Source organism: Pelophylax lessonae, assembly GCF_965119305.1.
Source record: "Pelophylax lessonae genome assembly, chromosome: 3".
Taxonomy (NCBI): domain Eukaryota; kingdom Metazoa; phylum Chordata; class Amphibia; order Anura; family Ranidae; genus Pelophylax; species Pelophylax lessonae.
In genome coordinates this window covers 134,713,423-134,857,601 of record NC_138770.1, presented here as the reverse complement: position 1 = coordinate 134,857,601, position 144,179 = coordinate 134,713,423, and the positions used below count along the sequence as shown (strand labels likewise).

Genomic DNA, 144,179 nt, shown 5'->3' with positions numbered 1-144,179 from the left:
AGACCCTGAAACTGAGCTGCAGCACGGTGGCCAAGACAATACAGCGGTTTACCAGGACAGGTTGCACTCAAGACAAGCCTCACCATGGTATACCAAAGAAGGAAATAGACGTATGAGTGCTGCCAGCATTACTGCAGAGGTTGAAGGGGTGGGGGTGAATCTGTCAGTGCTCAGATCATACGCCGCACACTGCATCAAATTGGTCTGCATGGCTGTTGTCCCAGAAGGAAGCCTCTTCTAAAGATGATACACAAGTAAGCTCACAAACAGTTTGCTGAAGACAAGCAGACTAAGGACATAGATTACTGGAACCATGTCCTGTGGTCTGATGAGAACAAGATAAACTTATTTGGTTCAGAAGGTGTCAAGCGTGTGTGGCGGCAACCAGGTGAGGACTACAAAGACAAGTGCATCTTGCCTACAGTCAAGCATGGTGGTGGGAGTGTCATGGTCTGGGGCTGCATGAGTGCTGCTCGCACTGGCGAGCTACAGTTAATTGAGGGAACCATGAATGCCAACACGTACTGTGACATACGGAAGCAGAGCATGATCCCCTCCCTTTCGGAAACTGAGCCACAGGGCAGTATTCCAACATGATAATGACCCCAAACACACCTCAACGACCACTGCCTTGCTAAAGAAGCTTAGGGTAAATGTGATAGACTAGCCAAGCATGTCTCCAGACCTAAACCCTATTGAGCATCTGTGGGGCATCCTCAAACGGAGGGTGAAGGAGCACAAGGTGTCTAACCTCCACCAGCTTTGTGATGTCGTTATGGAGGTGTGGAAGTGGCAACCTGTGAAGCTCTGGTGAACTCCATGCCCAGGAGGGTTAAGGCAGTGCTGGAAAATAATGGTGGCCACACAAAATATTGACACTTTGGGCCCAATTTGGAGATTTCCACTTAGGAGTGTACTCACTTTAGTTGCCAGCGGTTTAGACATTAATGGCTGTGTGTTGAGTTATTTTGAGGGGACAGCAAATTTACACTGATACACAAACTGTAATCTCACTGCTTTACATTGTAGCAAAGTGTCACTTGAAAAGATAAAATTAAAATATTTACAAAAATGTGAGGGGTGTACTTTTGTGAGATACTCTATCTATCTATCTATCTATCTATCTATCTATCTATCTATCTATCTATCTATCTATCTATCTATCTATCTATCTATCTATCTATCTATCTATCTATCTATCTATCTATCTACATATATATATATATATATATATATATATATACATATATACATATATATATATATATATATATATATATATATATATATATATATATATATATATATATATATATATATATATATATATATATATATACACATCACATATACCTGTATATATAGTGTATCCCTAAAGTATTCAGACCCCTTTCACTTTTTATTTTTTTTTATTTTGTTATGTTGCAGCCTGATACTACAGTTGTTTAAATTTATTTTTTTTTCATTAATCTATACTCAGTACCCCATAATGAGAAGGTGAAAACAGAATAATAGAAATGTTTGTGAATGTATGACAAAGAAAAAACTGGAACATCAGACCCATTAGACCCTTTGCAATAACACTTGAAATTTAGCTTAGGTACAGCCCATTTATCTTGATTGTTGCTGAGATGTTTCTACACCTTCATTGGAGCCCACCTGCGGTAAATTATGTAAATTGATTGAACAAGATTTGGAAAGGCACGCAATTCTCTATAAAAGGCCTCTCAGCTAACAATGCATACTGTTTCAGATCAAAAGCCATGAGGTAAAGTAACTGCCTACAGAGCTCAGGAACAGGATCATTGCAAGGCACAGATCTGTAGAAGGCTACAAAAAATGTTCTGGTGCACTGAAATAGGGATCGACCGATTATCGGCAAAGCTGATATATCGAGGGCCGATATGCACTTTTCCCGATATATATCGGAATCGGCCCTCGGAGTTTACCAATATTGCCGAAAGTGCATGTACTGGAGTGATGCCAACAACTGATACGGCTGACGTGCGGCGGAGGTCCCTCCCCACCGGGAGACCCAGGTAACCAGCCTGCATGGCCGCCGAAGACCCGATCAAAGCCGCATTGGGCTCTGATCGGTTCTTCATGCAAAAACCCGGATGTGATGTCATGAGTGACATCACTTCCGGGTACTGTCTGGCGCCAGATTAAAAAAAAATGACAGCATTCAAAACAGCCAAACTTGGCGTTTTGAATGCTTTTAAGTGCAGAGTAGGGGTTTGGGGTCTTTTAGACCCCCAGATCCCTCCACAAAAGTACCTGTAAAAAACAAAAAATATCGGACGATACCGATATGCATTGGCCAAAATATCAGTATCAGTATCGGCAACGAAAAACCGATATCGGTCGATCACAACACTGAAGGTTCCCAAGAGCACAAGAGAAGTTTGGCACAACCAGAACTTTTCCAAGAGCTGGTCACCTGGCCAAACTGAGCAATTGGGGGGAGAAGGGCCTTAGTAAGAGAGGTGACCAAGAATCTGATGGTCACTCTGACTGAGGTCCAGAGATCCAGAGATGGGACAAAGTTCCAGAAGGACAACTATCACTGCAGCCCTCCACAGATCTGAGTGGCTAAATGGAAGCCGCTCCTCAGTGCAAAACACATGAAAGCCCGCTTGAAGTTTGCAAAAAAGCACCTGAAGGACTCTCAGAATGTGAGGAACAAGATTCTCTGGCCTGATGAAACTAAGATGGAAATGTTTGGCCTCAATCCTAAATGTTATGTCTGGAGGAAACTGTGGAATCAGAGGGTCCTGCTCATTAAAGCTTACAATCTAGAAGGGAGGATCAAGTGAATCAAAAGGTAATAACTGTAGGGAATGAGCTAATGGAGAAAATTTAAATACAATTGTTAGGTGTTGGTAGGATAGGCTTCCCTGAAGAGGAGGGATTTCAGGGAATATCTAAAAGCTAATAGAGTAGATAGTCTAACAGGTTGGGGTAAGGAGTCCCATAGAGGAAAAAAGAAGAAGAAGTGCTTGGCGCTGCCAATATATGTGTTAGAAGTGTGGAAGGTAGAAACTAGTATAAATAACACAGATATCACAAATATTGCAAATATTATGCACGATTGAAAAAAGTGGTGGATGTTAGATAAATAAGTGAGGTATTAAATATTCAAGAGGTAAAAACAGGAATAAAGTGTAAAAGCATAAAACCTAAAAACCAATATTTAAATGTATGCAGAAATATAAATAGGTATGCAAAAAATGAATAAATAGAAAATGACGTATATATCCACAATATACTCCAGTAAAAAATATATATAGTGCCCTTCAAGTGAGGGTGAAGTGGTGATGTTGAAACAATAAATAAATATATGAGTTCAGAAATGGTATTATAGTGCAGTGAGTATTTGGTGATATGTAACACAGGTGTATAAGTGATGATAAAAAGGTATAATAGAAGAAATTAGTAAATATAAATTAATTTACAGTGACTTGGGTGACCAAAAAGTGACGTGTGCAAAAAAGAAAGAAACCTCAGTCCCAAACCTGGGAAGAGAGAGTGCCCAATATGGTTCCCCAAAATAACAATGGGGTGAGCCACAGATGAAAGAAAATAAATCCAAAAAAATAATAATAAATAATGCAGAAAAAATTATAAAATGGTGACTAGGTGATTGTTACGCAGAATATCTCAAGATCAATAGTGTGCTAGTGAAAAAATGCGCAAAAAATGTGGTCAAAAATGCATAGGAAAAAACATCCACTGAGTCCTTAAAAAGCGCATAGAGGTATAACAGTCCAAAATGGTGATGAGGTGCCAAAATCACAGGTGCGACCGGTTGGATGGTTCTAGAGTGAAGACTATGGTGTTCCCCTATTCAATGGGTCCGGTGCTCCCCTTTCTAGTAAATACCGAGCTTACCAGAAAGTACTACCCCTACAGGGGTAGAGCGCAGGTCGATATTTGTAGGGATCGCTTCCAAAGCAGAGGGGTCCGGTCACCTGGTCCACTTCTAATATTCCAATTGCCCGAGTCACAACTGCTTGGCGTGTTAGTAGGGGTATTCCAACATTAATGCTCCAAACAAGCCATTCCAGGACATGTGTATAAATAAAGAAAGATGCCTCCAAATGGTGAAATACCGCTAGACTTTTATTAAAACATCCAAGATAAAAGCAGGTACTCACATAAAAACAATGCTAACGATACCTCAGGACTTAGGAGCCGCAAGGTCCTCTCTGGCGGTGGGGTGATGAGCGGTAAGCTTTCTCCCGACCGGAGCTGTGTCCCAAGCCGATCAATACAATACAAGCGGAAGTGATGCGGTGCGCACTCTACATGTTTTCGTCGTATGACGTCATCAGGAGTAGCCTAGCAGGTTACTCCTGATGACGTCATACGACGAAACATGTAGAGTGCGCACGGCATCACTTCCGCTTGTATTGTATTGATCGGCTTGGGACACAGCTCCGGTCGGGAGAAAGCTTACCGCTCATCACCCCACCGCCAGAGAGGGCCTGGTCACGAAGGGGGTAAAATCTTCCGGGGCTGAAGTGGTTAAATACCCCATGGCTAATCCTGTATGTGGAACATCCTGTATGTGGAGTATCCTGTCAGAGTCAGTTTGGTTTCATTTTATGGTGCATATCACATTTGTATAATACATCAAATGCATATACTTACTTGTTTCTATTTCCATAGACCTCATATTTATTACTCTGCTTTGTATTTTAGAACTTCTATGTAAACTTATATATGAGCATCCCTGAAGAAGAGCATAACTTTGAAGTCTCGAAACGCATCACCTTCTGCTTGTTGTTTGTGCTATATATGACATACTCTTTAGCTCTAATATCTTATGCCTTTCTGTCCTTTTGGACAATTTTATTGTTGTGATAAATAAAACTTGTATTTTATTATATGTAGCAAGTTTTCCAGCCATTGGGCCTGATGTATGTCTGTGTAACGCTCCTGCGTTTTATGTATGATGTGGATTTACAGCTGCAGAAATATTCCACTTCAGTAGTCATGTAGAGAAACGCTGAGACACCAATCCCAACTCCCAAAGACTCATCATGTGTGGATGATCTCAATTCAGCAAGTAAATACACACACTCAATAAGATGTTCCTAGAGTGACTTATGTATATAGTAACACAGTGATGATAGGCTGAAGAGACAGGTTGGGTAGAGATGGTAGATGACAGACACTTGAAAGGAAATGTTCTTGAAAGTAAGATAGTAGCAGATGGAATGTAGATAGGTTAGCAATCATGTATGGTAGCAGATGATAGAGTAGCAGGTGAACATACAGGAGAGACCAACCCAGTGCAAGAGCAGATGGTAGTAGGCTCAAGAGCTAGCAATCTTAGATAATGCAGATGTAATAATAGTCCTTAGTATGCAGAGCTAGATAGTGTAAGCTTTAGTATGAAGGTTATAGAGGTTTCCCCTGTGGGGTACTTATCACTAGTAGCAATGTAGCAGAGGAGAGGTTCGGCAAGAGCGGATGATCCGGTAGCGGGATACAGGGATCAGCGCAGCGTGGTTCCGACAGCGAGGTATGCTTGCAAGCATGGGAGCTTCAAGACAGGTTAGCATCAAGGCACAAAGCAGGTTGAACGAACACATGTGAGTGAGAGCTGGTGATTTAAATAGCTGTTCAGTCCGGCGCTCAGTGATGACAGCATCAGTCTTAAAGGTGTATGCGCACCTTACCAAAAGAGAATGGTGGGGCGCATACACTTAGGAAAAGAGTAATTAGGGTACCCAAAGGTACCAGAACATTACAGTCTGCCATTGTTACCCATTACTAATCCAGCCCATGTGAGCTGCGACCCTGGGTGTGAGAACTGAGACAGTGACAACTCCGGCATCTTGGTTTTTGTGGTTTTATTGTAAATAAAGGGGATGGGAGAAGGGAATGAGTGGGATACTCCTTTAGGCTTAACTAAATACAATTCGGGACTTTCTCCAGAAAATGTCTGTTACCACTGCCTTGATGCCAGCCGACGCTAGCCAGCGCTCACTGAGGCTTAGAACACACTATCTTGACAGAAGTGCTGAATCCTCGACCCTAGGTCCAGAAGACTCAGGACTGTGAAGCATAGAACTACTGACACTGCTGCACTGCAAAGTCACTGACCACCCTCTCCAGCCTGGCACTGGCTGGAGGTAGCTTGCTGTGAATTACTGTATAGCTGCAACTCTCAACTGGTACTCTGCACAATTCAGGGCCCAAAACCGCAGGCGCCCCCTTTACACTTTTAGCTCTTCAGGGTCCACTGACTATGTACCCCCTTTTCTACTTCAGGGTCCTCAACCTAGGTACCCCCTTTACAGCTAGCTGACACTGAATCCCAGAACCTCCTCCGGAGTGGTCTCCTCTAACTCTCCAGGCAGACCCCCAGGGGCAATCCTCAGTACTCACGACCTGTGTAGGCTTTCCTGGGACTGAACCCCTCTCGCTCTCCACGGCTTCTCGGCACACCAGATCCCCTCAGCTCAACTCAGCACTCTCTGGATTCTCGAGCGACACCCCGAGTAATCATCTTCCTCAAACAGGAGGAGAGACAGCCGTTCTCTCTCTCCAGGGACTCTGCTCCCGCCAAAGATGCCGGGTCACGGGTTTCCCCCAAACTTATACCCACTCCCAGAATCCTTTGCAGCATAATCTGCCTTCTGGGGTGGTTACCATCTTGAATGTGTCCCCTGATTGGGCTTCCTCCACTACCCTATGAGAAGCCTCTCACAGGAGCCAGTGGGGAGACTTCCCCTTCAACAGGCACACCTTGAAATCATGACACCCTACCAAAAGAAATCATGGCTATGCTGTTAGGCAGACAAGGCCCACTATACATTTACCTAGCACCTACCTGTAGGGTGCTACATATACATTTATATACTCATGCTTTTTTTGCATTTCGGCCAATGCTGCCTACAATAGTCCCACCTCTTGGAGGCATTCTTTTCTTCTCCAATAATTACCTTGGACCATTCAGTGTAAGAATTATTAACCACTTCTCCCTGAATAATGTCTTTTAGCCAGTTTTCTATCCATTTGCAAACTGATCTTTCCAAGCCTGTAGTCTTTACCATTAGCTGTGTGTGTGGGGAACTGTGTCAAATGCTTTTGCAAAATCCAAGTGAACTACATCCACAGCCACCCCTCTGTCCAAGATTTTACTTACCTCCTCATAAAAAGAAATCGGGTTTGTTTGACAACTTCTGTCTTTCATGAATCCATGCTGTCTGTTGCTTAAAATATTTTTTTCCAGCAAGAACACATCCATGTGGTCTTTTATTAAACTCTCCAGTATCTTTCCAAATACAGAAGGCAAAATAACAGGTCTATAGTTACTTGGCAAAGACTTTGATCCCTTTTTAAATATAGGCACCACAGTGGCCCTACGCCAATCCAGTGGTACTATTTGAGTCCCTAAAAATTAGAAACAAAGGCTTTAGAAATTACAGCGCTCAATTATTTTAGGAGGTGTGGGTGGATGCCATCTGGTCCAGGTGCTTTATCCACCTTTATTTTCTGGACCATATAACTTTTGAGCCATTGTGGATCATTTGGGGTTGTGTCAATACCATCCTCATTATGGCCATGAGCTTCCCCATGCTCTTTTGTATACATAGAGCTGAAGAAAGTGTTTAATAAACTTGCTTTCTCTTTGTCCCTGGTCACCCACTCCAGATTATTTTGTAAAGGGCCTACATGTTCAGACCTAAACTCTTTACTATTAATAAATTAGAAGAGTTTTTGGGGGTTTGTCCTACTATCTTTTGCAATCTTTCGTTCATTTTGAATTTTTGCGTCCTTGATTTCCTTTTTACATATTCTTTTATATTCTTTGTAACAATTAAACAATAATAGTGTTCCTTCATTTTTATATATTTTAAAAAATTGTTTTCTTATTATTTATAGCTTTTCCAACTTTGGCCATGGGCCACATAGGTTTTAATTTTTAGCCTTTTAAACGTATTGCCCATGGGAATATAGTTACATAGTCACATAGTTAGTGAGGTTGCAAAAAGACATCAGTCCATCCAGTTCAACCTATGATGTGTGTGTGTTTGTGTGTATGTGTTTGCTGTTAACCGTACATTGTATACCCCTTTAAGTTGTGGTCTTTAAGATGCTCATCTAATAGTTTTTTAAAACTATCAATGCTCCCTGCTGATACCACTGCTTGTGGAAGAGAATTCCACATCCTTACTGCTCTGACAATAAAGAACCCCTTACATAGTTTAAGGTTAAACCGTTTTTCCTCTAGTTTTAGTGAGTGGCCCCGTGTCTTACTGTACGTGTCTTACTTTCTCTGAAAAGTTTGTTCCTTATGCTAGGGTCACCAGTACAATATTTGTACATTGATATCATATCCCCTCTCAAGCGTCTCTTCTCCAGAGAGAATAAGTTCAAAGCTTGGAGTCTTTCCTCATAGCTCATGTCCTCCATTCCACTAATTATTTTTGTTGCCCTTCTCTGGTCTCTCTCCAGTTCCAGCACATCCTTTCTGAGGACCAGTGCCCAGAACTGGATGGCATACTCCAGATATGGCCGGACCAGAGTCTTGTAAAGTGGTAGAATAATCTCTTTATTTCTGGAGTGAATCCCCTTTTTTATACATGCCAGTATTCTGTTGTCTTTGCTTGCAGCGGCCTGGCATTGCATGCCACTGCCAAGCCTGTTGTTCACTAGTTCCCCCAGGTCCTTTTCCGTCTTAGATTCACCCAGAGGTTCCCCTTAGTGAGTAGCTTGCGTTCGTGTTTCTGACGCCCAAGTGCATTACCTTTCAATTTTCAACATTAAACCTCATCTGCCATGTAGTTGCCCACCCCGTTATTTTGTTCAGGTCTGCTTGTAAGGTTTCCACATCCTGCATAGAAGTTATTGCCCTGCTTGGTTTAGTATCATCCGCAAATACCCAAATTGTGCTAGATATCCCCTCCTCTAGATTGTTTATGAATAAATTCAACAGGATTGGTCCCAGGACAGAACCTTGGGGGACCCCACTTTCCACACCCGCCCAATCCGAGTACTCCTCATTTATCACCACCCTCTGGACTCGCCCTTGGAGCCAGTTCTCTATCCAGGTGCTCACCCTATGGTCCATACCTATGTACCTTAGTTTGTACATTAAGCGTTTGTGGGGAACTGTGTCAAATGCCTTTGCTAATTCCGGATACATTACATCTACATGCCTTCCTTTATTTAAATGGCAACTCACTTCATTATAGAAGGTTAATAGATTTGTCTGGCAAGAACGATTTTTCATGAATCCATGCTGATTACTACTAATAATACCGTTTTCATTACTAAAGTCTTGTATATAGTCCCTTAACATGCCCTCCAAAACCTTGCAGACTACTGATGTTAGGCTGACTGGTCTATAGTTACCCGGGATATATCTCTGCCCTTTTTAAAATATTGGTACCATGTTGGCTTTTCTCCAAACAGCTGGCACCATACCTGTCTGTAGACTATCTGTAAAGCTCAAGAATAACGGCCTGGCTATCACCTAGCTGAGTTGTTTAAGAACCCTCGGGTGCAAGCCATCTGGTCCCGGTGATTTATTTATGTTGAGTTTCTCTAGTTTCCTTTTTTGTCTATCTTTTGTTAACCATGGGGGTATTTCCTGAGGTGTATTATTTAATTTAGCATTTCAAGCTGGGTTAGTGTAGCCCCCCAATTATTTTGTGAAGACTGAAGAGAAGATATTATTTAGCACTTTCGCCTTCTCTCTGTCCTCTGTGGCCAGATTCCCTTTGTTGTCTTTTATGAGGCCAATGTGTTCTGGCCTTGCTTTCTTACTATTTATATATCTAAAGAATTTATTGTTTTTTTTTTTACTCTCTTCTGCTATATGTGTCTTGTGTTCTAGTTTAGCCGCTTTGATTTCGCCTTTACATTTCTTATTGCACTCTTTGTAATGTTGGAAAGCTGCCAATGACCCCTCAGCCTTGTATTTTTTAAGGCCTTTTCTTTAGTATTAATATGCATTTTTATGTCGGAGTTTAGTCACCCTGGGTTTATTTTTGCTCTTTTAAATTTATTCCCCTTTGGAATGCACTGGCCAATCCCTTTGTTGACTATGCTCTTGAAGCACTCCCATTTTTCCTCCGTGTTCTTTGTTCCCAAGGTTCTATCCCATTTTATATTGTCTATCAAATAGCGCAGTTTAGGGAAGTTGGCTCTTTTGAAATTCAGTGTCCTTATATTGCCTTTGTGTTTCCTATTACTATGATTTATACTGAACTAATTGACCTATGGTCACTGTTTCCTAAGTTGCCCCGTATTTCTATATCCGTTATCAGGTCCGTATTGTTGGTAATCAGTAGGTCTAGTATCGCTTTGTTTCTTGTCGGTGCGTTCACCATCTGACCTATGTAATTGTTCTGCAAAATATACTTTGCCTTGAGTTTGCATACAGTCTTTTTGAAGAATTCCCATTTTTGTTCTGTGTTCATCGATGCTAATATTCCCTCCCACTGTTGCCTTTCTATCATCTCGAACCTGTCTGCCCATTCTCCCTTGACCTCTGACAACAACAAGGCATTTTCCTACACAAAACTGCAGTTCATTGGATATTTTCTCTTTTTTGGACCATTCTCTGTAAACCCTAGAGATGGTTCTGCATGAAAATCCCAGTAGATCAGCAGTTTTTTAAATACTCAGACTAGCCTGTCTGGCACCAACAACTATGCCACATTCAAAGTCACTTAAATCACCTTTCTTCCCCATTCTGTTGCTGGGTTTGAACTTCAGAAAGTCGTCTTCACCACGTCTAGATGTTCAGCAATTTTTTTACCAAGCAATTGAACAGGTGTAACTATAAAAGTGGCCAGAGTGTGTGTATATATATATATATATATATATATATATATATATAAATATATATATATTTATATATATATATATATATATATACATGTAGATCGTATAGCATATACATAATGAGTGCACCGCAGCTTACCAGCACCTTTATCGTGCTCAAGTGGTATAAATTGGCTCTAACACCTTCTCCTAATATTCACAGCTCTGGGCAGAAAAGTACTAGCATGGACATTCTGCGACCGAGCATTAAAAATCTGGGTGTTAGTAATTCCATGTATGGGCAGTGTAATATTTTGGCAATATATACTCTGGCAGGCTTTCAGCATATAAACTGCTTGTTGTAGAATTTCTTTTTTTTTTATATCCAAACCTTTCCCCTAAAGAAAGAAACATTCTAAAAAGGTTATACATTTTTTTTATTTTTCAAACAAGCAATGCTAATCTTATTTGGAGATTTGTGTTTCTTTGCGCCCTTTAATTTAGACAATGCTCAAATAGATTTCCTGCAACCAAGTGGTAAGTGGTAGTAACGTGTTTGCAAAATAAACACATTTGTGCTCCCTTTCGTTTTCTTTGAAGATGCATGTTGAAATTAATCAGCCTGTACTCCGACTTGGACCGGTTTCCACATATAAAGTAGGCCCTGAGGAAGTTATTCTTTATGGAGAAAATCCCTTCACTAAATTGTATCCTGTTGCCTTCCAACTAATAACACCAAGTTAAGTACTAGCGCAGGCCTCCCACTGAATGGGAACAGGCCGGTTTAAGCGGAGTGTAAAGCCATTATAAATTAATCAAGGGCAGGTTTAGTAGTAAAAGCCGTTTTGTTTTGTGTTTTTTTTTTCTTTTTTCCCTGATGTGTTTTATTAAATAAACCCAAATAGCATTTGAGGTGAGGGTTAACATTTCAACCTCTTGAGTAAGTTGCCGGCCCTGCAATGGTTTCTGGGAGGTAATTGGTGTGTGTCTACCGCTGTGCTTTTAATTAACTTTCCGCCAAACACCTGGCTTAAAATAGAACCTTAGCGTGCCTTTAAATGAATCTATAGAACAGCCCAAAATAAGTTTTGGCCACTATAATGGCAGCCTTCAAACTGTACTTATATTTAAAGGCAATAGGTAGTCTGTTTGACATTTTTAAAGCTCTAGATTTGGTGTTCTTTGTTTTTTTGTTTTTTAAATCAGCACCAGGGACGGTACGAATGATGAGTGTCTCTTGTACTGGTGACGGCTCTTTTCTTTGAAATTGTTCATCCTCTGCCTCCCAGATGCCCCTGCATGAGTGATCTTCTGGTGCTGTGGGGGTTATAACAAGCGGCTTCACCTGTGACTAGCGAGGAGCCAACAGTTCCTACTATACTTTGGCTATTTGGATGAATGCCTCAACTTTTGCCTGTTTGGCGGGAGTTAAGAATCATATATTGAAGCAGTAATTGTACTGCTTCTATTTATGACAGCGTATTCACATCTCGCAATTTGGGATTGCAGGCAGAATTGCTGCGATTCTGCCCACAATCCCAAATCTCAAGGCACTTTTAGCACAACGTGATGCCCACATTTGGGTGCTGCTATCCTTCAATGGCACCCCAAACGCAATGCAATTCTGCTGTGATTGTCACACAACAGGATCGCAGGGCAAACACACATAAGGCAGTCTGCTCAAGGGAATGGGCTGCCCTATGCAACATGCAGAACTGCGTGAAAAACGCAAGTCAAAATCGCATAGTAGGAACACTTGTTCTCACTACGCGATAATTTGAACAGGGTCTAAATGTTGTAAAAAATCCACAATGTTCCTGTTAATCAGAGATCATGTGATAAAAAGAGAAAACACGGTGCCATGTCAGTGCTGGTAAAAACAACACTTTATTCCAATATCCACTTACATCTGAATAACTTGCAGACTGCATGCAGAGGTGCTGTGGTATCGTGTGTGGTAATCCAAGATGGTAGACGGGGTAGGTTGGAGAGCTGCTGAAGATGTCTGCACCTGCTGAAGAAGACAACTGGTGCTAATTGCATTAGCAAACTCCAAGGTTCCCACCGCAGAGTGACCGAAGATAAAATGGCCCAATAGGGAGACCGCCGCTCACACAAGTCTGGACCCGCCACATGAGAAAGCAGGAGAATGGCAGCATCACAGGTAGAGATGTCGCGAACATAAAATTTTATGTTCGCGAACGCGAACTTCCGCAAATGTTCGTGAACGGGCGAACCGGGCGAACCGCCATAGACTTCAATAGGCAGGCGGATTTTAAAACCCACAGGGACTCTTTCTGGCCACAATAGTGATGGAAAAGTTGTTTCAAGGGGACTAACACCTGGACTGTGGCATGCCGGAGGGGGATCCATGGCAACACTCCCATGGAAAATTACGTAGTTGACGCAGAGTTGGGTTTTAATCCATAAAGGGCATAAATCACCTAACATTCCTAAATTGTTTGCAATAACATGCTTTAAAACATCCAGTGTGTGAATACGATCAGATATGATGTTGTATCGATCAGGTAGTGTAAGGGTTACGCCCGCCTCACAGTGACAGACCAAACTCTGACAGACCAAACTCCCCGTATAAGGCACCGCAAACAACCGCAAACAGTCCATTTGCAGTGGGCACAGTACAGTCTGTGGGTCTGACACTCACTGGCAGGCAACTGCAATTATATAACAGAGGTAAAATTAAATTCATTTTTTATCTGCAAGGTGCTGTGCCACCCTATATGAGTGGTGGGCAGTGGGCACAGTGCAGACTGTGGACCTGACACTCACTGGCAGGCAACTGCAATTATATTGCAGAGGAAAAATTAAATATATAAATATCACTACTTGTACTAAATTAATAGACAATGTTGTAATCCACTGCGCTTTAGGAAATACAGGTAAGACAAACCTGACAGAATAACACAAATAACACAAACTGCTTCTACTTAAATGAGTAAATATAACAAAAAATAAAATTCATCCAGAAAAAACAGGAACTGGCTTTTTCATTTGAATTTCAGTAGCGCAGGGATGGTGATAACCTCTTACCAAATAAATAGGATAACATATACCAAAATATATGAATCAGATGTGATAAATATAAGCATAAAATCATTAATACATAAAAACATGAAATCACATTAATAGGAGTCCATAAAGTCCATAGGTATAAAGTGCATAGAGCAATGAAAGTGCAAACATGAAGGATCACAGGTGCGACTTATGGGGACCACCCTTGCTTGCCACCACCACACAGAGACGGGAGAAGTATCTGAAATTCAGACTCACCAGACGCCTATGTCTAACCACTCTCATGGACTAGCCAACAACAGCATATAGTAAAATCAGGTTTCCTCCAGATCTCTGATTTGTGCTGCAAAGACTCCTCTGGAAGATTTCCTGGTAAATTTATAGTGCACTATAGTCCATGAGAGTGGTTAGGCACAGGCGTCTGGTGAGTCTGAATTTCATATACTTCTCCCGGAACTGTGTGGTGGTGGCAGGCAAGGGTGGTCCCCATGAGTCGGACCTGTGATCCTTCATGTTTGCACTTTCATTGCTCTATGCACTTTATACCTATGGACTTTATGGACTCCTATTGATGTGATTTCATGCTTTTATGTATTTATGATTTTATGCTTATATTTATCACATCTGATTCATATATTTTGGTATATGTTATCATCCTATTTATTTGGTAAGAGGTTATCAGTCACCATCCCTGCGCTACTGAAATTCAAATGAAAAAGCCAGTTCCTGTTTTTTCTGGATGAATTTTATTTTTTATTATAGGAAAAGTTAAATGAATTTTTTATCTGCAAGGTGCTGTGCCACCCTATATGAGTGGTGGGCAGTGGGCACAGTACAGTCTGTGGACCTGACATTCACTGGCAGGCAACTGTAATTATATTACAGAGGAAAAATTAAATTCATTTTTTATCTGCAAGGTGCTGTGCCACCCTATATGAGTGGTGGGCAGTGGGCACAGTACAGTCTGTGGGCCTGACACTCACTGGCAGGCAACTGCAATTATATTACAGAGAAAAAATGAAATGACTTTTTTTTATCTGCAAGGTGCTGTGCCACCCTAAATGAGTGGTGGGCAGTGGGCACAGTGCAGTCTGTGGACCTGACACTCATAGGCAGGCAACTGCAATTATATTACAGAGGAAAAATTAAATTAATTTTTTATCTGCAAGGTGCTGTGCCACCCTCAGGGCCAGATTAACGTAGGGGCTATTGGAGCTGCAGCTCCAGGCCCCTACCTTTATATAGGCCCCAGGTTGGCCATATTCACTGTTACCGCTCTTCTGTCACTTGTAAACACAGAAGTCTGGCTTCTATGCTCGCTTCCCCAGGCAGCTCCCTCAGAACCTCCCCACACAGCACGAAGGCCGGACAAGGAGGGACAGTTGCCGATGCATGGATGTGTTTATGGGCTTCAGAGACAGCATCCCATGTGGAATTAGGCAATTAGGCATGCATGGCTGCACCCTTCCTCCTCTGGGTGCATGCCAAGGCACGGCCCTTAAGGCCCTTCAAAATCCTCAGCACCAAGCCCATGATGCTCTTAATCCGGCCCTGGCCACCCTATATGAATGGGGGGCACTGGCAGTGGGCACAGTTCAGTCAGTGGGCCTGACACACACTGGCAGGCAACTGCAATTATATTAAAGGGTAAACATTTTATGACTTTTTTATCTGCAAGGTACTGTGCCACCCGATGAGTGGTGTGCACACAGTACAGTCTGTATATATATATATAGAAAACAAATAAATAAAAGCAGACTAATGAACCAGCCCTAAAAAGGGCTTTTTGGGGTGCTGTCAGGATGCTGTCCTTACAGTAGGAGTGGACACAGAACACTGGCCTAGCTAATGATTTCCCTATTAATTCAGCAGCAGCAGTAGCAGCAGCACCAGTGGCGGCTGGTGAAGTTTTAAGATGGGGGGGGGGCGTAAGACCCCGCCCTTCCATTTCGACCCCTCCCATTTCTCAGAAGCCCCACCCCTTATAGACTCCACCCATTTTGTCCCCTGTATTTTGCTTGCGTGAACAAATTCTCCCAATATATCACATATTAAGGGGTCCATCGGTACTAGTATATCCCATAATAGGGAGCAGGGGCCCTATTATGGGATATACTGTGAGAGACACCCTATTATGGGATACACTGACTGAGAGTGGCACAAACCCCACAGTACAGACTCCCCCAGCACAAACCCCTCAAGCACAAAAGGGCAGTTTGGTTGCCCTTCTCTGCACTTTCTCCAGTTCCCTAATATCCTTTTTGAAAACTGGTGCCCAAAAACTGAACTGCAAATTCCAGAAGAGGTCTTACTACTGATTTGCACAGGGGCCAAATGATATCTTTCTCTCTGGAGAAAGGACCTTGCTCGCTTTGGAAACCGCAGCTTGACATTGCATGCTATTATTAAGCTTATGATCTACCAAAACCCTCAGATCTTTCTCCACCATTGATTTCCCAGTTGCCCCCCCCCCCTAGTATATATGATACATGCATATTCTTAGCCCCCAAGTGCATAACTTTATATTTATCAACATTAAACCTCATTTGTCACCTAGTTTCCCAATTAAACAGTGCATTGAGGTCAGCTTGTAAGTTGGAGACATCCTGTAAGGACGTTATTTCACTGCATAGATCAGTTGTCATCTGCAAAGACTGAAATGGTACTTTTAATTTCAGACCCTATATCATTTATAAAGCTATTAAAAAATAAGGGTCTCAACACTGAACCATGGGGTACACCCCTGATAACCTTAGACCATTTAGAGTAAGAATCATAAACCACTACTCTCTGAATTCTGTCTTTTAGGCAGTTTTCTATCCATTTACAAACTGATTTTTCCAAGCCTGTAGACTTTACCTTACACATTAGCCGTGTGTGGGGAACTCTGACAAACGCTTTTGCAAAATCCAAGTATACTACATCCACAGCGACCCCTCTGTCCAAGGTTTTACTTACCTCCTCATAAAAAGAAATCAGATTTGTTTGACAAAATTTGTGCTTCATGAATCCATGCTGCCTGTTGCTTAAAATATTTTCTTTCCAGCAAGAACTCCTGTGTGTGGTCTTTTAATAAACTCTCCAGTATCTTCCTGACTATAGAAGTTAAACTAACAGGTTTCTAGTTACTTTTTTTGTTTTTTTTTTGTTTTTTTATTTGGTAAAGACTTTGATCCCTTTTAAAATATAGGCACCACATTGGCCCTACGTCAAGCCACTGGTACTATTCCAGTCATTAAAGAGTCCCTAAAAATTAGAAACACAAATGTCCTTCTCTAATGCTAAATAGTCTCCAGAGGGGTTCACAGCACCATTCCCAAGATCTTCATATTCATTGGAAAACTTCCCCTGGGTTAAGACTATTATTTCCCTAACCAGCATGTGTCTGTCCCTCTCTACAAACTCCCCACACAGTGAGCCTGCCAAAATGTCTCCTGCAGGGCCTATATATAGTCTCTATGAATCTAAGATGGCTGCTCAAATCTCTGGCGAGTCCTGTGTCTTATCAGGTACAGTGCAGAAGACAAGTCAGTCTGCAAGATTTCTATAAGTCCACAGGTAACTGTATGATTGCTAAATTTACCATTGCCAATTCTGCCACCTGCTTAAGTAGTTATTCTGTTCATGTGCGCCAATCCCCTATATGCCATCAAGTTCTGCTGTGGAGGGTGAGACTGGTGTAACCGAGTGGCTTTAGTCAGGTAAAGGCTCTGTCAAAAACCTGCATGGGAACCCACACATCTGCAGCGACATCACTGTTGTCTTACAATGTATGAGGCCTGATTTTTGATTGCATTGTTAATCACACATGATAGCTTAGAGAACTACGAGAGCAAACATTTGCCAAGAGGTGTGCATAGAAAAGGCAGGCTAAGCATAAACATATTTCACATATGTAACCTGTTTACAGAGTCTATTTTGGGGTTGACCATAATTAAATCATCACATAAATAATCATTTGAAATGAATATGTGGAACTCTTAATACATATTACCAGCTCCACATCTCCTACTTATATAGATTGAGGTATATAATGTATATATTTAGAGTTACATATAATCTACTTTAAACTGTCAACTGCTGGTAAAAGGGATGCTAAGTAACGCTCACTCACTGAAAATGTATTCACTGCTCGTTCCTAATAGAAAGATTATATTTATTGACCTTACAAAAGGGCAATTATCATTTGCAAAAAGCTGTAACCCCTTGTAACCGATCCAATTTACTATTAATGTAATCAGATGACCCAAATAAGACTTCCATTCAAATTGCAATGGATGTAAAAGAGTAGCCAATGCAGTGTGTATGTTCTGCAGCATGGGAAGTGACAGGGAACCCAAGATAAAACTTGAAGCTAAACCATGTGCACAAAAAAGACTCCTTCAGGTTTGGTACGGATTTTGGGGGGAACCTCATGACAAAAAAATAAAAAAACTGGAGCAGGGTCTCCCCCAAAATCCATACCAGACCCTTATCTGAGCATGAAGACTGAAAGAAAGAGGGGGAAAGAGTGTGCGTCTTACCCCCCTGAATCATACCAGGCCACAAGCCCTCAACATGGGGTGGTACTTTGCCAGGGGGACCCCATGTTGATGAGGACAAGGACCTCTCTACTGAGCCAGGGTTGAGGGGGGTGTGGTGATTGACTTATAGGATCACTTACTTATCGAGAGAGGGCCACACTTTTGTCCCCCCATTTCCTGGTCTTCCAGGCTGCATGCTTGGATAAGGGTCTGGTATAAAATTTAAAAGGGGCCCTAAGCCATTTTTTTTTAATTTTTGGTAAAAAGTCCCCCCCCCCCCCCAAAGACTGGAGGGGACCTCACACCATTTAAAAAAAATGTTCAGCTCTTTTTTTTTTAATTCTGTTGTCAGCGAGAAATTCCCTGCTGACAGCAAGGATAAGTTGTGGTTGTTAGGATGCTGCCAGCAGGGCTGAGTCACTGGTTGTTAGAATTTGGGTTCACACCTCATCCCTTTAAACCCAAACGCATATTAATTACACAGGTTCTGTGGCTGATTAAGGTGAAAATTATACTCACTTGGTACCTTATTTGCATTAAATTAGCCTCAGAACCTGTGTAATTAATATATGTTCAGGTTTAACGGGATGAGGTGGCAACCCTAGTTAGAATGCTGGCAGATACCGGCTCCTAACAACCAAGGCAAAATACATCAGTTTAGGTCCGCTTCCTGAACAGATACAGATGTAATCAGATGATCATCCATTTACATCTGATGAAAAACAGACAGACGAAACGCCGTGTGAAAATGTGCTCTGGGGAAAGCACTTAGGTGTATTACTGATCTGATTAGCTTAAAATATAATCACGAAAACTATTATAACATTTTCTTCTAAATATGCCTAGCCATAGTGTTTGAAGACAATAGACACAATCTCATGCCTACAGCTCCCTTGAGATGCCAATGTTTGCCAATAGCTATTGTTCCCAATAAAGGAGAGGCGCTGGTAGCATCTGCCTGCACCACTCTTCTACCCCCTCCCCCATCCATTCACACAAACCTGCTGGATCAGCAGACCAAATCTTGCAAGTTTATAGAAAGATCTCCAACGCTCATTGCAATTCTTGCCCTGAAGCAGGTTCAGATGTGTCTGCTCATCCATCCACCCTATAATGGGCAGGCTAAGTCCATTGTGTAAAATGCTTTTAAGCCTCTAGGGTTATGGATTGCAAAATGGTTGTATTTTTGCTTTATCAATATCCCCATATGTATAGTTTATTTGACATCTATGGGTTTCTGCACTTGGCCCAGTTTACTCAAATTATAGAAGTAGAGTAGAATCACAGAAATAGGCAAAAACAATGATAGGTAATGTTTCCTTTATAAAAGCATCATTCTTTATGCAGCGTATAGGCAATCTAATTTTGGAATGATTGCATTACCACCCTAATGTGGAGTATGGTATTTTTCTGGAGGTAGCATGCGTTTTAGTCTCTTCTTTTCCCATTGCTGATTTGCTGCTATTATTAGTAGACGCTACTTTCCTATCCAAACAGCAACACTGAGAGATAATTATAGAATTCAAAAATCCCAGGGTGTAAATTATACCCACAGGACCTTGGAAACTCCCAGAGGAAAAAAAGTGTTTTTTTTCTGCCAAGGTTCTGTCATTCTTTAAACTGAATTCCTTTCAAGAGTAAGTGTTTCTATGCCTGAGACAGATCAGGGCAGGCAATGCTAAATACACGTTCTACTATTGATTCTAAATTTAATGAGAATGTCTCTAAGATTTGTAATAAATCATAATCTTACACTCTTCTTATTCAAAGTCAGCAAATTCTTCAATATACCATTATTCTTCTAAAGAAGAAATTCATTTTTTCCTTTGGGATTAAAAGTGAAATTAGCTTTAAATACACAAAACCAGATATTAATTGAGACACTTTAGGAAGTGTCAAGATTCTCAAAGACCTCTCTGTATACTGCTATAGGCTACATACGGTATATACACTAATCAGCCATAACATTATGACCACCCACCTAATATTGAGTATGACCCCCTTTTGCTAAAATAGCGCTGACCCATAGAGGCATGGACACCAAAGTAACATCCACATGAATGGCAGGACCCAAGGTTTCCCAGCACATTGTCCAAAGCATCACACTGCCTCTGCCAGCTTGCCTTTTTATACTGCATCCTGGTGCCATCTCTTCCCCAAGTAAGTGATGCACACTTATAATTACCTTTTCCTTTTTGTATAAAGTTTGATCCTTTTATTACTCTGTTGTATACTCTTTTCAATGTTTAGTGGCATTTACAGTCCCAAACAATTGGGGGTACCCTCCTTGTCTCTGCTTATCGGGATGATGGCCAATAACACTGGGTATTAGGTGATATGATTTAATATTCTCTTGCACACACACTTGGCCATCCACATGATGAAAAAAAAAACACGATTCATTAGACCAGGCCACCTTCTTCCATTGCTCCGTAGTCCAGTTTCGATGTTCATGTGACCATTGAAGAATGTGGGCACGGGTATATATATATATATATATATATATATATATATTTGTATACATGCAGTATACCATTAATTAATAGGGGGGATTTACTAAAAATGGAGCATTCAGAATCTGGTTCAGCTATGCCTAGTAACCAATCAGCTTTTAACTTAAAGTGGAACTTCACCCTCCCGATGACGATCTCGCCTCTTCACCCCCTCCTTCTTTTTCTCTGCTGGAGTCGGGCATCATTTTTTTTCCTTCTGTTTAGCTCTATTTTTTTATGTTAAGTCTGCCCCCCCCAACCCCCCACACACACAGGCGATTGATGTGCTCGCTTCCCGCTATGCCTCCCGGAATATGTACGTCACATATCCCAGGAGGCATAGACTTTCATTGAGGAAAAAGGGGAGGGGCGGGCCTATTGGCGCGTCATTGAGAGGCCTGCCTGCTGAATCTGGAAGAGCCAGAGAGCCTCTCAATGATATCAGAGAAAACATGGCGGTGTGAGGCAGAGCTTTGGCAGGGCATGAGATGATCTCTGAAATGTCCAGATACCAAGATCAGGTAAGTGGGGCAGAAAAAAAAAATTTGGATAGGTCGGTCGCAGTCCCTCTTTAAGCTTGTTCAATTCAACTTTGGCAATAAAACCTGGAAGCTTATTGGTTAGGCACAGCTGCACCAGATTCCGTGTGTTCCAGTTTTAGTAAATCTCGTCCCTAGTGCCAATAGGGAATAAACGGCACAACCAGGTCTGGTCATGCTATGTCTCCTCTGCAATAAAACAAACTTGCCTGCCTCTTTTCAATCTTGTGTATCCACTGAGCTGTACATGCATACAGGTTTCCAAGTGATTTTACCATATTAAAGGGGTTGTAAAGTCAGAAGGTTTTTTTTTTTTTATCCAAATGCACTCTATGTATTAAGATAAAAAGCCTTCTGTGTGCAGAAGCCCCCCCCAGCCCCCTAATACTTACCTGAGCCCCCTCTCTATCCAGCGATGTCTGCGAAAGCCTCAGGCACCCGGGACTCTCTCTGCTGATTGGCTGAGACACATCAGCGGCGCCACTGGCTCCAACTGCTGTCACTCAAACGCAGTTAGCCAATTAGGACAGAGAGGGGGCAGGACCAAATGGAAGCTCCGTGTCTGATTGGATACACGGAGCTGCAGCTCAGCTCAGGTGCCCCCATAGCAGGTTGCTTGCAGTGGGGGCACTCAACAGAAGGGAGGGGCCAGGAGCTCAAGCCAGGGACCCGAGAAGAGGAGGATCCGGGCTGCTCTGTGAAAACCAACTGCACAGAGGAGGTAAGTATAACATGTTTGTTATTTTATTAGGAAGAAAAACGAGACTTTACAATCACTTTATGGGTCCATGCACACTAGGGGCATAAATAAATGCCAGAGCCTCTGGCAGAAAAAGGGGCAGAAAAAATGTTGCTCATAGTAGTTTGTATTGCACAAGACTTTAGGGAAGTTTATGGGCATGTGCTTTTATAATTGTTTTTTTCCAAAACATTCCCCTCTGCTTATTTTTCATTATAATCTATGTACGCTTGAAAACGCCAAATTCTCATAAACGGCTTGTTTTAGCGCGTTTAGCTTTTTTTTTTTCTCCTCTTAAAAATGCACTTATGATGTGTTTTTTTTTTTTTCTGCCTCTAAACCAGCCTTTTTCAACTAGGGTGCCATGGGGTGGCTACACGTTTCCTCAGAGGTGCCTTGGCAAAATGCCTAAAATTGCCCAAAAATTCCATACAAGCCAGTGGGTGGATCAAATCTGCCTTTTAGCTACATCAAGGTATAGGTTTTCATTGTGCACCATTATAACCTTCTAGCTGATGGCATCCTAACAATCAATTATGTCATCGGTTGATTTTTTTAATACGTTTTTTTATTGAGTTTCAAAAAATATACAGTTATACAAAAATACAAACAAACAAACAAAACAAAACACAACAACAGTCATCGGTTGATAAGGAGTATATCAAGTGCCTGCACAGCATCCTTGTTTGCCCCTCCCCTGCCCCTCTCTGTCAGCACTGAGGTCACATTGGCTGAGTGAGGAAGAGGAACTTAACCACTTAAGCCCCGGAGGATTTGGCTGCTAAACGACCAGAGGGTATTTTGCGATTCGGCACTGCGTGACTTTAACGGACAATTGCGCGGTCGTGCGACGCTGTACCTAAACGAATTTGGCGTCCTTTTTTTCCCACAAACAGAGCTTTCTTTTGGCGGTATTTGATCACCTGTGCGATTTTTTGATCACGCGCTATAAACAAAAAGAGAGCGTAAATTTTGCAAAAATAGCAATATTTTTCCCTTTTTTTTTATATGAAATTCCCCCCAAAAAAAATGTAAAAATCAAAATTTTTTAATATTTTCGGCCAATTTGTTTTATGCTACCTATGTTTGGTAAAAAAAATCGCAAAAAGCGTATTTTGATTGGTTTGCGCAAAAGTTATTGCGTTTACTAACAAAGGGAAAGATTTTTGTCATTTTTGTTGTTTTTTTTTTTAACGCGTAATGGCGGCGATCTGCGATTTTTTTTGCGGTACTGCGACATTGCGGCGGACAGATCGGACCCTTGACTGACATTTTTGACACTTTTGGGGTTACCAGTGACATTTCTACAGTAATCAGTGCTATATATATGCACTGTTACTGTAAAAATACACTGGTAGTGAAGGGGTTAACTTTATTTGAGAGGGAGGGGCTGTGTGTGTCCCTAGGGGCGTGATTCTAACTGTGATTGGCTGTGGCTTCAACTGTATGCAGAGTGATCAATGGATCTACATAGTAGATCCATGTGATCATCTCTCATACAGAGAGGAGAATGACAGGCAGCTTGTTTACACAAGCTGCCTGACTTTCTCCCTCTCCCCCGCCGATCGCAGAGTGGCCGGCGGCGATCGGGTCCGCCGGTCACACGCGCGGGGGGGTCCGTGACCACGCGGGAGCGGGAGCGCGCCTCCGGCGGCGCGCGCTCGCTCGCTCCCTAAACCCTCACAGGCGAGCGACGTAGACCTACGTCACTTTGCCTGTGAGGGGCTGACCGCCGCCGTAGATAGTCGTGCGGCGGTCGGCAAGTGGTTAAGGAGAAGAGAAACTCTGGGATACTAGTCACTACCAGTGTGCAAAGGTGTGTTTGCTTTGGAAGAATAAATCACCTCAAATGTTGTCCTACATGTGTGATTGTTCCTGTGTTGTGTAAAATGATTAACTTGGTTTTTTACATTTTAGAATGGGGTGCCTCCAGATTGTGCATAATTTTAAAGGGTGCCTGGACTGAAAAAAGGTTGCGAAACACTGCTCTAAATGCCCTAACATGCATGGACACATAGGATAACATTGAGCTCCTTCTACAGGCAGGAGAAAAAAAACACAAAACTCCTATAGAAGCCATATTTTTTATGCCCAGTGTGCATGGACCCTAAAGCTTCCATTAGTGGTTGGGTTTACCTTAACCGCTTGCCGACCACCGCAAGTACATATACTGCGGCGGTCAGCCCCGGCCAGGCAAAGTGACGTATCGGTACGTTACTAGCCTGTCACTAGCTTGTGAACCAATAGCGGGCGAGCGCGCGCCCCCGGAGGCGCGCTCCCGCCCCGGCTCGTTCCCTAACAAGTCCGTGCGTGTCTCGCGATCGTCCGCCGTGAAGGGAGAAAGGCAGGCGGCTAATGTAAACAAAGCTGCCTGTCATTCTTCCCTGTGTAAAAATGGAGATCATATGGTTCTACTATGTAGGACCGTTGATCTCTGTTCTTACACCAGTAGCCATGTCCAATCACAGTTAGAAACACGCCCCTAGGGACACACTTAACCCCTCCTTCCCCAATACAGTTAACCCCTTCCCTCCCAGTGTCATTTTTACAGTAACAGTGCATATGTATAGCACTGATTACTGTAGTAATGTCACTGGTACCCCCAAAAGTGTCAAAAATGTCAGTCAAGGGTCTGATCTGTCCGCCGCAATGTCGCAGTCCTGCAAAAATCGCAGATCGCCGCCATTATTTGTTAAAAAAAAAACAACAAAAATCTTTCCCTTAGTTAGTAAACGCAATAACTTTTGTGCAAACCAATCAAAATACGCTTATTGTGATTTTTTTTACCAAGCATATGTAGCAGAAAATAAATTGGCCAAAAATGTTAAAAAATTTTGATTTTTACATTTTTTGGGGGGGGGGGGAAATTTCATATAAAAAAATGTGAAAAATATTGTTATTTTTGCAAAATTGTCGCTCTTTTTTTGTTTATAGCGCATGATCAAAAATCGCACAGGTGATCAAATGCCACCAAAAGAAAGCTCTGTTTGTGGGAAAAAAAGGACGTCAAATTTGTTTAGGTACAGCATCGCACGACCGCGCAATTGTCCGTTAAAATCACGCAGTGCCGAATCGCAAAATAGGCCCTGGTCAGGAAGGGGGTAAAATCTTCCGGGGCTTAAGTGGTTAAAGCTTAAGGTATGATCTGAATTGCATGCTTACATTGGCCCAGCTTGGCACAATGTAAGTATGCACACCTCATATTTGAGGGACCGCTGGGGAAGGTGACAATCATAAGAACAATGATAGCAGGGGGACTCAACAAAGAACACCTTATATATATATATATATATGCAGTATATCCTTTTTTTCTTTTTTTTTTTTAGCTAATACAAGGTGTTCTCTGATTGGATGAGGTTGAGAGGAGTGGTGATGATGTCAAGATCAGCACTTCATCCAATCAAATAATGTCTTGTAATCATTTAACAAAATGCAAGGCATTCTGTGAACAAATGAATTCCTTTCATATTCATATTCGGATAAAATATTGTATGTAATGACAGAATACAGTGTTGCTGATGCTGTCTGTGACAACTGTACTGTTCTGTAACACCACATATAGTTTAAAGGCATCTTCCAAGCTAGTAAAAAAAAAAAAAAAAATTTCCATGAAGGTCACATTAAAAGGATGACCCTTTTCTCTGTGTACAGTATTTATAAAAATCTGACAGCTCCAGGTGACCAAGAAAAGAACTGACACCCTTCTATGGAGCATACAGCAGTAAGTCAGAACCAGATGTTGATTAGCATTCTTTTCTTAACGCCATATATTTGCCAACACATCAGTTGTAACAAAATGAACTGACTCCTCTTTATGATAGGAATGTCAAGGCTTAAAGCTCCCTGTGTTCACACAAACTTTGACTTTAATGTGCAGATTTTAGGATTGAACTTCTCTCTGAAGATGAAATCAGTGTGGGAAATGTAGTTTGTATACATTCTTTTTTGATGATACGTTGTATTACTAGGCAAGTCTAAAACAGAAAACCTGTCCTGGTTTAAATGTGCAGTAATGCCTCCTACCTCTCTGTTAAGTGACAGACCTCCCATGACATAAGGCTAGTTGTGTATGCTTTATACAAACATCTTTGACTTTTATGTGCAGATTGCAGAGAATAGCCTTCTGGGTAGTCTTTCAGAATCTTAAAACAATGACAAAGGTGCATTTGAGATTCTCTCTGAAGATGATATCAATGCAGGAAATGTGGTTTGTACTTTTTTTCTGATGATTACTGAAGAGTTATAAAACAGAAAACTGTTCCTGCTTAAAATCGGGCATGCCAAACTGGTGTTTTTTGGGTCACGGGCACACCTCTCACTCCTTTGTAGCCCTGAGCATTTAAAGAATTTAAATTGAACTATGCACCAACTGTTCTCCAGGTAATAAAAGCTACACTTCTTTACATCATTTTCATCTCAATACTTCAGAAAATGTTTTTTTTCAGGACTCCTTCTCTGGGATAAAATGTTATACGGTGCAATTTTTACTATACACTTTAAAACTTTTTTTTTTTTGAAGGTGAATAATTTATTACATATACAACAACACAGTGGTGATATTGCGATGTAAAATCTGAACATATAATGTGAATAGATATAGTCCAAAATGGGTGACGAATGAATCTTCACTGGTGAATTTTTTTTTTTTTTAAAGAAATATTTATTGAGTTTTCAGCAATTAACAAATTATGCAACAATCCACTCAAACACGAGCGTAAAAGTACAACAGTAAAACATGTTTGGTATACAGTGGGTGGAGTAATGGCCCATATAACTGAATTCAAAGCAGAGGAACCGGGGTGGCTAGGGACCAATACTAATGTCAGCAGAGAAAGGGAAGAGGGAGAAAAGGGAGGGGGTGGGGGGAAAAGGTGAGAGCAGGACGAATGCCCTGAGTGGAGACGAGTCAGGTGGGATAGAGCAATAGAAACGGGAGAGGGAGGAGAGGAAGGAAGAGAAGCGGGGGGGGGGGGGGAAGGAGGGGAGGGAGGGGTGACCAGGTTAGCAGACATAGCAGTATCAAAGAACTATCTAGGTATATCACATACGTTTAATGATCAATTACAGCCAGAGGGGAGAGAGGGGGGGGGCAGGGATAACCTGATGATCTTGTAGTAGGTAGTGATAGTAAAGGGCAATTTAGAACCATCTACAGAATCCAGGAGGAGGGGGGGAGCAGAGAAGTAGGAGTCAAGGGTGTAAGCTATTGAGCTGTATCAGCCTCCGGTGTCTATTGGGGGCAGAGAAGTGTTCGGGTGGAAGCGTACCAGATACGCCTGCCATTTCCTCCAAAACTTAAGTGGGTTGGACTTGAAGACAGTTAGGTCCAGACGATCCTTGGTGAGCAGATTATCCAAGTCTGATTGAAGTTCTTTCACATTGGGGGGGGGAGGGGGATATCCAATGTCTGAGAATGGTCCTACGGGCAAGCATTAGGCACGTGGAGATCCAGGCTTTATGGGCGACCAGTATAGACGCCTGGGTTTTGTCATGTGTGATGTAAGCAAGCGGAGATTTATTGTCCAAGAGCCCAAACAACAGTGAAAGGGGGTTTTTCGTGGGAAGGAGGCTCGTGACCCTATGTATCAAAAGTTCCACGCTGTCCCAGAAGGATGACACAATTGGGCAACTCCACAGCCGGTGATGCAATGTAGGGCGGTGCGCTGAGCACCTGGAGCACCCTTGGAAAGGAACATGCAGGGGAGAGGAGGAAAATGGAGAATAGGCATGGTGAAGTATTTTCAATTGCTGCTCCCTCCAAAATTCGTTGGTGTTGAAGGCACATGTGGTGATATACCCCGCTATCAGGAGCCGCTTGGAACCAGTGATATTCAGGGTCTTGTCCCAGGAGGATTTGGTGAAGTCCATTCGTGTGTCCAGTATTGTGGCCTGAAGAGGGCGGTAGATGTGAGCGAGCTTAGGGTGTTCCACAGATAGGATGGTATCCAAGATGGAAGGCATGAATCTTTTAGATCTGTCCCTACACAACTCCATGGCATGGGAGGTGACCTGATGAATATGCAGGAAATGGTGGACAGGGAGTTTATACAGACGTTGGAGGTCCTGGAAGGGGAGAGGTGCACCAGTTGATGAGTCAAACAATTGAGCAAAAGTCTTAAGTCCTTCCTGAGCCCAGGTTGAGTAGACTCTTTCTAGGTCCATTGTGTGCAAGGATGGGTTGCCCGCTATAGTGAGATGTTGGGATATGTGTTGCGGTAGACCCAACTTTTTCCTAATTTCCCTCCAAGCCACAAGAGTATCTCGGAATAAGATGTTCTGCTTGAGATTTGGGGGGAGATCCTTTAGTTTGCTATGCAGGAGCCCCGCTAGTGAGAAAGGGACTGGGATTTGAGATTCCAAAGAAAAATTCGAAAACGTAGAGGACCCCTTTAGCCAATCCATACCCACTCTCAACAGGCAAGACAAATTATATAGTCTAATATCGGGTAGGTTTGCGCCCCCAAGGGACTTTGGGGGGTATAGATTGGGGAGGGAGATCCTTGACCTTTTGGTTTTCCACAGGAACCTGGAGAGGGATTTGTGTAAAGTATTAATATCAGTGTGTTTAATAAGCAGGGGAAGTGTCTGCATAAGATACAACAATTTGGGGAACGTGACCATTTTAAAGAGATGACACCTGCCTAGGAGAGACAGTGGAAGGGAGACCCAATTGTCCAATTCTACGGCTAGTTTGGCTATCAACGGGGTATAGTTTAATTGGTATAAGGAGACGGGAGATTTACCTATATGAATACCCAAGTATTTAATACTGGTTTTGTCAATGGCAAAGGGGGAGTGCGACGTCCACTCCAGAGAGCGCGGTTGGCCGAGAGGAAGTATTTCACTCTTCGTATAATTGATGCGCAGACCTGAGCACACTTTAAATCTGTCAAAGATGTCCTTGACATGGTGCATGTCCCGCTCTGGGTCGGAGGTAAACAGCAGAATATCATCTGCGAACAGGGTGGATTTAATTTCCTCTCGACCAATCCAAATGCCCTTCAGGGGGGATGTGAAGGATAAGTGTCTGGAAAGGGGCTCTAAAGCTAGATTAAATAAGAGTGGGGAGAGGGGGCAGCCCTGCCTGGTGCCCTTGTGCAGGGGGATGGGATCCGATAGGATATTAGAAGTAACAACATTAGCCGTAGGGGAGGCATACATTGCCGATATGAGGTGGAGGAAGGGGCCTGAAAAGCCGAATTTTTGGAGGGCCAGACGCAGCCACTGGAAGCTAACATTATCAAATGCCTTTTCGGCGTCTAATGTGATAATGGCATAATTGTTGGAAGGGTCGGCTCGTGCTTGTGCCAATACTGCTAAGACCTTGCGGATATTAGAGGTCGCGGAGCGCCCCTTGGTGAAGCCTGCCTGAGATGGATGGAGGAGAGATGGCATGATCACGGCCAGTCTGGAGGCTATAATTTTTGATAGAAGTTTAGCATCGAGATTGATCAGCGACGGTAGGAGCCTGGCTCCGTAGCATCCTTACCAGGTTTCGGGATGAGCTTTATGAAGGCCTGCGATCCCGTGGGCATGTACCTCCCTCCATCCATGATATGTTGGAAGACATTAGTCAGCATGGGGGTAAGTAGGGATTTGGACAATTTGTAAAACTCGGATGTATACCCGTCCGGTCCGGGGGCCTTGCCAGGGGATAGGGACGCAATGGAAGATGTTACCTCCTCGGGGGTGAGGGGAGCATTTAGAGCAGATAGTTTATCTGCCGTAACCCGGGATAAGATGGACCTCCTCCAGGAATTTATTGGCCTCAGCGATATTTATCGGATCAGGGCCATACAGTTTAGCATAAAACTGCTGCATGATTGAGTTAACCCCTTTCGGGGTGTCATTTAAAGCCCCCGACTGGTCTTTGAGGGAAGTGATATGGGTTGGAGTGAAGGGGCCCCTGCACAATCGGGCTAGGAGTTTGCCGGACTTATTGCCGTATTTATGGTATTGAAGGTCTTGGACAGAGCGATGAAATTGTTCGTGTGGCAATGCCCACTCGTCAAAGCATCGCTTTGCTTCCTTCCATTGGGCTCTGCGGGCAGGAGTATCTTGCTGTAGGAGTTCGGAGTGAGCAGAGCGCAAAAGAGCGCTAGCGGTCTGATATTTTGACTCCGCATTCCGCTTGTATGACGATGCAAAAGCGATGATTCTGCCCCTAAGGACAGCCTTTCCGGTCTCCCACAGCAAGATAGGGTCAGATGAGTGAGATTCATTATCACTCAGGAATTCTACCCAAGTGCGGGTCAGGATCGCTAGGAGTTCAGCATTATTGGCAAGGTAAGATGGAAACCTCCAAGGTTTACGGGCAGAAGGCGAGTCTGCCAAGGACCGGTCAACCATAAGGGGAGAGTGGTCAGAGATTACCAGATCAGAGATTGATGGGTCGTGTAGCGTAGGAAGGAGTGGTGCAGTACAAAGGAAAGAATCTATGCATGAGAACGTGCCATGGGGGGAGGAATAGAAAGTATATTCCCTATCTGTGGGGTGAGCTAGGCGCCACACATCAGTCAAATGAAGGCTATCAGCAATCTCCGACAGCGTAAGGCCTGTGGAATGGGTATGGGGAACGCCTGCAGGTGACTTCAGTGACCTGTCTTCTGTAGGATTCATGACCACATTAAAGTCGCCTCCAACCAACAGAGGGAGGTGAGCGTATGGGGCCAGAATGCCCGTGAGGGTGTGGAAAAATTTGTGCGTCGGAGGTGTGGGAGCATATACATTGGACAGGATGATGTCCTTAGGGCCATGGGACAATTTAAGGATCTGTATCCTGCCCTGATCATCAGTGTAGAGGGGGTGCAGTCATGTGTAAGGCGTTTGTGTATCAGTATGAGAACACCTGCTTTGCCTTTGGGCGCAGCCGAGCCGAAGACTCGGCCCACCCAGAGCTTACGCATACGTTCAATGTCGGCTGAGGAAAGGTGGGTTTCCTGCAACATGGCAATGTCAGCGTTAAGACGTTTTAACTGTCTAAGGATGGCCATGCGCTTATTAGGCGAACGGAGACCCTTGACATTCCAGGAGACTATCCGGAGATTAAAAAACATAGGTTAATGCATCACAAGAAGTCGAGAGCAAACCAGTAATTAAAGTAACAGGAACATGTCAGGCGTCAGTGGCTTGCATATGACAACTTAAAACAAAAGCAGGAGCGGAGAGTACATCCTAAAAATACCAAACCTGCTAGAACTGCTCAGGGCCCCTGATAGCAAACCCAACTGTTATGTGGGGAAATTATGTAAACCGTTAGCGCATTTCAGCGCGGTCTGCCCTGGCGGGAATTGTAGGACACACGGGGCCTTTTAGGCGAGTTTCTGCCGGGGCTCAGGAGGTCTCTCGCAGAAGTGGATAGGGAGGGAGCAGCAGGAGTGTCCAAGTTGAGATGCAGATGGGATTTGATGTAATCACCCGCCTCATCAGGATGGGAGAACGATAGCGCTTCTCCAAATTGGTCAGTGAACCGCAGGATTGCGGGGTAAGCCAGCGTGAATTTTATGCCTTTGTGAAACAATGCATTGCAGGAAGGCTGGAAAGCTTTGCGCCAACGGGCGACTTCTTGGGAATAGTCAGCAAATAACAGTAGCTTATGACCATCCAGTACAAGCTACTTAGCATTTTTGAAATATTTGAGGATAGCCAGTCTGTCCGAGTAGTTGAGGTATCTTACGATAACCGGGCGGGGGGTCTTACGGTCATTAGAGGGGGCACCCAAACGGTGTGCCCGTTCTATCGTGCAATTGGCGGTAATGCCCAGAGCGTGCGGTATCTGAGTGGCACATACCTCTGCAAGCATGCCGGTGTTGACGGATTCAGGTAGCCCGATTATTCTTAGGTTATTCCTTCTCGACCTGTTCTCAAGGTCATCCAGCTTGTCAAGGATATAGTGTTGAGTCTGAGCAAGTTTGGCTTCCTTGGTGAAGGACGATTGGAGCTCATCCTCAATGTCAGAGACTCTGTGTTCTACCTCTGTGAGGCGTTTGGCCTGGTCAGCAATGTCCTTGCGAAGCTGTGCAATTCCCGCCGCCACCGCCTTCTCCACAGCCTCCGCTATAGTGGGAGACAGGAGTGCTGCTACTGCCTGGGCCATCTTGTGGCATTGGGCATCCTCCGGAGTGTCAGGACGAGGAGCCAGCATGGAGGGGGAGACCGCACCATCCATGGGCTCAGCAGCGGCCATGATGCCTGAAGGGGAGGGCGCTCTCTGTTGAAGAGTGTCCTGGTGCGGCTGAGTGGCGGCTCCGGTCCCGGTGTGGACCACAAAACGGTCCATTCGTGCGGGCAGTGGGAGCGGATCCCCTAGGGGTGGTCGGGCCAGTCGCCGAGTCGTCTGGAGCGGTGTAGTTACGGTTTTATAAGCCGATTATGCCGGAGCCGCTGCCCTTCACTCCTTCCTCATGTGGCGCCGGAACCGGAAATTAAAAAAACTTTAAATAAAGTGCACTAATCATTTTGGCTTGCTTCCCTGATCTGAACTAGCACACCCTCCCCTCACCAGTCTTGGGTTCAGGTGTCTGTAAACAAAAGTTTCTATATGTACTGACAGTGCCGTGACATTTAGATGTCAATGCTACCCATAACAGCCAGGAAAGCAGGCCATCTAGTAGAGGTGGCGAGGGCAATGCAGGAAGACCTAGACAGTTGGTGATAATTGGGGTCTCTATATAAATAAAAATAAGCTGCCAAATTTGTTTCAACTGAATTTTTTGCTCTCTCTCTCTGATGCAAGGGTTCAGCATGTGGTGGACTAACCTGGTAAATTACTGGCAGGGGCTGGGCATGACCCAGCTCTCTTGGTTCATGTTGGGACTGATCACAGAATACATGAAAGCTGGACGATCCTTAGGAATCAAACTAAGCTGCAAATTGAAGGGAAGGACCTCCAAGGTGATGTTCTCTGGAATATTGCATATGAACTGCATAATGCAGGTAAGGAATACAGAACTAAATGCATGGCTAAACACCTGGTGTAAAAAGGAATAATTTGAGTTTGTAGAGTACTGGGCTGACTTTTCATTGGGGTACAACCTATATGCTAACAATAGTTTGCATTTAAATGGAAAAGGGTCTGCTGTGCTGGGGGAGAGATTTTTGGGAAGGCTGGAGGAGTATTTAGGCTAGGACTGAGAGGTGAGGGTGAATTAATGAAGCTTGAAAAATGTTGGTTTTCTATGTGTTAAAGGGGAAGGGATGATGAAGACATTGCCAGATTTGAGGTCTGGTTAGGTGTTAGTGTGGTAACTGGTGTTTTTGTTTTTTCTTATTTTGGAAGTGGCATATTATCCTCCCCATCGGCCCCCATTCCCTACCAACCATGCTCAGTAGTACATCCAACACCCCGCCTCACCTCACTTAGTAGCACCCTACCTGCTCAGTAGTACATTCCCTCCTTCTCAGTAGTAGCATCCCCCTACCCCCCAGGTAGTAACACCCCCCACCCCCTGGGACCCCCAAGCTCAGTAGTAATCCCTCTGTCAACACTGCCTCTCCCTTCTTCCCATTCCGCTGATCCTCTATTCTACTGAAACTCAGCTCTACTTATGTCCTTCCAATCCTCTGTTCCATTGATCTCCTGCTCTGACGATTTCATCCCCCAATCTGCTGATTCCCCGTTAATCAGTTTCCCACTTGGTCCTCCCTCCAGTCCTTGATCACCATCCTGCATTATTGAACTGTGCATGCGTGAAGTGAAGCGGATGATGTCATGCACTCATGCAAATCCTCTTGCACATAAACTATATGACATTACATTGAAGTCTTCCCCCAAGATCTCACAGGATCAATAGTGATGTTTTTACTTTTACCAAGAAATTAGTGCAATGCTGTATGGCGTTCCTGGGCTGGCATTTTGAAAATTTTTCTTGATATTGCACATGGACGAAATGAAACACATGATGTCATGCACTTCAGCTTACAAATGCACCTTGCATCGCTACATGAATCAGTTGCAAAAAAATGTTGTTTTAAACAGCAAAGGAAAGTAATTTCATGCAGTGCATGCGCAAGATGAGGCATGTGACGTTGTGTTCTCCATGTCACGCATACTCAGTACATCAATACTGTGAGATCTCGCAGATTAGGTACAGGATGTTCCTGAAGGAACTTATGACACTGTCTTCCTGGGCGGCATTTGTGTGGCCTGGGCTACATCATCAGTGCCTTCAGGGAAACCAGGAAGTGGGCCCACAAAGGTAAATAAATAAAAAAACAATGTTAGATGATTTCACATCAGCCTTCAGAGAAGTGTTTTCATCCATGGCAGACCGCATTAACAGATCCTCATCTCTGTATGAATGCTCTCGCCAAAAAGGGCAGAACCATAGCATAGCTCCTAACTGTCCCAGATTTCGAGGGACTGTCCCTAAACTTGGTACAAAGTGTCTCTGTCCCTCTTTCCTCCTCATTTGTCCCTCATTTTAGTCTGATCTATATAGTTGTACACAGTGCTTTAAGTGGGCCGGTATGCACTGGTACTCATTACCGCCACTTCCAAATATGGCTCTTGAGCATACCACCACCTCTCCGTGTGCCTTAGCGTACCAGTACGCTCATTTTGGACATCTGCACCCTCAATTGCCCAACCCAAGAATATTTCCCACTCCAGAGCCAGACCAGTCACCACCAGTGAGTCCCCCTGCTCCCGAGTCCCAGCCCAGGCCAGGGGGGGTGCTTTGTGGGGACCCTGATGTAGGGTTGGGGGGGGGAGAAAAAATTTATAGGCTATAATAGAGTAACGGCACCTCTTTTGGGCCACTTAAAGCACTGGTTGTACAGTATATAAAATGCACTACTTATCTATCAAAAAGTGTTTTACAGTGTTAAACCTTTCATCCAATTTATAAATTGCTGCATCTGTAAATTCCAAAAGCCAATATAAAGGAATAGTAGTGGTAAAAAAGCACTTTTGCTTTTTGCAAATCCTGATTGGCAGCCCACAGATTCTGCAGCACCAGTACTTCCCCCATTCACTGGCCAACTCGTAATTCAGGTGGAAACAGCCGATTTTACTCCCGTTGATTTTTTTGAGCTGTTTTGCACAGAAGATTTGTATAGATCTATTGTTGACCAAAGCAGTTTGTATGCTAATAAATTTATCGCCGCTAACTCAAATTTGACCCTTGCTAGACAATTTGGCTGGAAACCTATAACGGTTCTCAAATTTAAGACTTGTGTGGGTGACCCTGCATATGACCGGCTCCACAAAATTTGGCACCTCGTAAACCACTTCAACCAAAAAATGCACCCTTGTTTGTCCCCCAACAAGATGTCTGCATTGATAAGTCCCTGATTAAGTTTTCTGGCCACCTTGCTTTTAACCAGTTTCTCCCCAGCTGGCGTGCCAGATATGGGGTCAAGATGTATAAGCTCTGTGACAGGGCAACAGGCTATACATGTAGTTTCCTGGTTTATAAGGGCAAAGATAGCACTGTGGAGCCCCCCAACTGCCCAGACTATATAGGGAGCTGTGGCAAGATTGTTTGGGACTGGGTGTCGCCTTTATTTGGAAAGGGGTACCATTTATACGTGGACAATTTCTAGTGTGCCACTTTTTAGACACCTCTTTCAATTAGGAATTGGCGCATGTGGCACCGTGTGATCTAATCGTGGGGGCTTCCCCCAATGGCTTGTAAATGCCCCAGTTAGTCAGGGGGAAGGAGCCTGCTTAAGGTGCAAAAATTGCTTGCAGTGAGGTGGAAGGACAAACAGAATATTTTCGTTCTGTCTTCCCTTCACGCAAATATGGTGGTCTAAATTACAACAGCAACTAGTGTTGCTAAGAAGCCCCTCTGTGTCCATGACTACAACCTTAAAATGGGAGGGGTGGACTTCAATGACCGTAAGGCCAGATACCTATTCCAATTGGCTCTTTTCAATGCTTATGTACTATACAAAGCATGAGGAAGAAGTGGATCCTTCCTAAAATTCCAGGAAAAGATCATTACAGCCCTTCTGTATCCAGAAGGTGCTGTGGCCCAATTTCCCAATCAAGATGCAGTGAGCCGGCTGCATGAGAGGCATTTTCCAGATGTCCTCCCTGATACCCCTACCAATAGGAACACCCGCAAAAAGATGCTGTGTCTGTAGCAAGCACAGAAATAGGTATGAAACCCGCTATTTTTGTCCCTCCTGTCCTGTCGAACCTGGGGACTGTTTCCGTCGCTACCACACACTAGTTGAGTATTAGTATAGGGTACAGCATGGCACAGTCTAGGGCACACTATCACACAGGGTCTCAAAAGATGTCTCGAAAACCCCATAAAAAAATGTAAAAAATAAAGAAAAAAGAAAAAAGCCAGAACTAGTTGTCGTTTTATTGTTTGCACTGTTTTACTGTATTTTATGCTATACTGTAATGTTTTATTGTGACTGAACGTCTATCTTTTTACAATTTTATTGTTACTATGTTTTATTGTAAACCATTATTTGCTTTGCAGGTATGTCATTCTACTGTTTTACTGTACTGTTACTGTGTTTTATTGTTGACCATTGTTTGTTTTGCAGGTATGTCATTCTACTGTTTTACTGTACTGTTACTGTGTTTTATTGTTAACCATTGTTTGCTTTGCAGGTACGCCATTCAGCTGCAGCACTGATTTGTTTATTTTGACAGCATCAGGGTTTGCTCTTACAATACTTAAAGTCAGTGACTCCAGCGCTCTAGGAGGTAATTTCACCATCACAGTTAAAAAAAAAGAGCATATATGGCGAAGCATAGGGGCTGGGGTGGGCGTAAAGATGGATTGCCCGTATATTGCCATATATTTGTTACTCTTTTTTTGGTACAGATTGCTATAAAAAAGTTGTTTTATTGAGTTAATATTTTATTGATACTCTGTTTTATTGTTATTCGCTGTTTGCTTTTCCGGTACGCCATTCAGCTGCAGCACTAATTTTGAGAGCAACAGGGTTTGCACTCATGATACTTAAATCTGTGACTCCAGCACTGTAGGTAGGGATTCCTATTATGCCTGAACAGTAATTTAAGTCAGTCTCTGTCTCTTTTCCTCTCCCTCCCTCTCTTCCTCTCCCTCTCTCCCTCTCTTCCTCTCTCACTCTTCATCTCCCTCTCTCTCTCCCCCTCTCCTTCTTTCCCCCTCTCTCTCTTCCCCCCCATCTCTCTCTCTTCCCCTCCCTCTCTCCCCCTCCCTCTCTTTCTTCCCCATCTCTCTCTCTCCCCCTCTCTTTCTCTTTCTCTCTCCTCCCCTCTCTCTCTCCCTCTCCCACTCTATCTCTATCTCTGTCTCCCACTCTCTCTCTCCCTCTCCCTCTTTCTCTCTCTCCCCACCTCTACCCCCTCTCTCTACCGCTCTCTCCCTCTCCCCCTCTCTCTCCCGCTCTCTCTCTCCCCCTCTCCCTCTCTCTTTCTCCCTCTCTCTCTCTCCCCCCTCTTTCTCTCTCCCTTTCTATCTCCTTCCCTCCCTCCCTCCCTCCCTCCCTCCCTCTCTCCCACACCTACAAATTAATTTTCCCCTGCCCCTATTCAAAATAATACTACATCAAAAAAGTGTTCCTAAGATTTTTTGAGAATGGTGGCCTCACATTCTCTCTGGATTACGTTATCTGCAGGCCTAAAATTATTTTTAAACATATGCAAAAAATGCAAAATAAATTCTAACAATGAAAGGGTTAAGGACACAGTCCAATTGCCAGACTTGTGGTTGAAAGCTTTTTTTTTGCCAACTGTTTTTGCTTTCAATGGTTTTTTTATTAAGATTTTCACAAAGAAAAAGTACAGGAGTGTAGGAAAACAATGTCCCCAACTGATATGCATCAGAACATATAGCAAAAGGGTTAATCATATGGTTACATTAACCCATCAAGAGTCAGACTTAATCTTGATCCTTAAGTATAGTATTAGAACAAATCCAGCGGCAGGTGTATTGTTCTCCACCCCAGACACCCAATCTGGGAGCAAACTTTTTCAAAGGATGGGAAACAACACAGCCACTTTAATAATTTGTTTAAAAGTTCTTATTTAAAATGATCAATAACAAAATTTTTGAAGAAAACGTATAAACAGGAAACATTCAGAGGGAAGTACAGGTCGTCCACAGGTTGATCATGCCATTCGAGAGGGAAGAAATAATTTTCAAATTAGGCATAGGGAGTTGAATGTCATAATACATGGAGACTATTGATATTCCAAGACCATTGGGTAGAACTAGTCTTCAGAGGGAACCAAGTGAGTATCAGACCCACAGACTGACTTTGAAAATATTGAAGAAATTCTCCCATACTGAATAGCATACATACTGTAGATAAAAGTGTCCCCTTCAAAACAATGCCTTATAGAGAATTAAGGCATCTTTGATAACATTTTGAGTATTGGAGAATCTATCCCCAAAGAAAGTGTAGAGAGAAAGAGCTGATCTGTGGGGCAGAGCTCCAGTGTAATCCCCAATGGAACATACACATATCTGAGTACATTCTGTTTTAACGTAAGAGTGTACATTTACAATAGCCATAGGTTAAAAAACCTTATCAAGGGATAAGGAAAAAAAAAGGAGGGGATGTATAAGGAAGAAAAGAACTCAGGAAAAACAAAGGAGTCAGACATAATAGAAAGATTTCAGACACCGGTGGGCCAGATAAAGTTTAGGATCCTGTTTTGGAATACAGGAGTAATCGGATGAATTAAATCCAGGGTTCCCAGACTAAATCAAAGGTGCTGACAGTATCTTGGAAAATGCTCACTGCCTTTCAAGATATTTTGCATTTTGCTGCAGCAAAGAAAATGGATGGTTGCTTCCAGGGGCGGGTAATAGTATGTTTATCACACAACAAATAAAGTGGATACGTTTCTGGGTATGTTCTGAGCCACCCTCTGGTCTGCTGTTCAAAAGAGCCATCTGCGGTGTTTTGGGAATAGGAAGGTTAGTAACCTTACGTAGCATGTAAAATACTTTATTCCAGAAACCTCTTATACGCCTCTTATATAGCCACCATGTATGAACAAGAGAGCCCGTATGGCCACAACTGCAAAAAGGGGCGAAGAGCCTGGAAAGATCCTGGCAAGGCAGGAGGGGACCAGATACCAATGCGAGAGCAGTTTGGTGTTTGCCTCAATGAGGGAGACGTTCACTATTCCCTTCTAAGATCTGTGAAAATGTTTGTACCAACCTCCCACCTATGTTTCAGATCTTGCTCCCAACTCAGCGCATATGAAGGTTTTTCAGAAGGCTCTGTTAGTGAATTGTAGATGATGGAAATACAACCCCTCTGATCCATGATTTGAGAGCACCATTGTTCATATGCGGTGATTCTCACCGGGTCTGGTTTAAATCTCCAAAGAGAGAGAAAGAAATGTTGTTTTTGGTTTAATCTAAATCTCTTTGATTGGGGCATGTCTATTTCACCAATGCAATGGCTCCCTATTAAAGGCCCGTGGGGTTTTTGAAGTGGCCGATCCTGAACAGTCCTTTGTTTGTCTACCCTTGAAAAACCCTGATATCTAGTCCTGGCGGGTTATGGAATAGGTGAGCCAAAGACCAGAGTTCTGAGGTAAGTGTGGGGTTTGAGGACACAGAATCACATAAGGCCAGAGAATGTGGGAGTGTAGGAGATAAAATGGGGGGGGGGGGGGCTATCCTTATGGGAACACCATATCAGAAAGTCTATAGTATGTCTAGGGACAGATTGGCAATCCATATTAACCCATTCCGGTCTATTGCCTCTCGCACAAACAATAGATAACTGAACCAATTGGGTTGCTTTGTAGTACTTCCATAAATTTGTTAATCCTAGGCTTCCCTGTAATCGTAATAGGAACAAAGTATTCTCAGGGCAACGGTATCCTTTACTGCCCCAGATGAAGCAAATGAGCTGTGATTGAAACTTGATCAGGTGTGTTTTCTGAAGTGGAATGGGTAGGGAGCGAAAGAGGTAGAGAACCCTAGGTGAGAGGATCATTTTTACAGAACTGACCCTTCCCAGCCAGGAGAGATCACATCAAGACCATTCGGCTAGGTCTTCCCCCAGTTTTTTTGTAAAGAGGAGGGTAATTAACCTTGTATAATTGGTCAATACAAGCTGCCAGGTGGACACCCGGATAGGGAATAGAAGTGGAGCTCCATGAAAACGAAAAGTGATTCTTAAGCTGATCGACTAAGGGAGTTGGGATATTGATATTTAATGCTAATGATATGGACATATTGACCTTAAGCCCCGAAATCCTCCCAAAGACGTGTAACAATTTAAGAATGTTTGGGGTAGAGATAAGAGGTAAGGTGACGAAAAGGAGAAGATCGTCAGCGAAAAGGACACATTTATGAACCTAAGAGCCACATTGTACCCTGTGGATATCCAGATTATTCCTGATTGCAATAGCTAGGGTTTCTATTACAATGTTGAATATGATAGGGGAATATTATAGTCCCTTTAGAAATCGGAAAGGATTTGAATATTAACCCTGTAATTTCACCTGTGAGCTCAGGTTGGAATATAGAGCCTTTAAGATTATCAGAAAGTGGGGGTCGAATCCACACCTCTCCAACACCTCAGGGAGTAAGGACCAATCCATCATGTCAAATGCTTTCTGGGGGTCTATAGATAGTATAAAGCCTTCCTTGTGAGTGCCTCCATTGCAAGGGGAACACAAAAGGGAGATTTCATCAATTGCTCTCTGTATTTGAACCAGCCCCTGCCTCCCTGGGATGACCGATAAAACCAGACAGTCTGTTTGCCAATGTTTTGGTCAGAATTTTAAGATTATTGTTAATTAGAGATATTGGTCTATAATTACTCACCTCTGAGGCCTTTCTATGTTCCCGTGACAATTTAGGGTGAGGGCTCTCATATAGGAATGTAGTTAGTGATTGAAAATGTCTGTTCATCTGCCTTATATAATTTAAAATAAAAGGAGCGAAATGTGGCTATTATTCATTGAGGATTCTGTGTTAGAGTACCTGTTGAGGTGCGAAGTTTGGGAAAGGAAAAGGAGCGTGGTTTGGGTGCCAACCTGGCAGCCAGCCTAGAGCCAATCTTGTCCTTGTAAAGGTAAAAACGTGCATTAGACCATCCAAAGCTCTTTTCAGCCTCGGTAGTCAAGGCCATATTAAGCGTGAGGCAAGCCGATTCTAGCAAAGAACGAGACTCGGACATTGGATTCCGCTTGTGGCTTTTGGATAGTTTACGAAGTTCCTGTTCAAGGTTTTCAATCTCAGCCCCTCTCTCCCATTTAAGTTTAGTGGAGAGTTGAATACATTTTCCCCTGATGACTGTCTTATGGGCACCCCAGGGCGTTTCAGGAGAGACTATCCCATTAACATTCATTTTGAAGTATTCCCCGAGATCCTTTTCCAGAATTAAACACTGGACCAGATCACTCAGTAGTGACTCATTTAGTCATCAAGGAAAGGGACCATCGCGGTTTAGAGGCCTTGTTAAAAGCATGCAAACCATTGAGTGGTCTGATAAAGGGCACTCCCTAATGAAAGACTTGGTGACAGAGCAATAGCAGATGCAGCTGTGAAGATGTGATCTATCCTGGCATAGTTCTGGTGAGGGGCTGAGAAATGGGTATAATCTTTCAGGTTTGGGTTGAATTCCCTCCACATGTCCACCAGCCTGTGGGGGTAAAGGAGTTTGGCTATCTGCAGACTTTGTTTAGGTGGGCACAGGAGGTGAAACTACCCTCCCCCAAATCTGTCCAGCATCTGGTCTAGCGCTACAATGGAGTCTCCCCCCAAAATGACAATACCCACGAAGTGAGAAAGTCTAGCATGACGGTGAAAAACTGTGTTTGGCCTTGGTTCAGGGCATAGTAAGAAATAAATGTAATTGCAGATCTGTCCACAGTACCCGATAATATAATGTATCTACCATCGGGGTCTTTAATTTTATTAAGTGGGGAGAAAGTATTACGTTTGGAGAAAAATATCCCGACCCCCTTAGTCTTGTCCTCTGCATTAGCAAGATGAAATTGGGGGAAGTTTTTGTGGCATTCTAGGAAAATGTCTCTTGTAGGAGAAGCACATCTATCCATTGGGAATGATAGTATTGGAAGAATTGACGATGTTTAACTGGAGAGTTTAGTCCCTGAGTATTGTGAGAGGCAACACGAAGGAGTGGAGAGTGATCGTTGATGGGAGAGTCACCATCATGGATCAGAGAGGGAGCATCCCATCCCATCCTATGAACAAGCCCTTCTGAGTCCTAGGCTCGCTGTAAGAGAAGGAAGCATTACAGAACTGCGGACTCCTGGAGAACCTGCGGTGTCTGAAAAAGCAGGAGGAAAAAGAGCATAAAAAGAAGAGATAAAGACAAGAAAGAGTGAAGGACCTGTGGAGACAAGGAAGGGGCCCATGCCTTAGACTTTCTAAGCCCTCAAAGGAGGGGAAGGGCCCCGCTGCCCCCCCACATCACAATGCAACATAGACATCTGCCAACATCAAGGTACATCATTAGTGAAGAGGTAGAGAAGGGAGCACGACTACCGCTCCGGCCAAAATCCCCAGCCAAACATTAAACTTTGGTATAAGCCCCCCCCCACCACCACTTCACAGAAAAAAGGAGAGGAAAGGGGCATACCACCTCCCCCAGAACTCTGTGACTCTTCCCTCGGACGCATCAGCCTGGATGAGAAATCACCCCAAAACGAGGAGATCCCTATCCCCGCTGAGGCATCTGAAAGGTGAGCCCATCCATCAGTATAAGAGTGAAATCTCACCAGGGTTCAATCGGGATATTCTGAAAAAAAAAAACAACCAGAAATAACATGTTAGTGGGAAAATTCCATATAACCTGGTAAGCAACGACAAAACCCTAGTCGAGTATATAAAAAAAGGGGATGGCTAACGTCCCGAATGTCTAAGAGACCAAAGGGGAGACCTAGAATCCCCATAAAAGGGAGCACGGGAACAGGGCATAGATCCTCTTGTAGATTATTGCTTGAAATCAAGGAGGACAAGAGTCCATTAGATCTTTTTGGCTGCTGCTTTTGCCAGACTAGAGTGAGTGGGCTCAGTGGGGATGGGCGTTTGGATTGGGTGTGAGAGGCTGACGTTGGATCCAGTGAAATGAGGTCCAGTTGAAGAAGTAAGCTGGAGTGTGGGGAACCCAGACATTTTATTACCAGAAAGGGAAGCTCAAGAGGAAGCGAAAAGTCCACCAGTATTTTATTGATTTCTGGGTCAGGACCTGGAGAAGAGGTTTCAAAGAGCGCCTCTTGTGGATGGTGGTAGGAGACAGGTATACAAAAACTTGGACTGGGTGGCCTTGAATAGAAAGCTGTTCAGTGTCCCTGGTTATGCGCATGATGTCCTCTTTCAGCCGATAGAAGAGGGGTTTCGCTATAATGTCCCTAGGCAAGCCGTCAGACTGGGGCGGTTTCAGTGCCCTGTGGGCTCTGTCCAGCTCTAGACAATAATTTGGGATGTCTGGAAAGAGATCTTTAATAAAGGCCAGAACTTCGGTTTGCACATCTTTGATAGATTCAGTACAATACTACAGTATTTTCCGAATCATTCATTTTGGAGAGAGCAGTTTCAATCTGGTCCTGCAGGTCTTGAATGCAGGCAATGTTCTGATTAGCCCTGGCGATTGTCTGATCCACTGTGTGCTCAATTGCCTCAATCCTAGAGCCTAGGTTTTATAGATCAGCATGTATGGCTGACGTAATTTGAGAGGCTGTTTGGGCTAAGCCCTGGGATATCATTTTAGAGAAAGTGGACATCATGTTTGAAAAGTCCATTGGAGTTGCTGGAGAGAATTGTGCTTGTGAAACTGGCATGGCGGGGTTTGCCACAAGTTCCCTATAGTGGGGTCATCAATAGTTTGTCAAATGTCCTCTCCAGGAGAGACTCTGTAGAGGTTGGGGATGGTAGTAAAACAGGGAGCTTATTCCCTTAAAAAAGCCAGTGTAAAGGAATAGCAGTGGCAAAAAAGCACTTGTTGGTTTAACTAATGATTTTTTTTTATAATTCACCGTTAAAGGGACGTGGCAGGGGGGTGTGTCCTATACCTACATACTTTTGCTTATAGGTGTCCCTCACTCCCATCTCAGAACATTGGGAGGTATGCAAGTGTGAAATGGCCTTAGGGTCTCTGTCTGCCTATGACTTCACATGTACTGTGTCTTCCTTCACATTGTAAAGCGCTGCGCAAACTGTTGGCGCTATATAAATCCTGTATAATAATAATAAAATAAATAAATAATAATACTGTGCAGATGTGTACAACCCTGGCTGCTGCCTTAGGCTATATTACAGTAGCGGCTGTCACTGCCCCACTCCTGAGAAGTTAGATCACTTTTTAGAGGCATTTGACAGGAGGGGAAGAGTTAATATGTTGCTTCTTCAGCACCTTTTTTAACCCTGTAAATGCTGAACTACTTCCTTTTGCATTGATTAAGCACTTTGTGTGAAACGCGTCTGCTGAACTGTGTGCTCCTGTGCTATCGATTTTTGGACCTGTGATTTTTTAATAAAATATTGTTTTTTTTATCGCTGGAGGTGGAGCTTTTTCTTTGCTTTGACCTATGGACTTCGTGGGCTACGGACCCCAGCTGTGAGGAATACTGCAGTCCTTCATTGGAATTATCCACTACAGGCAGCCTCTGAGCGGTGTGCACCCCCTTCTCCTTCCAGTTGGTCACTTGAGTTGCTGGAGAAGTTTAACAAGCATATTTAAGATCCTCATTATGTTATAATATTAGCCTATGAACGCCGATCGTTTCTTGCCGTACAATGATTTGGCGGGTCCCGTTGCCTAGGAACCACCATATACAAAAGGGGTTGTACTGGAAGTGATGCGACGCTGCAGAAGACGTCTGATGACGAAACGCGTACAGCGCTGTCCCATCACTTCCGGTTCCGGTATCCTGGTGGAACGCATTGCGTTCCAGGACGCCATTTTCTCGCTCTGAATTGTCTTTTTACATGTGAGTACCCATTTATTGTACATTGATTTGAATAAAGGTGTAAACGATATTACACTATTGAGCCTTTCTTTGCCCTATGTGACTCCCACCCGCACATACCATCGAGGGACCGGACTCCATTCACGGACAGCCGGATATCACATTACTAGGAGAAGACCCCACTAAGCCTGTTTCCCTTTGGGACACCCGGGACCCCCAGGGACCACCCACAACACTCTCCCCCAACACAGAAGGGAAATAAGGAGCCAAAGGAAGGAACACCCAGCTATATTCCAATACCCGCTCTATACCCCTGTGTGGGGTGGGTATATCTGGTTAGTAGGTCTTTTTACTAGGGGTCACCCCGCACCTCGCCAGTCACCCACCTTGGGGTTATCGTAAGGTTGTTCCCACTATTTACCTGCACATCTATCAAGTTATGGACTAATTTCCTTTTCTCTTTTTCAAGTATTGGCCTATTGGACTTTATTTCCAGCCAGACATCCCACTGTTATTTATTGTGCACATTCTTGCACTATTTGTTGTGCAATACACTCACTTAATTTTTTATTATTATATTATTTTCATTTTTTTCACTTCATCTTCAGTGCTATTTATCCAGCACTGTATACCACCAGCACATATTTATTCTACTATTGCATTTTTCTATTTATTCAGGTTTTACTATACCACTTACCATTTATTGTTTCGGTACGCACTTTGCACTTTCTCCATGCTTTTTGCTGGTTATTCACTTGTATTGCATTGTACTAGGTGTTGATTGCATAATAATTTGAAGTGTATATTTATTTTATATATTTATTATTGCTCTATTTTACACACTTATACCTTGTGCACTACTATATCCCAGTTTTATACTTATTCATTTATTTTATTCACACATAACATTCAGCAGGTGGTTCAGGCCGATGGACTTGACAGGGAGTTTAATTCCTGGCACAGTATGCGTATATTCCGGCCTCTCCACTGCATGCTTTTTTCCACCCCATGTTTTTTTCCACCCCTTCCCCAACCATAGCTGTAAATGAGGCCTTACAAACACCCGGGGCTTCATCCCTAAAGTCTCCACAAAGCCCCTGGGCTCCAGGACCCAATCCAGTATTTATGGATCCTGGAGAAAACTGCAAAACTAGTTTTCTCCGCTAAGAAGAGACATCCTGGAACCCCTCAACCTTCATGGGTAAGATCCCTAGGTGACACCAAATTGAATCTATGACAAGGTGCAGCACTGTTCCACATGATGTACTGTATATATATATATATATATATATATATATATATATATATATATATATATATATATATATATATATATATATATATAAATATATATAAATAATAAAAAATCATTTTATTATATATATATATATATGTATAAATATATATAAATAATAAAAAAAATCATTTTATTATATATATATATATGTATAAATATATATAAATAATAAAAAATCATTTTATTATATATATATATATATATATATATATATATATATATATATATATATATATATATATAAATAATAAAAAATCATTTTATTATATATATATATATATATATATATATATATATATATATGTATAAATATATATATAAATAATTAAAAAAATCATTTTATTATATATATATATATATATATATATATATATATATATATATATATATATATATATATATATATATATATATATGTATAAATATATATAAATAATAAAAAAAATATTTTATTACCAGCCTCAGTCAGATTCCAACAACCCATGAGAACTGATAGAGAACTAAGACAGCATTGTCTTCATCATTGCTATGAAGATCTCAAGGTGTTTTTTTTTTTTTTTTTCTTTTCAAACAGCTGGTCTCAGTTTCCATGGTAACATCATTGATAAAAATTAGTGAGATGATTTCTTCAACACAGCATTGGCGGTAAGGTCTGGGAAAAGGAAGCGCGAGCTGTCAGCTGTAAGCAGACGGTGGAACACGGGGTGCACAAAAGAAAAGACAAAGACAAACAATGCAGACTGTTCTCACATATGAAAACACAGACACAATCTGGATGTGCAGTTTGTTTGTGTAACAATCATTTAGCATTTTGCAACTCTGCAGTTGTTTAAGGAGCAGGAGAATAATTTCTCATTATTCCCAAAGAAATCATATTTCTTCAGGAATAACAAAATGTGATGTAATGTCCAATTTGTCCAGAAGGGATGTTTTTATTTATTTATTTTTTATTTTTTTGTGGTTGCTGGCTAACTTACAAAGTTATAAAAGTATATCTAAAGCCAAAAGTTTTTTTTTTTTTTTTTTATTATTGGAAGCAGTGGGTAAGGGTAATGTTTGGGGGGAAAAATGTAATGTATGGTAATATTTTTTTTCAAATATAAGCTTAAAGATTATACATGTTTCTTTTTCTTTCCCCTTCTTTGAAATGTTTTTTAAGTTTATTTTATGGAAATGTAATAATAAAAATCGAAATTAAAAAAAAAATTAAAGTATAAAAGTATATCTAAAGCCAAAAGGTTTTTGGTTCATTTTTTTTATTTTTTATTATTATTTGAAGCAGTGGGTAAGGGTAATGTTTGCCACACACGTATAGATTTTAGTTTGGAAATTTTAGTTTAAAGAAAATTCAATTGATTTTCTAATCGTTAGTGGGGTCAAATCGATGTCTGTTTTCGACTGCAGGGACGGGAAAATTTGAAGGGGCAGGAAGGAAAACTTTTCTCGATCAATGAATTTTCGGGCAGTGTATGTGGTTATCGCTCAGAAATGACATTCATTTTTAACCACTTCTGGACCAGAAGGATTTGCCCCCTTAATGACCAGGCCATTTTTTTGCGATTCAGCACTTTGTTACTTTAACAGACAATTGTGCGGTCGTGCGATGCTGTACCCAAATAAAATTGATGTCCTTTTTTTCCCACAAACAGAGCTTTCTTTTGGTGGTATTTGATCACCTCTGCGATTTTTATTTTTTGCGCTATAAACAAAAAAGCAACAATTATGAAAAAAAATCCAATATTTTTCACATTCTGCTGTATAACATTCCCCCCCAAAAAATTTTAAAATCAACATTTTTCATCCTTCTAGACCAATTTGTATTCTGCTACATATTTTTGGTAAATAAATTGCAATAAGCGTATTTTGATTCGTTTGCGCAAAATGTATCGCGTCTACTAACTACGGGAAAGATTTATGTCATTTTTATTTACAAATAGTTTTTACTAGTAATGGCGGCAATCTGCGATTTTTAGCGGGACTGCGACATTGCGGCGCACAGATCGGCCCCCTGACTGACATTTTTTACACTTTTGGGGGAACCAGTGACATTACTACAGTAAGGAGTGCTTAAATAATGACATTGGCAGGGCAGGGGCTAACACCAGGAGCGATCAAAGGGTTAAATGTGAGCCTGGGGGGTGTTTTCTAACTGTGGGGGAGGACTTGTGAAATGAACACAGAGACCTGTGATCCTATATAGGGGGATCACAGGCACTCTGTGATCATTTTCAGAGAGAACAACGGTCGGCTGTGTTTACAACAGCTGACCGTCCTTCTCTCTCAGCGCAGAACGATCGCGGGTGCCCAGCGGCAATCTGGCCCGCGGGCCCCGTGGATTGGCATCCCCTCTGCCTAGTGGGGGCAGGAGCGCCCCACGGCACCACTCCCGCAAACCGATGTACCCATATCCATACGGCGGGCGGTCAGCAAGCGGTTAAAATTTAATGTTAAAAGCAAAAGACAATTTCCGAAAGACATTTGTCCATGCATCGAATGTTCAATGAATTTTCGTAAAATCTATATGTGTATGGCCAGCATTAGAACCTGTCAGTTACGTTGTTTTAACCACTTGCCGTCTGCTCACTAGAGCTCTACTGCGGCAAAGTGGTTCGTTATCGACACTCCTCTTTCTCGGCGGCGCGCGCTCGCTCCCGTTGTATTCAGTCACAGCGGGAGTCGGGCCAGGGGAGGAGCAGCGGCGATCGCCGCTGCTCTTCCCCGATCGTTGGGGAATCGAGTGTGGAGATCCGCCCGCTTGTGTAAACACAGCGGGCGGATCTCCTAAGTGACAGACAGGGTCAGATTGCATAGGTGAACCTGCGATCTGTCCTTGTGTCACTCAGTCACCTCCCCCACACACGTTAGTAAGCACCAGGCATACATTAACCCCTCCCTCTCCAATAAAATTAACCCCTTCCCTGTCAGTGTCATTTTTACAGTAACAGTGCATATATATAGCACTGATTACTGCAGTAATGTCACTGGTACCCCCAAAAGTGTCAAAAATGTCAGTCAAGGGTCCGATCTGTCCGCCGCAATGTCGCAGTCCCGCAAAAAAATCGCAGATCGCCGCCATTACTCGTTAAAAAAAAAAAACACCAAAAATGACAGAAATCTTTCCCTTAGTTAGTAAACGCAATAACTTTTGCACAAACCAATCAAAATACGCTTATTGTGATTTTTTTTTACCAAACATAGGTAGCAGAAAACAAATTGGCCAAAAATTAAAAAAAATTTTGATTTTTACATTTTTTTGGGGGGGAATATCTTATAAAAAAATGTGAAAAAAATTGTTATTTTTTCAAAATTTACGCTATTTTTTTGTTTATAGCGCAAAAAGTAAAAATTGCACAGGTGATCAAATACCACCAAAAGAAATCTCTGTTTGTGGGAAAAAAAGGACGTAAATTTCGTTTGGGTACGGCGTCGCACGACCGCGCAATTGTCAGTTAAAGTTGCATAGTACTGAATCGCAAAAAGTGGCCTGGACGTAAGACAGCAAAATTTTCCGGTGGTAAAGTGGTTAATGTTCGGAAAACACATCTTGGAAAGTTGTCGTTGGAACTGGTGTCCCCACTAGAAGGTTTTTCCTTTCCCTTTCTTGTGATGATTTTGGATTTTTCACTTCCTTTTCCAGTGATAAGTGTCACAAATATTCTCTCTAGCATAGACTTTGACAGCAATAAACCTGGCAGAGGTTCTGACCATTCCCTACTCTATTTAAAATTACGGAAACCTTTTTTTGTTTTGCTTTAAATTGACACTAAACAAGATCCTTATTGTCCAAAAATAATCTAGGCACATCCACTGCCTAATGGCCCTGTAATCTATTTCTTTAAGAAATAATCTCGTAATGTTCTCCATGAGCTCCTACCCCCCTCCTTTTCCCCTCACTTCTGTTTGTTTGGAGCAAGCGGTTCATAGCTACCCTCTAATGAGAAGTGACATCACAGCAAAGGAACAAAATTGGACATTTGGAGGAGGCTGAGAGCATTAGAAGAGAATTCTTTTTTTTAAAACCAGAGTTTAGCATCAATTTAAATACAGTTTAATCGCATGCTAGTTTGTTAAATATCTCAAGTGCCTTGATGGTGAAAAATCCCTGCCAGAATTCCCATTTCAGGTAACCACTGTTAAGCGCCCCATAGATTATGCAATTTATTTTGGAAGGAAAAAAAATAGTTTGATTCAGTGACTGTCGTAGGCAGATATACACTCACCGGCCACTTTATCAGATACACCTGTTATGTTGCTCGGTAACACAAATTGCTAATCAGCCAATCACATGGCAGCAACTCAATGCAATTAGGCATCTAGACGTGGTGAAGACAACTTGCTGTAGTTCAAACGGAGCATCAGAATAGGAAAGAAAGGGAATTTAAGTGACTTTGAATGTGACATGGTTGTTGGTGCCAGACGGGCTGGTCTGAGTATGTAAAAAAACTGCTAATCTGTTGGGATTTTCACACACAACCATCTCTAGGGTTTACGAAGAATGGTCTGAAAAAGAGAAAATATACAGTGAGCGCCATTTGTGTGGACAAAAATGCCTTGTTGATGTCAGACTGGTTCAAGATGATAGAAAGGCAATAGTATCTCAAATAACCACTTGTTATAACCAAGGTATGCAGAATATTATCTCTAAATGCACATCAAACCTTGAAGCAGATGGGCCACAGCAGCAGAAGACCACACCAGGTGTCTCTCCTGTCAGCTAAGAACAGGAAATTGAGGCTGCAAATTTGCAAAGGCTCCCCAAAATTAGACAATAGAAGATTGGAAAAACGTTGCCTGGTCTGATGAGTCTTAGTTGTGACGTTCAGATGGTAGGGACTTGTATCAATGGTTCAGGCTGGTGGTGGTGGTGTAATGGTGTGGGGGATATTCTCTTGGTACACTTTGGGCCCCTTAGTAATTGAGCATCGATTAAATGCCACGGCCTACCTGAGTATTGTTGCTGACCATGTCCATCCCTTTATGACTACAGTGTACCCATCTTCTGATGGCTCCTTCCAGCAGGATAATGCACCATGTCACAAAGCTCAAATCATCTCACTACTGGTTTCTTAAACATGACAATGAGGTCACTGTACTCCAATGGTCTCCACAGTCATCGGATCTCAATCCAATAGAGCACCTTTGGGAAGTGGTGGAACAGAAGATTGGCATCATGGATGGGCAGCTGACAAATCTGCAGCAACTGCATGATGCTATCATGTCAATATGGACCAAAATCTCTGATGAATGTTTCTAAAACCTTGTTGAATCTTTTCCAGGAAGAATTAAGGCAGTTCTGAAGGCAAAAGAGGGTCCAACCCGGTACTAGCAAGGTGTACCTAATAAAGTGGTCAGTGAGTGTATATGACAACAACTGTGACTGTGTTGATAGTGGAATCCCTCCTGCAGCTCTATTTTTTCTGCTGGCGGGGAGCCTTCCCTGGCAACATAGCACAATGTTCACTACTGGCCGCTATAGCTGCGGGCAGTGATCACATGAAAACAGGTTGGTTGTACTGAAGCTGATTGATGGATCGATTTCAGTACAACCAACCTGCACATAGATGGACTGAATCTTGACTGGTACCCTCTAAACCAGGCAAGATCTGATCCATCTATGGCCGGCTTTAGGAAGTATCATGACGGTGTCACATGTTCCTAATGGAGAATTTAGAATGAATAAATAAATAATTGCTGAGTTCAGATGTGGCAGAGAGACACCTCCAGTGTGGCCTTATTGGAAGGCAGTGGAGAAACAACCTATTAGGAATAAAGCTCACCACTGGAGGTTCGGAATAAAAGAAGTAGTTGCTGGGTAATTTAACCAACCATATTCCCCCTGAAAACTGAGAAATCTGTTATTGTAGAGTTAGTCCTATCTCATTTTCATCCAAAGACCACTCTCAACTTGTCCATTAATAGACAAGCCACATCCATCAAGCCCAGTCTCCTTTGGGGCCCCTCAATTCAGTGCTCCCCTGCACAAACTGAGAGCAGTACTTGGTTTTGCAGACACAACACATTCTTTTACACAGGACACTATCTTGTTTTGCTTATCTTATCCTTGCTTATAATTTTGTCACAAAGTGTAAAAAAAAATCATATGTGGGTAGCACAGTGGCTATGCGGTTAGCACTTCCGCCTAGCAGCACTAGGGTTGTCGTTTCGGTTCCCAATCATGGCACTACCTGCCTGGAGTTTACATGTTCTCGCTGTGTCTGTGTGGATTTACTCCGGTTTCTTCCCACACTGCAAAGACATGCTGGTAGGTTAATTGGATCCTGTCAATATTGACCCTAGTATGTATCAATGTGAAGTTAAAGTGGTTGTAAAGGCACAAGGTTTTTACCTTCATGCATTCTATGTGTGAGAAGCAGCCCCCAGCTCCCCCTAATACTTACCTCAACCCACTCTCGATCCATCGATGTCCACAAGAGCCTTGCCTCTCTGGGGACTCACACTTCTGATTGGCTCCCGCTGCTGTCAGTCACAGCTAGTGAGCCAATCAGGTTATGGGCCATGAATGGACACACAGAGCTGCAGGTCAGGAGTGCACCTGCTTGGGTGTCCCCAGAGCAAGCTGCTTGCTCTGGGGGCACCCGACAGGAGGGAGAACCCAGGAGGGCCAGCATGGGACCCGAGAAGAGGAGGATCCAGGCTGCTCTGTGAAAAATCAGCTGCACAGAGCAGGTAAGTATAACATGTTTGGTGTTTTTTTAAAAAAAAAAAAATGAGACTTTAGTATCCCCTCTAAGCACCTTGTTGATGGGGACAGGGGCCTCTTCCTGACAACCCTGGACTGTGGTTGTGGGGGTCTGTGGGTAGGGGGGCTTATCAGAATCTGGAAGATCCCCAGATCCCAGCCCCTCCCCCCCCCCCATGTGAGGGTACATAGTACCCCTACCTATTCACCAAAAAAATGTCAAAAAGCAAGAACCACAGGAAACAGTTTTTTAATCCATTGTCAATCACGACGCCCACCGGATCCGAAAAAAACAAACAAATAAAAAAAAAATGCTTTCGCCTCTTGGGAGGTGTCTTGTCGAATGCCTTGTCTCCGCTTTGACAACTCTTATATAGGCAAGGGGCAGGGCCACCCGGGCTACGTCACCCAGTGGTCCATCCCTTCTGACGTCACACAACGTCAGAAGGGGGTGGTGCCATCGAGTGATGTAGCCAGGTGGCCCTGCCCCTTGACTACATAAGAGCTGTCAAAGCGAAGAGAAGGCATTCGGCGGGACGCCTCCCAAGAGGCGGAAGCATTTTCTTTTTTTCTATTTTTCTGTCGAGGGACACTATTTTTTAATTTTTATTTTTTAAAAAAAGGACTTTTCCTGTGGTTCTTACTTTTTAACACTTTTTTTTTGGTGAATGTGTAGGTACCCCATACTCATTCACATAGTCGGGGGTGGGATCTGGGGGCCCCTTGTTAAAAAAGGCTTCCAGATTTCGATAAGCCCCCACCCGCAGACCCCAACAACCACAGCCCAGGGTTGTCGCGAAGAGGTTCTTGTCCCCATCAATATGGGGACAAGGTGCTTTGGAGTGGGGGTGGGGCAAAGCACGCACCCCCCATGTTGAGGGAATGTGGCCTGGTATCGTTTAGGAGGGAGGGGGACTCTTTCGTCATGCTCAGAAAATTGTTTGGTATTGATTGTGGGGGGGACCCTACACCGTTTATTTTTTTTTTAATTTTGGCGTGGGTTTCCCTTTAAAACCAATACCAGACCCAAAGACCCTGGTATGGACTGGGGAGGGGGACTCCACGCCATTTTTTTCATTTTTTTTATCTGTATTGCTGGGAGCCAACAATACATTACAGCCGCGAGCAAGTTTAAATGACATTTTGTACTAGAAATGTCAGTATTGCTGCAGCAGGCTACAAACTTCGCACAAAAGCACCACTTTACAGGCGCATCAAGGGGACACCCCAGGCACGATATTTAAAGGAATTTTTCATTTTTATTGTTTCACTTTTAGCATAATGAAAACAACTGCTCCTTTAAAAACGATTATTTCAATTTTTTTTATTTTGCATTGATACATGTCCCCCAGGGCAGTACCCGGGTCCCCATACACTTTTTATGGCAATTACTTGCATATAAGCCTTTAAAATTAGGACTTTTGATTTTTCATGTTTGTTTCTAATAGACTTTAATAGAGTTCGCAGGTTCGCTAGAACTTTTTCCCTGTTCGAGATGTTCCGGTGCGAACCGAACAGAGGGGGTCTTCGGCCCATCCCTATATATAGGTATCTGAAATAAATAAGTGATGACTGTATTACTACTGATGGTAAGGGAAGGAAACTGTGGTTGTTTACTGTACAGGAAAAAAATGTTTTTTGTCTGTGCAGCCATTGGACACAAGTCTACAGTGCCATATGGTAAATTCAGCCTTGAATCGGTCTGTTGGGTGGTATGACCTGCCCTTCTCTTCCCCCTACACCTTACTATAGGACCCTAAATCGAGGATACATCTTCATTGGATCTACCAGATTTGTTTGGGTGCTTGAGCAGCTTGTCACCAGTCCCAAGTTCCTAAAACGATCCAACGTTCTGCTACAGATAGCATGTCCATGTTACTATAGGCGCGTTTCCACTGCATGGTACGGATCGGTTTGGCTCGGTTTGGCGCTTTTCCACTGCATGGTACCGCATGGTACGGGTTAGAACGGTTCGGTACGGTTTGGTACAGCGGCGCTTTTCCACTACATGGTACGGCGTTGGTACGGCTCACTTAAATAGTACCACCTCGGTTGGGGTTCCAAGCAGGCCATACCGATACCATATCCCACAATCCTTTGCATGCAGCATTGATTGTTTGTCACTACTAGCCACTGATTGGTCAGAGAATCGTTGTAATCCCACCCACTTAGTACTAAGTACTACAACAGTGGAAAAGCAAACCGAGCCGTGTAGAGCCTATACAGTGCTGAAAGGTGCCGACTCGTACCACGCAGTGGAAAAGCAAACTGAGACGAGCTGGGCCAAGCAGTGCCAAGTGGAGCCGAGCCGGTACTTGCAGTGGAAAAGTGCCATATACTCCCAGTTCCAGGTACTGGCTCCGTAATCAGTCTGTCATATGCTAAACACCCAATCAATGAGAAAAAGGGAGGAAGCTGCACACTGGGATAAAAGCCACTGTTAACAGTTTAATGATTTATTGTTCCATTCGATGTTATACAAATTCACCCAAACCTTCATCTTCTAACATGTATCACTTGGCAAAGAGCCTATTCATAGAGGCCCAAGTATTGTTACATGGTGTTGGGGGAGAGTCCTTAACCCGGTGTAAGAAACTTTGACCAGAGGGAATTTAGGTGAAACTAAACAATATCCTAATTCTCCAAAAATAATCCATACACATTCACTACTTAATAGTCCTGTAATCTGTTTTTCATGAATTCACCTACTGTGGTTTTTAGCCTCGTTGTAATGTCCTTCATGAGTTCCCAAACCTCTGCTTTTCCTCCCTCACTTTCTATTGTTTGGAGCAAGCAGTGCACCCTAGTTGTGGTCATGCTCCATGCACCCTGCAAATGGCATAGTTTATTGTCCATTTCAGGAGCAAACAAGAGAGGGTGGCTACGTTGCTACATATAGTGGGACCATGGAGAATGAACTTAAAGTGATTGTAAAGTTTTTTTTTTTTAACTAACAAACATGTCTAGGTTTACCTCCTCTGTGTAGTTGGTTTTGCACAGAGCAGCCCAGATCCTCACTACTCGGGTCCCTCTTTGCTGCTGTTAGCCCCTCCCTCCTGTTGAGTGCCCCCTCAGCAAGCAGCTTGCTATGGGGGCACCCGAGCCGAGCTGCAGCTCTGTGTATCCATTCAGACACAGAGCTGCGGTTTGGCCCATCCCCCTCTCTCCTGATTGGCTAACTGTTGTTGATAGACAGCCGCAGGAGCCAATGGCACCACGGTTGTGCCTTAGCCAATCAGGAGGAATGACCAAGGGACTTGTGGACTTCGTTGGATAGAGATGGGGCTTGGGTAAGTATTAAGGGGTGTTCCTACTCACTTTTTCTATTATTTCTGACCATTGCCAATGGGACACAAAGTGATGGGAAACCCAAATTGGTGTCACTGTAAAAAGAATAGAGGACAATTCTTTCAATAGGGACACTTGTTCAGATGACAACTGTCTAAGAGGAAAATATGTCTCATCTGTTCTATCTGTGGTGCATATAGTGCATATCTATGATTTATTTAAAAAAATTAAAATCAGCAATAGTAATAAAATATATATAGCATATACTGCATATATGCCACACATATATACTTTTTATACTATTTATAAAATTGTTTTTAACTTTTGAAGTTGGAACCTGTGTGAAAAGTAATGAGTGAAGACCCCTCCTTCACCTTCCTCAATGGTTGGGTCAGAATCCACATTGCCCCCCTTATGTGGTCCCTCAATCTTGGCAAGCACTTCTTATGATAATTTGTCATTACCCTGTTGTCCTTACCACTAAAAGGCACCATGTGAGATGTGTCACCAGTAGGAGAACCTTTTGTTGTGTTATCTGCTCCTCATTGCACCACCCCCCTGTCTTGGACAAATGTAGAAGACAGTTGACAATGGTAGGTTTATATCTCTATCTTTACAAGTGCATGTAAAGGGACAAGAATGGGCAGATTAGAGAAAGGGGTCTCATTTGACTTTAGGACCACTTTAAATTTATGGTCCATTATGTATCTACAGGCATCCTCCGACAAAATAAGCATCTATTCCAGTGCAAATAATATCATTTTGTTTTCCTGGGACTGATATTATGTCATTTTTTTTAACAACCTGACAGCAAAATTGTGTTTTGAAAATCTGTGAGAACATTTTATCAAAGAAAAAGTAAATATTTTCTTGCGCTTGACATTTCGTATTATTTTGAACAATAAGTTTGATTTGCATTGCTGTGATTAATTATGTAGATTAGCTGCAATAAAGATGACTACATGGCTATAATTTACCACTGCAGGTGTTTATTAGATATTTATAGAAAATCATTATTTAACAAATCTAGCACAGTCAGTACAGCGGGACACAGATGCTTTGTTGTATCACAGGACTATTTAAAGAGTAACTCCGCTTTTGTTGAGGAAAAACACATTCCCCTCTGGGTGATCTACAATTGTTAGTCAGGCTGAAAAAAGTCCATCTAGTTCAAACAACAGAAAAAACAGACAAACAAATAGAAACTCTCCATACACACAATCCAATACCCACATTTGAGGAAGGTAAAACCAAGTACCCGCTCCGCCCTCCTCCCCAAAAGGTGCCAAATATGGCAGCGGAGAGGGGGGAGGAGAAAGACAAGTGGAGCTTCCCCTTTTTGGGTGGAGCTCCGCTTAAGGCCCCTTTCACACATACGGTCCGTTTGTCCGTTTTCCATCCATCTGTTGACGGATGAAAAACGGACATCAATGCATTCCTATGGAAAAACAGATGTTATTGGATCATCGTTCATTTACATCCGTTTTCATTCGCTTTCGTCAACGTCAGTTTTTTTGAACGGATAAAAGCCCTATTTTTCATCCGTTAAAAAAATGGATCGGATGTGAAATGGATGAAAACGGATGAAAACAGATAAAAATGAATGACAAAGGATGAAAAATGGATGACAACGGATGAAAAACGGATGAAAACGGATGACAATGGATGAAAAACTGATGACAACAGATGACAATGGATGACAACGGATGAAAAACTGATGACAACGGATGGAAAACTGATGACAACGGATGGAAAACTGATGACAACCGATGGAAAACTGATGACAACGGATGAAAAACTGATGACAACGGATGGAAAACTGATGACAAGGGATGACAACGGATGAAAAACGAATGAAAAACTGATGACAATGGATGACAACAGATGAAAAACGAATGAAAAACTGATGACAATGGATGACTACAGATGAAAAATGGATGAAAAACTGATGACAATGGATGATAATGGATGACAACGGATGAAAAACAGATGAAAAATGGATGACAACGGATGGAAAACTGATGAAAAATGGATGACAGCGGATGGAAAACTGATTAAAAACTGATGACAAAGGATGAAAACGGATGAACACGGATGAAAAACTGATAAAAAAGAATGGAAAATGGATGAAAAACTGATGACAAAGAATAAAAAATTGATGTTGACTGAAAAAACTGATAACAAAAAAACATGACTGAACTGATGAAATGAGTGAAAGGGGCTTAGTTAGGGTACTTTCACACGGGCTTTCCGCCCAGCAGACTCCGTTTTGCTCTGTGGGGATCGATCCGCCAATCCCCGCTGAGCAGGTGGATGACAGGTCCGTCTCCACTCTCTGTGCAGAGGCAGAGGTATCAGAGCCCCGCTCTCTTCTATGGGGAGATCGGATGAAAATGGACCACCTGTCCATTTTTTCATCCGACCCTATCCGATCCGATCCTCCAGAAGGATGGAAAATAGGATTTCCATCCGTCTGGATTTCACGGACAGGATCGGATCAGAGAGCAGCGGGTGTCAGAGGACAGGGCCAGCCTTTGGGGTGTGCGAGCTGTTCGGCCACACAGGGCGCCATGGGCAACAGGGGCGCCGTGCGGCCATCACAGCTTGCAGTCAGTTACTCACAGGAGATTGCACTGTTAGCTGTTTTTTTCTGTATTTAATGTATTTAATATACATTATTGTAACCAGTCTATCCAGTTATTTATTATTGTAATTGTTTGCACATGCACTAAGAGCCGGTTCACACTAATCCGACTCAAAGTCTCCCCGACTTCGGGCGACTTTGAAGTCGTCCGTGCAGCGCGACTTTCATTGCGGCTTGCAAAACGACTTTGCATAATGGAAGTCAATGCAAGTCGCTCCAACTTCGCCAAAAAATAGTGCAGGAACCTTTTTCAAAGTCGGAGCGACTTGAGTCGCTCTGATTAGAACGGTTCCATTGCACAGCATTGGGAGCTACTTGTCAGACGACCAAGTCGCCTGACAAGTCGGAGTAGTGTGAACCAGCACTTAAATGAACTGTTATTAAAACAAATGACTTGTTACAAATATTTTTGTCCTCTTTGTGTATGTTTAGGTGACCAGGGGGCGAGGGGTGAGGATGGGGGGGGCGCCACAGGATTAGCTCGCACAGGGCACCTGAACACCTAAGGCCGCCTCTGTCAGAGGACATGACATCGCTTACATCTGCCGCTCCATAGAGGCGCATGAAGTGTCCGATCAGGTCCATCTGCAAAACTGACAGGCAGACCTGATCGAAAAGTCCGTGTGAATGGGGCCTTAAGCTTGAAAAAAGCCTGAAAAACACATCAAAAAGGTGTGTTACTAATCAATGCAAGTGTAAACGAGGCCTCGCAGTTTTACACGTGTGAAAGAGGCATAAAAGGCATTAGAAAGTCTGCTGCATGCTTTTTGGCAGTTAAACTACAGTGATTTCTACTAGCTTGTGATATTATATTAACCACTTTCAGACCAGAAGGATTTGCCCCCTTCCTGACCAGGCCCTATTTTGCGATTCGGCACTGCGTTATTTTATCGGACAATTGCGCGGTCGTGCGTCGCTGTACTCAAACAAAATTTATGTCCTTTTTTTTTTTTTTTTCCCCACATATGGAGCTTTCTTTTGGTGGTATTTGATCACCCGTTTGATTTTTATTTTTTGCGCTATAAACAAAAAAAGAGCGACAATTTTGAAAAAAAAAAAAAAAAAACAGTATTTTTCCCATTCTGCTATATAACATTCCCCAAAAAAAATGTAAAAATCAAAATTTTTTACAATTTTAGGCCAATTTGTTTGCTGCTACATATTTTTGGTAAAAAAAATTGCAATAAGCGTATTTTGATTGGTTTGCGCAAAAGTTATCGTGCCTACTAACTACGGCAAAGATTTATGTCCTTTTTATTGCTTTTTTTTTTACTAATAATGGTGGCAAACTGCGATTTTTTTGCGGGACAGTGACTTTGCGGCGGACAGATTGGACCCCTGACTGACATTTTTGACACTTTTGGGGGTACCAGTGACATTACTACAGTAATCAGTGCTAAAAATATGCACTGTTACTGTAATAATCACACTGGCAGGGAAGGGGTTAACCCTGTGGGTGATTAAGGGGTAAATGTGAGCCTAGGGGAGTGATTTTAACTGTGGGGGGGGGGGGGGGGGCGTGGCTTCTGAAATGACCATAGAGACATGTGATCCTACATAGCAGGATCACATGATCTCTATGATCATCTTAGGGAGGTTTGGTGAAAAATCAGGGTCCAAACAGAGAAAAGGGGACAGGGATTTCCCAGCCCCTTTCCCTGCAGCATCAGCTGCACTGTACAGTGAATGAATGGGAAATGCACTGTATTGAGCGGCTTCCTGTTCATTTACAAACTGAAGCATAGTAAACAAAGTTTACTATGCTTTAGTTATGAGTGAATACAGTGAGAGACCTGCACCAATCACTCACTGTGCTCATTCAGAAAAGGAAGTAACTGGTAAATGACACTGGCCCAAGCAGCAGGGGGAAATCTAAGCCGCACCTGGGTGATATGGGTGTGCTCAGGCACACCTGGCATACCAAACAAAATGGCCCCTGCCCCCACCTATAACTGGCCTTCACAGCAAAGAGCACATGGAGTGGCAACGCATGCAAGACAAAACCATAAAAAAACCCAGCTCAACTCACCAACCAGTCTGCTTACCAACCGAATTACCCTAACGGTATGCGTTAAAAACAGGGGTTTAGTTAACACACATTAGCAAACGCATGCTTAAGCTGCAGGGCCACTTCACAGCACCCTGTATTACCTGCAGTCCTAACTCCTGGGCGTCCACTGTGCCCCCAAGTGCCTTTACGGAGGGTTGGGCTACCTTCAGGATCACCTGCCCCCTATCTATCCATTAGAGTGCATGTGCTCCCACTGTGGAGACTCTCATAGATAATGATACAGGGGGCTGTGAAGTGGCCCTGCAGGTTACGCATGAATTTGCAAATGTGTGCTACCTAAGCCCCTGTTTTTAACGCAAACTGTTAGACAGGTTAATTTGGCTGGTAAGCAGACTGGTTGGTGAATTGAGCTGGGAATTTTGTTCTGTATTTGTCACACCTGGCACACCCTTGCCTGGTAGGGGGAAGAAGGGGGGGGGGGGAATTCATCTGTCCATGCTGTTTGTGTGAATGCAGAAAATCTATTAGGCTGATTTCACACTGAGGCACTTGAAAACTGCCCAAAAAACCCCGGACGCTTTTGAGGTGCTTTTCAAGCGCTTTTTTGAGGCTCTAAACATGCTCCAAAGATGCTGCTTGCAGGAGTTTTTTCACTGCACCACCAGCGCACCGCCCCAGTGTGAAAGCATTTATTGGTTTTAATGGAAATTGGTTTCAGACGCTTTTTTTAGCGCCTTTGTGTGAAAGGGGTCTTAGTGTACGGCCAGCTTTACAGATCTTTATACTTACTGTAGAACACTATTAGATGGTGGGGCAGTTTGTTTAGCCCCTGAAAACAATGCAGTGCAGCAGCATCATACACCAAGGTTTACTATAATCAATAATACGTCTGTTCTTGCAGCTATTAGTTGTGTATTTACTGTATGTATCTCCCATTACTTGTTTTTGCTTCCTTTTTTCATGACGTATTTTGTTGTGTCAGCTGTCCTGTAACATTACAAGTGTGATTGCCTGTTACATCTTGTCTTTTCTCAGGAATGTGAGGAACTATCTCCGCAGCTTTCATGTTCTTAACAACCATTAATCAGAACATCCAGCACATGGCACTGCCTGGTACACACTACAGATCACCCCTTCACATCCCCGCTATGGGAAAGAACAGGTCCACTCCACAAGTTATGTTTTCCTAATTAAGGAGTTTTAATGTTTTGTCATTCCAAGTCTGTGAGTGTTAAAGACATGGGAGGTATTAAATATACCGCCACTCAATGTGTGCGCAGGATCTGTTGGTGTTAAGGGTAATTCTTCCTTTGAAGAAGTTCTCTGGGTTCAATTCAGGGCAAACCTAAATATATTCACCTTAATAGCTGTTTAAATGATTATCGTGCCTTTTTATGTCTCTGGCAGAAATACCTGTTTTGTCATTGTCTGTATGCACAAAGTATGTGTTGTCATCTCAAAACACAGCAAGAAAAAAAGAATAAAAATTACACTTGTGCAGAAAAAAGTTAAAATACTTACCTTGTCCCCACTTTTGCTCATAGTGCCTAAGTGAGAAGGAAACCACCATCCTTTGAGAGATATACAGTATATCACAAAAGTGAGTACACCCCTCACATTTTTGTAAATATTTAATTACCATATTTATCGGCGTATAACACGCACTTTTTCCTCCTAAAAATGGAGGAAAAAACAGCAGTGCGTGTTATACACTGATATGAAAAAAAAAAAAGTCCAGGAGGCAGCGCCGAGAGGTAGAAGGGGGCGGGCGGGGCCGAGGAGAAGGCCGCTGTCATCGGAAGTCCCGCCTCCTATGCCGACGTCTATCATAGGCGCCGGGACTTCCGATGACAGCGCGTGCGTCCTTCCTTCTCCTCTGCCCCGCCCGCCCCCTTCTACCTCTCGGCGCTGCTTCCTGGACTTTTTAAAAAGTGATCCAGATAGAATCAATGGCGCTGGCGAGGCTGCAATTACTGGCACTACGCTGGCGAGGCTGCAACTACTGGCACTGCGCTGGCGAGGCTGCATCTACTGGCACTGCGCTGGTGAGGCTGCAATTACTGGCACTGCGCTGGCGAGGCTGCAATTACGGGCACTTTGCTGGCGAGGCTGCAATTATGGGCACTGCGCTGGCGAGGCTGCAATTATGGGCACTGCGCTGGTGAGTCTGTAATTATGGGTATTGCGCTGGCGAGGCTGCATGTATGGGCACTGCGCTGGCGAGGCTGCAATGATGGACACTGCGCTGGCGAGGCTGCAATGATGGACACTGCGCTGGCGAGGCTGCAATGATGGACACTGCGCTGGCGAGGCTGCAATGATGGACACTACGCTGGCGAGGCTGCATTCGTGGGCACTGGTGAGACTGCATTTGATTAAAAAAAATGTTCTGAGTTCAAAGCTGTTTATTTTAAATTGCAGCTTTTTTCCTGAAATTTCTCTCCTAAAATTTAGGTGCGTGTTATACGCCGATAAATACGGTATATCTTTTCATGTGACAATACTGAAGAAATGACACTTTGCTACAATGTAAAGTAGTGAGTGTACAGCTTCTATAACAGTGTACATTTGCTGTCCCCTAAAAATAACTCAACACACAGCCATTAATTGTCTAAACCACTGACAACAAAATTGAGCACACCCCTAAGTTAAAATGTCCAAATTGGACCCAAAGTGTCAATAATTTGTGTGGCCACCATTATTTTCCAGAACTGCCTTAACCCTCTTGGGTATGGAGTTCACCAGAGCTTCACAGGTTGCCACTGGAGTCCTCTTCCACTCCTCCATGACGACATCACAGAGCTGGTGGATGTTAGAGACCTTGCATTCCTCCACCTTCAGTTTAAGGATGCCCCACAGATGCTCAATAGGGTTTAGGTCTGGAGACAAGCTTGGCCAGTCCATCACCTTTACCCACAGTTTCTTTAGCAAGGCAGTGGTCATCTTGGAGATGTGTTTAGGGTCGTTATCATGTTGGAATACTGCCCTGCCGCCCAGTCTCTGAAGGGAGGGGATCATGCTCTGCTTCAGTATATCATAGTACATGTTGGCATTCATGGCTCCTTCAATGAACTGTAGCTCCCCAGTGCCGGCAGCACTCATGCACCCCCAGACCATGGCACTCCCACCACAATGCTTGAGTGTAGACAAAACACACTTGTCTTTGTACTCCTCACCTGGTTGCTGCCACACATGCTTGACACCATCTGAACCAAATAAGTTTATCTTGGTCTCATCAGAGCACAGGACATGATTCCAATAATCCATGGCCTTAGTCTGCTTTGTCTTCAGCAAACTGTTTGTGGGCTTTCTTGTGTATCAGCTTTGGAAGAGGCTTCCTTCTGGGATGACAGCCATGCAGACCAATTTGATGCAGTGTGCAGCGTATGGTCTGAGCACTGACAAGCTGACCCCCCACCCCTTCAACCTCTGCAGCAATGCTGGCAGCACTCATACGTCTGTTTCCCAAAGACAACCTCTGGATATGACGCTGAGAATGTGCACTCAACGTCTTTGGTCGACCATGCCGAGGCCTGTTCTGAGTGGAACTTGTCCTGTTAAACCGCTGTATTGTCTTGGCTACTGTGCTGCAGCTCAGTTTCAGGGTCTTGGCAATCTTCTTATAGCCTAAGCAACAATTATTTTTCCCATTGGTCCTTTAAAACAGTTGTAAAGCTTTTTTTTTTTTTTTCTTGCTAAAATAATAAACCTTTTAAGCTTACTTGCTCTATGCAATGGTATGCAACGGAACCGCCCTGAACCTCCTCTTCTGGCTCCTCCTCGTCTGTGTGTGCCCCCATAGCAAGCCACTTGCTATGGGGGCACACCTGCAGGTTCGCACTGGAACTGAGCTGTATGCGTCCATAGCCACAAACTGAATGTTTCGGCCCCCGCCCCCCCACTCCCTTCTCATGGGATTTGATTGACAGCAGCAAGAGCCAATAGCTCCCACTGTTGTGTCTGTGTCCTGTGAAGAGAAGAACAAATACCAGCGCCGCTGCAGATAGGCACAGCGCTGGATTAAGATAGGACTCAGGAGAGTATTAGGGGGGAGGAGGGTGGTACTACCGCTGAGACACTGTTTTATCCTAATGTAGGGAATGCATTAAGAAGGAGCTTCAGTCAATTCTGCAAAAAAAAATTAAACTTAGCACTTATAAAAACTATAGCTGCTGACTTTCAATAAACAGACACTCAGTTATTCAAGTATCCAGCGCCGCCCTCATTTGCCCGTTCTTCATTGGTCTTTGGATCCTTGGTGACGCCATGTTAACTGTGGGCAGCCAGCTGTGACTCCTTGCGCCTTCACAGCCAGCAGCCCACTGCCTATATGCAAGCCTCACTTCACTTTGTGGTCCCGTAGCCTTCTGTGACCTGTAACATGGCAGGGAAAGGGTGGACAAGAATTTCCAGCGGATCCGCCGCCGTCGATCGACCAGAAGTGGAGCAGGTACCGGTCAAAACGAGGTGCTAACTCCTCCCCCCTCCACAAAAAAAAATATTCCAAATGTAGCAAAGGAGGGGGGAGGAAGTGGAAGAGACGAACTTCCACTTCTGGGTGAAGTTTCTCTTTAATGTAAAATATTTCCTGCCTTTAGAACAACTTTAACCAGTGGATACATTTCTTTCAATAATCTCAAGGCAGACTCATTAATGCCCCCAAAGAAATGTTATTCTAGGGGGGTAAATATTGTGTATATTTTTGTATACAGTAATTCCCATGGGAATAACTTTTTCTATGGGGACATTAATGAGCCGATTTAGAAATGTTGAGGGAAATGTTTGAGCACCAATAGGATTCTAAAATAAATATTCAATATTTACATAAACCCAGGCCTAGAATATCCCGTTGACGACTTTTTTAGACCTGGTTCACACAAGCACGGTTTCAGATAAGACTTGAGTTCCACAGAATAGCATGACATGGGAAACCACATTGTTTTCAATGGTGCCCGTTCAATGTGACTCAACACTAAGCAATTTTGGAAAAAGGTCCTGTACTACTTTGGTGCAATTCCAACATGATTTCAACCTCATAGAATATACAAACCTTATCAAAGTTGCATCCAGGTAGCACTACATAATCGCACCTAAAATCTGATCAACTGGTATTGAAGCAGTGTGAACCTAGCCTTACTATCGCTGTCCTATTGGGGTGCTTTTTCTTTATTTTTTCTCATGTAGACACAACAAGAAGAGAGAGTAAACTCTACATTTTGAGAGAAATCATCTCTCAGGCAGCTGTCTTGGAAAAAGTGGAATTGGAAGATTTCCCTTATATTCCTGTTTTGGTGCTCAAATTTTCTCGTACCAGTCACCAGGACAAATAGAGAAAATAAATATAACCAACAGGGACACAGACAAAAATATAAGCCTGACAATGGTTCTAACCCCTCATCACTTTATCCAGAGCACAAAAAACCCAGTAGATATACTTTAATTGCTAAGTTTAATTACCTAGATCAGGGGTCTCCAAACTTTCAAAACAAAGGGCCAGTTTATCACCCTTCAAACTTTAGGGGGGGGGGGGGCGACTGTAGCCAGTGGGAGTAGAATATTTCCCGGCATCAATGAGAGTAAAAAATGCCATAGGCTTGGTGGTCAGTGGGAGTAAAAGAAATTACATCATTGGGGTCTGTGGGAGGAATAGTGACCCATAAATGGTGTCAGTGGAAGGAATAGTGCTCGATCATTTGTGCCAGTGGGAGAATTAGTTCCCCATCTCTGATGTCAGTAGGAGGAATAGTGTCTTAATATTGGTGTCAATGGAAGGAAGAGTGTCCCATCTTTGGGATACGTGGAAGCAATAGTGCTTCATCATTGGTGTCAGTGGAAGGAATAGTGTTCGAACATTGGTGTCAGTGGGACAAAGAGTGCCTTGTATCAGTGGAAGGAATAGTGCCCCAAGGAAGCAAAGGGCCACATCTGACCCCTGGGCCGCAGTTTGGAGACCTCTGACTTAGAACATCCAATAACTTTAAGTGACCACTTCATTAAGAAAATTGTTTCAATTACAAATGTTTACGCATTCTTATTTTTTTATTTTTTATTGGTGTGAAACAAAAAAGCCAAATCTGACACATTCCACCAAAAACGTAAAAAATGGACTGGACAAAATTATTGGCACCTTCTCAAAATTGTAAGAAATAATTCCAAGTTTGCGATGCTTCTGTAATTAAACTCACATGTATCAATTAACAGGTGCTGACAATATAGAAATTGCACCTGCAACCAGTAAAAATGGTAAAAAATTGACTCAACCTTTCTGTTGTGTGCCACCTGAAACATGAAAAAGAAAAAGAGCAGCAAAGAACTGTCTGAGAATTTGAGAACAAAAATTGTGGAAAAGCATAGACAATCTTAAAGTTACAAGTCTATCTCCAGAGATCTTAATGTGTCCAGAAAAAGAGAAAAATTGATCAAAGAGTTTGCCAAAACTTACCTGAGGAAGCCAAAATCCTTTTGGGAGAATGTGCTGTGGACAGACAAAATAAAATTACAGCTTTTTGGTAAAGTCCATCATTCTACTGTTTTCAGAAAAAGAAATGAGGCCTTTAAAGAAAATAATACAGTCCCTACAGTCAAACATGGTGGAGATTCACTGATGTTTTGGGGTTGCTTTGCTGCTTCAGACACTGGATGTCTTGACCGTGTGCATGACATTATGAGTTAGCGAAAGAAGAGTGATCCAAAATTCCAGTAGAGGTGTAACAAATTCATTTATGCTTACAGGAAGCGATTGAATTCAGTTATTTTTTTCCATGGCATTTGCTACCAAATTTTAAGTTGAGGGTGCCAATAATTTTGTTCACTCATAGTTACATAGTTACATAGTAGTTGAGGCTGAATAAAGACAACAGTCCATTCAGTTCAACCTGTGTAGGTGTGTGTGGACGTATTCATTTCCCATACCCCTGAATGTTTTGATCTTGGAAATGTACGTCCAAGAGTCTTTTAAAAGTAGCCATTAGGGATGAACTTCGAGTTCGAGTTGAAAGTAAGTTGAATGACGAACAAATGGGCTTCTTCGCGGGAACTTCATCATTATATAGTTCCCGCATTATCATGGACTCTCTGACTTCTGAATTCCAACAAATAAATCACTGGCTGGGGGAATTAAACTCACAGATCTTATAATTGCAAGCCTGGTATTCTACCACCTACACCACCAAGTCTGCTTAAGCTGAATACACTCTCCCTAACCTTTATCTCCTCCACTGTGTGTAAGGTGAGATAGGAGTTAGTTAGTTAGTTAGTTAGGCAGGGAAAGTGTATTCAAGCTAACTGTACTTGATGGTGGCGTAGCTGGTAGAATACCAGACTGGCAATTGCAATGGTTATGAAATCGAATCCCTTGGCCAGTGGGTGATTTATAAGTGGAATTTTATAATTAATAATACATTGCTAGCAGGGAGAGAGATTTTTGCTTTTTAGTTTGTTGAGATCAAAGTTATATATATATATATATATATATATGTGTGTGTGTGTGTGTATGTATATAGGCACTTCAGTTTATGAGTTTATGTCAGTATTGCTGAAAAAAATGGTGTGGGATTCACCCCCAGTCCATACCAGGCTCCTCGGGTCTGGTATGGATTTTAAGGGGAACCCCGTGCCAAAATGTAAAAAAAATGGTGTGGGGGTTCCCCCTAAGATCCATACCAGACCCTTATCCGAACACACAGCCTGGCTGGCCAGGATGGGGGTGGGGGCAAGCGAGTGCCCCCCCTCCTGAACCATACCAGGCCACATGCCCTCAACATGGGGGGTGGGTGCTTTGGGGCAGGGGGGGCTCTGCCCCCCACCCCAAAGCACCTTGCCCCCATGTTGATGGGGACAGGGGTCTCTTCCCCACAAACCTGGGCTGTGGTTGTGGGGGGCTGCTTATCGGAATCTGGAAGCCCCCTTTAACAAGGGGGCCCCCAGATCCCGGCTCCCCCTATGTTAATGGATATCGGGTACATGGTACCCCTACCCATTCACCAAAAAAAGTGTACAAAAAAAATAATGACAAAAGCCAGTTTTGGAAAAGTCTATTATTAAAAAATAAAAAAATACTGTCCCACCCATGATCAGTCACCCGTCCGCCCGAAAAATAGAAAAAATAAGCTCCTGCTTCTCCAGATGCTTCCCGCGGAATGAGCTGTTTTGATTTTGACAGCTCTTATATAGTGACCTGACGTCACAAGCCGTCCCACAATGCACTGCTCAAGTGAAGTGAATAAATTACTGACGTCAGTAATTTATTAACTGCACCTAAAGCAATGGATTATGGGGCGATGTAAGAGCCCTATAAAAGAGCTGTCAAACTCAGATAAAAGTTAGTTAGCCAGAGAGAGTCCAAGGTTAATGTGAATTTGAATCCCCAGACCAGCGGGTGATTAATATTAATTATGGATTTTAATTAAAAAATATTAATATTAATTGTCCCGCCCCTTCTGAAGTGACGTCAGTAATTTATTCACTGCACCTGAGCAATGGATTATGGGGCGCTGGTGATGTCAGAGCCATATAAAAGAGCTGTCAAACTCAGATAGAGAATTGTTAGGCAGAGAGAGTCCTAGGTTACTCAGTTTCATTGGTGGCATAGCTGTTAGAATAACAGGCTAGCAAGTGAGAGGCTATGGGTTCAAATCCTTGGCCAGCGGGTGATTAATAGTCACTTACATTTAGGCCTTTAAAATTAGGACTTTTTTTTTTCGTGTTCGCATGTTCGCTAGAACATTTCCCCTGTTCGAGATGTTCTGGTGCAAATCGAACAGGGGGGGTGTTCGGCTCATCACTTTTAGCCATACTCCCCGCAGTTACTACCATTTGTGGAAGCGAGTTCCACAATCTTATTGCCCTTACTGTAAAAAAACTCTTTGCGTAGCCTGAGGTTAAATTGCTTCTCCTCTAATCGCATTGAATGGCCTCGTGTCCTCTTGCACTCCTTGCGACTGAATAGTTTTTTTTTTCTATGCTGATATCACCGTTGAGTTATTTGTAAATTGCTATCATGTCCCCCCTCTCTTGTCTAGGGAGACTAAATCGAGCGCTTGTAATCGCTCCTCATAATTTAGGTCCTCCAATCCCCTAATTAGTTTAGTTGCCCTTCTTTGGACTCTTTCCAGTTCAGCACATCCTTTGTGAGGATTGGTGACCAGAACTGGACAGAATACTCCATGTGTGGCCGGACCAGAGTTTTTGGAGTTTTGCATGGAATGTGTCAGAGTGGGCTTATTGTTTCTTCATTTTTTTTGCGTCATACCAATTCAAACAAAAGAAAAAAACATGAGAATGCCTAAACATTTGTAATTGCAACAATTTTCTGTGCTAAGTGGTGCATTATCTGACAGAAATGCAGGGATGCCAATATTTTTGGCCATGACTGTTTGAATCTAAGATGAATACTTATTGGTGGCTGTCAGATTGCCCATATTTTCACTGCTACAGGTGTCTTTAAGAATTACAGAAACGTCCAGGAAGTTCCTCAGGAAGGCTAAAAATAGGATAAGCGTTGTTACTGTAAATATTTCACTGAACTACAGCTGGTAGTCAGTCCCTGAAATGTAATATCACTATTAGTATTATTTTTATAGCACGTTCAAAAACCATCAGGTATATTAATAAAATTCAAGGCCACACTGAAACAATAATGTGCAAAGGGGAGCTGTAATTAATTCTTTCCTTGTATGTTTCCCAGTGGCCTGGTAAATTTAGCTGCACAATGTAAAATATTTAGGTTTGACAGGTAGTACTAAGAGTTATATGTTCCACAAACAATAAGTAGATTTATTTATAGTTTAATAGCCCTGTCTTTGCAGTCACCAGGAGCCGTACATATATATCATACATAGATAGTTTTGGGATGGTTCCATCATGTGAAATAACTCTGGCTGGGGTTACAGAGAAAGTCCAACTTGCTGGAGATGCATTATATTATGAAGGCAGTAAAGGATTTCTTTTATTTATTTTTACAGTAGTTTCCATCTTTATTAAAGCCCAATTCCAGTAAAAACTTTGCTTTTTAGTTTTTGATGGGGATAAAAGAGCTACACTTCCTGTCAAGTTGGTATTGCTGTTGGTGTCCTCACTGGGGAGATTTCCAGTCACTTCCTGTTATGGTGACACTAGGACAAGGTGTCAACGGACAGGAAGATACAGAGACCAATAAAGGCTGACAGATGTTCTAACCCCTCTACACTATAATATATGAACATGCTTTTGGTGTCTGTGAAGGTTCTCAATAATCTAGATCATGGTATAACTTAGGGATCGACCGATTATCCGCAAGGGCGATATATCGAGGGCCGATATACACTTTCCCTGATATATCGGAATCAGCCCCGGAAGTTACCGATATTGCCGATATTTTCGTGGCATCATTCTGCCTTCTTAGGCCACCTCCCTTGCCTTGGACAGCCTCGTCTGGAGTCGGGACTAGTCTCGCGGGAGTGTATCACAGCCATACACCCACCCACAACAGCCCGGTGCCAGCCAGCCACCCACACCCACAGGTCCTGTACCAGCCAGCCACAGACACTGTACCCGCGAGCCAGCCAGTCACACACAGGCCCTGCACCAGCCAGCCACAGGCACTGTACCAGCCAGCCACCCACAGGCCCTGTACCAGCCAGCCACCCACAGCCCCTGTGCCAGCCACCCACCCACCCACCCACCACAGGGTGCTAGCCAGCCAGCCACCACAGGGTGCCAGACAGCCAGTCACCCACCACAGGGTGCCAGACAGCCAGCCACCCACCACAGGGTGCCAGCCAGCCAGCCATTCACATGCCTTGTACTAACCAGCCAGCCACCCACAGGCCCTGTACCAGCCAGCCACAGGCACTGTACCAGCCAGCCGCCCACAGACTCTGTACCAGCCAGCCACCCACAGCCCCTGTGCCAGCCACCAACCCACCACAGGGTGCCAGCCAGCCAGCCACCCACAACAGGGTGCCAGCCAGCCAGCCAGCCACCACAGAGTGCCAGACAGACAGCCATCCACCACAGGGTGCCAGACAGCCAGCCAGCCAGCCACCCACCACAGGGTGCCAGACAGCCAGCCAGCCACCCACCACAGGGTGCCAGCCAGCCAGCCACCCACCACAGGGTGCCAAACAGCCAGACACTTACCACAGGGTGCCAGCAAGTTAGTCACCCATCACAGGGTGCCAGACAGCCAGCCACCCACCACAGGGTGCCAGCCAGCCAGCCAGCCATCCACCAATCCACCACTGGGTGCAAGCAAGCCAGCCACCCACCACAGGGTCCTAGACAGCCAGCCAGCCACCCACCACAGGGTGCCAGCAAGCCAGACATTAAACATTAAACAAAAAACAGACAGTAGTACAAAAAAAAGCTTGAGCTGGAGTACGATATAATAAAACAATAGTGCTGCGCTGTTGAATGGTAACTAATAGCACTGTGAATACATCATTAGCTTGAATGTTACATGTAAAAATGCAGTGATGTAAAGACAAACAGATAAAATCAAATGGTGTACATAAAGTACACTGCAGTGAGTGAGATGAATCAAACCAAATAACAGATGGGGGTGAATACATTAACCGATACATCGACATTTCAATCATCCATCGAGAAAAAAAATTATATAAATCATTTAAAAATATGAAATAGGTAAGTGTCATTCAGTGAAAATATAAACAATTATATATAATGTTCATATCATATGCAAGAAAGGTGAAAATGGTGAACTCTGGAAACTAGGACTGTGTAGAATCCCAACACCAAGTAAGTGAAGGGGTGATGTCTCAAATTCCAATGTGATGATACCTCTGTGTGTGATATTCCCTCGCCTTACTGCTGTAAGGTTACAGCGTTGAATAGATGGATATAGACTAGGCAAGCTAAATCCTCCAGGTGCCTCCAAAGGGTTTCCTAGGATGGTTTCAGATGCTAATCCTCTATGGTAAATGTTGTTTTGGTCAGCAGTGGAAGGAAGGCTCCACATAGTGTGATATAGTTTAACCATAGATTTATTATAAAGGCAATATAAACACTCATGTTTAGTAAAAAATTACAGACAGAACACTCCACGAGCTGCGGGCTTGTCCTCCAATGGTTTAGCCTATCATACGGTCCTGACGCGTAGCGTCACGCCCACGTGACTTCATCAGGGGATGCTTTTTACATGTACCATTCAAGCTAATGTTAAAATGGCGATGTATCGGTTCATGTATTCGCCATCTGTTATTTAGTTTGATTCATCACACTCACTTAGTGCACGTCAATATACTTTATGTACACCATTTGATTTTATCCATTTGTCTTTACATCACTGCATTTTTACATGTACCATTCAAGCTAATGATGCTATTAGGCACCATTTGACAGTGCAGCACTATTGTTTTAATATATACTGCTTTCGGCTGTGGATTTGCTATTCAGTGCATGTGGCAGTTGGTTATTTGACTACCTTACATGATAGTGCAAGAGTACCCTTTATACATTATTGAGCTGGAGTACGGCTTCAATAGATCAACCCAATTACCTATAAAAGTTTTTGAACATTTTAATTATTGTTTTATTATGACCTTTTTATCAATAGTAGATCCTTAAATAATTATTTTTCTTTTTATGCAACATTCATTGAGAAATATTATTTTATTGATTTAGATATTTCTCTATGTCTTCTTAGTCCTGATGTAGGGGGTGTGTTTGGTCTATCTGACCTTACAGTGGAATATAATTGTATCTGGACTATCAATTAATGGTGTGGGGCTTCTATCTTATGCCTTGCCATTTTGCCCCATGAACCAAGGAATCTGTAAGAATGCTCTGGGGTGTAGAAGCTGCCAGTAAAATAAATAGATAACCTATACAAACACCATTATAACACTATATAAAAAAGAGGGAAATTTCACTGGTCCTAGAACCCAATGAAAGTGAGGAAAAAGAACGTATATGGGACTATATTGGATCTGTAATCCATAGTATAGAGGTAAGCAACAAAATGGAAAAATACCAGACATAGTTTTATGCTTTGGTAAAATCGTCAATACAAAAAACACATAACATGATTGTAGCAGCAGGCGACATTCGACCGCCAGTGTGCAGCAGCCGGTCCGACAGAGGCCGGCTTCTGTCGGAGCGGCATTACTGAAAAAGGTCTGCCAATTGGCACTGACCAATGTGTTCTTGGGGGGGGGCAGGCCCCCTGTCAGAACACAATAGCTAAGTGGGGATTACGCTGTACTAACATCAGGTATTTAGTACAGTGGCTCCTCCTTAGCTCTTCATTTTTTCATTCAGCCCGCTGGGTTAAATTAAAAAAAAAATAAAAATATGTACTAGATGTAAGACTTTAATAGATCAGTCCAATATCCTTGAAGAAGAAAAAGCATTTAGGCATTTAGGCATTTTTTTCAGGGACAAAAATGTGTTTATTGATAAAAGTCTCAGTTAAGTGACTACCGGGTTATTGGGTTACAAATAGAAGGCTTTCATGCTTTATTGTTAAAAGTGTACAACTCTTTAAGTAGTAGTGGTGTGCTACTAATTATTCAAAAGCTAGATTTATTTTTTCTGTAAGAACCGACAATGATAATTTGGCAAGGTGTGTCCACCATAGAATTATTGTTTCTACCATAAAATTCTAATGGGATTGTAATAATGCATACCTTTATAAGGAGTCAGAGATAATGAGGGCAGCCTCCTATACAATTGTTTTCCGAATACCCCTTGAAGCTAAGACGGAGCTTGCAAGTGCAATGGAATGGTACAAGTTCCCAGGTGCAGGAACCAGTGACTGGATATCAGGAGTGTTGAGCTGATATCAGATGTGCAGGAGTACAGCTAATAATACACTGAGGAAGCATCAAGTCCAGATATAGACTGGGTTTTTAACAGGCAAGCAGCAAGCCACCAAACTGTAAGCAAGATTGTGTTCGGGAATAAGCAGAGGTAAGAAACGGCAGCTAGGTACAAAGTTGGTGAACAGAATATTGGTCAGAAATCAAGGCCAAAGGTGGTAAAGTAGGTGATCAACAATCATGAGCAAAAAAACAAATTCATGAGCTGGGTCAACAACGAAGGTTGGACATAAGTTCAGGATCAAGAATCATAGGTCATAGAAAACAGGCTAAATGAGTATTCAGCAATGAGCCTATGCCAGTTTAAATAGACTGCTTAGCTCCAATGTCTCTGGTGGAAATGCAAATACATTCATGCCCATGATGTGCATGTCTATGCGCATAGGCATGGCTGGCATGATGTTTCTTACATGAATGCATTAAGAATTGGTGTATGTGGAAGTGTGGCCACTACTGCACTTCTCCAAACCTCCAGATTCCTTTGTATGTAAACATACAAAGGGCCGTGTGTGCTCCTTCCACCTCCCTCTGGTATCTGCAGTGTTATGTGATCCCCATACTCAAAAGTCATTTTGGGGTAGTTTCACAGTGGATGAGAGCTGAAAAGGTAAGTACTGGCTGAAAAAGGTTGCAAAAGTAAACCTGATACTTTGCCCACAGTACACCTTTACTAAAGAAGGTATACAAGTCCCATTGTATCTGGGGAATATTCACGTTCCCTATAGATTTGTCTTCAAAAGTGACTTGATAATGGTAAATCTTCACATGCTTCCAGTTTATCTCTGTAATCGCAGACATGGTGAGTAAGAATTCAATGTTAGCAGTGGAATACTTCCACCATGTGTTAGACATCTTTCCTTGTACACAGATTGAATAACAGACCCGCCACTGTGATAACTGGCATGCCTTTCAATGGCTTTAATCACCGGCATGTCAATTGCTGAAAACTGCCATTGATCTCTCAGCGTCATCTATCTATTGATGTCCCCCCTGACCACAAACCTAGCCTATGATGATCGATAATGAAACCAAGCTTTGCAGCTAATCGCTGTAAGTCATTAGTGAGACATGTTATTCATTGGTGGAACAAATCCCCATTATTCTAACTTGGCCCTAATTAACAAAATATCCCTTACTGAGATGACAAATCTATCAGGCATGATCTTGAGAAAAAAAAATCTCAAGAAACAAAAACTAAAAGCTAAGTCTGAATGCTACTTAAAGACAATGGGCTGCCAGATTGATACATCCTCAACTGTGCACTACTAGGTCCTTTGTTCCTATTTTTTCAAATTTCTCTCTTTACTATACAACTATTATATGATAGCTGTAGCTGCTAAAGCTAACTCGATCCCTATCTAAAAGAGGCAGAGGTTAATGACAAATATACATTTTTCTCCAATGCAATGTGTTAGTTTGCTCTTACCTCGCATAGATGGTTTAGTTTTGGGAGCTGGTTAACACATAGAATGCCATGGAACTGCATGGTGAACAGAGGAGAACAGATAATTAATCATGGGAAAAATCTGAAATTGTTTGTTCTGATATAGGGAAACAAATGTACACATCATACTGTAGGTTTGAGATGAACTCTGCCCGTCTTGAAATCCTTTCCTCAGATTTGATCAACTGTCTTCTAATTTTTTTTATATGTTTTCTCTCTTTTTTTAACAATTTTAGAGGAAATATTTAATGATTTTGGGGCCATATTTTATTTTTTTTTTATGTCTAGTTTATATAATGACACAATTAAATATGTATATGCAAAATAAGGAATATATTTATTTATTAGGGTCAGGATTTAAAAAGTAAAAAAAAAAAAAAAAAAAAAAGGTTAACCTGTTGAAAAAAACTATTGCCTTTTAAGTCAAGAAAAAATCAAATATTGAATAATATTTTGTATTTTATAGCTAGACTCTTTCACTTGTTTAACCACTTCAATGCTAGGATCTTTCACCCCCTTCCTGCCCAGGTCAATTTTCAGCTTTCTGTGCTGTCGCACTTGACAATGCACGGTCATGCAACACTGTACCCATACAAAATGTTTATCATTTTTTTAAACAGATAGAGCAAAATTTTTGAAAGAAAATGTTTTTTCTTCATTTTTGTTATAAATCTTTGCAAATAAGTAATTTTTCTCCTTCACTGATATGCGCTGATGAGGCTGCACTGACAGGCACTGATAGGCTGCACTGATGGTCACTGATGAGGCTGCAATGATGAGGTGGCACTGATGGCCACTTACGAGGTGGCACTGATAAGCGGCACTGATGGACACTGATGGGCACTGATGAGGCTGTACTGATAGGCACTTATGAGGCTGCACTGATGAGGTGGCACTGATGGCCACTTTTGAGGTGGCACTGATAAGCGGCACTGATGGACACTGATGGGCACTGATGAAGAGGCACTGATGAGGCACTTATGAGGCTGCACTGATGAGGTGGCACTGATGGCCACTTTTGAGGTGGCACTGATAAGCGGCACTGATGGACACTGATGGGCACTGATGAAGAGGCACTGATGAGGCTGCACTGATAAGACGGCACTGATGGGCACTGATATGCTGCACTGATGGGCACTGATGTACACTGGCACTGATGGGGCTGCAGTGATAATCAGGGCAATGATGATAAGTGCCCTGATTATTAGTGTAAATATCTTCTGCCACAGGCTTTCCTTCCCTCACACACTGACAGCGCTGAGGAAAGGAAATGGCAGTAACTGGCATTTGTTTACATGGAATCAGCTGTGATTAGAGACAGCTAATCACATGCTAAAGAGCCAATGTCATTGACTCTTTACCCTGATCAGTGATATGCTGCGTCCGAGGAAAACTACTCATCACCGATCACCGCGCGCACGAGCAGTGTGACTGGGAAAATTTCAGATGACATCCAGCCGGAAGGAGGAGCGTCCTGCCCAGCTGTCAATCTGCTATAGGCCTGGGCAGGAACTGGTTAATACCTTCTCCTGCAGTTGAGAAAAGCTGTTGTTTACAAAGCCCAATAGCTGAAGATGAAATTTGCACATGCAAGCGAATGAATAAAAGAAGTGACCTATGCCTTGTTAGATAGCTTTGTCCATTGCTTTAGTCAGACAGAAATGAGAGAAAATCTCATTAAAGCTTACCACACACATTACAATCTGATTAGACAATCACCTTTAGATCTATCAACAACTATATAGTGCAAGGGCGGCCTGATTTGACAGATTATATAGGTTTTCATATCACATTTAGAAAACCTAATGCTGGCCATGCACTATATGAAAGAAAACGACAGTGCCATCATGAAATGACCACATTTTAATTAATATATCATTCATTGTGACAAATGCCTAGTGCAAACAGTTCAATATTTAATGGGCAAGAAACACATTAAACTTTTGATTTATCGTTCGTTTGGCAGAATTTTCCAACCTGTTCCTTAGATTTTTCGGCTCTGAAAAGTTAAAACCGATTTTCTATTTGTGCCCATTAACTGGACGAAAAACTAAGGAACGGTCCAAATGATGATTTTTCGTCTAGTGTATGGCTAACATAAGGTCGATTTTGCAAAGCGTGTATAGCAAGATTGTAATGTGTATGTTGACTGTTACAGAGCTCTGGATAGTAGAAAAAAAAAGACTGGAGCTATAACCCTTCCTCTGTCTATCTAAAATATAGAAATTAAAAATAACACCTTTTTGTCTTTACATACACTTTAACATCATTACATTTGTACCCAATATGTATTTATTTATTCAATAGTAAGTGCCGGTTCACACTTGTGCGATTTTACTGCGAATGCGATGCGTTATGAAAAGTCTAGATTCGCACGTATTCCCAAAATACATTGTATTCGCGACGGTCGTTCACATCTATGCGTTGCGATTCAGATGCGAATATAATGCGATGATGAAAAGGGTCTTGTGCGAGTTTACAGCGTTGCGTTGCGAATTTAGTCTCCATAGACATCAATGTAAATCGGTCTGGACTCGCATTATCAGTTTAGATATGTGCGAATTCTTATGTGCGAATTCTTATTTTTTGTTTGATTTTCCCCTCAGCTCCACCCCTCCTGAGCTTAATTAACATAATCAACGCAATCAAATTTTCATTACAATCGCGCTGGTACTATTGAAAAACACAAGGTAAACTCGCACTGCAAATTCGCATAGCAATCGCATCCGTTCGCAATCGCACAAGTGTGAACCGGCACTAAGTGGTGCTGGTAAAAGGTATTCTCTGTAACTATAACACTTCCTAATGACTGAAATGATCTAGTTAATGCCAGCACGGGAAAACGAATTACTGAAATGGTTAACAGTGGAAAATGGAACATGGCAGTCTCTCAGAATCTCCATCCACAATTCAGTTCACTGATATAACGTTTAGTGACATGCAGTTTTCTGAAAACCCTTCTGATTTTAGAAAGTTTTGTTCTCCAACATTTAAGGTGTATCTAAACCTAAGATGTGATATATTAGAGCTTACCTGTTCTAAGATGTGGTGGCTGCACGACTTTCCTTGTGTTTTAGCCATTTGCCCTTTATTTTCATACTCTGTTCTAGGGTGACAGCCCTAAATCCATGGAGAAGCAGCGTTGTCAACCCGAGGTTTCTTTCTCCTGTTTAGAACTACAGAACAACTTCCCTCCCTATCTCCATAGCCTGGGGTGTTTTGTAGTTCACACCATTAAAGGAAGAATTTAGAAGCCCACTAGCCTTCCAGCATGGTCAGCATGTAGTTTTACTTTAATTGCAAAAAATGCGCTTAGCCTGAAAAACAAAACAAAAACAAAGGCAGCTACCAATTCTAAGGACTGGTAAGCTGCTAAATATTATACACTGCTAAAAAAATAAATTAAAGGAGCACCTAACAATCAGAGTATAGCATCAAGTCATTTAGAGCTCCTGGGATGTTGATCTGGTCAGTTAAGTAGCAGAGGGGGTTGTTAATCAGTTTCAGCTGTCTTGGTGTTAATGAAATAAACAACAGGTGCATTAGATGGGCAACAATGAGAAGACCTCCAAAGCAGGAATTGTTTTACAGGTGGAGGCCACTAACATATTTACCTACTCGTGTTTTCTGACTGTTTTTCACCAGTTTTGCATTTGGCTAGGGTTAGTGTCACTACTGGTAGCATGAGGCGACCCACAGGCAGTCCAACTCCCAGATGCCACATCAATGCGTGCCATTGCCAGAAGGTTTGCAGTGTCTCCCAGCACAGTTTCAAGAGCATGGAGGAGATTCCAGGAGACAGGCAGTTACTCTAGGAGAGCTGGACAGGGCCGCAGAATGTTTTTAACCCATCAGCAGGACCGGTATCTGCTCCTTTGTGCAAGGAGGAACATGATGAGTACTGCCAGAGCCGTATAAAATGACCTCCACCAGGCCACTGGTGTGAATGTCTCTGACCAAACAATCAGAAACAGATTTCATGAGGGTGGCCTGAGGGCCTGACATCATCTAGTAGGCCCTGTGCTCACTGCCTGGCACCGTGGAGCTTGATTGGCATTTGCCATTGAACACCAGAATTGGCAAGTCAACCACTGGAGCCCTGTGCTTTTCACAGATAAGAGCAGATTCATCCTGAGCACATGTGACAGACATGAAAGGGTCTGGAGAAGCATGGAGATTGTTATACTGCCTGTAACATCGTTCAGCATGACCGGTTTGGTGGTGGTCAGTGACGGTCTGGGGAGGAATATCTACAGAGGGACGCACAGACCTCTACAGGCTAGAAAATGGCACCCTGACTTCCTTTAGGTATCAGGGTGAAATCCTTGGACCCAGTGTCATCCCTGGGGTCCTGGGTTCTTCCTGGAGCACAACAATGCCCGGCCTCATGTGGTAAGATTATGCAGCCAGTTCCTGGAGGATGAGGGAATTAATACCATTGAATGGCTCCCACGCTCACCTGACCTAAATCCAATAGAACACTTCTGGGATATTATGTTTCAGTCCATCCGACACCATCAGGTTGCACCTCAGTCTGTTCAGGAGCTCAGTGATTCCCTGGTCCAGATCTGGGAGGAAATATCCCAGGACACCATCCGTCGTCTCATTAGGAGCATGCCCTGACATTGTCAGGCATGCATACAAGCATAGGTGTGCACAGCCTATTGCATTAGGGTGTGCACCCCAAAGCCTCAGCTGCACAGTGCAGTGAATAAATGGGAAGTGCTGTGAATATTTACTAGCCCCTTCCTCCGTTCTCCATACTGAAACATCCCCCCACAGCAGCTGGGGGAGAGGAGGGAAGCCAACAGCACTGCGGGGCAGGGGGGGGGGCAACAAGGAGAGGGGACCTGGGCAGTAGGGGGAACCAGCACTGCATGTAGTGATTAGGGTGTGCCCAGGCACACCTGGCACACCCCCTGCGCACGCCTATGCATACAAGCATGTGGGGGCTATGCAAGCTACTGAGTACCATTTTGGGTTACTGCAATTAAACTTTCAGCAAAATGGACTAGCCTGCTGCATTATTTTTTCACTTTGATTTTTGGGGTGTCTTCAAATTCAGCCCTGTGTAGGTTGATCATTTTCATTTCCATCAAACGATGTGGCATCCTTTTGTTCCTAACATATTATCCAGTCCAGATCAGTATAGATATCCAGCATGATATATTTCCCCATTGAGATCTGATGTGTTTTCAAAGTTTTCCTTTAATTTTTATGAGCAGTGTATTATGGTTTTGGCTTTATTTACACTTTAACATTTCCTAGAGCAGTTTGCTGATCCTAATAGGATGGAGGAAGCACAAATACGTCTTAGATTTTTTTTAAATCAAGGTGGGAAGGGTGTTTTACCCAGTGCATATTTTTACCAAGGATCGAGCGTTACAACTTTTTATCCAACCTCTATATTGCTGCATTTGTTATTTAGAAAATGAATATATAGGAAACTTAGAGGTCAATAAAAGCATGTGTGTGGTTTAGCCAATATTTTTCTGCATATTAGATCTTTGTGGTCTGTGTAACTGGGGCGGTGGCAGGGATGTGTCCTTTATCTACTGTGTTCTAAAGGGTGTCCCTCTTTATCAATTTGGAAAGTTGGGAGGCATGCAAGATGGCATTTACCTATCTTACAATCTGGGCAGTTGTTCTTATGCAATGTGTTTCTCTGTGTACCCCTATCAGCTGCGTTTCTCTGCCACGTTCTGTCCTCCAAAAAAAACGATTCTTTTCAAGACGCTGCCGTTCTTCCATCCAGCAATACTGAGCAGAGATCTGTTATTCTAACAAGCTGTCATGTTTTATGGTGATGCCCACATGCCATCCCATCTGCTCCAATCAATACGATAATTAGGAGGCAGCCGTGCCAGCTTTGAAAAATCATATTCTTTTTTACTTGACAAGTACTATTTATTTTAAGGCTCTCATTAACATTTAATTTGAAATTAATGTAATTCAATTTCATTTTGCAAGTATTCTTACATAATGTTCTCTCATTCCATCATAACAATGCTTATTACCCAAGGCTATTTATTGTATCAAGTGTATATGCTAAATAACTGCTAATTATACATACATACTGCTTTTCAGGAAAAAAAATTGCAAAGTGAATAAAATAATAACAAGAGAAAGATTTTTTCTATGTCTATGTCAAGTTACATTACCACTTGCCGACTGCCGCAAGTACATATAATGCAGCGGTCAGCCCCGTGCAGGCAAAGTGACGTATGGGTACGTCACTCGCCTGTGAGCCAATAGGGGACAAGCGCGCGCCGCCGGAGGCGCGCTTCTGCCCCCGCTCGTTCACTGTGATCCCCGCATGTGTGACCGGTGGACCCGATGTCCGCCAGTCACTCGGGATCGTCTGGTACAGAGGGAGAAAAGCAGGCGGCTAATGTAAACAAAGCCGCCTGTCATTCTCCCTTGTGTACGTGCAGAGATCATACGGTCCTGCTATGCAGGATCGTATATCTCTGTTGTTACACAAACAGCCACATCCCTTTACAGTTAGACGCACGCCCCTAGGGACACACTTAACCCCTCCTTCTCCAATAAAGTTAACCCCTTCCCTGCCAGTGTCATTTTTACAGTAACAGTGCATTTGTATAGCACTGATTACTGTAGTAATTTCACTGGTACCCCCAAAAGTGTCAAAAATGTCAGTCAGGGGTCCGATCTGTCCGCCGCAATTACTCGTTAAAAAAAAAAACAATAAAAATGACAAAAATCTTTCCATTAGTTAGTAAACGCAATAACTTTTGCGCAAACCAATCAAAATACGCTTATTGCAGACTGCCCACTGTGTTCTTCACCCAAACCTACCCTTGCGCATAGACTTTGGTCATGTTCGCGCATCCAAGCCTTCTGGTCCTCAGTAGAAACTTATGCATATTCCATCACAGGGTTGAAACCTCTGCGTGATCCATACCCGCTCCTGTTCGGAAACTTGGACAAACCCCTCAACATCTTGCCGAAGGACCAACGTCTCTTGCTCCAAGCACATAAAAATTGGTTGTCAACTTGTTTCATGATCGCAAGAAGGGCGATTTTGGCCAATTGGATTCACAATACTCCCCCCTCTCTGTCTGAGGTGACCACAGGCCTACGCCAACTGCACGCTAGAGAAGCCCTTGATCTTAAATCCCTGTCCTCACCCAATTATACTAACTTTAACCGCAAATGGGATGCTTTCCTACACCCACAATCCAATGTGATTCTCAGTGGATGACCAAGAATCCTAGACCTTATGCCACAAATCAACGGACCTTTGAGCCACAGCATTGCCTACTTCTACTACACGCTTTGATTGTATGACTCTACCTCATATTACGTCCACATAACTGTCTTTGGCATGACTCTATCACTTGACTCTCCACTGAGATGATAACCCAATTGCTTTGTGTTCTTCTTTTATGTGACATCCCTACTGGCTACTACCTCTTTTGGGGGACACCAGGCCTAGCTCATTTTCTCCAATAGCCTTTTTAATATCACTAGTTCCACCCACGTCTCCTATTCTACGAGTCCATGCCACGCAACCAATTGGTCTACAGATCCTATCAGGCGGAGTCACGCCCTCCCCTTCCCTCCCACCCCCTCCCCACTGCACCCCCCCCCCCTCCCCCCCACCATAGAGTTGTTAGCTAACACTGTTATAAGCCTCCCTGCATCGCCTCAAGTATTACTTGATTGCACACTGTCCTTTGTCGTGAGGCTTGATCTGTAGTTGACCGTATCTAATCTGTTGACATGTTGATCTGTTGATCTACTGGTTTTCCTATTTGATGATCAATTTGTATTGTCACAATGGTTATTATACTTGTTAATGTGTTGAAAACTTTAATAAAGTATATTTAAAAAAAAAAAAAAAATACGCTTATTGCGATTTTTTTTTTTTACCAAACATGTAGCAGAAAACAAATTGGCCTAAAATGTTAAAAAATTTTGATTTTTAAATTTTTTTTTTAGAAATTTCATATAAAAAATGTGAAAAATATTGTTATTTTTGGAAAATTGTCGCTCTTTTTTTTGTTTATAGCGCATGATCAAAAAATCGCACAGGTGATCAAATACCACCAAAAGAAAGTTCTGTTTGTGGGAAAAAAAGGACGTCAAATTCGTTTAGGTACATCGTCGCACGACCGCGCAATTTTCCGTTAAAGTCACGCAGTGCCGAATCGCAAAATAGGGCCTGGTCAGGAAGGGGGTAAAATCTTCCGGGGCTTAAGTGGTTAAAGCAGAAAAACAGACAGATATTAAAAAATACCATTTAACCACTTTAACCCCGCCCACCATACATTTACTGCAGCACTCTGCCGCTGCTGGGCAAAGCACTCGCTCAGGAGACTGTAGGGAGCGAGCGCGCTCCACCGGAGGCGTGCTCCCACCTCCGCTCGTTCCCTGGAGAGCCAGCGCGTGTGACAGGCGGCTCCGATGGCCGCCGGCCACTTGGGATCTCCCGCAGCAGAGAGAGAAGGACAGACGGCTGATGTAAACACAGCCGTCTGTCATTCTCCCTAAGCGCCGGTTCACATTTGTGCGATGCGGGAACGCTGCGAATATGCAGCGTGATCCCGCATCGCATCCGCACCTCTGGCAGTTCACACTGCATCTGTATTACGCAGGCGGTGTCAATTAAAAGTTAACGACAACCCCCAGTTGCGATCGCATGTTGCAGTGCGATCTGTAAATCGCACAGAATCGGATCGCACTAGTGTGAACCACTATGCGATAAAAAAAGCCTCATATGCGAGTTTAGTGCTGATGCGGTGCAAATTCATCCATACAAAGTGTATGGCTGAAACTTGCACCGCACATGAGATCGCATGTAATTTAGGAGCAGTGTGCTCTGAATTACATGAGATCTCCGCGATCGCACTAAAGTAATCACAGAGACTATACAATCCTGCTATATAGGATCGCATGTCTCTGTGATTAATTCACAAGCCACACCCTCTGACAGTTAGAATCACGTCCCTAGGGACACACTTAACCCTTTGATCACCAGTAAAGTTAACCCCTTCCCTGCCAGTGTCATTTTTACAGTAACAGTGCATATTTATAGCACTGATTACTGTAGTAATGTCACTGGTACCCCCAAAAGTGTCTAAAATGACAGTTAGGGGTCCGATCTGTCCGCCGCAATGTCGCAATCCCGCAAAAAGAATCGCAGATCGCCGCCATTACTAGTAAAAAAAAAAACAATAAAAATTACATAAATATTTCCCCTAGTTTGTAGACGCAACAACTTTTGTGCAAACCAATCAAAATACGCTTATTGCAATTTTTTTTACCAAAATTATGTAGCAGAAAACAAATTGGCCTAAAATGTTAAAAAATTTTGATTTTTACTTTTTTATTTTTTAAAAAATTTCATATAAAAAATTGTGAAAAATATTGTTATCTTTTCAAAACTGTTTTTTTGTTTATAGCGCAAAAAATAAAAAACGCACAGGTGATCAAATACCACCAAAAGAAAGCTCTGTTTGTGGGAAAAAAAGGGCGTCAATTTAATTTGGGTACAGCGTCGCACGACCGCGCAATTGTCCATTAAAGTCACGCAGTGCCGAATCACAGAATAGGGCCTGGTCTTTGAGCAGCCGAATCCTCCGGGGCTAAAGTGGTTAATTGTTGTGTATTCATTTAAAAATAATTATATGTATTTATGCAGAGAACTAACATGAGTACCTGAAACTGTCTTGATATCAGCCACTCTAAGAGCCAATCAGGATCTGCTGCATGCACATGTACTGATAGGGAACATGCTGACAGTAGGAGGGAGCAGAGTGAGGAGAGCTAATGACTTATCAGTGTGTTGCTGCTTGTTTACTGTCAAATCAACAGACTGCAGGCTAGAAAGTGATACTACTATATTTGTATGGTCTGTTCACATCTGTGTGGTGGGCTTTAGGCGCTTTGCCTTTTAGGTGCCTTTAACTTGCGTTTTAGGGGAATTACCATTGAACTCTATATAATGAATTTTGATGAAAATGCATCAGAGATGCAGCAAGCATTTATTTTTAAAAGTGTTACTAAACCCACAACAGTAACATCAGTCTGTATATGCAATAAAGCATGCTTGTCATACTCACTGAGGAACCTAAGGGGTTAATAAGGCGTGTAAAAAGGCTGTTTGGCCCTGTCTTCACTGATCCTCCCATTCTTCCACTATCCCTAATCCATCTCCTGATAGAACAGAGCCTTTGGGTCACTCTGCACATGTTCAGTTTGGTGTGTATTGCTTGAGTTTTTTTTTTTTTCTTGGGTGCATGAATCAGCACTGTCCAGACAAAGGGTCAGGGGTCCTGCAGTCTCAGAGGACAGTCATAGTAGAAAGAAAACTCCTCCTACAAGCTTTAAGCAGACACTGATAGAAGTCACCAGACTGCTTATACTGCTGATGAGAAAAGGTATTTAGCAGTTTATACACTGCCTGGCCTAAAAAAAAGTCACCACCTGGAATTAACTAAGCAACTAACTAAACTACGCATGCAGTAAGTATCCTTAGAAATGAGGTCAGCTGACTATCTGAATATACTGAATGACCAGGTTATTCCATCAATGGATTTTTTCATCCCTGATGGCACGGGCATATTCCAAGATGCCAGGGTTCGTTGGGCTCAAATTGTGAAAGTTCAGGGAGCATGAGACCTCATTTTCACACATGGATTGGCCACCACAGAGTCCAGAACTTAACTCCATTGAGAATCTTTGGGATGTGCTGGAGAAGGCTTTGGGCAGTGGTCCGACTCTCCCATCATCAATACAAGATCTTGGTGAAAGATGAATGCAACACTGGACGGAAATAAATCTTGTGACATTGGAGAAGCTTATCGAAACAACGCCACAGTGTGTTAATCAAAGCTAAAGGTGGTCCAACAAAATATTAGAGTGTGTCCTTTTTTTTTGGTGGCGACTTTTTTTTTGGCCAGGCAGCGTGTATTTACTAAAATAATTCCATGTTCTGTGTACTGTAGGAGACCAGATATAGTGAGTGCAGGCTCCTGGGTTTAGTAACACTTTAACACACCACACCTTAAGTGCGCGTAAAACGGGTGTGAACAGGGCGTAAAGCTGTTTTTTTTGGGGGAGGGGGTTGTTTTTTTTTGGGAGGGGGGGGGGGAGCGTATAGAGCACCATACACATTAGTTATGTGTATTGGTGTGTATCCTATTGCCTGCAGTCAGCTGCTTCTGGACTACTTGAATAGAATCCCAAATGACTTAGGGCGCATTTACACTAGCGCATGGTCCCTGCCTGCGATTATATGCAAGAATCCCATTGGGGGTTCCTGTGATTAGCTGAAAGAGGCAGCCCCACTGAAAGCAATGGGAAACTGCCGTCTCTCACAGCTAATTTATTTATTATTTATTTATTTATTTCAGGTTCTTATATAGCGCTGTCTAATTGCGCCCACTTGCATATAATCTCTCATGCTGCGATCACACATGCAGGTGATCTGCCCTGGATATAGGCAATTTGCATCCAAGGTCGATCGCTCACATCGCTGCATGAGAGATTTGAGTGGGCACAATTAAATGCAAGAGCTGGCAGCTTCCCATTGCTTTCAATGGGACTGCCTCTTGCAGCTAACCGCGGGAACCCTTGCTGGAATTCCTGCATATAATCGCAGGCAGGGTGGTTTTGCAAGTGTGAAGGTTTCTTTTGTGCACTAAAACCTGTACGATTTTCTTGAACAGAAATCACATTCACGGTTAGAATTTTTTTTTGCTAAAATAGGAAACAAAAAAAAAGTTCCATCCTGCTCCTTGGAATTTTCTCACCACTGCAGTCAAAAATAATCGTTGCTCTGACCCCACTAACTATTAGAAAACCAAACGTTCCATAAACTAAAATTTCTCGAAAGAAAAGTTACTGGTATATGGCCAGCTTTAGTCTTTACTTGTAATAATTGTTTTCAATAGGAGATTGGCAAGCAGTGTTTGCCCAGTGGCAACATCTTAACCACAAAATGATTGCCTTGTGTCTGGAATAAGGTCTGGTATCTGTTCTTGCTTTAGAAAGAACAAGATTATGTCTTTGATCTGAGGCCAGAAAGCTGTCTATGTAAACCTTCAGTCTTTAAATTCTGGTCTTCTCTGTGGTTGGCTGGATGCTTCTATTGCTTTAGGATGTATTCTGTGACTTTTCCCAAGGTGTTATGTTCAGATACAGAATATTTTATTCCAAACTCTGTGAGTTAAAGAGGTAAAAGATAACTCATCTGGGATTACATATTACCCTCAGCGTACCTTGAATATAACAAAGGGAAGTGATGGAGACAGTTTTCCGTTTTTATATGGTTTTTATGGTATGTGCGGCACTATGCATAGGTCAGAAGGATTTAGTAAGTTGGAAAATGTTGTATGCAGTGCTACATTCAGAGAATCTAGTTGGTAATACACTATATTACCAAAAGTAATGGGACGCCTACCTTTACACGCACATAAACTTTAATGGCATCCCAGTCTTAGTGTGTAGAAAAATATAGAAAGTATATTCCCCGCGCTAAGGATTGAATGTATTAAATAATTAATATATGTAGAAAAAAATATAATATATATCCTGCGTGCCTAAAAGTAAATTAATGGGGTGAGCAGCTGCTGTAGGATAAGGATAGGATGAAAAAAGATTGGTCTTATTAAAAGGCCAAATACAGCGCTTGCCGATAAAACCATTCCAACCTCTGTGATAAGCATAAATGATCAATAAATATGTTATGGTATAAATAATTAAAGATATTTAGTAAGCAAATATAAATAGCAATGGTAAAGCATCAATATTCAAATAAATAAATAAATAAGTGCCACAATGTGCATAGGTGACTTGGTGAATAAAGCATATAATAAATATGAAAAAATGAGTAAAACGGATATACTCAAAAAACTTATAATATCATATATATAGTCCAGAAAGAAGTGACTGTAGTGCTCAAATATTAAAGTCCTCAGTGAACGTGCATCTTCCAATGTATTCAAAAGTGCAGGTGCTCAGACGTGATTGGCCATATCATCGGTTCCTTGCCTCATCGGTTCCTTGCCTCGTGTAAATAAGTAGAGTGGATCACTTACTGGATCTTGTGGGTCCTATATGCCATATGGCATTAGGGCCACTTGAGCTTAAGAGCCCCCTGGGCTGGAATGGCTTCCCCTTTAGGGTCCTATGGTCAGAAGACGTCACCGGAAGTGACGAAACGCGTCAGTTTGGACCGCATAGCATCATTACATCATCACATAGGTGGAACGCTATCCATTAGGGTTTTATCAGCAAGCGCTGTATTTGGCTTTTTAATAAGACCAATCTTTTTTCATCCCAGTCTTAGTCTGTAGGGTTCAATATTGAGTTGGTCCACCCTTGCCAGCTATAACAGCTTCAACTCTTCTGGGAAGGCTGTACACAAGGTTTAGGAGTGTCTATGGGAATGTTTGACCATTCTTCCGGAAGCACATTTTTGAGCTCAGGCACTGATGTTGGAAGAGTTTGCTCTCAACTGAAACTCTAAAAGTGGTGCCACATCCCTAGGTGCAATGTAGAAAAGGAATATCCCCTGGGTTTGGGACTTTTCAGGCACTCACCACAAAAAAACATATGTAGTAAAATATAAAGTAATTTTCCTATACAAATATAGTCAAAAACTCATAAAAATGCAAACAGTGTTAGCTCTGATACACACGGCACAGATGAGTGGCAGACAGATGCAACAGTAAGATGCCCAACACGTTTAGAAGCAGGGAATGCGCTTCTTCTTCAGGTGCAGATTCCTGTTTGCTGGATAAAAGCAACTAATCTCAGGTGCCTGCCTGGCGGGTTCAGGTATCATCAGTCATCATTAGATGTTAGTGCCCCAACAGAGCTGTCGGATATTTATGCCCCCAAGTCCGGGTCTAGTAGACGGCTGAAGCCCACAGAGAGATGGGAACCCTGACAAAAAATGGTATAAAGTATACCAGTATTGTAAATAAAATCACAGTATTACAAATTATATTAAAATAAAATTACAGTTGATGTAAGTGTTTTAATAGCAGGACCACCTGTATATCATGTTCTATTGTTCAAGATGTATGCTAATTTTAAATTTTGTATCATTTTGCTGTAGAAGAATATTTGCAGCTTTCAGAATAATACCCCTGAACAAGAAGCGCATTCCCTGCTTCAAAATGCATTGGGTATCTTACTGTTGCATCTGTCTGCCACTCATCTGTGCCATGTTTATCAGAGCTAACACTGTTTGCATTTTTATGAGTTTTTGATTATATTTCTATAAGGCACTGATGTTGGACGAGAAACCCTAGCTCACATTCTCCAATCTAATTAATCCTAAGGGTGTTTTATTGGGATGCAAAGGCCAGTCAAGTCAAACTTGCTCATCCATGTCTTTATGGACCTTGCTTTTGTGTACTGGTCCAAATCATTTGGTGGAGAGGAAATTATAGTGAGGGGTTGTTTTTCAGGGGTTGGGCTTGATCCCTTAGTTTCAGTGAAGGAAACTCTTTAAGGCATCAGCATTCCAAGACATTTTGGACAATTTCATGCTCCCAACTTTGTGAGAACAGTTTAGGGGTGGCTCCTTCCTGTTCCAACATGACTGCACAAAAGTGCACAAAGCAAGGTCCATTAAGACAAGGATGAGCAATTTTGGTATAGAGAAACTTGACTGGCCTGCGCAACCCAATAGAACACCTTTGGGATAAATTAGAGCAGAGACTGCAAGCCAGACCTTCTCGTCCAACATCAGTACTTAACCTCACAAATGCGCTTCTGGAAAAATAATCAAACATTCCCATAGACACTCCTAAACCTTGTGGACAGCCTTCCCAGAAGAATTAAAGCTGTTATAGCTGCAAAAGGTGGGCCAACTCAATATTGAACCCTACAGACTAAGACTGGGATGCCATTACAGTTCATGTGCGTGTAAAGACAGGCATCCCAATACTTTTGACAATTTATGCCCCATACACACGTGCAGATTATCTGCAGACTTTTGTCTGCAGACTTACCAAAACCATATAATATGAGGTCAAACCTAAACACTTTCAATTTGTATGCAATCCGGCAGGCCCTTGCACTACATAGAAAAGGTAAGTCTGCAGACAAAAGTCTGCAGATAATCTGCACGTGTGTATGGGGCATTAGTTTCTGTTCTTGTCATCTCTAGGCTGTGAAAGAAATAGCTGCTATCTGTGCTTAAGCTTGTCATACACCAGTAGATTTTTGAACGAATGTTTGCACTGTTTCATACCAAATTCTCATTACATTTGATGGTGTGAAGAATGCTGTTTAAAAGTACTTTTGTTTGCTTAAAATTCAATTTTGGAATGAATGTAATCTCCATAACAAAAATGACATTTAATGTTGGAACTTAGGTCAAGAAACATTTTCCATCCTTAAGGTTTCTCGCCACTGTGGTCGAAAATTAATGTTTTGACCCCACTAATACAAACATTCTTCAGATGAAATATTTTGAACAAAATTCCACCAGTGTAAAGCCAGCTTTAGCCCATGTTTACCATCCAGTAACAAGTGATACTTACACAAACGTGCCTAAATGTACACCCTTGCAAAGAGCCATGTTTGCCCACATGGGATGCAAAGGTGTTCCGTGCATCCACGTACAGGTAGTCCCAAGTCCCGTTCGTGTCAGTTGGGTTGGACAGTTGGGATGCACATGTCAGTTGGGATGCACAGTTGGGATGCACATGTCAGTTGGGATACACAGTTGGGATGCACATGTCAGTTGCACAGACACAGCCGTTGCTTTCAGTTTGACATCTGTCTGGGTGTGGATGCGTTTCCCTGACCTACACTGTCTGCATTAGAAGGTACTCAGTTGTCAGCTTAGGAGAAGAGGATATGTCCATGCAGCTGCTCCATCCCAATAGACCTAAATGGGACTGCCTGCATATAGAGGCACAGAACACCTGTGCATTTCATATGGGCAGACCCAGCCCTTCACACTGGTTTAAGCACACTTATGTGAATGAGGCCTTTGGGGATCAGCTATTACAACCCATTATATGTAATTTTTCCTGACAAACACTGCTTTTGATTTAAAATGTTGGCTATAAATATATACTAGCATACCACAGAAGATTCTTGACTTTTAATCTCAGAATTCTGACTTTGAAACTCAAAATTTTGCTTAATAAATTTTAGGATGGCCTCAGGGCTTTTCCATAGCATACAAAGGCCACTAATGATAAAAAAAGGTGATGTGACTGAATCTAACATTCATTTATTAAGGGATTTTATTTTGCAGCTGACCAAAATTGTAAAACTTTAAATACTTAGGTCCTCTTCACACCGGCATGGTCCGCTGTAGCACATTAAACAAATTACACTCATGAAAAGTGAGATTTTGAAGGTGCCACATACAGGGATTTACACAAGGGTTGGAAAAAAAGAGCTTCAAGAAGTTGCTTCGACATGTTTCACCCTATGTGGCTTCATCAGGAAGGATATCTTAAAGAGGATCCAGGCCCCTAAAAAATAAAAGTCAGCAGCTACAAAAAGTGTAACTGCTGACTTTTAAAAAACAGCCACTCACGTGTCCCACAGTCCAGCGGTGAGCTCACCGCAGCCGTATTCACCGGCATCTTTACTATGGGCACCCAGCTGTGCGAGTCATGCAGTGCATCCTTTTAGTGTCTTAGGAGACAGCAGGGGTGAGGGAGGAAGAAGAACTTTCGTTCCCAGCACCGCAACGCTGGGAATGGAAGCGGGAGCAGGTACCTGTCAAAATCGGGTACCTGCTCCCCCCCCCCCCCCCCCCCGCGCTCCTCAAAAGTGCCAATTGCAAGAGGAGCGGGGAACAAGTCCTTAAAGCGAAACTTCCCCTTTTGGGTGGGGTTTTGCTTTACCGACTGAAAGTGAACTGTATCAAAGTGAAATTGTTAATCAATACTTTATTTTAAATCAATAGGTATACAAAAATGTCTATACTTCCTCACCACCATGAATAATCTCCATGTCCAGGGTCTACATCACCCAGTAGGGGACATGCCACCATGCAGAGAGGGCAAAGATATTTATAAATAGGTCATGGATTTGCATCAAGGTGCATTGCATTAGGCCCCTTTCACACAATTTCATCAGTTCAGTCATGTCCAGATGGATGAAACATTCATCAGTTTTCATCAGTGGTCATCAGTTTTTCATCAGTGGACATCAGTTATTCATCAGTGGACATCAGTTTTTCATCCGTTTTTCATCAGTGGACATCAGTTTTTCATCCGTTTTTGCATTGGTAGAGGATGTAAAAAAAGGATGAAAAACTGATGTCCACTAATGAAAACTGACCGTTTGTCAGTTTACATTCGTTTTTCGTCTGATCCGTTATTTTTAACGGAAGAAAAATAGAGCTTTCATCTAAAAAACCGATGATGATCATCCATTTACATCCGTTTTTCCATAGAGATGCATTGATGTCTGTTTTTCATCTGTCAACAGATGAATGAAAAATGGACAAACGGACAGCATGTGTGCAAGGGGTCTAAAGAAGATTGTATAGTCTGATTGAAATGTGTGTAATGAGTGTAATGCAATTAGGCTCTGCTGCATTGCATAGTGCTAGCAGTCTTAACCACTTGCCGACTGCCTAACGCCGATCTACGTCGGCAGTCAGCCCCTCACAGGCAAAGCGACGTAGGTCTACGTCACTAGCCTGTGAGGGTCTAGGGAGCGAGCGCGCGCCGCCGGAGGCGCGCTCCCGCGCGGTCACGCACCCCCCCCGCGCGTGTGACTGGCGGACCCGATGTCCGCCAGTCACTCTGCGATCGTCGGGGGAGAGGGAGAATGTCAGGCAGCTTGTGTAAACAAGCTGCCTGTCATTCTCCCCTGTGTATGAAGGATGATCATACGGTTCCAATATGTAGAACCGTTGATCACTGTTCATACATCTGAAGCCACAGCCAATCACAGTAGAAAGCACGCCCCTAGGGACACACATAGCCCCTCCCTTTCAAAAAAAGTTAACCCCTTCACTGCCAGTGTATTTTTACAGTAACAGTGCATATGTATAGCACTGATTACTGTAGAAATGTCACTGGTAACCCCAAAAGTGTCAAAAATGTCAGTCAAGGGTCCGATCTGTCCGCCGCAATGTCGCAGTACCACAAAAAAAAAATCGCAGATCGCCGCCATTACGCATTAAAAAAAAACAACAAAAATGACAAAAATCTTTCCCTTTGTTAGTAAACGCGATAACTTTTGCGCAAACCAATCAAAATACGCTTTTTGCGATTTTTTTTTTACCAAACATATGTAGCATAAAACAAATTGGCCGAAAATGTTAAAAAATTTTGATTTTTACATTTTTTTGGGGGGGAATTTCATATAAAAAAATGTGAAAAATATTGCTATTTTTGCAAAATTTACGCTCTTTTTTTGTTTATAGCGCATGATCAAAAAATCGCACAGGTGATCAAATACCACCAAAAGAAAGCTCTGTTTGTGGGAAAAAAAGGACGCCAAATTAATTTAGATACAGCGTCGCACGACTGCGCAATTGTCCGTTAAAGTCACGCAGTGCCGAATCGCAAAATACCCCCTGGTCAGGAAGAGGGTAAAATCTTCCGGGGCTTAAGTGGTTAAAGGGATTGTAAAGGCAGAAGGTTTTTTTATCTTAATGTATTCTATGTATTAAGATAAAAAAAACCTTTTGGTGTGCAGCAGCCCCCTATTACTTACCTGAGCCCATCTCTATCCAGCGATGTTGCAGGAGTTTCTCAGATGCCCCGGGATTCCCCCCTTTCTGGCTGAGACAGCAGCACGGCATGATTGGCTCCCACTGCTGTCACTCAAAGTCAATCAGCCAATCAGGAAAGAGATGGGGCATGGCCGGGTCACTGGTCAGTGTCGGAATGGACACAGGGAGCTGTGACTCGGCTCAGGTGCCCCCATAGCAAACTGGTTGCTTTGGGGGCACTCAACAGGAAGGAGGGGCCAGGAGTGCCAAAGAGGGTTCCGAGAAAAGGAGGATCTAGGCTGCTCTGCGCAAAACCAACCGTTTGTTATTACAATTTTTTTTTTTTTTAACATGAGACTTTACAATCACTTTAAGTAGGCTACAGATTATGCAATTTTCTTTCCTTCAGCAGTTGCAGGAAAGTAAATCACACAATTCCCTCATCAATACAGTCAGTGTTGATGTGGTAATCCCTCCTGTGGAGCTATTGTGTTCTCCTGGCCAGGGGGTGGGGGCTGGGGTGTGGGGGCTATCTCTGCCGGGAGAACACAGTGATTGCTGCTAGCGGATATGGCCGCAGGCAAAAAGTTCATGCTTAAAATCCAGCATGGTGGTTGTACCAAAGTCTATCATTTGCCTGCTCATAGATGGTTTGAATCTTAGTCAGTTCAGCATCTATTGCAGGTTTTCAAGACCCAGCCAAATTTCCGTCTGTATGTACCCCTCTCTGTTCAACAAAGTTCTAGAAAACCAGCATTCAATTGCCGGCTGCAAAGTATTCTGACAGGGGGGAGTCTGCTGTCAAAACAATAGTGCAGCAGGAGAGATTCCGGCATCTATATTACTTGTTTGGATGCGGCGATCTGTGAGCTTTTTGTTCAACCTGCTGTTGAAAATGCCTATAGGGCACTTAAACCCCCCTCCTGCCCAGGCCAATTCTCAGCTTTCAGCGCTGTCGCACTTTGAATAACAATTGCAGAGTCATGCAACACTGTACCCAAATTAAATTTTTAAAATTTATTTCAAACAAATAGAGCTTTCTTTTGGTGGTATTTAATCACTACTGGGATTTTTATTTTTTGCTGAACAAACAAAAAAAGACCAAACATTTTGGAAAAAACAAACAAACAGTTTTTATAGTTTGTTATAAAATTCTGCAAACAGGTAATTTTTCTCCTTCATGGATGTGCGCTGATGAGGCTGCACTGATGGGCCCTGATAGGCTGCACTGATGGGCACTGATAGGCTGCACTGTTTTGCACTGGTAGGCTGCACTGGTGAGCACTGATAGGCGGCACTGATGAACACTGATAAGGTGGCATTGATGGGCACTGATAAGGTGGCACTGATGGGTGGCACCGATGGGCACTGATGGGTGGCACTGAAGGGCACTGGTAGGTGGCGCTGAAGGGCACTAATAGCCCGCACTCATGGTCACTGATGGGCACTAATAGGTGGCACTGATGGGCAATGATAGGCACTGGTAGGTGACACTTATGATGGGGCACTAATTGGCACTGATAGGTGGCACTGGTGAGCATTGATAGGTGGCACTGGTAGGTGGTGCTGGTGGACACTGGTAGGTGGCACTAGTGGGCAATGGCAGATGGCACTGGTGGGCACTGGTAGGTGGCACTGGTGGGCACTTGTGGGCACTGGTAGGTGGCACTGGTGGGCACAATTTGCCCTCTCCTCTTCGGGACCAATGTTCCTCTGACAGCAACCGGCAACCTTTTTTTTTTTAAAAGGTCGCCGCCTGATCGCCGGCTGCTGTTTACTTCATATGATCAGCTGTCATTGGCTGACAGCTGATCATGTGGTAAGGGGGCGGGACCGCCCCTTACTCCGATCTGTGATCAGGCGAGTCTCATGGACTCACTGATCACAGAGCGAGCCGGACACACTCCGCAGAGAGGGCGCAGGTCGCTCGTGCACGGGAGAACATCAATGTACGCTATCCCGGCAATTAAGGTCCGCACCGTAGCTGTTTCGGCTATAGCGCAGGCGGAAAGTAGTTAATATGAGCCTATCAAGTTTGGGGAAATACACCATATGATAATGCACAGGAGCATTGGCATTTACACCAGTACAAGCACGTACAGCCATACACTTGTATGGCCAGCTGTATGTTCTACCTGTGCCTCCCCAGATGCGGGAAGGCACTGGGAATTTTATGTTTGTGCACTTTTGAGCCTCTAAACGTCTATGTGCATGAGGTCTAACACGGAAAATTCTGATTGTACGTAACAGTGAAGTGAGCAGAGTGATGATCTCATTAGTCTGGTGATGTTCCTTCACTCCCCAATCAGCACTGGTCAGAAGTAGGCCAGTGACAGAGATGTAATGTTGAACCTCATTAAAGTGAAAAGTCACAGTGGCTGTGTTTTCTGGCAGGGGTGTTGGGTCACAAGACCAGCTGAACAGAGACCCTTTTGGACAATTAGTAAACATTTAATAACTCCATAATGGGTATTTAGCAGTTTGCCGAGCTTTAATAATATATGCAAAGATCACACATAAAATCCCTGTTCTGTTCACTCTGAGAGCCTAGAAAATGTCCCACATTGTTTTAATTAGACAGTGACTATTTTCTCCATGGAAACTTATTGGATCTTGGCAGTGAAAGTCAAACTCCTTTTTGTCTTTGCAAAGAGCCTTTATAGATTGTTCACATGATGTAGCAGATTCATGGAGAAAAACCCTGTGATTCGGAAATGAGTTCAGGCTGGAGGAATGTTCAGCTGGATGTCTGATTTGGTTTGCAGATCACATGACGCCTCAGTAGACTCTATGTTCTGCGCTGACCTCAGAAATCAATAATGATAACTTTAAGAAGTAACATGTCAGAAGCTTGAGGCTACAATCCTAATCCAAGATGGATTGTAGGCAGGGTCCAAACCACCGAGCGTAGAGCCATTCATTAAACAGAGTGGCAACAAGGAAATAGAAATTAGATTAATCACGTTGAAGTGGCTGCAAAAATGTACGCGCCTAAAATATAGAAGATATTCTTTTCAAAGAAAGAGAGATACTAAGAAAGCTACCGCTAATAAATTCATGAAGTGACTTCTATGTTTCATCAAAAGCCAACTACGGGTGACAAATCAAAGCAATCAGTGAAACGTTAATTTAGCTGAATTCCAGTTTTATATAATTTTTCCGACAATCAGGTTGAGCAGGGCTTTCACCAATTCTTAGGGTGGGAAGACAGTCTCTTGCAGGGTAGTAGTTAGGGGTGCTCATTGTTAGACTGTATAAGTGGTATGCACAATATGCAGAGACTCTGGTAGAGTGGAGTCTGCATGAAGAAATTCCTGACGAGTCACAATATGCAGCATTAGTATAATATTTTTTTTAAAAAAGCTTCACCTTTTTAATAGAAAGCAGTCCTTTAGCTCCAGTAAAGAAAGGGAAAAGCACATAGGTGTGTGCAGCCTATTGCATTAGGGTGTACACCCCAAAGCTCAAACAAACGTGTGTGTGTATATATACTGTGTATATATATATATATATATATATATATATATATATATATTGTATATATACACAGTATCTCACAAAATTTAGTACACCCCTCACATTTTTGTAAATATTTTATTCTATCTTTTCATGTGACAACACTGAAGAAATTACACTTTGCTACAATGTAAAGTAGTGAGTGTACACCTTGTATAACAGTGTAAATTTGCTTTCCCCTCAAAATATCTCAACACACAGCCATTAATGTCTAAACCGCTGGCAAAAAAAGCGAGTACACCCCTAAGTGACAATGTCTAAATTGGGTCCAATTAGCCATTTTCCCTCCTCGGTGTCATGTGACTCGTTAGTGTTACAAGGTCTCAGGTGTTAATGGGAAGCAGGTGTGTTAAATTTGGTATTATCGCTCTCACTCTCTCATACTGGTCACTGGAAGTTCAACATGGCACCTCATGGCAAAGAACTCTTTTAGGATCTGAAAAAAAGAATTGTTGCTCTACATAAAGACGGCCTAGGCTATAAGAAGATTGCCAAGACCCTGAAACTGAGCTGCAGCACGGTGACCAGGACCATACAGCGTTTTACCAGGACAGGTTCCACTCTGAACAGTCCTTGCCATGGTCAACCATATCCTGTGGTCTGATGCAGTGTCTGCCGGTGCGTTGGGGGCGCAGGGGCGCCGCCCCCCCCTATCCATGCGTCCAGCCCCCTAATCTGCATGCAGGGCACCGGACAAATGGAGCCCAATGGCTTTTTTTTTGTTTTTTTCCATCACCTGATTAGAGCCAGAGGCTCTAATAGGCTTCAGGAAAGGGTGGACACAGGGCGCAGTGCAGTGCACCCAGAGCCCACCCATTGTGTGACAATAGCGAATGAAAATTCGCTATTGTCACACGGATCCTCCTCCTGGCCAATCAGGAAGCGCGTCCGATACATGCTTCCTGATTGGCTGAAAGGCAAACCCCATGCCATTGGCTGGGGAGGAGGCGGGAGCCGGGAGGACTGAGGAGACGCCGCCACGAAGAGAAGCCACGGTCTGCCGCTGGCTCGGGGCCCCCCCATCACCTGGCCCGGGCCGACTTCTTCTATCTGGGTACCGGGGACCGGGTACAGTTCTCCTGCGGGGGAATCCTTCGGAGCTGGGAGCCTGGGGACCTTCCAGATACCGAACACCGAAAATACTTCCCTACCTGTCCCTTCCTCCGGGGAACCGAGTCCAGCAACATCCCCATCCCCCAACAACCTGACCTACCGGACGGACACATCCTCAACCAGATCCACTGACTGCCCGGAGAGCAGGAGAACGAGGACCCCGCCGTCTACCCTGAGCTACTGGACATGACCAGCCGCATGGGGACCTTCCGCAACTGGCCACTACACACCGGCCTCAGCCCCCAGCAACTGGCTGCTGGATTCTTCTATACTGGTATGTACTGGGAGGACTGGGATCATACCCCACCATGGGGAGGTTTCTTCTGTACTGGGAGAACTGGGATCATACCCCACCATAGGGGGGGATTCTTCTATATTGGTATGTACTAGGAGGAACTGGGATCATACTCCACCATAGGGGGGGGGGTCTTTTATACTGGTATGTACTAAGAGGAACTGGGATCATACTCCATTGGGGGGTTCATTCTATACAGGTATGAACTGGGATCATACTCCACAATAGGGGGATTCCTCTATACTGGTATATACTGGGGGGACTGGGATCCCTCCTACCCCACCATAGGGAATACTTGCATACTGGTATGTACTGGGGACTAGGATCACTCCTACCTAATTGTTGGGGGATTCTTCTATACTGGTTTGTACTGGGGAGACAGGGATCACTCGTATCCCTCCCCAGTAATGGAGTTCTTCTATACTGTTTTTTACAGGGGAGACTGAGATCACTCATACCCTATAGATGTTATAATAGAATGACCTTCTGCAACATAAGGGTCGACCCCCGAGCAACTGGCTGCAGCTGTATTCTTTTATACTGGGAATGATCACACTGATTACCCCCACAATAGTAATATTGTATCTCACTGGCCAGAGCTGAAGTTACTTACACCCCAAAATTACAAATATACTGAGATGTCACGGATGACTGCCAGGGTGGTTGTACTGTATCCAGATAAGTCACTGGTGGCTCGTAGACCCATGATGGGGAAAGTATCTGAATGTCACTTATGCTTCATCTACTCCTATGAGAAGATTGTATCAAGTTACTTTATGGTTCACTTTAATGATATTGTATCCAGTTTAGTGTACTGGTCTCGCGCGGGGGGGGGGGGGGGGGGGCGCCACGCTTACGCTGGTCACTCTGCATTGAAAGGGGGCACACTGGCATCTTTGCATTGAAAGGGGGCGCGATGATCTCTGCATTGAAGGGGGCATGCTGGTCTCTCTGCATTGAAAGGGGGCACACTATACCTTAATTACTGAAGGCCCCTTTCACACTTTTGTGACCTCAAAGTCACACAATTTTTTTACAGCGTTTTTTGCCGCAAAGCAATGCCTATTACATTTTTCTGTTTGTAAGCCCCCCCCCCCCCCCACAAATTTTGAGCACCAGCCGCCACTGGTCTGATGAGACCAGGATAAACGTATTTGGTTCTGATGGTGTCAAGCTCGTGTTGTGGCAAACAGGTGAGGAGTACAAAGAATGATGGTGGGAGTGTTATGGTCTGGGGGTGCATATGTGCTGTTGGCACTGGGGAGCTACAGTTAATTGTGGGAACCATGAATGCCAACATACTGAAGCAGAGTGACATACTGAAGCAGAGCATGATCCTCCTACCTTCGGAGGCTGGGGCGCAGGGCAGTATTTCAACAAGATAATGACCCCAAACACACCTCCAAGATGACCACTGCCTTGCTAAAGAATCTGAGGGTAAAGGTGCTGGACTGGCCAAGCATGTCTCCAGACCTAAACCCTATTGAGCATTTGTGGGGCATCCTCAAACGGAAGTTGGTGGAGTACAGTTTCTCTAACATCCACCAGCTCCATGATGTCGTGATGGAGAAGTGGAAGAGGACTCCAGTGGCAACCTTGGCCGGAATGAGCAAAGGTACGTTTGGAGAAGAAGAGGCACAGAATTTAATGAAAATAACCTCTGTCCAACTGTTAAGCATGGGGGTGGATCAATCATGCTTTGGGGTTGTATTGCAGCCAGTGGCACAGGGAACATCTCACGAGTAGAAGGAAAAATGGATTCAATAAAATTTTGGATGGTAACTTGATGCCATCTGTGAAAAAGCTGAAGTTAAAGAGAGGATGGCTTCTACAAATGGATAATGATCCTAAACACACCTCAAAATCCACGGGGGATTACATCAAGAGGCGTAAACTGAAGGTTTTGCCATGGCCTTCACAATCTCCTGACCTCAACAGAATTGAAAATCCATGGATAGACCTTAAAAGAGCAGTGCGTGACAGACAGCCCAGAAATCTTACAGAAATTGAATACTTTTGTAAGGAAGAATGGGCAAAGATACCTCAAACAAGAATTGAAAGACTCTTGGCTGGCTACAAAAAGCGTTTACAAGCTGTGATACTTGCCAAAGGGGGGCAGTACAAGATATTAACTCTGCAGGGTGCCCAAACTTTTGCAGACACCATTTTTTTGTTTTCTGTAATTTTGAAAGTGTAAATGATGAAAATAAAAACTAACTTTTGTTGACATATTATAAGAGTGTCTAATCTGTAATTTGATGCCTTTTGGAGATGTTTCCATCTTTCCTTGGCTTTTTTATGCACATTAATACACATTTTTACCTAAGGTGCCCAAACTTTCGATCCCCACTGTATGTGTAAGAAAAAGACAATCCCATACAGTATGTACAGGGGGTGTGTTAAATTACTCCCCACAGCAAGAAGGGGGGAGGAAGGATTTCAAATGGCCTTATTACTCACATATCAGCTCAAAGGATGGACCCAGCATCTGGAAGGGGAATGGGGCACCAGGACAAAGATCTTTTACAATGTGTTAGGATGTATATTTGGGGATGGAGGCATGTCTCTGTATGCTTCATATCTTTCTTTCTTTTTTTGTAATAAAGTTCTTGATTTTATACAAAAGTGTATTCTGTGGGGAGGTTTACAACACCATATAAAATTTCTAAATTTCTAGACTTTCTACATGAACTTTCACTTTTGGGTTCTTTTTTTTGGCAATTCTTGGAGTTCTGTGCACATCTTTATCTGTAGCATTTATAATAATGTTTATGTGATTATATTTGGTTATGGCACTATATTTTAATTTATATGATGACCATATATTTGTTAAGCTAGATGAGACAGCGCACTGGTGTTTGGTTTTCTATTTATTTTACACATACTACAGGATTTGGATTCAGATGATGCAGTTTTAGATAATTTAGGTGTACTAAGCACAGGATTATTTTTTCTTATCAACTCCGATAACATGTTAGCAGCCTGTAACTATGTCTACACTCTCTGATCATTTCTTGTAGCATACTTGTTGACCCTCTCCTGTTACATGTCTGCAGTCTCTGACAGTTTTCTGTAGCATTACATTCACTGGATGTAATGTGTGGCCCTTTAGGCTTCATTAACATTTGAGCGATCCGCAGCGACAGCTGCAGCCGCTTGTTTTTTTTTCCTTTTTTTTTTTTTTCCTTTTTACTTGAACATTTTTTTGTAGTTGCACCATTCATTTGAATGGGCCTCCTTCTGTTCCAAAAATGCTCAAATAGAAGCTCATGTACCAAATCTTGGCACAGAGCCAGAAGCATGATTCTGCTCTTCCGGGTAGGAGGGGCATGCCGATTGTGTTGTGATTAGTCGCATCACAAGCTGATCAGCGGGTGTTGGCCAATGGATGACCGCCGGCCCCTGCTGATCGGTGAGGAGGAAGACAGGACAGAGCTCTGCCATTGTAAACAATACAGCGTATTGTCCTGTCAGCGGGGATGTGCTGGTTTTTGTTTTCCTGCAAAGCAGGGAATAAAAGCCAGCACATCCCTTAGTGAAAGCACCTAACAGTACACACATAAACACTGGATAGGCATACATTTAACCCTTTGATCGCCCCAGATGTTTAACCCCTTCCAAGCCAGTGTCTTTAGTAGAGTGACAGTTCACTGTATTAATGTCACTGGTTCCCACAAAGTGTCAAAAGTGTCAGATTGTCTGCCACTATAAATCGCTGATTGCTGTGATTAATAGTTTAAAAAAATAAAACTTCCAGTGTATATATACCATAGTTTGTTGACGCTATAACTTTTGCGTAAACCAATCAATATACACTTACTGTATTGGGTTTTATTTAAGCAAAAAGCGTAGTACCTAGTACAAAGTAGGATAAATATTGGCCTAAATTTATGAAGAAATTTGATTTTTAAACTTTTTTATTGGATATGTTTTATACAAAAGCAAAAAATATAGGTTTTTTTTTCACAATTGTCGGTCTTTTTTTGTTTATGGAGCAAAAAATATAAAACCCAGTGGTGAGCACATGCCGCAATTGAAAGTGGGAATCTGTGGGGAAAAAAATATATACATTTCATTTATGTACAGTGTTGCATGACTGGGCAATTGCCAGTTAAAATAACGCAGTGCTCTATAGCAAAAAATGGCTTGGTTTTGAAGGGGGTAAATCTTCCAGCGGTCAAGTGGTTAAAGAACACAATACAGAAAGCACCAGCATTAACCGGGTATTTATAGCCCAAGTTGGAAACTCTGTATCCAAGGCATCCCTGCTCTCATTTATTCATTGCTACAGTATATATGTCCCAAGATGAGAGCGCTGTTATGCTGTAGTTTGGGACCACACTTTGAAAAGGGGCCTTTTATGGCCCAACTCCACTCAAGGTTTTTTTTTTTTTTTTTTTTTTTAATTTTGGCTAGAGGGGAGAAGCATTAGGATCTTTGCCTGGGTTTTATTGCTTACAATGCACCAAACCATATTGTGCAAACTTATAGATCCATCAATAAGAGTGGGTGCATGACTATACGGTGGCACCATGTAAATCCAGTTGTCAGAAAGAGCTAGCGTGCTAACTAGGGTTGAGCGGACACCTAGATGTCCGTGTTCGACGGGTTCGGCCGAACTTTAAAAAAAAGTCCGGGTCCGTGTCCCGGACTTTTACCGAACTTTTCCCGGACACCGAACCCCATTGAAGTCAATGGGGACCCGAACTTTAAGGCACTAAAATGGCTCTAAAACACCAAAGGAAAGGGCTAGAGTGCTGCAAATGGCAGCAAAACGTAATTAAGAGCATGGCAAGTGCTCTGCAAACAAATGTGGATAGGGAAATAACTTAAAACAACAAAAAAAACCAGAAAAATAAAACAATGTTCTTCTTCATCTCTGAAGGACGAGGCCCATATGGAGTAGGAGGGAGGTTGAGGTGGTGGTGGATGTGGCGGTGACATAGGCGTGCGCACAGGGTGTGCTGGGTGTGCCTGGGCACACCCTAATCACCTAGGGCACATAGCATTGCCAGTGAGGAGATGGGAAAGATCTCCCTGGGACCTGCTCTGCTCTATTTCTCCTTGCCTACAGGTACATGGCCCCGATACATTACTCTCCCTGCTGGCAAACACATGCATGTGTATTTCAACTTTGGGGTGCACACCTTAATGCAATAGGCTGCGCACACCTATGGGCGGTGTAGGTGGAAGCGGCGGTGGAGGAGGACCAGGGCCGGATTAACAGCATCATGGGCTTGGTGCTGAGGATTTTGAAGGGCCTTAGGGCCGTGCCTTGCCATGCACCCAGAGGAGGAAGGGTGCAGCCATGCATGCCTAATTCAACATGGGATGCTGTCTCTGAAGCCCATAAACACATCCATGCATCGCCAACTGTCCCTCCTTGTCCGGCCTTCACGCTGTGTGGGGAGGTTCTGAGGGTGCTGCCTGGGGAAGCGAGCATAGAAGCCAGACTTCTGTGTTTACAAGTGACAGAAGAGCGGTAACAGTGAATATGGCCAACCCGGGGCCTATATAAAAGGTAGGGGCCTGGAGCTGCAGCTCCAATAGACCCTACATTAATCTGGCCCTGAGGAGGAGGACGAGGTAGCCAACACTGCTTCTTTTCACAAATTTTAAATGAGGGTACACCCCAAAAGAGTGAGAAAGAGCAAAAATGGAACAATGGGTGGGTAAGGTCGGTATCCATTGCTATTCTGCATAAGGTACGGAAAAGTCCCGTGGGATCCATGCCTGGTTCATTTTAATGAACGTGAGCTTGTCCACATTGTCTCTGGACAGGCGGCTGCGCTTGTCTGTTATAACGCCCCCAGCCGTGCTAAATACCCGTTCAGATAATACACTGGCTGCAGGGCACGCCAGCACCTCCAAGGCGTAAAGGGCAAGCTCAGGCCATGTGCCCAATTTGGAGACCCAGAAGTTGAAGGGGGCAGACCCGTCATTCACTACATGTAGGCGTGTGCACACATACTGCTCCACCATGTTGGTAAAATGCTGCCTCCTGCTAAGACGTTCCATCTGAGCTGCTGGTGCTGCTGTTTGTTGTGGCGTGCTGACAAAGCTTTTCCACATTTCGGCCATGCTAACCCTGCCTTCTGAGGTGCTGGCGGTGCCCTGGTTGCGTTGGCGACCTCCTCCTCCTCCTCCTCTGCCTTGTGCTTCCACTGTGGCCCCGCTGTCAGATGGGAATGCCAGCAGCATGGCGTCTACCAGCGTGCGCTTGTACTCGCGCATCTTGCGATCGCGCTCCAGTGAGTGAATTAAGGACGGTACGTTGTCCTTGTAACGGGGATCCAGCAGCGTGGCCACCCAGTAATCAGCACAAGTTAGAATGTGGGCAACTCGGCGGTCGTTGTGGAGACACTGCAGCATGTAATCGCTCATGTGTGCCAGGCTGCCCAGAGGCGACGAAAGGCTGTCCTCTGTGGGAGGTGTATGGTCCGTGTCCTCTGTATCCCCCCAGCCACGCACCAGTGATGGCCATGAGCTGGCCTGGGTGCCACCCTGCTGTGAACATGGTTCCATCTCCTCCTCCAGCTCCTCCTCCTCCTCATCCTCCTCATCCTCCAGAACTGTGCCCCTGCTGGACAATTGCGTCCCTGGCGTTTGCGTGTGCAGGAACCCACCCTCGGAGCCCCTTGCGAATGACTGCCCTGAAAGCCTTGGAAATGTTACCTCTTCATCCTCCTCCTCCTCCTCATCCTGTGCCACATCCTCTTCCATCATCGCCCGAATTGTTTTTTCAAGGAGGCATAGAAGTGGGATAGTTAAGCTGAGAACGGCGTCATTGCCACTGGCCATGTTGGTGGAGTACTCAAAACAGCGCAACAAGGCACACAGGTCTCGCATGGAGGCCCAGTTATTGGTGGTGAAGTGGTGCTGTTCCGCAGAGCGACTCACGCGTGCGTGCTGCAGCTGAAACTCCACTATGGCCTGCTGCTGCTCGCACAGTCTTTCCAGCATGTGCAAGGTGGAGTTCCACCTTGTGGGCACGTCACATATGAGGCGGTGAGCGGGAAGGCCGAAGTTACGCTGCAGCGCTGCCAGGCGAGCAGCAGCAGGGTGAGAACGCCGAAAATGCGCACAAACGGCCCGCACTTTCTGCAGCAGCTCTGACATATCGGGGTAGTTTTTAAGGAACCTCTGCACCACCAAATTCAGCACATGCGCCAGGCAAGGGATGTGCGTCAAACCGGCTAGGCCCAGAGCTGCTATGAGATTTCGCCCGTTATCGCACACCACCAGGCCGGGCTTGAGGCTCGCTGGCAGCAACCACTCATTTGTCTGCTGTTCCATGCTCCTCCACAACTCCTGCGCGGTGTGTGGTTTGTCCCCCAAACAGGCAAGTTGTAAAACTGCCTGCTGTCGTTTACCCCTGGCCGTGCTGAAGTTGGTGGTGAAGGTGTTACGCTGTCCGGATGAGGAGGCGGTAGAGGATGAGGAAGCGGAGTAGGAGGAGTTAGGAACAGGAGGCAAACTGAAGCGCCCTGCAATCCTCGGTGGTGGAAGGACATGCGCCAAATTGCTATCCGCCTCAGGCCCATCCGCCACTGCATTTACCCAGTGTGCCGTTAGGGAGATATAACGCCCCTGACCGTGCTTACTGGTCCACGTATCCGTAGTTAGGTGGACCTTGGCACAGATGGCGTTGCGCAGTGCACACCTGATTTTTTCCCCCACTTGGTTGTGCAGGGAAGGGATGGCTTGCCTGGAAAAGTAGTGGCGGCTGGGCACGACGTACTGTGGGACAGCCACCGACATAAGGTTTTTAAAACTGTGCGTCTCCACCAGACGGAATGACAGCATTTCAAAGGCCAATAATTTTGAAATGCTGGCATTCAGGGCCAGGGATCGCGGGTGGGTAGGGGGGTACTTCCTCTTCCTCTCAAGTGTTTGGGAGATGGAAAGCTGAACGCTTCCACGGGACATTGTGGAGATGGTTGTTGGTGACCCAGGTGGTGGTGTTGCTGACAGATCGTCTGTTTGCGGGGTGGCAGGTGCCGGTATCACTACAGATGTGGCTGGAGCGGCCGAGACTGCAGCAGAAGAGGAAGCAGGATGAGCCAGAGACGTTTCTTGGTTTTGAAGGTGTGTACTCCACTGCAGCTCGTGCTTTGCACTTAGATGCCTGATCATGCAGGTTGTGCTCAGGTTGAGAAGGTTCATGCCTCGCTTCAAGCTCTGATTGCACAGGGTGCAAACCACTCGTGTCCTGTCATCAGCACATTTTCTAAAGAACTTCCACGCTAGAGAACTCCTTTGAGCTGACTTTGGTGCGCTCGTTCCCTTGCTGCGTTGGGCAGTAGCGGGCGTAGTGTCTAGGGCACGGCCGCTCCGCTTCTGCACCCTGCTCCCTCTTCTGCTGTGCTGGTGGCTCTGTGCGACCACCGCCTCTTCCTCCAAACTACTTAGTTCACCTGCATGACGTTCATTCCATGTGGGGTCGAGGACCTCATCGTCCTCCACATCATCTTCCACCCAGTCTTCACCCCTGCCCTCCTTGTCGGTCTCCACAATGCTGAACGCCGCAGCAGTTGGCACCTGCGTTTCGTCATCATCGGAGACGTGCTGCGATGATCCTTGCATGTACTCATCTTGAGGAATAAGTGGTTGGGCATCGCTGCACTCAATCTCTTCCACTTCTGGGGCAGGGCTAGGTGGATGGCCCTGGGAAACCCTGCTGACAGAGTCCTCAAAAAGAATAAGAGACTGCTGTATGGCTTGGGGCTCAGACTGCTGGCCTGATTTGCAAGGGGGTGAGGTGAAAGACGGTTGGACATTGGCTGCAGGTGCCAACTCTGACCTTTCTGCAGTAGACTGGGTGGGAGACAATGTGAAGGAACTGGAGGCACTGTCAGCAGCAAACCAATCTACTATCGCCTCAACTTGTTCTGGCCTCATCACTTCTAGGGGCGTTTGATGCCCTACCAAATACTGATGCAGGTTCTGTCGCCTACTCACACTTGAGGAAGGTGTTTCACTTGTGCGTGTAGCTGGCACAGATCGACCATGTCCTCTCCTTGCAACAGGAGCTCTACCAGCAGCACCACGACCCAGGCCACGGCCCTTATTTGACGGTCTCCTCATATTTCTGTAATTTAAGATCTTGCCCTAGAAAGGTTTTTATTGAATAGCGGAATAGAAAATATGATCCAAAAAAAGTGTATGTATATCACACGTACACAACCACACTAGGCCCCAATTACTATTGTTTGTACCCCTAAAAGGCTAGATGAGGAGTAGGGGGAGTATGGAACAGGCAGCACCCTCAAACCTTCAGAAGTATGAGATGAACCCCAACAACTTGGAAAGGTGGATCTCTCTCACACGTACCGACACAGACTATCCCGCAATTCAATTGATCCTCAAAGGTTTTTATTGAATAGCGGAATAGGAAATATGATCAAAAAAAGTGTATGTATCTCGCACGTACACAACCACACTAGGCCCCAATTACTATTGTTTGTACCCCTAAAAGGCTAGATGAGGAGTAGGGGGGGTATGGAACAGGCAGCACCCTCAAACCTTCAGAAGTATGAGATGAACCCCAACAACTTGGAAAGGTGGATCTCTCTCACACGTACCGACACAGACTATCCCGCAATTCAATTGATCCCCAAAGGTTTTTATTGAATAGCGGAATAGGAAATATGATCAAAAAAAGTGTATGTATCTCACACGTACAGAAACACACTAGGCCCCAATTACTATTGTTTGTACACCTAAAAGGATGGATGAGGAGGAGGAGGAGTATGGAACAGGCAGCACCCTCAAAGCTTCAGAAGTATGAGATGAACCCCAAAAACTTGGAAAGGTGGATCTCACACGTACCGACACAGACTATTCCGCAATTTAATTGATCCCCAAAGGTTTTTATTGAATAGCGGAATAGGAAATATGATCAAAAAATGTGTATGTATCTCACACGTACAGAAGCACACTAGGCCCCAATTACTATTGTTTGTACACCTAAAAGGATGGATGAGGAGGAGGAGGAGTATGGAACAGGCAGCACCCTCAAAGCTTCAGAAGTATGAGATGAACCCCAAAAACTTGGAAAGGTGGATCTCACACGTACCGACACAGACTATCCCGCAATTTAATTGATCCCCAAAGGTTTTTATTGAATAGCGGAATAGGAAATATGATCAAAAAATGTGTATGTATCTCACACGTACAGAAGCACACTAGGCCCCAATTACTATTGTTTGTACACCTAAAAGGATGGATGAGGAGGAGGAGGAGTATGGAACAGGCAGCACCCTCAAAGCTTCAGAAGTATGAGATGAACCCCAAAAACTTGGAAAGGTGGATCTCACACGTACCGACACAGACTATCCCGCAATTTAATTGATCCCCAAAGGTTTTTATTGAATAGCGGAATAGGAAATATGATCAAAAAATGTGTATGTATCTCACACGTACAGAAGCACACTAGGCCCCAATTACTATTGTTTGTACACCTAAAAGGATGGATGAGGAGGAGGAGGAGTATGGAACAGGCAGCACCCTCAAAGCTTCAGAAGTATGAGATGAACCCCAAAAACTTGGAAAGGTGGATCTCACACGTACCGACACAGACTATCCCGCAATTTAATTGATCCCCAAAGGTTTTTATTGAATAGCGGAATAGGAAATATGATCAAAAAAAGTGTATGTATCTCGCACGTACAGAAACACACTAGGCCCCAATTACTATTGTTTGTACACCTAAAAGGATGGATGAGGAGGAGGAGGAGTATGGAACAGGCAGCACCCTCAAAGCTTCAGAAGTATGAGATGAACCCCAAAAACTTGGAAAGGTGGATCTCACACGTACCGACACAGACTATTCCGCAATTTAATTGATCCCCAAAGGTTTTTATTGAATAGCGGAATAGGAAATATGATCAAAAAATGTGTATGTATCTCACACGTACAGAAGCACACTAGGCCCCAATTACTATTGTTTGTACACCTAAAAGGATGGATGAGGAGGAGGAGGAGTATGGAACAGGCAGCACCCTCAAAGCTTCAGAAGTATGAGATGAACCCCAAAAACTTGGAAAGGTGGATCTCACACGTACCGACACAGACTATCCCGCAATTTAATTGATCCCCAAAGGTTTTTATTGAATAGCGGAATAGGAAATATGATCAAAAAAAGTGTATGTATCTCGCACGTACACAACCACACTAGGCCCCAATTACTATTGTTTGTACCCCTAAAAGGCTAGATGAGGAGTAGGGGGGGTATGGAACAGGCAGCACCCTCAAACCTTCAGAAGTATGAGATGAACCCCAACAACTTGGAAAGGTGGATCTCTCTCACACGTACCGACACAGACTATCCCGCAATTCAATTGATCCTCAAAGGTTTTTATTGAATAGCGGAATAGGAAATATGATCAAAAAAAGTGTATGTATCTCGCACGTACACAACCACACTAGGCCCCAATTACTATTGTTTGTACCCCTAAAAGGCTAGATGAGGAGTAGGGGGGGTATGGAACAGGCAGCACCCTCAAACCTTCAGAAGTATGAGATGAACCCCAACAACTTGGAAAGGTGGATCTCTCTCACACGTACCAACACAGACTATCCCCCAATTTAACTGATCCCCAGAGGTTTTTGATTAAATAGCGGAATAGAAAATATGATCCCAAAAAAGTGTATGTATATCACACGTACACAACCACACTAGGCCCCAATTACTATTGTTTGTACCCCTAAAAGGCTAGGAGTAGGGGGAGTATGGAACAGGCAGCACCCTCAAACCTTCAGAAGTATGAGATGAACCCCAACAACTTGGAAAGGTGGATCTCTCTCACACGTACCAACACAGACTATCCCCCAATTTAACTGATCCCCAGAGGTTTTTGATTAAATAGCGGAATAGAAAATATGATCCCAAAAAAGTGTATGTATATCACACGTACACAACCACACTAGGCCCCAATTACTATTGTTTGTACCCCTAAAAGGCTAGGAGTAGGGGGGAGTATGGAACAGGCAGCACCCTCAAACCTTCAGAAGTATGAGATGAACCCCAACAACTTGGAAAGGTGGATCTCTCTCACACGTACCAACACAGACTATCCCCCAATTTAACTGATCCCCAAAGGTTTTTGATTAAATAGCGGAATAGAAAATATGATCCCAAAAAAGTGTATGTATATCACACGTACACAACCACACTAGGCCCCAATTACTATTGTTTGTACCCCTAAAAGGCTAGATGAGGAGTAGGGGGAGTATGGAACAGGCAGCACCCTCAAACCTTCAGTATGAGATTGTGTTCACTGTACCCCACAAAGATTGAGTTCACTGCACCCCACAATGATTGTGTTCACTGCACCCCACAAAGATTGTGTTCACTGCACCTCACAAAGATTGTGTTCACTGTACCCCCCAAAGATTGTGTTCACTGCACCCCACAAAGATTCTGTTCACTGTACCCCACAAAGATTGTGTTCACTGCACCCCAAAAAGATTGTGTTCACTGCACCCCAAAAAGGATGTTGTTCACTGCACCCCAAAAAGGATTTTGTTCACTGCACCCCAAAAAGGATGTTGTTCACTCCACCCCAAAAAGATTGTGTTCACTGCACCCCACAAAGATTGTGTTCACTGCACCCCAAAAAGATTGTGTTCACTGCACCCCAAAAATGATTTTGTTCACTGCACCCCAAAAAGGATTTTGTTCACTGCACCCCAAAAAGGATGTTGTTCACTCCACCCCAAAAAGATTGTGTTCACTGCACCCCAAAAAGATTGTGTTCACTGCACCCCACAAAGGATTTTGTTCACTGCACCCCAAAAAGATTGTGTTCACTGCACCCCAAAAAGGATGTTGTTCACTGCACCCCAAAAAGGATTTTGTTCACTGCACCCCAAAAAGATTGTGTTCACTGCACCCCACAAAGGATTTTGTTCACTGCACCCCACAAAGATTGTGTTCACTGCACACCAAAAAGGATTGTGTTCACTGCACCCCAAAAAGATTTTGTTCACTGCACCCCAAAAAGATTGTGTTCACTGCAGCCCAAAAAGATTGTGTTCACTGCAGCCCAAAAAGATTGTGTTCACTGCAGCCCAAAAAGATTGTGTTCACTGCAGCCCAAAAAGATTGTGTTCACTGCAGCCCAAAAAGATTGTGTTCACTGCAGCTCACACACAGAAAAATGGATGTGGATCACTGACACCTGCCTATCTCCAATCCCACACCACACAGCAATATCGATTGTAGTTTGTAGAACACAGTTTCCCTAAAATTCAGCAGACTCTGTCCCTAACAGGATTGAGAAGAGATCGTAGATCAGGATTGAGTGCAGATTCACCCCACCCCCCACACAGCAATATCGATTGTAGTTTGTAGAACACAGTTTCCCTAAAATTCAGCAGACTCTGTCCCTAACAGGATTGAGAAGAGATCGTAGATCAGGATTGAGTGCAGATTCACCCCACCCCCCACACAGCAATATCGATTGTAGTTTGTAGAACACAGTTTCCCTAAAATTCAGCAGACTCTGTCCCTAACAGGATTGAGAAGAGATCGTAGATCAGGATTGAGTGCAGATTCACCCCACCCCCCACACAGCAATATCGATTGTAGTTTGTAGAAGACACTGACCCTATATAATTCAGCAGACTCTATCCCTAAAATGCCTACAACTCGCCCTGCCTAAACACTCCGACCTGTCCCTCAATTCTATCCGGACACAAATGGTTTTTTCCTGCCTATCTTTCCCTAATCAGCAGCCAGCACGTTGATGTGTGCTCTGTCCCTGAATCTAAGCAGCATAATGACGCCGCTGCGGCTGCCTCGAACTTATAAAGACTTGGTCACATGCTTCAGACGGCCAATCACAGCTACTGAGACATTTGCAGGCATGGCTGGGATGGCTTAAGGCACACCAGTTAAACGATTGTTGATTGGCTGTTGAAAGCCCGCCATGAAAAGAGCGCCAAAGCATGCAAAACCCGGAAATAAAACGACCGAACACGGATTTTTACCCGAACATACAGTAAAGTGTCCGTGTCCGTGTTCGGGTACAAAAAATCCAATTATTCGGTACGAACACGAATAATACAGTCCGTGTTCGCTCAACACTAGTGCTAACTTGAAATCCATATCAACAGTTTAATGAAGTTCCTTATTAGTCATCATTTTGACATTAAATATCTTGTTTTTGATCTTTTGCTTTAAAGGGCAGAGTCGAGATCTGGAATGTTTTGGACCCCAGATCCCTCCATAAAGAGGACCTGTCATTCTGTAATATTATCGCAAGGGATGCTTACATTCCTTGCGATAGCAATAAAAGTGATATTTTTTTTTTTTTTTAGAAGGGACAGTGTAAAAATGTAAAAAATATAATAAAATAAAAAAAACAAAAAAATCCCCAACACATTTTTAAAGCACCCCGTCCACTGCATGGTCGTGTGCAGTAGTGAACACATACACAGGTCATGCCTACATATGTAAACAATGTTTGTACCACACATGTGAGGTATCGCAGCGAACATCTGAGCAACAGCAATAACTCTACCACTAGACCTCCTCTGTAACTCTGAACTGGTAATCCGTAGAAATTTTACATCGCCTATAGAGATTTTTAAGTACCGTAGTTTGGCACCATTCCAATCCAATTTTAAAGCATGACATGTTAGGTATCTATTTACTTGGTGTAACAACATCTTTCATACTATACAAAACAAAAGGGGGTATATATGTTTTTTTTAAATTCATTAAAGTGTATTTTAAAAAAAAAAAAAACGTGTTTCACAAATCGCTGCGCAAAAACCATGTGACATAAATGATTTCAATGACCGCCATTTTTCTATAGGGTCTCTGCTAAAAAAAAATATATCACGTTTGAGGGTTCTAAGTAAATATCTAGCAGAAAATAATGATTTAAACTTGTAAACAGCAAATGTCAGAAAATGTCCTGGTCAGTAAGTGGTTAGTATAGTATACCAATGTTTTGAGGGTACCTATTTATCAAGCAGAGTCAACTTGAAAAAGTGGGTCTTTGTATCTTTGAAATGTTGGTGTAATGTATGGGACTTATAAACAAAACATTGTTGATCTAGATTTTAGATTGGCATACTAGCTCTTTTCTACTTTTGGTATTTATGGTTGTCTGATTTCCAATGGGCATATTCCTGACACAGTGAAAGGGTGTCACAGCCACAGGAAGTAATAAGAGGCAAAAACAAAAACACTTTTTTTAACATAAAAAATTGAAAACATAAAAAAGGTTTAAGTGAGGTACAACATTTGACAATTCTCACTGCTGCATGCTGCCTTCAAAATGCATTCATATAGTCTGGACACTTTTACCCCCTTCCTGCCTAGGTCAATTTTCAGCGCTGTCATACTTTGAACGACAATTGCGCCGTCTTAATCACCACTGTTCTCTTTCTTGCTAAACAAACTAAAAAAGGCCGAAAATTTTGAAAAAGGTTTCTTAGTTTCTGTTACAAAAGTTAGTAAATAAATAATCTTTCTTCATAGATTCAGGCCAAAATTTATTATGCTACATTTCTTTGGTGAAAATATCACAAATCAGTAAATTTTGTTTAATATGTAGGAAAGTAATAGAGTCCACAATCTATGGTAAGTATTAGTGATTGACCGATATCGTTTTTTCGTTGTCGATACCGATATTTCGCTGATTGCATATCGATATCGGCCGATATTGGCCGAAATTTTCACACATGTAAAAATTACCCAAAAAAACACAAATTTCGACACAAATCTCTTAACAAACATGTTAATCTTTGTTTATTGAAATTTACTCATTCTTCACACCTTAAAGAGGTTGTAAACCCTTTTTTTTCCTTTTTTCCTTTTTACCCTGAAAGACAAACACATAATGAGCTAGTATGCATAGCATACTAGCTCATTATGAAATACTTACCTTAGAACGAGCCCCCGCCGTGCCGCCCGCTTACCAGTATGACGGGCGACATGTCTAGTCGCCCGTCTTCCAGGATCGCGGCATCCGGCCATCTGATTGGCCCGAGCCGCGGTGACGTCACTCCCGCACGCGCGGGAGCCGACGGTCACGGCACGGAGTTCTGAAGGATCGGCACGAGTGGCCGTTCCTTCAGAGCGCATGCGCCAGTGACGTCACTGGATGCATCAAAGGTAAATATCTCCTAAACGGTACATGTTTAGGAGATATTTGCAGTACCTATAGGTAAGCCTTATCATAGGCTTACCTATAGGTACAACTTGCCGAGGAGGGTTTACTTCCTCTTTAACCACTCAAGCCCCAGCCCTATTTCGGACACTTTTTGTTTACCAGTTAAAATCAGTATTTTTTCCTAGAAAACTACTTAGAACCTCCAAACATTATATATATATATTTTTTAGCAAAGACTCTGGAGAATAAAATGGCAGTCATTGCAATATTTTTTGTCACGCGGTATTTGGGCACCAGTCTTTAAAACGCAATTTTTTTGGAAAAATTAGGAAAAATCAGATTTCACTGCATTTAAAAGAACTAAACAGTAAAGTTAGCCCATTTTTTTGTATATTGTGAAAGATGATGTCACGCCGAGTAATTAGATACCCAACATGTTACGGTTTAAAATTGCGCACACCCGTGGGATGGCGACAAACTACGGTCAATAGAAATCTCAATAGGCGACGCTTTAAAAATTTTTAACAGTTACCAGTTTAGAGTTAGAGTGTAGCTCTTTTTTTTAAATTATTGCTCACTCTCTGGCGATACCTCACATGTGTGGTTTGAACAGCGATTTCATTCGCGGCTCGACTTCCATATGCGCTTTCTTTCATGTGTGAGCTAACGGTGACGGGGGCGGCTAAAAATTTATTTTTTTCTATTTATTTTATTTTTTTTTAACCTTATCACAGGTTTTTTAAAAAAAATAAAAAATATGATCACTTTTATTGCTGTCACAAGCAATGTAAACATCCCTTGTGACAGCAATATGCAGTGACAGGTGCTCTTTATGGAGGGATCGAGGGTCTAAAAGACCCTAGACTCCTCCACTACACTTTCATGTATTCAAAACGCTGCAAACGGCACTTTTGAATACACTCGTTTTTTTAATTTGCCGCTTTTAGCAGCAGAGTAACCCGGACGTGATGTCATGGACGCGCCTCCGGGTTACGTCATCGGAGACCCAATCGAAGCCGCTTCCGGCTTTGATCAGGACTCCATCCAGCCGGCGGACGTGCCTGCTGGGTGCTTGGGTCTCCCGGTGGGACGGCTCTAAACACGGTACCGGGGTGATGCATCACCCCGGTATAACACTGCAAAGTCAGCCGACGTAGCCCTACGTCACTTTGCAGTAAATGGTTAACTGCATAAAAACTGATAGGAAAACTTCAATTGCAAGGAATTGGACATTAGCATTTCACATCATCTGATTGTGCATTAATGTATGATAAAGTGCTGCAGTAGTGGACTCATTCACTGCAATATAAAAAATGTAATTCACTACTGCAGTGCAGTGAGCGCAAAATTGCTAGGGAAAAAACTAGGCAACAAAAACAGCTACACAATAAAATACACATACACATACAACTGCTATAAAAAGAGCAAGGCAACAGCTACACATGTCACAGTGGATTGGACTGGACTATGAGTCAGTGGAGGACTACCTCTGTGTGCAGTATGGCACTCGCTGCAACTACTGCAGTGCAGTCAGTGCCATACTGCTAGAAGAAAAGCAAGGCAAGTAGGCAACGGCTACACATCTCACAGTGGATTGGACTGGAGTCAGTGGAGGAGGACTATCTGCACTGTAGTATGGTACTCACTGCAACTACTGCAGTCAGTGCAATACTGCTAGAAGGAAAGCAAGGTGACAGCTACATAGTGGATGGGACTGTGTACTACCGCTGCAGTAGGGCACTCACTCATTGGAATAATTTTAAATCACTACTGCACTACTGCAGTACTGATTTAAATTATTACAAAAAATGAGTGGGGTTCTACTGCAGCAGTAGTCCACTGGCACTGACTCCAATCCACTGTCTATGTCTACTTTTTTCTATCACTTTTGCACTGACTGCAGCGCAGCCAGTGCAAAACTGTTAGAAAAAAATAGATAGACACAAGCTAGACAGTGGATTGGACAGACTCAGTGGACTGGTGGACAGACACTACACTATAGACTAGCTACACTTTCAAATCAATATTCCTAGTTAAGTAGAACAATATTATAGTGCAGAAAGCATAACATTTCAGCATGTTCACCAGTTAAATGGCTTCTTTTCTTTTCATAAATTGCTGCCACTTCCCTAAAAACACGCTCACTTGGTGCTGAGGAAGGAGGAGCAGAAAGGTATCTTCTAGCATGAGAAGCGTGCCTCATTTTCTTTCCACCACTGAAGAGGATCACTTCTTCTGTTAACTACTGGTTCCTTCAAATAGAGATGAAGTTCGTCATCCAGGCTCATTATTGCCGATTCTAATGAATCCTCTGCATGTGGCCTCAATAAAACACTGAACATTGCATCTATTTGACCACGATGAATTTTCTCTTCTGTCCCTTGTCTTTTGGGACATTTTTCTCCTGCATCCTGCTCTTCCACATCAGAAACCTTCTCTTCTTGTCCTTGACTTTTCTTTTAGTCAGGAGGAACCTCCTGCACCTTCTGTTGAATATCTTCTGTCAGCCATTGCTTTGCCTTGGCCAATACATCATCAGAAGAGAAAGGATGGTTCTTGTATCGAGGATCCAAAAGACATGCAAGCACAACAGTTTTATTCTCCTCATGCTTCTCAAACCTTTTGGCGAGGCTGTCCCTCATGGCCTGCATACATGCTTTGATGCCACGTGTGTTGGGTCCTTCATTCTGTCTAAGAAGCATCTTCAGGACTCTCACACATGGGATCACAGAGGAAACAGATGAGTCGTAATGACTCACCTCCAGTGTCACTTCCTCAATGGGTACGAGAGTCTCTATAATGTTGCCTACTATGTCCCACTGATCTGCAGTAGGGCAAGAATGTCCTCCAAGTCCATATTCACCAGAATATATAGCGAGAGCTCGCTTCAGCTCCAGCATCCTCTGTAACATGTGTAGAGTTGAGTTCCATCGTATTGAAACAGCCTGTATCAGGTTGTTTTTGGGTAGGCCAAGGTCTTCCTGAATGCACCCCAGTCGCTGCTTGGCAAGAACAGAATGGTGGAAATGGCCTGCGTACTTCTTCAGCATGGTAATAATGTCCAGCAAAGATTTCTGGTGTGACAGACCATCATTTACCACCAGTTGGAGGGTGTGTGCCATGCAACTGAGGTCTGACACTTCAGCAAGTCTCATACCTTTAACCATGTTTGCTCCACTGTCTCGCAGCACAAGCATCACTCGGTCTTTGCTGATTCCCCATTCTTCTAGCATGCCTAGAAACATTTCTCTAATGTACTCCCCAGTGTGGGATCCTTGCATCACTTTTGTATTCAACACCAAATGCCTTCTTGTCCATCCGCTGTCAATGTAGTGGCATGTAAGACTCATTAGTGATTCTGTTTGTACTGACCAGCAGTCTGTCATGAATGAGAGTGAGTTGCCAGCATTCCTTGGTTGCAGCATAGTCTTAACTTTGTCAACGACCTTTTGGTGAATCTTTTGCAGCATTTCAGTTCGATAAAACTTGTCACTCAACTATGGACATCAGTTTTTTTTCTGAAACATATCTGTTATTTTTGCCTGGGATAGGGATGATACACCTTGTGATTCATTTTGCTTTTTCTGTCCTGCATGATACAATTCAAGATGATGAACTCTTAGATGGGCCCAAAGATTATACGTATTTTTGTTTTTTGCAGTTATTGATCCCATGCTCACATTGTTTTTGCATGTTTTGCACAGTGCTACTGATTTTCCTGGCGATGGGGAAGAGAAATACTCCCAGACCGCATATTTAATTGTTCTATCTCCATCCATCTCCATTGAAACAAGAAAGAGTCAGTCAGAGTCAGACACTAATTTAGGCTTACACAAAATGGCTGGCAGGCACCATGTGGTGGATGGCTGGCTGGCACCCTGTTGTGGGTGGCTGTCTGGCTGGCAGGCACCGTGTGGTGGGTAGGTGGCTGGCTGGCACCCTGTGGTGGCTGGCACCCCGTTGTGGGTGGCACACTGTTGTGGGTGGCTGTCTGGCAGGCAGGCACCGTGTGGTGGGTGGGTGGCTTGCTGGCACCCTGTGGTGGCTGGGATTCTGTTGTGGGTGGCTGTCTGGCTGGTAGGCACCGTGTGGTGGGTGGGTGGCTGGCTAGCACCCTGTGGTGGCTGGCACCCTGTTGTGGGTGGCTGTCTGGCTGGCAGGCACCGTGTGGTGGGTGGCTGTCTGGCAGGCAGGCACCGTGTGGTGGGTGGGTGGCTGGCTGGCACCCTGTGGTGGCTGGGATCCTGTTGTGGGTGGCTGTCTGGCTGGCAGGCACCGTGTGGTGGGTGGGTGGCTGGCTAGCACCCTGTGGTGGCTGGCACCCTGTTGTGGGTGGCTGTCTGGCTGGCTGGCACCCTGTGTAGTGGGTGGGTGGCTGGCTTACACCGTGTGGTGGGTGGCTGTCTGGCTGGCACCCTGTAGTGGCTGTATGGCTGGCACCCTGTGTGGTGGCTGGCCTGGCATGTACAGGGCCTGTGGCTGGAGAGCTGGTACAGTCAGGAAGGAGGAGGACTCAGGCAGGGCCTGTGGCTGGCTGGCTGGTTGGACTGTGTGGGACTGGTTTAATGGCTGGCACCGGGCAGCTGTGAGTGGCCGCGGCTGTGTTACAGAACAGAACAGAGAGATACAGAACATGTGTCAGAGTGTTTGTTGGTCACTGTTATCATTTATCACAGAGCAGATAGAATACAGAACGTGTGTCACACTGTTGGTCACTGCACTCACTAGATTTAGCAGAATTCTTCTTGTACTGACTCTCAAGACCGACCGCCTGTGCCGCATGCAGACTCCAGTGTGGCAGCGGCAGGAAAGACACTGTAGGAGGCAGGGGGAGGCGGCCTAAAAGCTGTCCAGTGCACAGAGGTGCGATGACTTCACGAAAATATCGGCAATATTGGTAAATCAAAAGGCCGATTCTGATATATCGGGGAAAGTGCATATCGACTCCCGATATATTGGTGTTGCCGATAATCGGTCGATCTCTACTAAGTATATCTGAAAATAGATCAATCCTGATGTACTGATGGCCTCATCTCATTTTCTTGAGGTCCAAGAATGCAAGAACAATACAAATATCCCCCAAATGACCCCTTTTTGGAAAGGAGACAGCCCAAGGTATTTATTAGGAGGCAAGTTTTTTGAAGTTGTTATTTTTTGTCACTTTTTTTTGGAATATGAAGAAATGTTAAAAAAAGTGTTTTTTTTCACATTCTTTTTATTTTTTACATACTCATCAGTGCAGTAAAGCATACAAAAATACTTGGTGTAGCAGTGTTTAGGGACAATGACTGGTGACAGTAGGTAAAAAGAAAGAAATTCTGTGAGATTGGCCCTGTCTGTACCATGTGACCAATCACAGTGAGCCACACAATAGTACACAATGAATTGCATTAATCAGAGACATTAATTGTTTACAATTGCTATGTGATCTGCTGTAATTAGTCACAGCGATCACATGGTACCAGCAGTGGGCCGGTACACTGATCCGGTGAACAAATCAGGTGACAGATCATGCCGCAGCGTGGCTTGTGGGGCCCGCACATATGACATCCACCCATAACAATAGGACTCCCGCTCGGGCATCATTTTACAATGGCCCGGGCGGGAAGCAGTTAAAGAACTCCAGTTCAATTCTTCATACTTCCTTTCAGTAGTGGAGTGTCCTCAATTTAGTCTTCCATCTTCTGGGTTGTGCACTTCTGTAATGTCTGAGTAGTGTGCACTACTACTTACTGCCTCTAACTTGATCAGAATGAGCTAGAGGGTAGAGATGGAATGGTCATGTGATTGCAATCTCAGGGTAAATAATTAATTTCAAGGTATTTTAAAGGATTAGGATTTTTTTTTTAGAAAATAGTTAATTCACTTAGGGTAGGAAGGGGAAGTAGCAGGGGCATGTATATATATATATCAGCCTTTCCCAAGAAGGGTTAATTCAGAAGTTGCTAGGGGTTCCTTGATTGGTGAGCAGTTCCTGCCTCTTTATTAAGTAACCATAGACCCTTTTAGCTATTTGTGCGGAGAACTTCTTCCCCTTAACCAGCAATCTAAGAAGGCCCTGCACTGACCATGTATACACCTATTTAAGAAGGTCCTTCTCCACTGACCAGGTATACATCTATAAGCAAAGGTCCTTCTCCACTGACAATGTATGCACCTATATAAGAATATCCTTCTCCACTGACCATGTATACACCTATATAAGAAGGTCCTTCTCCACTGACCATATATACATCTATATAAGAAGGTCCTTCTCCACTGACCATATACTGTATACTCCTATACAAGAAAACCCTTAACCAGCAATGTAAGAAGGCCCTTCACTGGCCATGTATACACCTAATTAGGAAGGACCTTCTCCACTTACCATATACTGTATACTCCTATATAAGAAAACCCTTAACCAGCAATCTAAGAAGGCCCTTCACTGACCATGTATGCACCTAATTAAGAAGGTCCTTCTCCACTGACCATGTATACACCTATAAAAGAAGGTCCTTCTCCACTGACCATGCATGCACCTATATAATAAGGTCCTTCTCCACTGATCATGTATGCACCTAAATAAGAAGGTCCTTCTCCACTGACCATGTATACACCTTTATAAGAAGGTCCTTCTCCACTGAGCATATACTGTATGCTCCTATATAAGAAAACCCTTCTCCACTGACCAGCTAGACACCTATATAAGATGGCCCTTCTACACTGACCATCTATACGCTTATAGAAGAAGGCCTTTCTCCCCTGACCATTTAGACAACTTTATAAGAAGGCCCTTCTCATCTGACCTCCACTCCCCTGTAAGGGGCCATATCACTACCCACCAATGTAGGTAGGGCACTTTTCCAATGACTGTCATAGAAGTTGGGCATTTCTTTACTGACCACCAAGTATTGGAATACTAAAATGTTCACTGTCTGGCCATTATAAATTGTGATACAAAGAGCAGCCCTTGGCAGTCAAATATGCTAAGTATGTTACATTCTTATTTCTATTTATTCTTACATCGACAACTTTCTGTTTACACTAATATATATATGGCTGTAGATAAAGTACATATTACCAGGGGTTCCCTGGGAGTTAAAATTTCATTCAAAGGTTTCTTCATGTTAAAAAGGCTGATCTGTATTATAACTGGAGTTCCTCTTTAACACTGTTTTTTATTGAACTCATTCACAGGATATTTTATACAGTATATATACCTTTCCCAGAAACATATGTTGTCTGTTGTCTGCAGAGCTGGAACACCTTTTTGGCAGCAACTGCTAGGAAAATAGGACAAAATATACATTACTGTCAGAAAGGGGAAAAAGCTGGAAAACATACCATGAAAGCCATTGTACTCAGGAAAAAGCACAAACCTCACATTTTTCCCTAATCTCCTGTACATGCTGACTGCCAGAAATACATATGTTGAGAGCAAATAAGGTATAAAATGCTTAGTGTCTCAGACTGTGTGGTATGCACATATCCGGTTTCTAGAATGAAAACTATACTGTAGGAGCATGAAACGATAAATTGTTGTTCTTAAGATTTTTGAACTCTCGAAAATGCAGTTTTGATCGGGGGTTTTGGCACGCTGGTCGGGTTACCAGGGAAACGGGGCCTCTTGAATTTTTATCTGCTTATTTTAAAGCTTTGCGTTAGATTTAACATTTAAAGAGGCACTGATAAAAAATATGACATTTTTAAACACAAAAGAATCCTTTCTGTTGTAATGTCTTATTATGCTGAAGAGCTAAACTGGTGCGTGGCCAATTCGGCTGACAAACCCAGCAATGTACGCTGTAAGGTTTTTCAAATGAGCAAAGAATGCAGAAAATACTGTTTACATTCATATTTTGTGTGAACGCCATGAATTTAATGCGCCACTCCACCTTTCTCACAAGACTGATATTGTAAGAAGAGACATGAAAAATTGCTAGTTTCTGAATAGCATTTATTATCTATCTGGGTAATGGTGTGCTAGTACATGCTTTTGTAATACTTATTAGAAGAAATGGTGAGGCTTTATTCTTTTAAAAAAGAAAAAAAAAAAAGAAGGAATCTGATTGGTCACTATTGTTAATGAGGACCTTAAATGTCAATGCCAAAGCTGTACCCAAAAAAGCAAACATGCGACAAAAGACTAGCTGCCAGTATTGCCTGTAGGCTCTCTGCAGTTGATCTTTTCCCCATTACTGATTTACTATGTCTTTTTCTGCACTAGGGATACTTTAGTAAAACTGGAGAGTGCAAAATCTGATGCAGGTATGCATAGAAACCAATCAGCTTCCAGGGCTTTTTTTTTTTTTTTGTCAAAGCTTAATTGAACAAGCTGAAGTTAGAAGCTTATTGGCTACCATGTACAGCTGCACTAGATTTTGCACAATGTAGTTTTAGTAAATCAACCCCACTATGTCTATGTGTGAAGGCAGCCATCGCAATATTAACAGGGCTTTATTTTCTCAGATCAGAGCTACCCCCCTTGATGATAATGATCTGATGACTGGTGGAAAAATATGCATGAAGCAGCAGAAGCAGGGAGATCCTTCCACTGCAGGTCATCAGGTACAACTTTCTATCCAGCAAGAAGAACACTGTGCACCAAAGTGCAGACATCACCAAATCTTACTTTAAATGTCATGAGACTAGTAGTTAGAGGCAGCAGTGCCTTAGATCTCACACTGAAGATTTACAGCTAAAGGGACATGATAGCCTAGGGTGGCACAGTCATGTACTGTTGTTTAGGATAAAAAAATTGATTTGTCAGGGCACAAATAACAATGCTAGGTGTTCCCTGAATACCAGAAAATCTATTCTTAAATTAAGGTGCACTCAAAACTCTTTACTTCAGTTCTTGTAATGCAGCCCCAGAGTGTCCAATGTGATGTAATGGTGTGTGGGTTCCTTTAGTGGAAGGAATAAGGTATACTTGTGCTCAAATCCAAATGGCTTATACATATATACTGTATAATTCATCAGATTCTAAAGTGGTGCGACCGCATGTTAACACTTTACATTCTGAATGAACCCTCTGTACACTGCTATACAACTTTCTAGTAAACTGCAAAAAAACAGGAATTTATTGTTCATGTTTAAGCTGAGTCAAAATAATTCCTCTCTGGCCATTCCCTACTCTGCTCTGCAAAATGCAAAATACTTACTTGCTTATAGCATACACTACTTCAGTGGACATTGGGCCATGGACACAATAGACACACAAATAGACACAAGTTGTAGGAGAGCTATAGGTTCAGGTCACTGACCTTCACTATGCAATAGAAAGAAGATACTCTATACCTGTGCTCAAATCCAAATAGCTTATGTATATATCTAACCTATCATGTGCTGAATGAACCCTCTTCACAGTGCTATACATCCTTTCTATAAACCCTTTCTAGCAAACTTTACACAAGAACAGGGATTTTTAGTTCATAAACATTGCAATACATGTTTGCGTAGAAGTGGGGGTCCCACTGATTATGTTGCTGGATAGCACTTTATGCCCGTCTTACTTGTTTACCCAGGGGTATAAAAGATTCTAGGGAGGAGTTCTCAGAGTGTTTAACAGACCACAGATTATTCAATTTTTTTTCCTTACACATCTGTGTTGTATGCCAGCATGTTACCGAAAATACAAAATGCATATACAGTACTTTACTGCACCATTGTGCATTTGGGGCAACACAGAAATAAATTGCAAAGTAGTAAGCCCCTCACTGATTGTTACCAGAGTACTGCAGTTCCAGTGAGGCAGTCCCTTGTCCTTGATTCCCTCCAGCTGTTAGCCTGTGTTACCAGAGCTACCCTGGACTTCAATCAAAGGAATGCTGTCTGAGGATAATTGTAAGTAGCTGTTTGTGTTTTGAATTGTTTCCCTGGAGTAGTGATTCCCAGCTAGGCTCTTTATTGTTATAGAGTCTTATACAGACAATGCTATGCAGCCATTTATTGCCATGATGGAATTACAGGGACATTGCTGCAAATGGAAATTTTTTGTGCAGCTTTCATAATTTGTTTTGTATTCTTCAGTGGTTATATAGTTACATATTTGGTAAGGTTGAATAAAGACACCAGTACATCCAGTTTAACCTGGGTGGGCGTGGATGTGTGTTTTTTGTCAATATAATTTCCCATATCCCTGTATATTGTGTTCTCTAAGATACTCATCTAAGCGTTTTTTTAAATTATCAACACTTCCTGTTGACATTAACGAGTGTGGAGGGGAGTTCAACATCCTTACTGCTCTGACAGCAAAGAATCCCGACGTAGTTTAAGGTTAAACTTATTCTCCTCCAATCTCATTGAGTGTCCGTGTGTTTTCCTACACTCCCTGAAACTGAATAGTTTTTCCCTATACTAGAATCACCATTGAGGTATTAGTATACAGGGCCGGTGCTACCACTAGGCAGTGTAGGCAGCCGCCTAGGGGGCACTGCCGCCTAGGGCGCAGCCACGGCTGATAAGGGTTTGAAGATAACCGGCGCAGCATTGCCACACCCTGCCTCTCCTGACATCCTCCTGTCCTCCTCGTTCAGTCAAAGTCACCCCTTGTCCCTCTCCCCTATGTTCGCGGTTCCCTCAGATCACTCAGTAACTCCTCAAAAGGCGGTCTGTGGGGGGCGGTGTCCTGTTCAGTCCAAATTAGAAGACAAATGAGGAACTGAGGAATGAAGGGCAGAGTTGTATGACGTCATGGAGGAGGCAGGGTTGGACGGTCAGGAAGAGGGAGCAGTGTATAGTTGGTAATGGAGGAGAGTGGAGTCGGTGTCCGGTGAGGTGAGTAGCCAGGATGGGGCTCCATACTCATGCCACTGATCATCCACTGCCTAACGGTGAATCACCTCTCCACACAGCCTCACTGCCTCGTGTGTGTGAGCGGACCTACTGCTAGGGGGACACTAACCTCCCTACACAGCTGTCTGCATACCGACTGTGCCCAGGGGGGGTGTATTGCAAACCCCCTACGCTGCCCCCCCATCTGTATGCTGTAAATCCCCAACCTGATTACTGTACACTCCCTCCCCCCACATACACACACCTGTATACTGTACACCCCCCGCCTGTATATTGTACACCCCCACCCACCTGTATACCTCCCACCACATACTTTGCAAAATCCAGATACACCACATACACAGGCCTTCCTTTATCTAGATGGCTCACTTCTTCATAGAATGTTAACAGATCAGTCTGGCAAGAAAGCTCTTTCATGAATCCATTCTAAATACTACTAATGATACTGTTTTTAAGAGCACAATTTTTGAACATAGTCCCCTACCATCCACTCCTATAGTTTGCACCATCAGTGTTAGACTGACTGGCCTATAATCCTCATCTCTATCCTTTTTTAAATATTGGCACCAAAAAGGCCTTTTGCCAATCAGCTGGTACCATTCTGGTCACTAAGATGTCCATAAAAATTATAAATAATGGTTTGGTTATTACTTAGTTCTTTGAGGACTCTTGGTTGTAAAGTTTGAAGTGTCTCTGTGTGGAGGCTGCCATCTTGGTAGAGGGCTTTGCTTCCCCATGTTAGAACCTTCAGCAAGGAGAACAACGAGCAGCACAATTGTGACATAATCAAATCTCTCTTGGATCTCACACCACAGATGTAAACCATGAGGTTGTAGGCACAGGGGTGCTTGGGCACCTTCACATACCATGCTATTTTTCAAGAGGAATTCCAGACAAATGGCACATTTTTTCAGAGTGCTGTTTAGCCACTTGCCTACAAAGTCCATTTTGACATTTCTCTACTATGTGTAAATATCAGTATTGTTTTACCTAGAACCCCAAACATTATATATTCTTTTTAACCACTTCCATACAGAGCAGTTAGACACCCTTCCTGCCCAGACCAATTTTCAGCTTTCAGCACTCTCACACTTTGAATGACAATTGCTCAGTCATGCTACACTGTAACCAAACAAAATTTTTATAATTTTTTTCACACAAATAGAGCTTGCTTTTGGTGCTTTTGGTGGTATTTGATCACAACTGGGGTTTTTTTTTTTCGTGATATATGCAAAAAAAGAGCAAAAAATTTGAAAAAAAAACACTTTTTTTTAGTTTCAATTATAAAATTTTGCAAAAAATTAATTTTTCTTCATACATTTGGGCCAAAATGTATACTGCTACATGTCTCTGGTAAAATTAACCCAAATTAGTGTATATTATTTAGTCTGTGTGAAAGTTATTGAGTCTAGAAGCTATGGTACCAATTACTAAAAATTGATCACACCAGATGTACTGACGGCCTATCTCCTTTCTTGAGGCCCTGAAATGTCAGGACAGTACAAATACCGCCCAAATGACCCCTTTTTGTAAAGTAGACAGTCCAAGGTATTTAGTAAGAGGCATGGTGGGTTTTTTGAAGTTGTAATTTTTTCCCACAATTCTTGGGAAAATGAAGAAAAAAAATGTTTTTCTTTTTTTTCCCACAAAGTTGTCAATTTATAAGCTATTTCTAACACATAGCATGTACACAGCAAAAATTACACCCAAAAATACATTCTGCTACTCCTTCCGAGTATGGCGACACCACATGTGTGAGACTTTTACACAGCCTGGCCACAAAAAGAGACTCCACGTCCAAGAAGCACCTTCAGGCGTTCTAGGAGCATAAATACACATAAAACTTTCTTACTACCTCTCACACTTTTCAAGGCCCTAGAGCACCAATACAATGGAAAAGTCCACAAAATGACCCCATTTTGGAAAGCAAACACTCCAACGTATATTCTATGAGGCATTATGGGTCGTTTGAACATATCATTTTTTTCCACAGGTTTTTGGAAAATGTGGGAAAAAAATGAAAACTTTTTTTTTTTTACACAAAGTTGTCAATTTATAGGATATTCCCAACACATAGCATGTACACAGCAAAAATGACACCCCAAAATACATTCTGCCACTCCTCCTGAGTATGGCAATACCACATGTGTAAGACTTTTTCACAGCCTAGCCATATAGAGGGGCCCAACATCCAAGGCGCACCATCATGTATCCTAGCCACTTGCCTAGGCCTATTTTTGACATTTGGTGTTTACAAGCTAAAATCAGTTGTTTTGCTAGAAAACTGCTTAGAACCCCCAAACATTATATATTTTTTTTTAGCAGAGACCATAGAGAATAAAATGGAGATTATTGCAATATTTTTTATCACACCGTATTTGCGCAGCGGTCTTCCAAACGCAATTTTTTTGGAAAAAATTCACTTTTTTTAGTTAAAAAATAAGAAACCAGTAAAGTTAGCCCAATTTTTTTTCCATAATGTGAAAGATAATGTTACGCCGAGTAAATAGATACCCAACATGTCATGTTTCAAAATTGCGCACGCTCACGGAATGGCGACAAACTTTGGTACTTAAAAATCCCCATAGGCGACAATTTAAAAATTTCTACAGGTTGCCATCTTTGAGTTACAGAGGAGGTCTAGGGCTCAAATTATTCCCCTTGCTCTAATGATCGCGGCGATACCTCACATGTGGGGTTTGAACACCGTTTACATATGTGGGCGGGGTTTCTGTATGCGTTCGCTTCTGCGCGTGAGCTCACGGGGACAGGGCGCTTTAAATTTTTTTTTTTTTTACTATTTATTTTATTTATTATTTTTTATTTTTACACCGTTTAAAAAAAAAAAAATTGATCATTTTTATTTCTATTAAAAGGAATGTAAACATTCCTCGTAATAGAAATGGGCACGACAGGACCTCTTTTTTGTGAGATCTGGTGTCAACAAGTCCTCAGATCTTACAAGTACACTAAAAGATAGAAAAAAAAAAATTATTATATAAAATGAAAAAAAAAAAAGGACCTTTAAACCGGTTGCTAGGCAACAACATTTTCCGTAGCTCCGGTCCTCCAAGACCATAGAGTCAAGTGAGGGCAAGCTTGCCCTCACTCGACATCCTGTCTGTGAGGATCTGGGACCGGATCGTTTTCCCCGCTGCCGGCGGGTGCGGTAAGCGGGGAAAAGGACCGGAACGTGGCGGGAGGGGGCGCCTCTTCCGCCATCCCGGAAGGGTGATCCCACGGCGAATCCGCCGCTGGGACCACCCTTATCGGAAAGCCAACCGTCCACCGTTTAAAAAAAATACCAGGGTTATGGCAGCTATCTGCTGCCATAACACCGGTATTTAGGTTTAAACGGAGGACGTATATAAACCTTTTTGGACTTGGACATGGTGGCTGTATGAAGGGTGATAGGTACTCAGGTACTTTGTTGGGCAGGTGACAGGTACTCTGGTACTGATGAGCAAGTGGCAGGTACTCGAGTACTCCGATAGGCAGGTGACAGGTACTCGGATACTCTGATGGGCAGGTGACAGGCAGGTGATGAGTACTGATGAGTAGTACTGATACTGATAGGTGATACTGTACTGATGGGTACTGATGATCAGTACTGATACGTGATAGGTACTGATGAGTACTGATGAGTAGTGATGGGTACTGATGAGCAGGCGGCAAGTACTCGGGTACTTCAGGCGTCAGGTACTCTGATGAGCAGGTGGAAGGTACTCGGGTACTCTGATGGGTAGGTGACAGGTACTCAGGTACTCTGATGACGGGTACTCCGTTGACAGGTACTCAAAGTACCCGAGTACCTGTCATCAGAGTACCCGAGTACCTGTCATCAGAGTACCCGAGTACCTGTCATCAGAGTACCCAAGTACCCGTCATCAGAGTACCCGAGTACCCGTCATCAGAGTACCCTAGTACCCGTCACCAGAGTACCCTAGTACCCATCATCAGAGTACCCGAGTACCTGTCATCAGAGTACCCGAGTACCTGTCATCAGAGTACCCGAGTACCTGTCATCAGAGTACCCGAATACCTGTCACCAGCCCATCAGAGTACCCGAGTACCTGTCATCTGAGTACCTGATGGGCTGGTGACAGGTACTCGGGTACTTTGATGGGCTAGTGACAGGTGCTCTTTATTGGGGGGGGGCAATCAGTGTGGTTTGGGTGCACTATGATTGGTAACTAGCTGTTACCACAATCTCTTCCTCACACAGGATCAGTGTGTGAGGAGGAGAACACGGTGACAGCTAGTTACCGTGTTCTCTGTTGACATTTGTGACCGGCTGTGATTGGACACAGCCGGTCACGTGGTAAAGAGCCAATTTCATTGGCTCTTTACCTAGATCGGGGATCGACTCTGTCCGAGGGACGAGCCTCGTCCCCGATCGCTGCTCTGCGAGCCCCCGGGGAGCGCATTGCAGAGAGAACGAGCGGCTTATGCTGGAGCCGCTCATGTGATCGGCTGTGATTGACACAGCCGATCACGTGGTAAACAGCCAATTTCTATTGGCTGTTTACCTTGATCAGGGATGGGCTATGTCCGAGGGACGAGCCTCACCCCCGATCGCCGCGCTGCGCGCCCCCGGGGGTGCGCAGTAGAGGGGAGATCCGGGCGACGTCATATGACGGCGGCCCGGATCCTCACAACCACTTTGCCGACGTCATTTTACATGATGCGGTATGGAAGTGGTTAAACAGAGCCCCTAGAAAACAAAATGGTGGGTGTTTATAGTAAAACACGAGTAGAAAATTACACAGTAATTAGTGCAGCGCTAATAGAACTAAAGAAACGTAAAAAACTGCATAAATAGTCCATACAGGAATTCTATGAAACAAGTGCTCTCAATGTGTCAACCACCACCACATAGATTGGTCTCTCACCTGAAAACCAAAAACCAAGGGCATATATCTCCACTCAGCAGCCTCAATAAATGAATGGATACTCCAGTAAGATGCTGATGACCCCACAGAGAAGGCTGAGCTAGCCAGACAGAATCCCTTTCCTTAGGAACTGTATATTCTCCACGGTGTCATATGTAACATAAATGGACAAACCATAGCTTAATACTGATATTTATAACTTTATTAAAATACATAAAAGAGCCTCTTACTCTGTAGTAGAAATTAGAAAGCAGATCATAAGCACATGTATCGCAGCGTGTCCGTGCCTCCAGCACTGCTGCTTCCGGGTTGACAGCGGGTGACGTCAGCGGCTCCTCCCTCCCTCCGCACACGTATCATCCCCAAGGGTGGGGACTTCGTCAGCGGTATGGGAGAAGGAGGACGTCACCCAGCTTAAGAAGAAAGGCAGCTTCAGCTGATTGGCTCCCTCCCCCGGACTCGTTACCCTAGCTACCAGGACGCTAATTAATGCACTCACCGGAAATCCAGGCGTCTAGTAAGTGTTTCCGGGGTTATGGCACTTGTCAGCTGCATAGAATCACTAAGTAAAATACTTAATAAAATACCAGCGGCTACCATATGGACTAGGTTCTGGAATTAACAACCAGGTCGCCAGAACATTGAGCAGAGACCAGGAAATAAGAATATCACAAGGTCACATTATATATATATATATATATATATATATATATATATATTATAAAAATATGCTCATTGGCGCCACCTGCCTTAAAAATCCATGTAGATCCTCATACCTGTAAAAGTTTCAATACATATACATGAAGTTAATAGATTCCTCTAAAAATGTACAAGTAGAAAATGCACTGATGGATATAAACAGCTGCTGGCAACAAATAGTAGCATAAACTATCTAACAAATTGATGACATGTGTATTGTCGCCCCAAAACAGTGATAATATACAAGATGCAAAAAGTTCTTCTGAAATTCAAATTTTGAATATAATAAATTTGAATTTGAATATGCAAGAATATAATAGAACACAAAAGAATAGATATAAAAAAAATAGACTAGAATAGAAAATAATAGAATAGAATAAAAAAAAATGTAAAAGAAAATAATAAAAAAAACAATAGAATAGAATAGAAAGAATATAACCATTTTCCAAAATTCAAATTTGAATAGAATACAAAAGAATAGATTAGAATATGAAGATGGCCAATTTTTTTCTATCCTTTTCTGTTGTTTTCTATTCCATTCAAATCTATTATTTCCCATTCTATTCAAATTCGAATTGATTCTATTTGAATATGGGAAATGGTTATATTCTTTCTATTCTATGCTATGCTCCTTGATGACGCCTTGTGGGAGGGCGAAACACGTTGATAGATTCCAGTTCCAAGTTTTAACAACGTCACTTCTGGTTGCTGTGGAACGCATGGGGGTTGCGGAGCATCTTGCAATTTACATGCTCATTTTTATCTATTTAAGTGTTCTTGCCTATGGCAAGTAGGGATGATCAAACGGTTCGGGTCGACCATCGGTTCGACCCGAACATTGGCTGTTTGAAATTCGGCCGAATTCCGAACCTTTTGCGGTAAAAGTTTGGAATTCGGCAACCAGAACCGCCCAAAATGCAATGGGACAGGAACTGGGCTTTAAAAGCCCATGATTGGACCAGAAACATCAGTAAAAGCCAATTGAGGGGGCAGGAGTCTGCTAGGAATTTGATTGGAGTGACTAGGGGGTCCAGAGGCCAATCAGTAGTGAAAACGCCCCCCAGTATATAACATAGCCCCGCCAAATCTCTAGCACTGTAATAGAGAGGCTGTGGAAGAGAGTGGAAGCAGTTCTGTTGCTCCAGTGTCATTTAGCAATTATTAGTGTGAGGAAAGGGATATGCAGTGTAGTTAGGGTACTATATGCCACTATAGTTAGATTCAATAATCTAGTTTCTGTAGGGAAAGTGTTAAGTGTCAGGGTGACCGTAGTGTAGTTTAGGGTGAACTGACTCTGACTGCTATGGCAGGGGAACCAAACTCTTCCATGTCAGGGTGACCGCCAGAAAAAAAAAGATAATTTGTCTTAGAATTACAGTAGCGCACGGATGGGGCTCCGCTCCTTTCACACCTGGGCGTTTTTGTTGCAGGCGTTTATTGGGCTTTTTTGTGGATGTCTTTGGAGGCAGGCATGACATCTGAACTTCTGTATAGGGGTATATATATATATACACACACACACACACATATATATATATATACATATATATATATATATATATATATATATATATATATATATATATATATACACATACACACATATAGGTGTGAAAGGAGCGGAACCCCATCACTGTGCTACTGACATAATTTCAGTAGCACAGGGATGGGGTTCCGCTCCTTTCACACCTAATATGTGTGTATGTGTATATGTGTATATATATATATATATATATATATATATATATATATATATATATATATATATATATGTGTGTGTGTGTGTATATATACCCCTATACAGAAGTTCAGATGTTATGCCTGCCTCCAAAGACACCCAAAAAATGCCCAATAAACACCTGCAACAAAAACGCCCAGGTGTGAAAGGAGCAGAACCCCATCCCTGCACTACTAAAAATTCTAAGTCCAGAACCAGAAAAAAAGATAATTTGTCTTAGAATTTTTAGTAGCGAAGGGATGGGGTTCCGCTCCTTTCACACCTGGGCGTTTTTGTTGCAGGTGTTTATTGGGCATTTTTTGGGCGTCTTTGGAGGCAGGCATAACATCTGAACTTCTGTATCACACAGTTCGCACTTGGAACACCGCAGAGCAATGAAGTCTCTCACAGAAAAGCTGCGGGCTGCCTCTATCCCATACCATTGGGGCTTCCCGTCCTGCCTAATCGCCACCAGAGATGGCCGATCCGCTACACTGAGATTCCCGGAAGACCTGGAGAAATTTTGCTTAGACCTCAACATAACACCACCTGAACTTCCCGGGTGGCAAGATGAAGTTCTACCCGCTTTATCCGCCTCCTCTTGGCAAAAGATCTCCAAGACACAGAAATCTCCCGCCGGCTCCTGTTCCTCACGCAAATCCAATTGAGTGTTTGCAGCCCTTTCACTGCATTTCACATAAAGGGAATCAACTCGGTAAAGGAGGAGAGCATATTTAAAAGAAGAAAAACTACCACAAGAGGACACCGTTTTAAACTAGAGGGGCAAAGGTTTAAAAGTAATATGAGGAAGTATTACTTTACTGAGAGAGTAGTGGATGCATGGAATAACCTTCCTGCAGAAGTGGTAGCTGCAAATACAGTGAAGGAGTTTAAGCATGCATGGGATAGGCATAAGGCTATCCTTCATATAAGATAGGGCCAGGGACTATTCATAGGATTCAGATATATTGGGCAGACTAGATGGGCCAAATGGTTCTTATCTGCCGACACATTCTATGTTTCTATGTTTTCAGAGTCTGGCTGCTTCCACACAAGAGATCCACTTGGCAACTCAATGACTCCTTACTCACAGATCCAACGGATAAACAGACAATTGGCGAGGAACTTGCCAGATTTTTCTCTGACAATTCTTCGCCAGACATTAGCCCTGCCGTAAGGCTTGTATTCGGGGTAAGCTCATAGAACTGGGTTCTCGGAAAAAAAGCTCTTGCGCCAATCTGCCCCTATTGCAGAAATCCAATCCCTTGAGCGTTCTCATAAAGCTTCCCTCGCTGCCTCTGCACTACACCTATTAACACAGAAACTGGAGGATCTTAAAACCCTTTTTCATTTACAAAATAAGGCCATGTATCGTAAGGTCTCCCAACGGGTTTACGAATGGGGGGATAAACCCAGCCGACATTTAGCACGATCCCTGCAACAACAAAAATCAGCTTCCTTTATCCCCAAGATCAAGCGTACAGATGATTCCTTGGTGTATGACTCCACTTCCATCGCGACCGAATTTCACTCTTTTTATCAAAATCTTTACGCAGTCCCTAAGGCTATCCCTGCTCCCACTGTGAGGAAATCACTCATGTCTGAATACATAGCAGGCTCCAACCTTCCTCTCATCCCTCCAGATAAATTAGACTCATTGGAAGCAAATATCTCTGTTCCCGAACTTCACACTGCCCTCACCTCCATGGCCTCGGCAAGGCCCCAGGCCCGGACGGCTTCTCAGTCTCCTATTACAAACAGTTTCCTGACACCCTCCTTCCACAATTAGCTTCTTACATGAATTCCATCTCAGAAAGCGAATCCCTGCGATCTGAGACTCTACACACCCACGTGACTGTGTTACCGAAGGAGGGTAAGGACCGCTCCTTTTGCCCCAGCTACCGCCCCTTATTATTATTGAATATAGATTCTAAATTATATGCCAAGGTTATTGCCAACAGATTGCTCCCTCTCCTACCTGCCTGTATCGCCAACAGCCAAATGGGTTTCATCCCTGGACGTGAGGCCAGAGATAATGTGTCCCGAACAATTTCCCTCCTATCCTATGTCCGGCGGCGCTCCCAGCCCACCCTGTTGCTTTCAACTGATGCGGAAAAGGCGCTTGACAGGGTGGACTGGGAGTTCCTGACGGCCACCCTCCAGGCGTTTGGCCTAGGTCCACGCTTGCTCCGTATGATCAGCGCCCTATACCATACCCCCACCGCCCAGATCAGGGTTAATGGAATTCTCAGCGATTCCTTTACGCTCTCTAATGGAACAAGACAGGGGTGCCCGCTCTCCCCCATCCTTTTCGCCATGTCCCTTGAGCCCTTTCTTGTAAGAGTACAAGCTAATCCATCCATCCATGGCATCACCGTTGGGACGACAGCACACAAATATGCCGCCTATGCTGACGACATCCTTTTTAATGTCCAACAACCCCTGATATCCCTCCCCAATCTCCTCTCTGAATTTTCCCAATACGGCTCCTTGTCTAACTTCAAAATTAATCTCTCGAAATTGGAAATCTTAAACATATCCATCCCTCCCGCTTTAGTTTCTAACATCCGTCCGCCCTTCCCTTTCACATGGCAATCTCACTCTCTCAAATATTTAGGGGTCCGCATCACCGATCACGTAGATGATATGGCCCGGGTCAACTATATTCCCTTACTTAACTCAATCAGATCTAACCTAAACATGTGGCAGCACCTGGCTACCTCATGGCTGGGCAGGGTAAATGTTGTCAAGATGAATGTGCTGCCCAGGGTGCTCTTCATGTTCCAAATGCTCCCATTTAACCACTTGCCGACCGCCCACAGTATATTTACTGCGGCAGTCAGCCCCTCCTGGGCAAAGCGACGTAGTAGTATGTCGCTCGCCCAGGAGCCTGCAGGGGGCAAGCGCGCGCCACCGGGGGCGCGCTCCTGCCCCCGCTCGTTCACGGAGGTCCCCGCGCGAGTGACTGGTGGCTCCGATGTCCGCCGGCCACTCGCGATCTCCCGCTGGAGAGGGAGAAAGGCAGGCGGCAGATGTAAACAAAGCCGTCTGTCATTCTCCCTGGTGCAACTGCAGAGATCATACGATCCTGCTATGTAGGATCATATGTCTCTGTGGTTACATCAAAAGCCACACCCCTTTACAGTTAGAATCATGCCCCTAGGGACACACTTAACCCCTTGATCACTAATAAAGTTAACCCCTTCCCTGCCAGTGTCATTTTTACAGTAACAGTGCATATGCATAGCACTGATTACTGTAGTAATGTCACTGGTACCCCAAAAGTGTCAAAAATGTCAGTCAGGGGTCCGATCTGTCCGCCGTAATGTCGCAGTCCCGCAAAAGAAATCGCAGATCGCCGCCATTACTAGTTAAAAAAAAAAAACAATAAAAATTACATAAATCTTTCCCTTAGTTAGTAAACGCAATAACTTTTGAGCAAACCAATCAAAATATGCTTATTGCGATTTTTTTTTTTTTTTACCAAAAATATGTAGCAGAAAACAAATTGGCCTAAAATGTTAAAAAATTTTGATTTTTACATTTTTTTGGGGGGAATTTCATATAAAAAAATGTGAAAAATATTGTTATTTTTTTCAAAATTGACGCTTATTTTTGTTTATAGCGCAAAAAATAAAAATTGCACAGGTGATCAAATACCACCAAAAGAAAGCTCTGTTTGTGGGAAAAAAAGGACGTCAATTTATTTTGGGTACAGAGTCGCACGACCGCGCAATTGTCCGTTAAATTCATGCAGTGCCGAATCGCAAAATAGGCCCTGGTCTTTGAGCAGGAAAATCCTCCGGGGCTTAAGTGGTTAATGTACCTGGTAACTTCGTTCAGATCTTGAATTCATTGGTGAAACAGTATGTCTGATGCCGCTCACAGTCCCGGGTGGCGTTTTCGCTCCTTTCGCGAGTTAAGAACCGGGGGGGGGTTGGCGGTGCCTGACTTTGGGAGATATCTGGCTGCTGCCTCCCTGGTACAGATAGCCGACTGGAAACACTTCTCCCAAGTAAAACTTTGGGTCCAGCCGGAGCAGGAGATGGCAGTTGCCCCCCTGTTTGCACAGATCTGGATCCCTCCATCAGCTAGAAACTTTGCTGACTCTGTATCGCCTCTTACCAGTTCGGTCTTCTGTGTTTGGGACGCACTCCACAAATCCCATGAACTCCGATATAACTCTCCGCTCATGCTGATTTTGGGTCATCGCTATTTTCTACCGGGCTTCCGAGATCCCTCTTTTCACCAATGGCTCCCCCAGGCTGCGGACACTCTCCTCCACCATATAACAGCCGCAGAGGGGCTATTGCCGATAAACAAACTATGCCGTCCTGCACCTCGGACTTTCATGGACTACTGGAGATACCACCAGCTGAAGCAGTTTGTGAAAGCTCTCCCTCATACGCTACGTACCCTGCAATCTTTGAACCCTATCGAACAAATACTATCCCATGTGAAGCCATGCAAGGGACTACTGTCCCAGTTCTATAAAGCCTTGGATGCATTGCTCCCCAACCCCACTCCCTCCTTCCTGAAAAAGTGGGAGTTGGATCTTCAATGCCCACTCTCTCCAACACAGGAAAAAGTCATTCTCTCGCTATCACACACTTCAGCCGTCTCTGCTAGGACAGCTGAGGCCAACTACAAGCTGTTAACTCGTTGGCATTACTCTCCAGCTAAACTTCACAGTATGATGCCAGCTATACCGGACAGGTGTTGGAGAGGTTGTGGTCTTAGAGCTACGCATGCACACATTTGGTGGACGTGTCCTGTCATCCGTCCCTTCTGGAACACCGTTCTGTCACTCATCGAAGAAATTCAAGGATCACCAATCCCTATGGACCCATGGACAGTACTGTTTCATGACACCAAAATCCACCCGACTCGTTACCGCAAATCCATCAATCCGCACTTACTAAACGCAGCTAAGGCCCTGATTCCGAAATACTAGAAACAATCTATTGCGCCCTCCCCCCCCCCCCCATACACCAATGGTTGAGATCAGTTGACTGTATTTACCATCTGGAAGACATGACCCTGGACTTCCAAGGGTTTGCCCCCCTAGCACACAAGATATGGTCTTGTTGGTTAGCATTTACCCACTCCACTACTTATGCTGCAGTATACAGTATGGTAGCTGAATCTCCTTGATTGTGTTGCTCAAGGTTTTGGAAAACACCATGGGAGCCCTCCCCCCTCTCCTGCCTCTCCCTCCCTTCCCCCCCATCCTCGTTCCCCCCTCCACCCTCCCTTCCCACCCCCCCTCTCTCTTTCCACCTCTCAGCTTCCCCCCTCCTTTCTTTCCCCCACTTTCACTGTTCTTGAGCATCTTCGCCCTTATACCTGGTTGTTTTGCCTCATAATTCCCGAATTAATGAGTTTCATATTTACCTGCCTGTATGAATGCTTATGATACTCTATGTTGCAACTATATTTCATAACAATGCTCGTGGAATATGACTAATACCTGTTGTAAAAGAGGTATGTCTTTGTTTGTGTATTTCTATATCTCAATAAAAACATATTAAACAAAAAAAAAAAAATAGTTCTTTACATTTGCTGCATTTATAAAACACGTTCTCTGTCCATATTAGGCCCATGGCACAGTAGAGATCCTGATGCATGACTCCCTTGCCAACAGAAACACTGCACAATGCTACTCACCAGTAGAAATATGATGCACCTGTGCTTAAATTCAAGTAGCTTATGCATATACAGTGTATAATCCATCACACGCTAAAGGGGTGCGACCACATGAATACCAAAAAATTTTAATCAGCACACTGCTATATATCCTTACACATTTCTAGCAAACATTGCATAAAAACAGGGATTTTTGGTTCAAATATATTGCAATTCATGTTTAAGTTGGCCAACTGCATCAAAGTAATCACTCTCTGGCCAGTCATTGCTCTGCAAAATGCAATTTACTTGCTTGTGTAGCATGGACAGTAGCTGATTACTGCTGTGGAACTTCTTCTTTTGTTGCTGCTGTATTATCCTTCTGTACAGAGACCCAGAAGAGGGTGCACTGGGTCTGGTAAGAGACTAACAGTGCACAAGTTTATCTGTTGTCTGTTGTGAACTGTTGTGCTTTGCCGGCCAACGTTTTATTTTCATCAGTTACTATACAGTGGGATAAAACAGGGACTGTTATATCAGACTAAGACTGTCTTTTAATACTGTTGCTAGTTATTCAGTTCTGCTATTTACTGTTTATCAGAGCACTGCAGGTGTTTAACCATATATCTCATAAGTACTAGCTATGAGCCCAACACCCCCCTGTGCGGTTCACACCAGAACATCTTGAACAGGGAAAAAGTTCTAGCGAACATGCAAACTCTATTATAGTCCATAGGACACAAACATGAAAAATCAAAAGTCCTCATTTTAAAGGCTTATATGCAAGTTATTGCCATCAAAAGTGTATGGGGATCCGGGTACTGCCCTGGGGGACATGTATCAATGCAAAACATTTTTTTTTTAAAACAATTGTTTTTACTGGAGCAGTGATTTTAATGATGCTTAAAGTGAAACACTAAAAATGAAAAATTCCTTTAAGTATAGTGCCTGGGGGGTCCCCTTAATGTGCCTGTAAAGTTTGGCATCTGTACAATGCATGTAGCTTGTTGCAGCAATACTGACATTTCTAAAGGAAAAAATGTCATTTAAACTTGCCACTGTGGATGTGGCATCATTGTATACCATCATCTCTCACCATCACGGTTATGAAGCAATTGAAACTTTATTAACTAAAGATGCTGGTTTGATTCCGGCTCAGAGGGATTTTGTGTTAAAATTATTGGAGTTTGCCATGTCCCACAAATACTTTTGGTTTGGGGGGGTCTTTTTACCTTCAAAATAGAGGTGTTGCTATGGACGCTAAACTCGCCCCCAGTATGGCCAATCTATTCATGGCCAAATGGGAGCAGGATGTCATCTATACTAATAGAAGATCAGAACTGAATTTCTGGGGGAGGTATATTGATGACATCCTCCTTATATGCAACTGTGATCTTTCTTCCCTTGGTCTGTATATGGATTTGTTGAATCAGAATACCTGGGGTATCTCATTGCAATATGAGGCTAGTTCATCCAAAATTCATTTTTTGGATTTAAACTTAGAAATTAGAGAGGGTTGTTAAATCACCTCTACCTATTTCAAGCCAACAGAACAGAACAGCTATATTGGGCAGGGTAGTTGCCATCACCAGTCTTGGTTGAGATCGGTCTCTAAGAGCCAATTTCTTTGCCATAGATGGAATTGCACTCTTAGCGATGACTACCTTAGACAACTATGGTGCTGAAGGATAGATTTTTGGATAAGGGTTACAAAGAAGATGACCTGATTGAATAAAGTAATTACCAAAAAAGGGAGCAAGGATAGAGCCGTTATTCTAGAAGGGGCCAACAAAATAGAAAAATTAAGAAACAAAACTTTGCCTTCATCACCACCTATTCTAGACAACATTTAGATATTAAAAAGATAATGGCCAGACACTGGAAGGTATTAAAAAATGATAGAGTGTTAGTTTCAGTCCTTCCTCATTTTCCTGTGATCTTTCGGGGTATTGCTCCTTTGAAACTCCAAGTAGCCCCAAACATTTTGGATGCCCCTAATAGGGTTTCATTTTTCCATAAATTGAAAGCGTTTTTTCCCTGTTGTAGATTGAAATTAGCCAATTTCAATCTGCGGTCGCTTCCAAGGTGTTTGACATTGATACGTTTATCACCTGTACATCCCGCAATGTTGTCTACATGCTCGTCTGTCCTTGTGGCCTTCAGTATGTCGGACGGACCATCAGGTTCATGAATATTAGGATTGGTGAGCATGTGGCCAACATAAAAAGGGATTTCCCAAATATACTGTTTCGAAACATTATTTGGAATGCCATGGCAAAAATCCAGCGGGCACTACTTTTATTGCCATCAACAGATTTTCCCCACACTGGAGGGGAAGTTTTGTGAAACGTGAAATCTCAAGGCTTGAACCTGATGAATTTATAACTTGAAATGTTATGTTCCACATGGTCTTAACGTTGAGTGGGACGTTAATTGCTTTATTAATAACAATTGATTTATAGTATCCCTTTTGTCTATGTATCTTCCCTTTGATCGATATCATTTGGATTTCAGTTGTTTATTTTTTACTTTTTAGATATGGTGTATTTTTTAATATTGACAATCATGTTTTTTTTGTTTGTTTTTTTTATATTTAATAATATCCCTCTTCGGAATATATGTGCTTCCAGAAATTAAGCTCGCCGCACCCGAAAAATTGAAAAAAAATCAAAGACGCTTCTACACCCGGTTACGTCACCCATCTGACTTCACGTGAGCGTCATTCAGCAGGACGCCTCAGAAGAGGCGAAAGCACCTTTAGATCTTTTTCTATTTTTCGGGTGCGGCAAGCATCGTGATTAACAATGGATTTACATCGATGGACACTATTTTTTTATTTTTATTTTTGAATAAAGGACTTGTCAAAAATTGTCTTTTGTATTTATTTTTTTTTACACTTTTTTGGTGAATGGGTAGGGGTATTATGTACCCGATACCCATTCACATGAGGGGGGCAGGATAAGCAGCCTTCCAGATTTTTATAAGCCCCCCCACCTGCAGACCCCCACAACCACAGCCCAGGGTTGTCGGGAAGAGACCCTTGTCCCCATCAACATGGGGGCAAGGTGATTTGGGGGGCACCCCAAAGCACCCTCCCCATGTTGAGGGCAAGCAGCCTGGTATAATTCAGGAGGGGGGGCGCTCGCTCATCCCGCCCATCCTGGTCTGCCAGGCTTCATGCTTGGATAAGGGTTTGGTATAGATTTTTTTTTGGGGGGGGGGGGGCAATGCCACTTTGGTGTTCCTGCGTTTGGCAAACACCCGATGTTCGAGTCGAACTTACGTTTGACTCAGACATCCAGCCCATTCCTAATAAGTTCATTTGATAACCCTCTCTCCTTTTAGGCTATGCTTGGCCTAATAAATCCTTTTAAATACCTCAAGGTGTGTTGGAAAGCGCTGGCGAAGCGAGGGGTGTCATCTTCAGGTGTGCAGAAAAATCACAAAAAAATGCAGCGGCTCCTCTGATGTTATCAATGATTCAGCAGCAATTTCTGTCGGGCTCACCACACAAGTCCAGATCAAATGAACATTTTAAGGGCTGCAATTGAGAATTTTAACTCAAAATCTGCATCTGTTTATGCTTGCATTAATTTCTTATATCTGGGGCCACAATATGCACCCCTGCAGCGGTGGATAGCTAGTCAATGTTGTTTAAAAAGGTCTCACCAGATGCATCCATTCACTTTTTACAAATACACCCTTAATGTCATAAATTACTTTAGTAAGATAATTATAATTGTACACCCCATTCAGTACATAGTCCTGCTTTTCCATCCTTATCCTAATGAGCTGCAAACTCATTCATTTACTTCAGCATTCGTCCTTCGGTTTAAGTGGTTTGGAAAATTCAATGGATATTTACTTATCAACCATGATTTATTCCACAGGTTTTTTTTATGCATGACATAATCCTGGTGTTTATTCAATAAACATTGAAAACCACAGGACATAATTACTCAATTAATGTTGTCCTAAGCCATTTCCCAGATGAGTTTATTTATGTAGGAAAAGCTGTTATCCTTGCCTTCTGGCCTGGAAGAAATAGCTGTGTGTCTTTATGTTCTGCACAGTGGCAAATAATAAAGCAATACTTATAATAACAAAAATAGAATATGATCTTTCAATTGCCTACTGCAGCTAATATTAGGAAAGCTATGTATTCTTAACGTGTAAGTATAGACATACACTTTAAAGTAGATTAGGCTGCATGTTATTGCTGTCAGTATTCTATGCTGGGTTGAATCCCTCCTCTATGGGGTTGATATATTAATGGCAAATAGATTGGGCACTTTGCAAGGGAATTTGCACCAGAGCTTTGTAAATGAGGGGAAGCGCTAATGAGTTCCATCATCCAATCATGTGCAAGTAATTTTTTTTTTATTTTCCTTGCATGTGATTAGGTATTTTTTGCAAAGTGAAGCTTCACCTCAATAAAGTGATTGTAAAGGTTCCTTTTTAAAAAATAAATAAATAAAAAGTGTAGCTGCTAACTTTAATAAATACACACTCACCTGTCCCATGATCCAGCGATGCGGCCGGTGGGAGCCTCGGT

General features: G+C 43.2%; 1 protein-coding gene across 1 annotated transcript; it reads right to left on the bottom strand.

Moving 5' to 3' along the window:
- Window positions 1-42,301: 42,301 nt before the first annotated feature.
- On the bottom strand, window positions 42,302-119,193 carry LOC309550116 (zinc finger BED domain-containing protein 4-like; the record flags this gene model as incomplete). The annotated part of the gene is made up of 2 exons (XM_082250569.1): window positions 42,302-42,337; window positions 118,672-119,193. The coding sequence occupies 2 exons, from the start codon at window positions 119,191-119,193 to the stop codon at window positions 42,302-42,304; spliced, it is 558 nt and encodes a 185-aa protein (XP_082106695.1).
- Window positions 119,194-144,179: the final 24,986 nt, after the last annotated feature.